The 144,179-nt window shown below is 39.4% G+C and overlaps 8 protein-coding genes and 3 pseudogenes across 21 annotated transcripts; 5 read left to right on the plus strand and 6 right to left on the minus strand.

The window, feature by feature from the left end:
- Positions 1-7,024: 7,024 nt before the first annotated feature.
- LOC136174459 (olfactory receptor 52H1-like) lies at positions 7,025-7,924 on the minus strand. Its single transcript, XM_065944648.1, has one exon. It carries the CDS (start codon positions 7,922-7,924, stop codon positions 7,025-7,027), a length of 900 nt encoding a protein of 299 aa, XP_065800720.1.
- An 8,894-nt stretch (positions 7,925-16,818) lies between these two features.
- LOC136174524 (olfactory receptor 52H1-like) lies at positions 16,819-17,763 on the minus strand. The gene has a single exon (XM_065944702.1). It carries the CDS (start codon positions 17,761-17,763, stop codon positions 16,819-16,821), a length of 945 nt encoding a protein of 314 aa, XP_065800774.1.
- Positions 17,764-29,079: 11,316 nt separating this feature from the next.
- LOC136174446 (olfactory receptor 52H1-like) lies at positions 29,080-30,027 on the minus strand. Its single transcript, XM_065944642.1, has one exon. The coding sequence runs from the start codon at positions 30,025-30,027 to the stop codon at positions 29,080-29,082; it is 948 nt and encodes a 315-aa protein (XP_065800714.1).
- Positions 30,028-36,743: 6,716 nt separating this feature from the next.
- Positions 36,744-39,423, minus strand: LOC136174506 (olfactory receptor 52H1-like). 2 transcript variants are annotated; one of them, XM_065944687.1, is made up of 2 exons: positions 38,501-39,423; positions 36,744-36,768 (listed from the first exon to the last, which is right to left on the minus strand). In XM_065944687.1, exons 1-2 carry the CDS (start codon positions 39,421-39,423, stop codon positions 36,744-36,746), a joined length of 948 nt encoding a protein of 315 aa, XP_065800759.1. The 2 variants fall into 2 exon arrangements, with proteins under 2 accessions (XP_065800759.1, XP_065800758.1); XM_065944686.1 differs by lacking the exon at positions 36,744-36,768 and having other exon boundaries at positions 38,476-39,423.
- Positions 39,424-60,065: 20,642 nt separating this feature from the next.
- LOC136175157 (olfactory receptor 52H1-like) lies at positions 60,066-61,097 on the minus strand (annotated as a pseudogene).
- A 10,800-nt stretch (positions 61,098-71,897) lies between these two features.
- Positions 71,898-72,908, plus strand: OR52B6 (olfactory receptor family 52 subfamily B member 6). The gene has a single exon (XM_065944695.1). The coding sequence runs from the start codon at positions 71,898-71,900 to the stop codon at positions 72,906-72,908; it is 1,011 nt and encodes a 336-aa protein (XP_065800767.1).
- A 10,322-nt stretch (positions 72,909-83,230) lies between these two features.
- On the plus strand, positions 83,231-101,064 carry LOC136174102 (tripartite motif-containing protein 6-like). Of its 4 annotated transcripts, none has more exons than XM_065943947.1 (8): positions 83,231-83,286; positions 90,873-91,362; positions 91,859-91,954; positions 92,628-92,858; positions 97,382-97,404; positions 99,517-99,617; positions 99,880-99,906; positions 100,102-101,064. In XM_065943947.1, exons 2-8 carry the CDS (start codon positions 90,940-90,942, stop codon positions 100,662-100,664), a joined length of 1,464 nt encoding a protein of 487 aa, XP_065800019.1. In that variant the 5' UTR covers positions 83,231-83,286; positions 90,873-90,939; the 3' UTR covers positions 100,665-101,064. The 4 variants fall into 4 exon arrangements, with proteins under 4 accessions (XP_065800019.1, XP_065800020.1, XP_065800017.1 ...); XM_065943948.1 differs by having other exon boundaries at positions 83,239-83,286; positions 99,822-99,906; positions 100,102-100,123; XM_065943945.1 differs by having other exon boundaries at positions 83,269-83,360.
- A 4,967-nt stretch (positions 101,065-106,031) lies between these two features.
- On the plus strand, positions 106,032-106,970 carry LOC136175866 (olfactory receptor 52B4-like; the record flags this gene model as incomplete). The annotated part of the gene is made up of 1 exon (XM_065946060.1): positions 106,032-106,970. A coding segment is annotated over one exon (939 nt), but the record flags the coding sequence as incomplete, so codon positions are not given.
- A 6,541-nt stretch (positions 106,971-113,511) lies between these two features.
- LOC136174101 (E3 ubiquitin-protein ligase TRIM34-like) lies at positions 113,512-128,186 on the plus strand. 10 transcript variants are annotated; one of them, XM_065943934.1, is made up of 10 exons: positions 113,546-113,651; positions 116,264-116,376; positions 121,402-121,870; positions 122,492-122,587; positions 122,749-122,817; positions 123,448-123,678; positions 124,768-124,790; positions 126,230-126,330; positions 126,618-126,644; positions 126,909-128,186. In XM_065943934.1, exons 2-10 carry the CDS (start codon positions 116,321-116,323, stop codon positions 127,478-127,480), a joined length of 1,644 nt encoding a protein of 547 aa, XP_065800006.1. In that variant the 5' UTR covers positions 113,546-113,651; positions 116,264-116,320; the 3' UTR covers positions 127,481-128,186. The 10 variants fall into 10 exon arrangements, with proteins under 10 accessions (XP_065800011.1, XP_065800013.1, XP_065800010.1 ...); XM_065943937.1 differs by having other exon boundaries at positions 113,547-113,651; positions 116,264-116,365; positions 121,392-121,870; XM_065943938.1 differs by lacking the exon at positions 116,264-116,376 and having other exon boundaries at positions 113,531-113,576; positions 121,392-121,870.
- Positions 128,187-130,191: 2,005 nt separating this feature from the next.
- LOC136174996 (small ubiquitin-related modifier 2-like) lies at positions 130,192-131,286 on the minus strand (annotated as a pseudogene).
- A 12,791-nt stretch (positions 131,287-144,077) lies between these two features.
- The window catches only part of LOC136175867 (tripartite motif-containing protein 5-like), an 8,980-nt pseudogene continuing 8,878 nt past the window's right edge, over positions 144,078-144,179 (plus strand).

Below are 144,179 nucleotides of genomic sequence, written 5' to 3' on the forward strand. Positions count from 1 at the left end.
CAGCTAGTCCTGTTACATGAAGGAGTACAGATCAGCTATTTCAAAATGTAAGTCTCTACAATTCAATTACTACCATGTATATCATAATTGTTTAACTTGAAATTGTGCTACTCTTTTTTAAAATGATTCATTAGCGATTAAATGATAACATGATAAAGGTGGAAATTTCCTTCTTCTGTTCTAGTATTTTGTATATGTTGATTCTGTCCCGTATCAGTTATTTGGACTCTCATTTAGTTATTTTGTACAACATGAAGTCAGAGTTATTTCACAAAGATTCCTTAAGTTCAGTTCAGTCATTCAGTCATGTCCAACTCTTTGTGACCCCATGACCTGCAGCTCGATAGGCTTCTCTGTCCTTCACCAACTCCTGGAGCCTACTGAAATTCATGTCTATCTAGTCGGTGATGCCATCCAATCAACTCCCAGCCTCAGGGGCTTTTCAAATGAGTCAGTTCTTTGCATCAGGTGGCCAAAGTATTGGAACTTCAGCTTCAGCATCAGTCTTTCCAATGAATATTCAGGACTGAGCTCCTTTAGGGTGGACTGGTTGGATCTCCTTGCACTCCAAGGGACTCTCAAGAGTCTTCTCCAACACCACAGTTCAAAAGCATCAATTCTTCAGTGATCAGCTTTCTTTATGGTCCAACATCCATACATGGCTACTGGAAAAACCACAGCTTTGGCTAGATGTACCTTTGTCGGCAAAGCTATGACACTGAAAGATGAATTCCCAGATCGGTAGGTACCCAATATGCTACTGGAGAAGAGTGGAGAAATAACTCCAGAAAGAAAGAAGAGGTGGAGCCAAAGGGAAAGATTCCTTAACCCCAGAGAAACTGTCCATTTCTAATTGAAGTTGGTTTTGCCTTTCTTCAGGGAATTGAAGGGTTAGGTATTTCCTTGTTTAAAAAACAATGTCCACCTAAGGAGAGTTATAGGCATGCAAATGGACAGGTATAGAGTCACTGTTGAATTCAATGACCTCCTCCCACCTCTCCCAAAGCTATCACAAACTCTATCATAAATGCAAAAGTTCTATCAATAATATTTAATAACACAATTTGGGGATTTGTTGCCATCTTACTTAAAATTCCTGTAACTTTCCATGTTTCTTAGAATTTTAAACAAACTCTTGAAATGGACTAGAAATTTTTATCTTCTTCAATCTTATTTTTTGTTGTTCCCTCTAACTAAACCTACCTCACTTGATCAGTGTCCAGTTCCTTTAATGTACTGAGAGTTATTTTTTCAGCTCTGTGTTTTTATATATTCTAATTCCTTTGCCTTTTTTCAAAGAAACAAGAATACCCCGGTTTACTCATTCATAAATGTTCTTTTCTTATTTTTCCAGATTTACTGATGCATAATTGACAAATAAATTTGCATATATTCAAAGTGCACAATATGATGATTTGATACAGAGATGCATTGTAAGACATTTATCACAATTAAGTTGATTAGCACATCCATCATATCACATATTTACCTGTGTGTTTTGTATGTGTGGTGAGAACATTTATGATCTAGTTCTTTAGCTGACTTCAAGTATACAATGCAGTATTATTAACTAGTCATAATGCTGTACATTAGATCTCCAGAACTTATTCTTTCTATAACTGAAACTTTGTACCCTTTGACCAATAGCTCCCCATGTCCCCCCACCCCATCTCCTGGAAATAAGTATCATATTCTCTGTTTTTATGTGTTCAACCTTTTTTTAAAAGAATTGTTTTAGATGTCACATATAAGTGATACAACACAGTATTTTTCATTCTCTGTTTGGCTTATTTCACTTAGTATGATGCCCTAATCTATGGTGATCACATATAGCAAGATTTCCTTCTTTTCTGTGACTGAATAATACTCCCTTGTGTATGTGTGTGTTTATAGTCTTGCTTGTTTATTTTTGCTGTTTTACTTGTGTTTTTGGTATCATGCAAAAAAAATATTGTCAAGACCAATGTGAAAGGGAAGCAAAAACAGACTCACAGATATAGAGAACAAACTTGGACTTGCCAAAGGGGAGCTGGAGGTGGGAGGAGAGGAGGGATTGTCTGGGAATTTGGGTTTAGCAGTTGCACACTATTTTATATTGAAGGACTAAACAAGGTCTTACTTTATAACATGGGAAACTATATTCAATATCCTGTGATAAACCATAATAGAAAAGAATATGAAAAATAATGTCTATATATCCATATATATATACACATACATATACATTTTAGAGTACACAGAAACTAACACAGTATTGTAAATCAACTATACTTCAATTAAAAAAATATTTTTAAAACACAGCCTTGAAGAATTTTATCCTACATTAGCTTCTAGAAATTTTATAATTTGTGGTCTTGTATTTACATCTTTAATTCATTTTGAGTTAAATTTTGTGAGTGCTGCATTAGTATCCAGTTTTACTATTTTGCATGTGTCTACCCTTTTCCCAACATCATTTTTTAGTGTCTTCTCTCTACTGGTACCCTTGTTGACCATATAAGGGAAGATTTATTTCTTGGCTCTCTAATCTGTTTCACTGATCCATGTGTCTGTTTTTATGCAATTCTATAAACACCATTGCTTTATAGTTCAAAGACAGGAATTGTGATGTCTCCAGTTTTGACCTTCTTGCTTGAGATGGCTTCAGCTCTTCAGGCCTCTGTAGTTCCATAAAATTTGGGGATGACTATGTTCCTGAAAAATATCTTTAGAATTTTGATAGGCATTCCTTGGAATCTGCAGCTGGCTTTGGGTCATATGAACATTTTATTTATTTATTTTTTAATTAGTTAGAGGCTAATTAGTTCACAACATTTCAGTGGGTTTTGTCATACATTGATATGAATCAGCCATAGAGTTACACATATTCCCCATCCCGATCCCCCCTCCCACCTCCCTCTCCACCCAACTCCTCTGGGTCTTCCCAGTGCACCAGGCCCGAGCACTTGTCTCATGCATCCCACCTGAGCTGGTGATCTGTTTCACCATAGATAATATACATGCTGTTCTTTCGAAACATCCCACCTCACCTTCTCGCACAGAGTTCAAAAGTCTGTTCTGTACTTCTGTGTCTCTTTTTCTGCTTTGCATATAGGGTTATCGTTACCATCTTTCTAAATTCCATATATATGTATTAGTATGCTGTAATGTTCTTTATCTTTCTGGCTTACTTCACTCTGTATAATGGGCATATGAACATTTTAACAATATTAATTCTCCCAGTTCAAGAACATGGAAAAACAGGTCCACGAACATGTATAACTGAGTCACTTCGCTGTACCCCGGAAGCCGCCACAACAGTGCTAATCCCCATGTGCTGTGTGGGGCTCAGTCATCAGTTGTGTCCAACTCTTTGCAACCCACGGACTGTAACCCACTAGGCTCCTCTGTTCAAGGGGATTATCCAGACAAGAATACTAGAGTGGGTTGCCATGCCCCGCTCCAGAGGACCTTCCCAACCCAGAGATCGAACCCAAGTCTTCCGCACTGCAGGTGGATTTGTTACCATCTGAGCCACCACGGAAGACCAAGAATTCTGGAGTGGGGAGCCTGTCCCTTATGCAGGGGAACTTCCAGACCCAGGAACTGAACCAGAGTCTCCTGCAATGAAGGTGGATTCTTTACTAGCTGAGCTACCAGGGAAGCCCAATCACCTATACTCTAATATAAAATAAAAAGTTAAAAAAAAAAAAAACAGGCAAAAATATAGGATGTTACTTCCTTTCTAATTTAATTGAAAGTAAATAAATAAACAAAGAAATATTTCAAAGAGAAATAATTTCACAAAAGTCACAATGCAGCTACAGAAATAGTTGATAAAATGTATTGTTGCTGTTTAAACATACTGTCAATGATTTGTATTTTTAATAGTAGAAAAAAAAACAACCAAGAGGTTTATTACAGGGAAATATTTCATAAGTAAGAAAATAATATTACAACAAATGTTAGCAGATGCACAATAGATTATTATTTAATTTGGGTAAAATTATAAAAATCCTATGAAAGTGTATATATATGATACAAATATATGCACATATATATATGAATGGTAACCTAACTTAATAAGAAAATGTACCTATTTTTATTACTTAATCTGAAAGTGTTTAAACTTATGTTGAAATATAATGTAATGATCAATGTTAAAAAAAAAAACAAAGTATATACCGTCTCATTTACAGATATCTTCCACTTTTGGAAAGTTTGATTTAGACCACTTCATTTTTACAAAAGACGTATAGCAGTAACTGTCTTCATTAACTGAAAGAAAGCTAAAGATGGATACTGCTGTAATGAAATATGTGAAAATGGAAAACAATGTTCAGCATTCCTTCTGCAACCGGTCTTTGCAACACAGCACATACGCAGAGTAGCAAGGGTGGCTCCACGAAGCTCCTTCCTCAGGAATTACACTCGGCATATCAGTATCAAGTCATCATAGCTTTGAACTGTGTCACTGAGAATCTATGCTTTATTTCAGTTTATTTTGTGAATCTGTTAGCCATATGCATCTCAAGGTAATTTTGGCCTTATGCCGTTTGGGCTTATGAAAAGTCCTAAGAATGTTCTACTTTAGAATAATGGGTAAATATGTATTTGTGTCTTCTGCATTTCTTTTATCAACATCTTATAGTTTTCAGTGTACAGACCTTTCAACTTTTCTTCTTGAATGATGCCATCCATCCTCCCCTGTGTGACTGACATCCCATGATTCCCATTGTTTTTAGAGAAAATGAAATTTCTTTTAGGTAGTGCTTTTCTAAAAACCTAACTTGAAGCTGCTTTCCTCTGATAGTCTCTCTCACAAAGGCACTGCTTTTAAAATTTTGGTTGGTTTCCATCTGTTTTAAAACAATGCAATCTAAAATTATATGTTCAGATGGGTGTTGATATGATTGAGGCTTGTTTCCCTACCGGACTGAAAGCTCCACTAAGATGAGGGCCATCTCTGTTTTGTTCAACATGGTGAAAAGAATGCCTAACACAGGGTTTCAGATGGAAAAATTTGTGTCACATAGTGGCTTAATACTCTGGAATGAAAGAATGAGTAATGATTGCCTGAAGTCCACTTAGTACTCTGAATGCCCCAGAATATCAGGACTAAACCATGCTTAAGGAGGCTAGCAGTATGCTGATTCCCCACTAAATTGTTAGCAGCTGTTGAATAGAAAGTTAGGGTGTTCTAGTGCTCTATACTAGGATAATGGACTGAAGAATCCCATGAAGCTGTATATTATGTAAGAATGGGATTCATTATATTACTTGGTGCCCTGTTTCTAAGAAGTCTCTGAATATATCTCTTCCTCTCTTCATTTCAGGAATAAGTAGTTTTACTTCTCTGAACACCTGACTTTTTATAGGCACTGTGAATTATGCAACTAAATCTTGCTTAACTAGAGCTGAATCCTTGAACCATGTGGAGTAAGAGAAAGAGAACTCATAGCACATGACAACTATATTAACTTTTTCTTGTCTTATTTTTTAAAATCTTCATCTCTGCTTTTCCCTTTTGCCTCTACTTTATCTCCTACTTATACTTCATAAAAATTTTTATTTCTGCAAATAATTTTGGAAACAAAATACATGGCTAGGTCACATAGTAAAGTAATATATATTGAAATTTGAGACTCTGAGTCCAAAGTGTATATCGTTCATACTAAAATTTTATGCTGAGAACTACTGTAGAAATATAAATCTGGTGACCTGTGAGTGGAGGCATAACAGAGGAGAGAAAGCAAAACAGAAGTAGAGAGACCATGCAGAACTCTGGTGTTCTGATCCAGATAAAAACGGATGAGTGTTTGACCCTCAGTGGTAAGGAAAGGGATGCTTACCCTGGACTGGTAATCTGCAAATTGTTCAGAAAATAGGAGTAGACTGCAAGGTCAGATAGATATAGGAGAAAATCAGACATCAGCTACCTTAGGCACCCATCAAACACCAAAAATAGCTATTTCTTAACTGATTTAGTGACTAAATGACTCACTATGACCAAGTCAGGCATACTGAATTTGAAGAGATAAAGAAAAACATAAATTCAAAAAGAATAATATAAATACATTTTTGACATGGCATGCCTTTTGGGATACAAAAATGAAGAAGAGATTCAGTACTAGCAGTGCTTCTAATCAGTCAAGTTTCAAGCCCACATCTTAGTCTGTACATATGTACATGCTTTTCTATCTTACAGGCGGTGGAATTTAGCTTCTTCTGTATATTTCTTCTTAGAATCCTTTACCCTCTCCATCTTGTTCATTCAATCTCAAGATTGAATGAAAAATGAGCTTTGCATTTCATCTTTGTCTTCTTCCTTCCTTTGTTCAAAATAAACATCTGCAGTCTCAGTTTAATAATTCCATGATTATTTCATGGAATAAAATTATTCCATGAAATAAGATTATTTCATCTTTTCTTTTTAATATGTTTATTTTTAACTGAAGGATATTACTTTACAATACTGTGTTGCTTTCTGCCATACATCAGCATGAATTAGCCATAGGTTTACATATGTCCCCTACCTCTTGAACCTCCCTTGTCATTTTTCTCTTGATAAACGTTGCTTATGCACTAAATACATGCCAGGACCTATACCTGATGCCATTCAGAAATGGGTTTTAGAAGCCAAACTAAAAGTGTAGAACCTCACAGAGTCATTAAGGTAGAAATGTCTTGCTCTATTATGACATAGAAATTACCTTGATGTATAAATCTGGAAAAATTTTCAGATTCCCTAGAAACATCTTTATAAAGAAAAAAAGATACTGCACATTTTATTTATTTCATTTAAAATTTTGTATCACATTAGAACAATCAAAAGAAATTGCCATTTTCTGGTTTCCAAAAACAATATTTAATATGTACTATATATTATTTCTTAGACTAAAATTTTAATTTTTTGCAATTGAAATGGCTGGGAAGACTTCTGCCGAAAATAATAAAGAAAACAAAACCACATTCCCCCTGACTCCTAGATTTCAGGCATGTATCAATAGGACCTCATAGGAAAGAGCAGGAAAATGACTTTGTCTCAGATCTTCTTGGTCTTTACTCCATAGACGACAGGGTTGAGGGCAGGTGGGATGATAACATAGAGGTTGGCAAACACAATGTGAAAGGTACGAGGGACATTGTGTCCAAAGCGATGTGCAAGGATGGAGAAGAATGCTGGTATATAGAACATGAGGATAACACAGACGTGGGAGCCACAGGTGCCCAGGGCCTTCTGGCGAGCATCCTGAGAAGGGAGGCGAAAGACAGCACACAGGATGAGGATGTAGGAAATAGCAATTAGAATCACATCTGAGATGACGGCCAGGAGGAGAACACAGAACCCATACCAGATATTGACGGAGATGTCAGCACAGGCTAGCCGGGCAACACCTATGTGCTCACAGTATGTGTGAGGGAGGTCATGTGTCCTGCAGAAGGGCAGACGATTTACAAGGAAAACACATGGGAAAATAACACAGAAGCTTCTGAAGGAGATGCCCACAGCAATTGTGACAATGGTCCTGGGGGTCAGAATAGTGGTGTATCTCAAGGGAGAACAGATGGCCACATAGCGGTCAAATGCCATGGCCAGCAGTACAGATGAGTCTAAAACAAAGCTGAAGTGCAGAAAGAATAATTGTGTGAGACAGCCGGGAAAGCTGATTTCCTGAGGACCAAACCAGAAGATGCTCAGAGCTTTTGGGACACAGGTGGTAGACAGTATGAGGTCAGTAATAACCAGCATAGAAAGGAAAAAGAACATGGGTGCATGAAGACTATGCTCCATTGCAATGAGAAGGATACTATTACCCACAATGGCCACAAGATAGATGAGGCAGAAGGGGATGCTGATCCAGACGTGGTACTGCTCAAGTCCTGGAATACCCAAAAGGGTGAAGGCACCTGTGTTGTAGCCAGTCAGATTGTACATGGTCATGGAGATCTGATGAATAGCTTCCGTGTCCTAAAACAAATTGTAGGTAATAAACTTTTAAGAAAAATCATATAGTAATTCTTCTTGCAGCATTTTCTTAGGGTCAGTTCTTCTCTTTCTTATTGCCAAGAAAGAACCTTCCTTTTCTATTAACACAATGCTCATCAACTCTAGAAAGATGCTAAAGAACCAGTAGTCCTAGTTATAATCACTGAGTCTCTCCAAGATAATCTTCAAACTGCATAAAATGTTATTTTCATTTTAATGACTCAATTTTCCCTGGGTCAGTGTAATGTGTTGCTGTATAGAGAAAAATGACCTAACCACACACATGCTGAGAGAGAGAAGGAAAATTAGAGAAGTAGGGGTACAATTGGGAAAAGAAGACTTGTCCCATGGGCCAGATTCTCATAAAGTATCATTTCATTTAGAACAATCTTCTGAGAAATTTGTTTTTATCTTCCTTATTTTTAAAATAAAAACGAAAGCTCTGAGAGCTGTCTTGCCAAAGATCTCATCTTTAGTAACTTGCAGAGCCAAGCACATTAGAGTCCACAGACAGCAGTGCTTTTTGCTGCTGTCCCACTCCAGGGACTTCCTCCATACCCTGTTGGACAAGAAGAATTGAGAGGAGGCAGGAGGGGTAGAGAAGTGTTTAGGGAAAGACAAAAACTGGAGCTGTAGCTTGTCACACCAACCCTATTGTAGTTGCAGTGATTTCCCTGACCCAAGAAAGTCTTGGGATTTGCAGACCATAATGTTCTCTGAGGCTGTGTTATTTGATGCTCCTCTTGGAGTTTAATGTAATAGAGGTTGCAGGTCACCCTCCAGCCCACTCTTAGGACTTAGTGAGGTGAGTGAAAGTCACTCAGATATGTCCGACTCTTTGTGGCCCCATGGACTACACAGTCCAGGAATTCTCTGGGCCAGAATACTGGAGTGGGTAGCCTTCCCCTTCTCCAGGATATCTTCCCAACTCAGGGATGAAACCCTGGTCTCCCGCATTGCGGTGGATTCTGACCAGCTGAGCCACAAGGGAAGTCCAGGATTCCACAGTCCTAACATTGCTGGAGTGAGTAGCCTGTCCCTTCTCCAGCCCATCTTCCTGACCCAGGAAATCAAACCAGGGTCTCCTGCATAGCAGACAGATTCTTTACTGAGCTACCAGGGAAGCTGAGGCAATTATTTCAAGCGTGCTTTTTGATAAAGACAGAGATGACCTCTAGTGGAAGAAATACACAATTTGTATATCCTAAATTCTGAGTCAAGTTAAAAGCAAATAAGCAACCTCCATAGCAACAGTTAATGTTTTTTGAGACCATTCAGTGTACTTTGTCTAAAGCTCTGTACATGCAATCTCTTCTTTGATGCTCCTAACAACCCTACAATATAACCTAAGAACATAACCTACACTTTCAATATATAGAAACTGAGACAGGGAGAAAGTAAGCAACTTGCCAAAGCCACACAATAAGGAAATCAGTGTAGGTGTCTACACTACTTATCTCCAATCTACTCATCCTTAAACCCAAGTGATTCCCATTTCTGTCCTCTTCTTTTCACTTCTGAAGCAGCTTTCATTAAGGTCACCAATGATGTCTACATCCACATTTTAGTCCTTGATGGACATCTCAGCAGCATTTGATACTGATTATGTCTTCAATCTTTGAATCATTTTCTTAAATGCTTTATCAACACTTTTGTAGTTTTTCTTCAACCGAGTTGACATTTCAGCTCATCCTTTGATTATTCCACTTTTTGGTGTCTCTTAAATCCTGACATTCCTCAAGTCTCTACCTGAAGCCCTTTTCTCTTCTATCCATACTTTTCCTGAATTATATCATCAACTTTATATTGTTACCTCCTAATTCTTTAGATCTCATTTAGATCTTTCAAGACACACATCTCCAACTGCAATCTGAATATCCTCTTTTGGATAGCTCATCGGCACCTCAAATTTAACTTTTAGAAAATTAAATTAAAATCTATTACATTTCTTCAGAAATCTGGTGTCCCCTACTTTTCTAATATATGAGAGAATATGAGTTTCATCCATTAAATGACCCGAAACAGAAACTTGAGATTCATCATTTATGCCTTCTCTCTTTAAATGCCCTGCATTCAATCAATTATATTGATCTAATTATTTTAAATCTAAATCAAAAATCCTTAACATAACAACCAGGATCTCCAGAATCTGGTCCCACAATTTCTTCAGCTTTCATGTTATAGTCCAGGAATGCCTGGGAAAAAATAATCCTCTATTTTCTAAATATATATATATGTTAAAAACTATTTTCATATGAAAGATGGTGAGTTACTGTACCGCTTAATTTCCAAGGTTCCAGCTACAGTATTTAACTATTTGCTTATAAATTTTAACCTGAGTATTCACTGAAACTTCTATCTTTTCTCTGAAGACAATCAGGAATCAAGCCAGAGATAAACCATGTGGTGAAGGAGAATGAGACCACTGGTCTCTCTACGGTTGTGCGATCACACAGTAAGGTGTTCAAAGCTATACCGATGCACTGACTTGTCATTCATTGATACTGCACCTCTCTGAACCATGGTCACTGTGGACAAATGAAAGTCTAAACCTGTAGTGCCCACTTTTCTAAAAAAAAGGAAACAGAACTTGTATTCTTCAGTGCTAAAGTCCCCTGACTACAAGAATTCCCCTTGACTGAGAATAGGTATTTTCATCCCTATTCTCATCTTCTAACAAGGCTAGGTTGTGCTGTTGCTCAGTTCTATTTATCATTTGAAGTTTTTTTTTTTTTTTTTTTTTTTTTTTATTTTTTTATTTTTTTTTTTTTTTTTAATATTATTTTATTAGTTGGAGGCCAATCACTTTACAACATTTCAGTGGGTTTTGTCATACATTGACATGAATCAGCCATATAGTTACATGTATTCCCCATCCCGATCCCCCCTCCCACCTCCCTCCCCACCCGACTCCTCAGGGTCCTCCCAGTGCACCAGGCCCGAGCACCTGACTCTTGTATCTCACCTGGGCTGGTGGTCCGTTTCACCATAGATAATATACATGCTGTTCTTTCAAAACATCCCACCCTCACGTTCTCCCCCAGAGTTCAAAAGTCTGTTCTGTATTTCTGTGTCTCTTTTTCTGTTTTGCATATAGGGTTATCGCCACCATCTATCTAAATTCCGTATATATGTGTTAGTATATTGTAATGTTCTTTATCTTTCTGACTTACTTCACTCTGTATAATGGGCTCCAGTTTCATCCATCTCATTAGAACTGATTCAAATGAATTCTTTTTAACGGCTGAGTAATATTCCATGGTGTATATGTACCACAGCTTCCTTATCCATTCGTCTGCTGATGGGCATCTAGGTTGCTTCCATGTCCTGGCTATTATAAACAGTGCTGCGATGAACATTGGGGTGCACGTGTCTCTTTCAGATCTGGATTCCTCAGTGTGTATGCCCAGAAGTGGTATTGCTGGGTCATATGGCAGTTCTATTTCCAGTTTTTTAAGAAATCTCAGCAATAAATGCTGGAGAGGGTGTGGAGAAAAGGGAACCCTCTTACACTGTTGGTGGGAATGCAAACTAGTACAGCCACTATGGAAAACAGTGTGGAGATTTCATTTGAAGTTTTTTAAACTTTTTATTTTATATTGCGGTATAGCGGATTAACAATGTTGTGATAGATTCAGGTAAACAGCAAAGAGACTCAGCCATACACATATATGTAACGATTCTCCCCCAAACACCCCCTCCAATCCAGATGTCATTCAAGTCTTAATCAAACCCCATATACTAATGACTTTAAAAGTACTTATTAAAATTTATTGCATTTATTTGCCTACCATCTATCTTTCTTGAGTGTAAAGACATTTTCATGTTCATAGTTTTATCTGCTTATTCTAGTTGAATTTCTATAAAACACTTAACTCTTGTAGAATAAATGAGCAATGTTTAAATCATTACACACACAAGCTCCTTGCTACATTTGGAGCCACATCCCTCCCCATCCCAACTCATCCCACCTGTCTTCTCCCTTCTATTTACTCTGTTTATTCAATGTGAATGTTAGAGTGTAGTTTAATGAATAAATAGCTAAAATAAATATGTAATTAATTAATTAAGCAAGCACACATATTTACACATATACCCAGAAGCACATGAAATCATAGGCAAAGTCTAAAAAAATCAAAATGCATTCAGTACTTTAGAACGCAGTTTTTAGAGCCAAATATCTTGAATTTTCACTTAATCTATGCCTTTTTTCATTACTAAACAAATAATTTGATTTCTCTAAAATTCCTGCTTCCTCATAGAGGAAGATTTTCTACAGGAGAAAAGTTCTCCTCAGCTCAATGACTGGAAAACATTAAGTTCTCAATAAATAGTGACTAGAATATAATACTATTATGAGGGCAAACAAGGGCATATATATGTATGGATATGTGTGCATGCTCTGCTACTAAGCCAAGTCCGACTCTTTGCGACTCCATGGACTGTAATCCACCAGGCTCCTCTGTCCATGGATCTTAACAACCCAGAGATGGAACCCACATCTCCATATTGGCAGACAGATTCTTTACCCCTGAACCACCAGGGAAGCTGCTATGGAGGACAGAAAGTGTCAAACCACACAAAAAGCACAAAGTTCAAGTTCACTTTTCTAGATCCAAGCTCTCAGACCATCGGTTTTGGCTGCTGAATTGTGTCTGCCTGACACCCCAGGCTTGCTTGTTTTCTTTGCTTTGTTTTCCATTCTCATTTCAACCCTTAGACTTTAAAATCTGGTTCCCAGGCCTGTGGACTAGCTCAGAGGGAAAGCAGGACTGAGCCCACCTTGTCTTCCCTTGCTCCTCCTCTGAGGTCCTCTGTGTGTCTTTCAGTCAGTCTGCCCCAGGATCTGGCCTGAGCTGTGCCTGTGGCTTTCCAATCATACCTGCCCTGCCCCCAAAACAACACTCACCAATCCCCAGCTCCTTCATGAGAATGGACAGAAATGACACTCTCAAGGGGCCAATCTTCTTCTTTCTTTCCTGGGCCTTCAGAGGGGGCACTCTGGCTCTGGACAGCTAGAGACAGCAGACACTAACCCAATCATTGACTTGTGGGAGGCCCCATGAGACTCTTCTCAGGGAGTCTAGCTCATAAGGCTTTGAGGTCCCAAAGGCTGTGGTGGACTGAGTCCCTGCAGGCTCAGGTCTTCCAGGAGAATCAGTGTCTCAAGGAGTCTAATCTCCTGGAGCTTTCAAAATGGCCACGAAAAACATCTACAGTGATATTCTCCATATTTCTTTTGTAAGTGTGTGTATGTATACATGTACACACACACACACACACATATAGACTACTTTTTGACCCATTCTTCTAGAAAAGGAAATCTAGGTTGTTTCCATATCATGGCTGTTGCAAATAATGCTATAATAAATATTGGAGTACAGATATCACTTCAAGATACTGATTTTTTACCCTCAATATTATAGTTTGTATACATACCTAGGGGCTTCCCAGGTGACTCAAGTGGTAAAGAATTCTTCTGCCAATGCAGGAGCCACAGGAGACATGGTTTCAATCCCTGGATCTGAAAGATCCCCTGGAGGAGGAAATGGCAACCCACCCCAGTATACTTGCCAGGATAATCCTATGGACAGAAGAGCTTCACTGGCTATAGTCATTGTGGTTGCAAAGAGTCAGGCACAACTGCAGTGACTGAGCATGCATGCATATATACCTACAAGTGGAATTGCTGGACCATATGGTAGTTCTATTTTTATTTTTTGAGAAGCCATCATGCTTTTCCCATAATGGCTGTAACAATTTACTTTCTTACCAAGAATGTACAAGGGTTCTGTTTTCTACATATCCTCACCAACATTTGTCATGTCTGGTCTTTTGAGTAAAAGCTATCCTAACAGGTGTGAAGTTAAATCCTACTGTGGTTTTGATTTGCACTTCCTTGATGACTAGAGATTTTGAGTGCCTTTTCATGTGACTGTTGATCATTTGTTTTATTTCTTTGAAAAAAAAAAAAAAAGTCTTTTCAAGTCTTTAGCCTGTTTTTAATCAGATTAAGTTTAGTCAGTTCATTATTATTATAATCATTTTTAAATTGTATGTGTTCCGTCTATATTTTGGTTGTCAACCCCTTTTCAAATATATGGCTTATATTTCTCCCATTCCATAAGTTCTCTTTTCATTTATATGACTCCTTTTTTTTTTTGCTGTACAGAGGCTCTCTAATTTTATGTAATCTCACTAGTTTATTTTCACTTATTTTACCTATGTTTTTGTGTGTGTGTCATCTAAAAAATTACTGTCAACACCAAGGTAACAGTTTTTACCATAAGTTTTCTACTAAGAGTTTTATAAATTCAGGTCATATGTAGAAACCATTAATCCATTTTGAGGGACCTTCCTGATGAGCCAGTGGTTAAGATTCTGCTCTTCCATTGCAGGAGGTGAGGGTTAGATCCCTAGTCATGGATCAAAGATCCTGCATACCATGCAGCACAGCCAAAAAAAAAAAAAAAAAAAAACAAGTAAGTCATTGATCCATTTTGATTTAAGCTTTGTGAGTGATGCAACATCAGGATCCAGTAATTTGATTTTGTCTGTCAGTATCATTTTCCCAACACCATTTATTAAATAGACTATCCTTTCCCTGTTGGTGCCCTTGTGGACTCTATATGTGAGGGTTCATTTCTTGGCTTTATAATCTGTTCCACTGATCGATGTGTCTACTTTTATGCTATTCTGTAATCACCATAGTGTTTTTTATTACTAATGATTTGTAATGTAATTTGAAATCAGGAAATGTTATTATTCCAGCTCTGAACTTTTATAATGAGATTGTTTTCATTCCTTAGTCTTAGGTGGTTCCTTGAAAATTTAAGATTACTTTCTCTATGCCTGTGAAAAATGGCATTGGAATTTTGACAGGAATTGCATTGAATCTGTAGATGACTTTGATTTGTATGAGCATTTTAACAACATTAGTTCTCCCAATTCAAGAACATTATACACCTTTCCATTTAAAAGACATTCCCACTTTTCAGAATTCGCTTTACACACTTTAACTTCTATGAAACACTTAAATTAATAACTGTTTCACTAAATGAAAAAAATTGGAGGAGGATTGTTGCTTTTATCAATAAAGGTGAAAAGGGAAAAGAATGCTCAGCATTAGTTTTGCACCTAACCATCATAGAGGAGCGCACACCAAGAGCGGCAGGACTGATACTGCATGAACCTTCCCTGGGAACTGTTCTCAGCATCGCAGCATCAGCCTTCAGAGCTTTCTACTGTGTCAGTGAGCATTTATGCCTTATCTCAATTATTTTTGCATCCATTAGCAAGTTGTGTCATAAAGTTATTTTTGCTTTACTCTATTTTGACTTACCAAAGATTTCATAAGAATGATCTACTTGGAAAATAATTGCAAACAAAGCAATGGACAAAAGATATATCTCCAGAATATATAAGCAGTCATATAGCTCAATATCAGAGAAACAAACAGCCCAATCAACAAATGAGCAGAAGACCTAAATGAACATTTCTCCAAAGAAGTAATACAGATGGTCAATAAATACATGAAAAGGTGCCCAACATCACTCATTATTAGAGAAATGCAAATAAAAAATACAGCAAGGTATCACCTCAGACCAAACAGAATTGCCATTATTAAAAAAACTACAATGATAAATGCTGGAGACGATGTGGAGAAAAGGAAACTCTTTTGTACTGTTGGTGAGAGTATAAATTGGTACAGCTACTATGAAGAGCAGTATGAAAATTCCTTAACAAACTAGGAATAAAACTACCGTATGACCCAGCAATTCCACTACCAGGCATATATCCTGAGAAAACCACAATTCAAAAAGACCTGTGTACCCCAATATTCATTGCATCACTATTTACAATAGCCAGGGCGTGGAAGCTGGCTAGATGTCCATCAACAGATGAATGGATAAAGAAGCTATGGTACATAGACACAGTGGAATATTACTCAGTCATAAAAGGAACGAATTTGAGTCAGTTGTTGTGAGGTGGATTAACCTAGAACCTATTATCAGAGTGAAATAAGTCAGAAAGAGAAAAAACGAATATTACATATTAGCACATATATATGGAATCTAGAAACATGCACTGATGAACATATTAATAGAGAAGAAATGGAGACACAGAGGTAGAGACTGGAATGCTGGACACAGTGGGGGAAGGAAAGGGTAGGACAAGTTGAGAAAGCAGCATTGAGAAGTGCACACTCTCATGCAAAATACACCACTAGCAGGAAGCTGCTGTAGAATACAAGGATCCCAGCGTGGTGCTCTGTGATGACCTAGAGGGGTGAGATGGGGTGGGGAAGGGAGGCTGAAGAGGGAAGGAATATATATAATTATAACGGATCCTCGTTGATGTATGGCAAAGACTACCACAGCATTGTAAAGCAATTATCCTCCAATTAAAAAAAAAAGAATGTCCTACTTTTGGATAATAGAAAAACCTTTATTTGTATCTTTTTCATTTCTTTTATCAATGTCTTAAAGTTTCAGTTACCTCCTCTCTCTGATTTATGGCAACCTTTATTCCAACTTGACTGACATTTCATGATTTTCACTGTATTTTAGGGAATATGCAATTTTGTTCTTGGAGGGCTTTCCTAAAAACCTTATTTTAATCTACTTTCCTCTAACAGTCTCTCTCCAAAGGCAATGCATTTTACATTTTGATTTCTCATCAATAAATATAGAAGCACCTCTTTCCTGTAGATCATGCCATTTTCTTAATATGCAAAATCACTTGTAGACTCTTCTTGCTTTAAATAGCATTTGCTTTTTTAAAATTCTTATGACATTAATATATACTATAAACTTCTCCTAGCTTTTCCATTGTTCATTGGAACATGATTATGTCCTCTTGGTAGAAAACAAAATGGTGACCTTCTCTCTGATCTGCTTGGTCTTTGCACCATAAATAATGGGGTTGAGTGCAGGTGGGATAACAATGTAGAGGTTGGCAAACATGATGTGGAAAGTGTGGGAGACATTGTGTCCAAAGCGGTGGGCAAGAACGGAGAAAACGGCAGGTGTATAAAACATGAGGATGACACAGACATGGGAACCACAGGTGCCCAGGGCCTTCTGGCGGGCTTCTTGGGAGGGGAGGCGGAAGACAGCACAGAGGATGAGTGTGTAAGAAACAGCAATGAGGATCACATCTGAGATGACTGTCATGATGGGAACACAAAAACCATACCAGATGTTGATGGAGATGTCCGCACAGGCGAGCCGGGCAACACCTATGTGCTCACAGTATGTGTGTGGTATGATGCGTGTCCTACAGAAAGGTAGGCGTGTGAGCAAGAATACAACTGGCAGGATGATGCAGAAACTACGAAAGGAGATTCCCACCACAATCCTGATGATGGTCTTGGGGGTCAAGATAGTGTTGTATCTCAAGGGAGAACTGATGGCCACATAGCGGTCAAATGCCATGGCCATCAGGATGGCTGAATCCAGCACAAAGCTATAGTGGAGGAAGAACATTTGTGTGAGGCACCCTGGGAATGTGATTTCTTGAGCCCCAAGCCAAAAGATACTGAGTATTTTAGGAACACCAGCTGTGGACAAGATGAGGTCAGTCATGGCCAGCATGGAGAGAAAGAAGAACATGGGTTCATGAAGGCTGCGTTCTACCAAGATTAGGTAGAGAAGGATGCAGTTTCCCACAATGGCTACCATATAGATGATACAGAAGGGAATCCCAATCCACACATGGGCGTGCTCCAGGCCTGGGATCCCCACCAGAATGAAGGGTCCTGGGTTGTCACTGCTCAGGTTGAAAAGGACCATAGCAGACCAGGATGGCACAAGTCTCAGTTCCTAAGGACAAAGGGTGATAAATGTTAGGCTCACTTGAGTCACTTTCAGTTCCAACAACACATTGCTGCTGCTGCTAAGTCGTTTCATTTGTGTCGGACCTTGTGTGACCCCACAGATGGCAGCCCATCAGGCTCTTCTGTCCCTGGGATTCTCCAGGCAAGAATACTGGAGTATGTTGCCATTTCCTTCTCAATTATAATTCAAAGTGTATAATTCAACTGTCTAATTATAATTCAAAGTGAGATAACTTTGTAGTGAAGAAAGATTGTTAGGTAGTTGGCAGGTAACATGCATAAATTCACACTGTGTGATATATATCGGAACATACAGTTACTTTACCTAAAGAAAATATCTTATTTACTTTGACCATCTTTCATGATTTATACAGCTTTTCCAGGGAGTTTTTCATATTGGCATCAATCATTCTTTTGATTATGCAGTGTAATTCTATTACAAACTACCAATTTACAGGGCATATTTTCCCATGGGTTGGTGGATTATAATTATCATGACTTTATGGATATCATTAAGGGATTCACAGGGGGCGCTAGTGGTAAAGAACCCATCTGCCAACGCAAGCAACTTAAGAGATGAGGGTTTGAACCCTGAGCCAGGAAGATCCTCTGGAAGAGGGCATGGCAATTCACTCCAGTATTCTGGCCTGGTAAATCCCGTGGACAGAGGAGTTTGGTGAGCTACAGTCCATAGGGTCACACAGAGTCAGACTCGACTGAAGAGACTTAGCAGGCATTCATGAACATCATTGGCTAATATCAACTTCTGTCACTGTCCCAGGCAATCATTCACTCTTTTCAAGCTTCATGGTGACTGTGCTTCTTCAATTTGTGAAGTCCACATCACTTTTTTCCATTCAAAAACCTAATTCAGTTTAGCCAACACTGCCCGAGTTCTTATACTATGCTGAAAAACAGGTGTAACTTAAATTTAAATTTTAAAATCCCGTACACTTGAGCTCATGAATTCTTGTTCCTTCAAAAATACTGTTTTCCAGAACTCAGTAAATTCTACAGCTTTATACTACCCTAAAGCTTTGGGCTTAATAACAATTTTGATCAAGATTTCTGTCCAAAAGAATTATTTCTTTGCAAATACACATTCTATTTGATAGACATGTCGACTCCAGGACATATAGTCTTTTAGATATACACATACTTATTAGTACTTAAATTCTCAAGCATGCCTTGATCTATACTCACATTCTCTCATACATTTTACCATCATGTATTTATCTACACATAATCTTATGCAAACCTGAAATCCCTCTTCCCCTCTCTCTCTCACGCAAACATACATATATCCACACATTATTATACATATACACTCATATGCACACACCATACACGCCTATAACAAACACCTATATAAAACACCTATAACAAATAAACATGTAATATAAAAAATACTGCATGATTGAATTGTACCATTGCCATTTTCTTTGTAAATTACCAGAATCTTTACTCTGGGAATAAATCTTTTAAAGACTAGGTCCTCGAAATTTTGCTATTTGCAGCAACACGGATGGACTTGGAAGGTGTGCTAAGTGAAATAAGTCAGACAGAGAAAGACAAATATTGTATGATATCACTGATATGTGGAGTCTAAAAAAATACAACAAAGCTGTAAATATAAGAAAAAAAGAAGTAGGCTCACATATATAGGGGATAAGCCAATAGTTACCATTGTGGAGAAGTAGAGGAAAGAGCAATATAATGGTCAGCGAGTGGGAGGTATAAGCTATTGGGTATAACAGGTTACAAGGATATATTATACAACCTGGGAAAAATAGCCAATAATTTTTCTTATGTGGACCATTTTTAAAGTCTTTAGTTTGTTACACTACTGCTTCTGTTTTATGTTTTGGTTTTTTGGCTGAGAGGTATATGGGCTCTTACATTGAACCCACACTCCCTGCATTGAAAGACAAAGTCTTAACCACTAGACTGACAGGGAAGTCCCCATATAACCAATATTTTGTAATAACTGTAAATGGACTGTAATCTTTAAAAACAGTATAAAAACTGATGCACTTCCCAGGTGTGAATAAAGATGAGCTGTTGCCTTGAGGCCAGGAGAGGAGAGCAGTGAAGGTGATGAGGCAGTTGTAGACTTTGACTGTTTACAGGACAAAGATGTTTGTGACTCAGCTGTTCAAATTATTATTAATGAACATTATGAACAAAAATAAGACTAGGTTCTTCAACCTTCCTGATCCAGTAATGCATCTACATAGCAAATGATTTCTATTCTAGAGATAACTAACCACACAGAAAGACCAGGGACTCCCAGGATCAGCACTGAGGGGAAGCTTGTGATGGCCACATGCCTCAGACTCCTAACCTGACAAGGTCAAAACTCATACTCAGCTTTATCCCTACAGGAACTTTTTACCGTGTTCTTAGGCCCAGTTCACGATACCTTCCATCTCCCAAGCCAGAACTTAGTGTCTTCACTCTTCTGCTTTTGCCAAAGAAAAATCAGGTGCTCTGTTCTTTCTGACCTTCCCTTATCTATAAGCAAAATCAAATTTCTTACAGAAACTCAAACTCTCCTCTAGTGTCTCTGGAATTCGTATGTTCTGGGTTCTGGGAACACAGTGCAGAGTTCAGACATTGGCCCACAGACCAACCCCTTAAATGCTAAGTGTTTGCATTCTCTGTCACCGCCTTCATTCAGTTCTCTTATCCACTGGAAGTCTAGATCTCACTTATTGCCAACAGTAGAGATTTAATTAGGTTATGCAGCCTTTGTGTTGAAAATCCCTCTTCTGTGCTGCTCACATACTCAAACAATACATGGCACCAACCAGCACCTGGAAACCATATACTCTGAATCACAGCTCTTCCAGCTGGTCTGAAATCATCTTTTCTTCAGACATGTGTGAGGAACGGTCTTCTCTAGTTTTTATATTTTCGTGCACTCAAACACAACAGATGTTTCTACAGTCATGCAGAAACATTTACAGACACACACATGGGCACACAAAGTTAGTTCTGAGGCTTGTCATTTCACAGCTCAGACAAATCTACAATGTGGGGCATTCTACCAAACAACCTGGTCTTCTCAAAATGTCAATGCCATTAAAAGAGTGGGGTACTTAGAGAAGGAAAATACTTTTCTAAAGTAAAATAAATTTAAGAGAATGCACAAACAAATGCAGTTCTTGATTGAATTCTATTTAAATAAACCAGAAACAGAAGATAACATATAATTGGTGAAATTTAAACACAAACTAGGTATTAGAAGATATAATCAGTATTGATTTTATTAAATGTGATTATGATAGATACACACACACATACATGTACCCATATTATTTCAATAGCAAATTGGCACAGAGTGGCAGTAGAACCAGAAGGTTTTAATCTCAATTTCATAATTTTCTAGCTGTGTGAACTTGGGCAAACTTAGTTGAAGTGCATGATCCTTGGATTCCTCATTTTTGAAAAGGGCCTAATATCTCTAATTCTTTGTTACTTTTAGGACAAAACAAGACATGCCCCTCAAACCACTCCTTAGTCCAGTGTCTGACACATAGTAAGCACACAATAAGATTTGCTTTTTTATTGGATTATATTTTATATCATCTGGATGATCCGCAACAATCAGATCACACAGTGAAGAAGAAAACAGAAATAGACAAGAGGCATAAAAGCTAACAAGAGTATCCAAACACTTAAAAGTTTTAAGTGTTTAAAACTTTAAGTACTTAAGGAATACTTAAAAGTACTCCTCAAGTTAGGGCTGTGGGTCCTGGCCACAAATCTAGCAGAAGTTGCCTGAACAGCACTTACCATGGCCATTCTTAACCCAGATATTTATCTGTTCTAATCATTTGGAGCATATATCCAAGTACAGGAGACCATAAACTCAGCTTAAAAATCTGAGTTGCTCGGGAAAGAAAGTTGTAGTGCTCGGTCTGTGACTCCTAGAAAATGGAATCCTGAAGTTTTCATTTACTCTCTCTTTCTCTCCTAATTCCAGCCAACCCCCTTTAAATAACCAGCACTCACCAAGTTTGGTTACTGGGTCAAATGGAGAGAAGAAATATTATGGTGATAGACACACAGAAAATCTGCAAAAGGACCAGACACATCAGCCAAAGAAATAAGTGAAGGAGGAAGGAAAGGACTGGTAGACAGGTTGATATCCTTATTTATTTATTTTTTCCTGGTCATTGTTCAATGAAGGGAAGAGGTAAAAAGTTAGGGCCTGAGGGACTCTAACACCTTCTCTTCTCACTCTCAAGGGAAGAGTATAAAGAAGACTATATTAACCCTGCCTGGGTCTGTGAGCTAACACTGCCTCAGGGTATGTTTTTTGTTTTTACATTTGCATGTGAGCTCTGTGCCTATAGGTATGTTGCCATGTGTGCCCACCTATCTATCAGACCACCTAAATTTCAAGGTCATGCCCTTACCTTATAAATGACTTTGAACAGGAAATTAGCATCTAGAATAGTCCCTACTTCTCAAGATTATGGCTTCCTTGGTGGCTCAGTGATAAAGAATATGCCTACCAATGCCAATGCAGGAGACCCAGATTCGATCCCTGGGTTGGAAAGAGCCCCTGGAGAAGGAAATGGCAACCCACTCCAGTACTGTTGCCTAGGAAATCCCATGAATAGAGGGGTTCAGCAGGCTACATACAGTACATGGGGATACAAAGAGTCCCCAGCTGAGCATGCATGGCCTCTAAAATCCTGAAGGGGAAATCCAAGATCCAAAGATCTCAAGATTATATAAGGATTCACAAATTAGGACAAAAAAGTGGGACAGTGCCTGTGAAAATGCTTAGCACAGTGGTGGACACACAGTGGAACTGTTGGAAGGATGAGATTGCTCACTTCAGGTAATCTATCACTGCTTTTCATAGTGAGGCCCCATGATCTGCATTCCTAAACTCTATAATGAATTTTTGAGCCTTTTATTTTCCCCCGGAGGACCCATATATATGTAGATGAGAGCATAAAAACTGGAAAACAGGAAAGTCGGTTGGAACTCCGACATGAGGACAACATAAGCATGGTTTTTGAGTATCAAAGAGGGCATCCTATTTGGAACATCTTTGGCTAAATATCCCACTTTAGATTCAAAGCTATTGTGTCCCAGACTGCATTCATAACACCCCCAACCTATTCCTTTCAATGTTCCTAAGCTCTACAAGTGTCACACCTCTCTATTTACATGAACTTTTTAACCTCACTCTGTCTTCCTTAGATCTGCCTGTTGATACTGTCAGGCATTCTGGGGGCTCAGATCTCAATTTAGAACTAAGAGGTGTTTCTCCTACAACGCTGAGGGCCAGGTCAATTTTCCTAAGTTTGGTAAATCTAGTCTTTCTGTCTTAAGTTTACAAAGATATTCAGCAATAACTCTGAAAGTGAGCTTTAAAATTGCTTATATTTTGTTTTTATCTCATCCCTAGGCAGGTTTCCATCTGGTTGGACACTGAGTATAAAAAATTCCATTTTCAATGGCTATTTTTTATATATAGAACATTGAGAGACTATTGAAAACATCGGTCAAATGCCTACCAGAGTTTTCTCTGAGGTACTGTAAGTCGAATTTTCTTGAACCAGAATTCGTATAAGAAAAGTACATACATTTAAGTCACAGAAAATTCCAAATCTTACTTTTGATGTTATCAGTCCCTTTATGAAGACATCTGTCATTTCTGGCTATTCATTAGGTGCAAAAGAACTGGTTATAGGTAGATTAAGTGAGTTTTATATGAACACTTGGTCCTTACAAAAGGTTCTGTAGAACTTACAACTTAATGTTTCCATAACCTGATGTAATAAAAAGAGTTTTCTAGTGAATCAGTTATTGATTTCTACTGAATTAAAATAGGAATATACTCTGGTGTCCCTGCCCTCCTTATTTATAATTCACACCCTAAAATTTTGAATTACATCCCATCCTTCATCCCAACTTAAATAACAGCAGCACACCAACTATTATTTTACATACAAATCTTATGGTTCTGTGAGCATGATCTAGGAGACCTGCCTTAATAGATAACTGGTCCTGCTACATGCAGGAGTACAAATCAACTATTTTAAAATGAAAGTCTCCAAAATTCAATTACTATCATCCATTAACAATTTCTTTAACTTGAAATTGTGTTACTCTTTTTCAAAATGATTAAGAGATAAAGCAATTAAATGAAAGTGGAAGATTCCTTATCCTGTTTTATCATTTTTTACTTGTTAATTTTGGCTCCTATCAATTACTTGGACTCCCACTTAGCTATTTTGTACAACAAAATAACTCTGTGAATCCAAATTATTTCAGAAGGACTCAGCCTCAGAGACAGGTAATTTTTTTAAATTTTATTTATTTTTATTAGTTGGAGGCTAATTGCTTTACCATATTGTAGTGGTTTTTGCCATACATTGACATGAATCAGTCATTGATTTACATATGTTTCCCATCCCGATCCCCCCTCCCGCCTTCCTCCCCATAGAGATAGGTATTCTATTGGGTTGTTTCTACTTGACATTGGTTGTGCTTTTTCATCAGGCTACTGAAGTGGGTAGGTTTTTCTTTGGTCACAAACGATGCCCATATACAGGGTTATAGTGCGTGAGAATGGGTGGTTGTTTTATCCAGTGACTTCCCCCTCCATTCCTCCCTCAAAACTATCACAAACCCCATCATTAAATCAAAAGATTTATATATAATGTTTTATAATACAATTTGGAGCTTTGTTACCACCTTACTTAAAATTTCTATAGCTTTACATTTTTACTAGAATATTAAACAAACTTCTGAAATGATCTGGATTTTTCTACCTTCTGCAGTCTCACTTTTTGTTATTCCCTCTACCTATACCCACCCCACCCCCATCAGTTTCCAGTTCCTTTAAAGCACTGAGCCTTTTTTCTACTGTGTCTTTATATATACTAATCCTTTTTTTTCCAAAAAACAAGCATATATTTTATGTATGACATAAAAATAATAAACAAGTTTATTCATCCATTAAATGTCTACTTTTCTTTTTTCCCAGTTTTATTTAGGTATAGTTGACAAATAAAATTGTACCTATTTAGGGAAGTACTTAGTGGTCCACTGGTTAGGACTCTGGGCTTTCACTTCCATGGCCCAGGTTCAGTCTGGTTTGGGAACTAAAATCCAGCAAACTGTGCCATGTGGCCAAAAACATACTGTATATATTTGAAGTGTACAGCATGGTAGTTTGATATAATATACATTATAAAATATTTACCAAAATTTAAGTTAATTAACACATCCATAATGTTTCATATTTGTGTGTGTGTGCGTGTGTGTGTGTGTATGTGGTGAAAATATTTACAGCCTACTCCCTTAGCAGAATTCAAGTACACAACACAGTATATTAACCACAGTCATAATACTGCATATTAGATCTCCAGAGCTTATTTATATACATGCTTATAGCTGAAACTTTGTACCCTTTGATCAACATCTCCCCATGCCCCCCAATCCCCATTGTACTCTCTGTTTCTATGTGTTCAACTTAAAGATAAAATTTATTTCACATATAAGTGAAACCACACAGTATTTTTCTTTTTTTCTATATGACTAATTTCACTAAGCATGATACCTTTCTCCTATGTAGATCACAAACAGTAAAATTTTCTTCTTTCTTGTGGCTGAGCAATTTTTCATTGTGTGTGTGTAATCTCACTTATTTATTTTTGCTGATTTTACCTGTGCTTTGGCTATCATTCAAAAAATCATTGTCAGGATCAATGTACAAGTGCTTTTTCTCTATGTTTGCTACTAGGAATTTTATAATTTATGCTCATACATTTAAAACAATCTATTTTGAGTTCAATTTTGTGAATGATGTAAGATCAGAATCCAGTTTTATCATTTTGCTTGTGGATATTGTTTTTCCAATACCATTTATTAAATAGACTATCCTTTCCCTGGTGGCACAGCTGTAAAGAATCTACCAGCTAATGCAGGAGACACAGGAGAGGCAGATTCAATCCCTGGGTCAGGAAGATGCTCTGGAGGAAGAAGTGGCAACCCTCTCCAGTATTCTTGCCTGGAAAATCCCATGGACAGAGGAGCTCAGCAGGCTATAGTACATGGGGTCTTAAGAGTTGGACATGACTTAGCCACTAAACAATAACAGCAATATCCTTTCTCTATTGGTGCCCTTGTGAACCATATATGCAAGGACTTATTTCTTGGCTTTCTTATCTGGTCAATTGATCCATGTGTCTGTTTTGTACCATTCTATAATCACTGTACAGTTTTGATTACTATTGCTTTATAGTTTGAAATCAGGAATTGTGTTGTCTCCAGCTTTATTTTTTCTTCTTTAGATTTCTTTGGCTCTTCAGGTCTTTTGTGGTTTTAAACAAATTTTATGATCATTTTTCGTATATTTCTGAAAAATGCCATTAGAATCTTGATAAAGATTGTATTGAATCTGCAGATGGCTTTGGGTTGTATGAAGACTTTAACAATATTCATTCTCCCCATGCAAGAACATGAGATATCTTTCCATTTACAGGTATTCCTCACTTTTTGAAAGTTTGCTTCACACCCCTTTACTTTTACAAAAGACTTACTTTAGTAACTGTTTTCATTAACTGAAAGAAATCTGAAGAGAATTATTGTATTGTGAAAAAAAAGTGAAAAGCAAAAGTCATGTTCAACATTTGTTTTGCAACCAGATATTGTAGAGCAGTGCACGCCCAGAGTTGCAAGAGTGGTACTACCAATCTCCTTTCCCAGGAATTACTCTCAGTATCTCAGCATCAAGTCATCATAACTTTGAACTGTGTCAGTGAGCATCTATGCTGTATCTCAACTTATTTTATGCAAATAAGTTGCATGAAATTTGTGTGTTTTGCATAAAATTTGCATAAACATTTGCCTATTGGCAAAATGTGTCTTAAGGTAATTTTTGCTTTAAGTCATTTTGGCTTATGCAAAGTTTTATAGAAATGCTCTACTTTTGGATGATAGGGAAACTGGTGTTTGTGTCTTCATTACTTTTACCAACATTTTATAGTTTTCCATGTACAGATATTTCACCTCCTCTGCTTAAATCATGCCATCCACCTTCCCCTGCTTGCCTGACCTCGTGATTCTCATTGTTCTTAGAGAAAATTTTATTTCTTTCAGGTAGGGCCTTCCGAAAAGCCTAGTTTGAAGCTGCTTTCCTTTGATAGTCTCTCTCCAAAGGCACTGCTTTTAACATTTGGGTTAGTTTCTGTCCGTTTTAAAACCTAATGCAATCTGAAATTACATGTTCACTTGGGTGTTTATGTGATCGAGGCTTGTTTCCATCACTGGATGACAATTTCCACTAAATGGGAGACATATTGATTTTGTTCAATATTATGAAAACAATACCTAGCCCAGTGTTTCAGATATAAAATTTTGTGTCAAGCATTTTGCTCAACATTGTTGAATGGATGGATAATGATTGCTAGAGTCCACTTAGTATTCTGAATGCCCCAGAATACATGGACTAAACCAGGCTTAAAGAGACTAGCATTATATTACCTCTCCACTAAATTGTTAGCTATTATTAAACGGGAAGTTAATGTATTCTAATGATCTGTACTGGAATAAGGGACTGAAGAATTCCATGAAATTACATATTGCAAAAAAATGTGATTAATAACATAACTTGGTGCCTTTTCTCTAAGAGGTCTCTGAAGATACCGCTTTCTGCTCTTCCTTTCAGAAATAAGTAGTTTTACTTCTCTGAACACTTGACTGGCTTCTAATTTATAGACACTGTGAATTATGCAACTGAATAGTGCTTAACTCTCACATAACCTAGAACTGAATTCTTGACCCATGTGCAATAAGAGAATGGGAATTCATGGTATGTGGAAACTGTATAGCTATTTTTTTTTTTTATTTTTTAAAAAATATCTAAAAAGAAATCTTTTTTTTTTTTCATTTTCCTTTTACTTTCTTTGCTACTTATACTACATAGTATTTTTACTCTGCAAATAATTTTGGAAACAATATATGTGCCTGTGTCCCACAGTAAAAAGAGCATGCAAACTTGAGTCTCTGAGTCCAAAGAATGCATCTTTCATACTAAAATTCTATGTTGAGAATTACACAGAAATGTAAATCTAGTGACATGTGAATGAAGGAGTAACATCAAGGTGAGAACACAATCTAGAATTTGAGAAACCATGTAGAATTCTGATATTTTGATTCAGATGAAGAGTGATGAGAGATTGACCTCTGTGGTAAGGGGAGGGAATGTTCACTCTGAACTGATGAATCTAGAGATTGTCTAGAAAAAGCAGTAGGATTTAAAGTCACAGTAAATATGGGAGGATATCAGACATCAGCTACCATTGGCACCCATCAAACACCAAAAATAGTTATTCCTTGACTGATTTAGTGACTGAATGACTCACTATAACCAACTTAAGCATGCTGGATTTGAAAAGACAATAAATAATGTAAGCAAAGATACATTTTTGGCATCAGACTACATTTCTTTTGGGATACAAGAATGAAAAAGAGACTCGGAGCCAGCAGTGTTTCTAATTGGTGAAGTTTTAAACCACATCTTAATCTATGCATACTTTTTCATCTTATTGGCTGTGGAAATTTAGCTTCCTCTGTATATTTCTACTTAGAGGGCTCTACACACCTGAACTCATGTGATTTTTTCATGAGATTGAGTGAAAAATGAGCTTTGGGTTTCATCATCACCTTCTCCCTTGATCTAAAATAAACATCTGCACTCTCAATTTAGTCATTCATGATTATTTGCCATTTTTCCTATATAAACATTGCTTATGCACCAAGAACATGCCAGAACCCATACTTGATGCCATCCTGAAATGAACTGAAGTATCCAAACTTAAAATCCAGAACCTCACAGAGTCATCATGGTAGAAGTCCTTTGCTCTGTCAGTTGTAGAAACTACTATGATGTATAAATCTGAAAAAAAAAAATCAGATTCTTTAGAAACATCTTTATAGAAGAAAAAAAGATGCTGATTATTTTATTGTTTTCATTTAAAGTTTATAATCAGATTGGAGAAATAAAAAGAAATTTAAAATTTTTGATTCCTAAAATAAAAAATTTCCTAGACTTAAAATTTGTTTTTGTAACTGGAATGGCAGAGAAAATTTCTCCCTAAAATAATAAAGACACAAAAAAAATCACATTTTTGATTAATAAGAAATTTTTTATCAGTCTCTTCTCTAGGGTCAAAGTGACAGATTTAGTCTTTAAGATGGACTAGGGACTTGCCCCTGCCCCCTGGACTTCAGGCATGTATCAATAGGACCTCTTAGGAAAGAGCAGAAGAATGACTTTCTCTCGTATCTGCTTAGTCTTTACTCCATAGACGACAGGGTTGAGGGCAGGTGGGATGATAACATAGAGGTTGGCAAACACAATGTGAAAGGTCTGAGGGACATTGTGTCCAAAGCGATGTGCAAGGATGGAGAAGAACGCTGGTATATAGAACATGAGGATGACACAGATATGGGAACCACAGGTGCCCAGGGCCTTCTGGCGAGCATCCTGAGAAGGGAGGCAAAATACAGCACGGAGGATAAGCATGTAGGAGACAGCGATTAGAATCACATCTATAATCACTGTCATGATGGGAACACAGAACCCATACCAGATATTGACGGAGATGTCAGCACAGGCTAGCCGGGCAACACCTATGTGCTCACAGTATGTGTGAGGGAGGTCATGTGTCCTGCAGAAGGGCAGACGATTCACAAGGAAAACACATGGGACAAAGACACAGAAGCTTCTGAAGGAGATGCCCACAGCAATTGTGACAATGGTCCTGGGGGTCAGAACAGTGGTGTATCTCAAGGGTGAACAGATGGCCACATAGCGGTCAAATGCCATGGCCAGCAGTATAGCTGAGTCCAGAACAGAGCTGTAGTGCAGAAAGAATAATTGTGTGAGACAGCCGGGAAAGCTGATTTCCTGAGGACCAAACCAGAAGATGCTCAGAGCTTTTGGGACACAGGTGGTAGACAGGATGAGGTCAGTAATAGCCAGCATGGAAAGGAAAAAGAACATGGGTGCATGAAGACTGTGCTCCTTTGCAATGAGGTAGAGAAGGATACTATTACCCACAATGGCCACAAGATAGATGAGGCAGAAGGGGATGCTGATCCAGATGTGGTACTGCTCAAGTCCAGGGATGCCCAAAAGGGTAAAGGCACCCATGTTGTAGCCAGTTACGTTGTATATGGCCATTGAAATCTGATTAGCAGGTTCTGAGTCCTAAAACAAATTGTATATAATTACCATATGCCAAGAAACAACCTCCCTTTGCTATTAAGAGCAATGCTTATCTTCTCTAAAAAGATTCTAAAATACTAGTACTCCAGATGTTAAGCAAGAGGTCTCTCCAAAGTCGTCTTCAAACTGCAAAAAATGCTGTTTCTGTTTTAATGATTGAGTTTTCCCTAGGTTAATGTAATGTGTTGCTGTGTAAATATGAGTATAGAGAAAAGTAATCTAACTATAATCTGAGAAAAAAGAAAAGTAGAAAAATAAAGAATTATTAAAAAATTATTTACTTATTTTTTGAGCCATGCTGAGTCTTTGTTGCTTCTCATGGTCTTTCTTTAGTTGTGGCAAATCGGGGCTACTCCTAACTGCAGTGCATGGACCTCTCATTGCGGTGGCTTCTCTTGTTGAGGAGCATGGGTTCTAAGGTGCATGGGCTTTGGTAGCTACAGCATTTGGGTTCAGTAGTTGTGGTTCCTGGGCTCTAGAGCCCAGCTCAGTAGTTGGGACTCATGGGCTTAGTTTCTCCAGGGCATGTGGAATCTTCCCAGACCAGGGATCGAACATGTGTCCTCTGCATTGGCAGGAGGATTCTTATGTATTGTGCCACCAGGAAAGTCCAAAAAGTAAGGCATTTCAATGGAAAAATAAGGAGGCAATTTATCATTACAGGTTCCTCTCATAGACCCGTCTCATAAAGTATTATCTCATTTAGAACAACCTTCTGAGATTATTTTTATTCTCCTGATTTTCTTTTAACAGAAACTAAGACTCTGAAAGCTATTGTACCCAAGATCTCATCTTTAGTAACTGGCAGAGCCAAGAACATTAAAGTCCGCAAACAACAACGTTCTACCTCATATGACTTCTTCCATACTCTGTTAGATGAGAAGAATTGAGAAGAGGTAGTGGGTGTAGAAGAGTTTAAGGAAAGACATAAACCTGGAACTGTAATTTGACACACCAACCCTATTATAGTTGCAATGATTTCCCTGACTTGAGAAAGTCTTGGGATTTGCAGACCATAATGTGCTCTGAGGCTGTGCTTGATTCACCATGGAGGATAATATGAGAAAGATATGTAGCCAGCCTCCAATCCACCCTTAGGATTTAATAAGGCAATTATTTCAAATATGCTTTTGAGAAAGATAGAGATGATTTCTAGTGGGAGAAATATAGAATTTATATATTCTAAATTCTGAACCAAGATAAAAGCAAATAAGCAACCTCTATAGTAAGAGTTCTTTTCCTTTGGAGAAGGAAATGGCAACCAACTCCAGTATTCTTACCTGGAGAATTCCATGGACAGAGGAGCCTGGGAGACTACAGTCCATGGGGTCGCAAGGAGTCAGACGCAACTGAGCAACTAACACTGCTACCACCATAGTAAGAGTTAACATTTTTTGAGAACTTTCATTATACTGCACAAAACTAAAGCTCTTTACATGAAATCATTTCTATACTCTTAACAATGAGAGAGATAAAACTGTTATCCACATTTTAGAGATATAGAAACTGAAGCAGAGAGAAGTTAAGTAACTTGCCACTGCCACACAATGAGGAAATGGCAGAGCTGCGACTCAAATGCTAGGAGTCCTCTCATAGACTCCTGTGTATATGACCAAAATTCTCTATACAGTCTCTGGAAAATGGTATATAAATGACATCTGTACAGCAAAAGACATAAATTTTGGCACCAAATAAAACAGAAAACTGGAAGCATACAGCAAATTAGTGTAATATTAAGCACATCACTTATGATTTAAAACGTAGATGTCTGGGGCTTCCTTTGTGGTTCAGTGGTAAAGAATCTGCCTACCAATGCAGAAGACACGGGTTTGATCCCTGGTCCGTGAAGATCTAACATGACCTGGAGTAAATAAGCCCCTGCAACACACCTATTAGGCCTGTGCTCTAGAGTCCACAAGCCACAACTACTAAGCCCATATGCTGCAACTACGGATGCCTGCATGCCCTAGAGCCCGGTACTCCACAACATAAGAGTAGACTCTGCTTCCCACAGCTAGAGAAAAGTTGACATAGCAACAAAGACCAGCACTGCCAAAAAAAATATAAATAAATTTAAAACTTTTGTAAATATAGATTTCTAAATTCCTATACTTAAAAGCATTGCTATCAATGAAGTCTTTTAAAATAAAATCTGATTACATGTTGCTCACATGAAAGAGATCTAAAGCAAAGTACCCAGAAAGGGTAAAACAAAAGGATAAGCCAGGGATCATCAGACAACTTTATAGACAAAGAAGATGAACCTTACAAAAGGAAAATAAGAAAAAGTAAAGTTTACCTTTCAATGTTATTAAATGAAAAAACAAATACTTTGCACTATTAAGAGGAACACTCCTAAGTGAAGGTGTAAATCATACTGCCTACAGATATCCATTCTTAGTACTCATCTAACATAAATAATGTTTATTAGAAACAATCTATTCATTTACCCAACTTTTTTAATTTTCTTATTTTTATCTGTCACAGACTTCCTTGCAATTCTTTTGGTTATTTGAAGACATATATCTGGCTATATCTGCAACAAGTTTAACATCCTTGCTCTTTACCTACTCAAAATTTTCCCCTCAAAGTAGCACAGCATCATGCTGGATGACTTTATTTTGTTACTGATGATGTGCCCACCCAAATCCAGGGCCATATCTTTGAAGTACTATAGCCCCAGATTGACTAACCTCATAAATCAAAAATATGGTTTTATATCTGTCCTATGATGTGAGTTACCTATTACCAATGTGCTCCTTAAGAACCTCAATGCCTCTACAACACTAACTTTATCACTGTCATTCCTTCAGTATCCATGTGTCTTTGCATCCCTCTTTATGTAGTTTAACTTCTACAAGTCATCATTTCAACTACTCTCTTAAAATATTTTGCTGCCCTCCCTCCACTAAGCTTCCATTATATGTAAATGGCAAAGGCAATTCCTAGATTAATAAACTTAGTAAGTACTCTAGGTCATGATGGAAAACTACTTCTTAGTTAAGTATATTTGTGTTCCACAAACTTCATAATCATCAGCCTTAAACTTAATCCTCAACACTGTCCAGTGGTCCAACAATATGATCTTGTACAACTCGATCTCCCTGTATGACTTTTTTTTTGGCTGCAACATATGGAATCTTAGCTTCTTGTTTAGAGATTGAACCCAGGCCTTTAGTAGTGAAAGCAGAGAGTCCTAACCACTGGAACACCAGGGAATTCTCTGGCTTTTTTCCTACTCTCTTTTAAGCACATTAACCATCCCCAAATTCCTCTTTCTCAACAGATAATGTTTTATTTTACTTCATAGAGAAATTAGAACCATTAGATGTACCCTTGTGGCTCAGATGGTAAAGAATCTACATGCAATGCGGGAGACACAGGTTCGATCCTTGGGCCTAAAAGATCCCCTGGAGAAGGGAATGGCAATCCACTCCAGTATTCTTGCCTAGAGAATTCCACGGACCGGGAAGCCTGGAAGTCCATAGACCATGGAGTCGCAAAGGGTCAGACACGACTGAGTGACTAACACTTTCACTTTCAGATATAAATCGTGTGTAGACAGCCTAGACAGCATATTAAAAAGCAGAGACATTACTCTGTCAACGAAGTTCGATCTAGTCAAGGCTATGGTTTTTCCAGTAGTCATGTGTGGATGTGAGAGTTGGACCATACAGAAAGCTGAGCACCCAAGAATCGACACTTTTGAACTGTGGTGTTGGAGAAGACTCTTGAGCGTCTCTTGGATGGCAAGGGACTATATCCTAAAGGAAATCAGTCCTGAATATTCATTGGAAGGACTGATGCTGAAGCTGAAATTCCAATACTTTGGCCACCTGATTTGAAGAACTGACTCACTGGAAAAGACCCTGATGCTGGGAAAGATTGAAGACAGGAGAAGGGGATGACAGAGGATGAGATGGTTGGATGGCATCACCAACTCTTTGGACATGAGTTTGAGTAAGCTCTGGGAGTTGGTGATGGACAGGGAGGACTGGTGTGCTGCAGTCCATGGGGTTGCCAAGGGTTGGATACGACTGAGCAACTGAACTGAACTGATAACTGAAAATCATGTATAATGGAAAGTCCATGCAGCAAGGAAGACCCAGAACAGCCCTAAATAAATAATTTTTTTTTTAATTAAGAGAAAAAGAAAAAAAGAGAGAGAGACTGAGTCCTTTTATTCACGCCCAGAGAACCATGTACATAAGCCTTTTGGAAGGATGTATCACAATTTATTCCATTTACTCTCCTATCATCAATATTTCTTGAGGGCAAAGATTTTCATATTCATAGCTTTATCTCCTTATTCTAGCTTAATTGTTGTTAAACACAAGATTTACTGATTAAATGAGTATCGTTTAAGTCACTGCACACACACAAGCTCTTGTTTGAAATGGGTCCTTTGTGCATGTGCACTCACATCACTCTCCATCCTACCTTTATTATATTCACACTGTATTCATTAAAGTGCAGGTTAATGAATAAATGGCTAAAATAATGGGTTAGTTAATTAATTAACAAACACCCAACATGTTTTTGCACATATACCTAGAAGCACATGAAATCATAGGGAAAGTCTACACAAAGTCACAGTACAGACACTGCTTAAGAACTCTGATTTTAGAGTCAAGTGTCCTGAATTTCCACTTAAGCTCTGACTCCTTTTTTATTGTACTTAACATGTTATTTGATTTCTTTTAAATGCCTGCTTCCTCATAGCATTTTTCTGAAGAGATTTTCTATAGGAGAAATGTCTTCACCTCAGTGCCCTGAAAATAGTAGGGTCTCAATAAATAGCAACTAGTATGTAATATCATTATGACAACAAATAGAGACAAATGCACAGATATGGCAGAAAGTGTCAAATCCCACGAAATCCAGAGTGCTAGTCCAGTGTTCTGGATCCAAGTTCTTAGACTGTTTTGTTTTGACTATTGAATTGTCCGCATGACAGCTCCAGTCCCGCTTGCTCCCTTTGTTTTATTTCTCCCTCCTCATTTCAATCCTTAGACTTTATAATCTGGCTCCCTAGCCTGTGGACTATCTCATAGGCAAATCTGGACAGAGCCCACCTTGTCTTTTCCCACTCCTCCTCTCAGGTCCTCTGTGTGTCCGTCAGTCAGCCTGCCGCAGGATCTGGCTGAGTCATGACTGTGGCTTTCCAATCACACCTGTCCTGCCCCCAAACCAACACTCATCAATCCCCACCTCCTTCATAAGAATGGACGGAAACAGCACCCTTAAGGGGCTAATCTTCTTCTTTCTCTTCCTGGGATTTCAGAGGGGACACAGAGGCTGGTGGGTCCCTGAGGTACAGCAGACACTAATCCAACTGTTGACTTGTGGGAGGCACAGTGAGGCTCTTCTCAGATGGTCTAGCTCATGAAGTTCTGAGGTCCCAAAGGCTGAGGTGGACTGAGGCCCTGCAGGCTCAGATTTTCCTGGACAAGCAATGTCTCAGGGAGCAGAATCTCCTGGAGCTTTCAAAATGGCTGGGAAAGCCATCTACAGAGACACTGTCTGTATTTCTTGTGTGTGAGTGTGTGTCTTTTGTTTGTGTTTCAGAGAACTTGCATATCTTTGAGTGGTTTTGTTTATGCTATGCATTTTCAATGGTTATTTTCATAAAATGTAAATAGATTTATAGAATATACATGTTCTTCTTTCTGATATCTAAAATGAGGATGGCCAAGTTATCATAAATCATTCATCTTGATCAAACACTTGAGCTTTCATGTAAAACTCCTTGCACATACACTAACCAGCCCTGCTGATTTTGAATCTACGTCAAAATACCTTTAGAATCACATTCATCCTTCAATAACCACTCTTCTGTCTCTTGTTGCTTCTATTATTCAGTCCTAATTGATGTAAAATTCAATTCCACCCCACAAATGCATCCTCTCCTCTAAGGCCATAACATGCTGCACTAAGTCAATTCAGTCACGTCTGAATCTGCAGCCCTATGGACTGTTGCCCATCAGGCTCCTCTGTCCATGGGAGTCTCCAGGCAAAAATACTGGAGTGGATTGCCATGCTCTCTTCCAGGGAATCTTCTTAACCCAAGGATAGAACCCACATTTCTTAATTCTCCTGCATCAGTGGGTATGTTCTTTACCACTAGCATCACCTAGGAAGACCAGGAAGCCATAATAATCTTTCTAAAATAGAAATGATTGTCATTTCTGCAGAAAATGTTTAGGACGAAGTAAATAGGATAGAAAATCTAGCAATTTCAGGCTCAAGAGGAAGTTTATTCCCTTTAGTTGCATCTTCTTCTCAGTTCAGTTCAGTTCAGTTCAGTCACTCAGTCATATCCTACTCTTTGCAACCCCATGAATCACAGCACGCCAGGCCTCCCTGTCCATCACCAACTCCCAGAGTTTACTCAGACTCATGCCCATTGAGTCAGTGATGCCATCCAGCCATCTCATCCTCTGCGTCTCCTTCTCCTCCTGCCCCCAATCCCTCCCAGCATGAGGGTCTTTCCAATGAGTCAACTCTTTGCATGAGGAGGCCAAAGTATTGGAGTTTCAGCTTCAGCATCAGTCCTTCCAATGAACACCCAGGACTGATCTCCTTTAGGATGGACTGGTTGGATCTCTTGCAGTCCAAGGGACTCTCAAGAGTCTTCTCCAACACCACAGTTCAAAAACATCAATTCTTTCTCACTCAGTTTTCTTCACAGTCCAACTATCACACCCATACATGACCACTGGAAAAACCATAGCCTTGACTAGATGGACCTTTGTTGGCAAAGTAATTTCTCTACTCTTTAATATGCTATCTAGGTTGGTCATAACTTTCCTTCCAAGGAGTAAGCATCTTTAAATTTATAGACACTGTGAATTATTTATAGAGTATTTTAGACTATAAATTATAGCCTAATTTATAGACACTCTGAATTATGCAACTAAATCATACTTAACTCTCACATAACCTAGAACTGAATTCTTGACCCATATGCAAGAAGAGAATGGGAATTCATGGTATGTGGAAACTGTATTAGCTATCTTTTTTATTTTTTAAAAAATACCTTTCTTTGTTTTTTTTGTTTTCCCTTTACTTTCTCTGCTACTTATATTCATAGAATTATTATTCTACAAATAATTTTGGAAACAACATATGTGCCTGTGTCCCACAGTAAAAAGAGCATGCAAACTTGAGTCTCTGAGTCCAAAGAATGTATCTTTCATACTAAAATTTTATGTTGAGAATTACATAGAAATGTAAATCTAGTGACGTGTGAGTGAAGGGGTAACATCGAGGTGAGAGCACAATCTAGAATTTGAGAAACCATGTAGAACTCTGATATTTTGATTCAGATGAAGAGGGATGAGTATTTGACCCTTTGTGGTAAGGGGAGGGAATGCTCACTCTGGACTGATGATCTAGAGGTTGTCTAGAAAAAGCAGTAGGATTTAAAGTCACAGTAAATATGGGAGGATATCAGACATCAGCTACCATTGGCACCCATCAAACACCAAAAATAGTTATTCCTTGACGGATTTAGTGATGGAATGACCTACTATAACCAACTTAAACATACTGGATTTGAAAAGACAATGAATAATGTAAGCAAAGATACATTTTTGGCGTCAGACTACATTTCTTTTGGGATACAAGAATGAAGAAGAGACTCGGAGCTAGCAATGCTTTTGATAGGTCAAGTTTCAAACCACATCTTAATCTTTACATACTTTTTCATCTTATTGGCTGTGGAAATTTAGCTTCCTCTATATATTCCTACTTAGAGGGCTGTACCCCACCCCAACTCGCTTGGTTTTTTCATGAGATTGAGTGAAAAATGAGCTTTGGGTTTCATCATCACCTTCTCCCTTGATCTAAAATAAACATCTGCACTCTCAATTTAGTCATTCATGATTATTTGCCATTTTTCCTATATAAACATTGCTTATGCACCAAGAACATGCCAGAACCCATACTTGATGCCATCCAGAAATGGACTGAAGTATCCAAACTTAAAATCCAGAACCTCACAGAGTCATCATGGTAGAAGTCCTTTGCTCTGCAAGTTGTAGAACTTACTATGATGTATAAATCTGAAAAGAAAAATCAGATTTTTTAGAAACATCTTTATAGAGAAAAAAGATGCTGATTATTTTATTGTTTTCATTTAAGTTTTATAATCAGATTGGAGAAATAAAAAGAAATTTAAATTTTTGATTCCTAAAGTAAAAAATTTTCCTAGACTAAAAATTTGTTTTTGTAACTGGAATGGCAGAGAAGATTTCTGCCTAAAATAATAAAGAAACAAAAAAATCACACTTTCAATTAATAAGAAATTTTTTTATCAGTCCTTCTCTGGGTCAAAGTGACAGAATTAGTCTTTAAGATGGACTAGGGACTTGCCCCTGCCCCCTGGACTTCAGGCATGTATCAATAGGACCTCTTAGGAAAGAGCAGAAGAATGACTTTCTCTCGTATCTGCTTAGTCTTTACTCCATAGACGACAGGGTTGAGGGCAGGTGGGATGATAACATAGAGGTTGGCAAACACAATGTGAAAGGTCTGAGGGACATTGTGTCCAAAGCGATGTGCAAGGATGGAGAAGAACGCTGGTATATAGAACATGAGGATGACACAGATATGGGAACCACAGGTGCCTAGGGCCTTCTGGCGAGCATCCTGAGAAGGGAGGCAAAATACAGCACGGAGGATAAGGATGTAGGAGACAGCAATTAGAGTCACATCTATAATCACTGTCATGATGGGAACACAGAACCCATACCAGATATTGACAGAGATGTCAGCACAGGCTAGCCGGGCAACACCTATGTGCTCACAGTATGTGTGAGGGAGGTCATGTGTCCTGCAGAAGGGCAGACGATTCACAAGGAAAACACATGGGACAAAGACACAGAAGCTTCTGAAGGAGATGCCCACAGCAATTGTGACAATGGTCCTGGGGGTCAGAACAGTGGTGTATCTCAAGGGTGAACAGATGGCCACATAGCGGTCAAATGCCATGGCCAGCAGTATAGCTGAGTCCAGAACAGAGCTGTAGTGCAGAAAGAATAATTGTGTGAGACAGCCGGGAAAGCTGATTTCCTGAGGACCAAACCAGAAGATGCTCAGAGCTTTTGGGACACAGGTAGTAGACAGTATGAGGTCAGTAATAGCCAGCATGGAAAGGAAAAAGAACATGGGGGCATGAAGACTGTGCTCCTTTGCAATGAGGTAGAGAAGGATACTATTACCCACAATGGCCACAAGATAGATGAGGCAGAAGGGGATGCTGATCCAGATGTGGTACTGCTCAAGTCCAGGGATGCCCAAAAGGGTAAAGGCACCCATGTTGTAGCCAGTTACGTTGTATATGGCCATTGAAATCTGATTAGCAGGTTCTGTGTCCTAAAACAAATTGTATATAATTACCATATGCCAAGAAACAACCTCCCTTTGCTATTAAGAGCAATGCTTATCTTCTCTAAAAAGATTCTAAAATGCTAGTACTCCTGATGCTAAGCAAGAGGTCTCTCCAAAGTCGTCTTCAAACTGCATAAAATGCTGTTTCTGTTTTAATGATTGAGTTTTCCCTAGGTTAATGTAATGTGTTGCTGTGTAGATATAAATATAGAGAAAAGTAATCTAACTATAATCTGAGAAAAAAGAAAAGTAGAAAAATAAGGCATTATTAAAAAATTATTTACTTATTTTTTATATTGGGCAGTGCTGGGTCTTTTTGCTGCTCCCAGTCTTTCTTTAGATGTGGCAAATGGGGGCTTCTCCTAGCTGTGGTGCATGGGCTTCTTTCTCATTGCGGTGGCTTCTCTTGTTGAGGAGCATGTGTTCTAAGGTGCATGGGCTTTGGTAGCTGCAGCATTTGGGCTCATTAGTTGCGTCCCATGAGCTTAGTTGCTCCAGGGCATGTGGAACCTTCCCAGACCAGGGATCGAACATGTGTCCTCTGCATTGGCAGGAGGATTCTTATCTATTGTGCCACCAGGAAAGTCCAAAAAGTAAGGCATTTCAATTGGAAAAATAAGGAGGTAATTTATCATTACAGGTTCCTCTCATAGACCAGTCTCATAAAGTATTATCTCATTTAGAACAACCTTCTGAGATTATTTTTATTCTCCTGATTTTCTTTTAACAGAAACTAAGACTCTGAAAGCTATTGTACCCAAGATCTCACCTTTAGTAACTGGCAGAGCCAAGAACATTAAAGTCCACAGACAACAACATTCTACCTCATATGGCTTCTTCCATACTCTGTTAGATGAGAAGAATTGAGAAGAGGTAGTGGGTGTAGAAAAGTTTAAGGAAAAACATAAACCTGGAACTGTAATTTGACACACCAACCCTATTATAGTTGCAATGATTTCCCAGACTCGAGAAAGTCTTGGGATTTGCAGACCATAATGTGCTCTGAGGCTGTGTTTGATCTCACCATGGAGGATAATATGAGAAAGATATGCAGCCAGCCTCCAATCCACCCTTAGGATTTAATAAGGCAATTATTTCAAATATGCTTTTGAGAAAGATAGAGATGATTTCTAGTGGGAGAAATATAGAATTTATATATTCTAAATTCTGAACCAAGATAAAAGCAAATGAGCAACCTCTATAGTAAGAGTTCTTTTCCTTTGGAGAAGGAAATGGCAACCCACTCCATTATTCTTATCTGGAGAATTCCATGGGCAGAGGAGCCTGGGAGACTACAGTCCATGGGGTCGCAAGGAGTCAGACGCAACTGAGCAACTAACACTACTATCACCATAGTAAGAGTTAACATTTTTTGAGAACTTTCATTATACTGCACAAAACTAAAACTCTTTACATGAAATCATTTCTATACTCTTAGCAATGAGAGAGATAAAACTGTTATCCACATTTTAAAGATATAGAAACTGAAGCAGAGAGAAGTTAAGTAACTTGCCACTGCCACACAATGAGGAAATGGCAGAGCTGGGACTCAAATGCTAGGAGTCTTCTCATAGACTCCTGTGTATATTACCAATATTCTCTATACAGTCTATGGAAAATGGTATATAAATGACATCTGTACAGCAAAAGACTTAAATTTTGGCACATAAAGAAAGCTGAAAGCATAGAGCAAATTAGTGTAATATTAAGCATATCACTTATGATTTAAAATGTAGAAGTCTGGGGCTTCCTTTGCAGTTCAGTGGTAAAGAATCTGCCTACCGATGCAGAAGACATCGGTTAGATCCCTGGTCCATGAAGATCTCACTTGCCCTGGAGTAACTAAGCCCCTGCAGCACACCTGTTAGGCCTGTGCTCTAGAGTCCACAAGCCACAACTACTGAGCCCATGTGCTACTACTACGGATGCCTACATGCCCTAGACCCGGTACTCCACAACACAAGAGTAGACTCTGCTTCCCACAACTAGAGAAAAGTTGACATAGCAACGAAGACCAGCACAGCCAAAAATAATATAAATAAATTTAAAACTTTTGTAAATACAGATTTCTAAATTCCTATACTTAAAAGCATAGGTATCAATGAAGTCTTTTAAAATAAAATCTGATTTTATGCTGCTCACATGAAAAAGATCTATCGCAAAGTACCCAGAAAGGGTAAAACAAAAGGATAAACCAGGGAACATCAGACAACTTGATAGACAAAGAACGAAAACCTTACAAAAGTAAAATAAGACAAAGTAAAGTTTGCCTTTCAATGTTATTAAGTGAAACAACAAATACTTTGCACTATTAAGAGGAACACTCCTAAGTGAAGGTGTAAATCATACTGCCTGTAGATATCCATTCTTAGTACTCATCTAACATAAATAATGTTTATTAGAAGCAATCTATTCATTTACCCAACTTTTTAAATTTTCTTATTTTTATCTGTCACAGACTTTCTTGCAATTCTTTTGATTATTTGAAGATATATATCTGGTTATATCTGCAACAAGTTTAACACCCTTGCCCTTTACCTACCCAACATTTTCCCCTCAAAGTAGCACAGATTCATGCTGGATGACTTTATTTTGTTACTGATGATGTGCCCACCCAAATCCAGGGCCATATCTTTGAAGTACTATAACCCCAGATTGACTGACCTCATAAATCACAAATATGGTTTTATATCTGTCCTATGATATGAGTCACCTGTTACCAATCTGCTCCTTAAGAATCTCAATGCCTCTCCAGCACTGACTTTGTCACTATCATTCCTTCAGTATCCTTGTGTCTTTGCATCCCTCTTTACATAGTGTAACATCTACAAGTCATCATTTCAACTACTCTCTTAAACTATTTTGCTGCCCTCCCTCCACTGAGCTTCCATGATATGTAAATGGCAAAGGCAATTCCTAGATTAATAAACTTAGTAAGTACTCTAGGTCATGATGGAAAAGTACTTCTTAGTTAAGTATATTTGTGTTCCCCAAATTTCATAATCATCAGCTTAATCATAAACTTAATCCTCAACACTGTCCAATGGTATAACAATATGATCTTGTACAACTTGATCTCCCTGTATAACCTTTTTTTGGCTGCACAATATAGAATCTTAGCTCCCTGACTAGGGATTGACCCAGGCCTTTAGTAGTGAAAGCAGAGAGTCCTAACCACTGGAACACCAGGGGATTCTCTGGCTTTTTTCCTACTCTCTTTTAAGCACATTCACCATCCCCAAATTCCTCTTTCTCAACAGATAATGTTTTATTTTACTTCATAGAGAAATTAGAACCATTAGATGTACCCTTGTGGCTCAGATGGTAAAGAATCCACATGCAATGCGGGAGACACAGGTTCGATCCTTGGGCCTAAAAGATCCCCTGGAGAAGGGAATGGCAATCCACTCCAGTATTCTTGCCTAGAGAATTCCACAGACAGAGAAGCGTGGAAGTCCATAGACCATGGAGTCGCAAAGGGTCGGACACGACTGAGCAACGAACACTTTCACTTTCAGATATAAATCATGTGTAGACAGCCTAGACAGCATATTAAAAAGCAAAGGCATTACTTTGTCAACGAAGGTCGATCTAGTCAAGGCTATGGTTTTTCCAGTAGTCATGTATGGATGTGAGAGTTGGACCATACAGAAAGCTGAGCACCCAAAAATTGACACTTTTGAACTGTGGTGTTGGAGAAGACTCTTGAGCGTCTCTTGGATGGCAAGGGACTATATCCTAAAGGAAATCAGTCCTGAATATTCATTGGAAGGACTGATGCTGAAGCTGAAACTCCAATACTTTGGCCACCTGATTTGAAGAACTGACTCCCTGGAAAAGACCCTGATGCTGGGAAAGATTGAAGACAGAAGAAGGGGATGACAGAGGATGAAATGGTTGAATGGCATCACCAACTCTATGGACATGAGTTTGAGTAAGCTCCGGGAGTTGGTGATGGACAGGGAGGCCTGGTGTGCTGCAGTCCATGGGGTTGCAAAGAGTCGGATATGACTGAGCAACTGAACTGAACTGATGACTGAAAATCATGTATAATGGAAAGTCCATGCAGCAAGGAAGACCCAGAACAGCCCTAAATAAATAATTTTTTTTAATTAAGAGAAAAATAAAAAGAGAGAGACTGAGTCCTTTTATTCACACCCAGAGAACCATGTACGTAAGCCTTTTGCAAGGATATATCACAATTTATTCCATTTGCTCGCCTATCATCTATCTTTCTTGAGGGCAAAGATTTTCATATTCATAGCTTTATCTCCTTATTCTAGCTTAATTGTTGTTAAACACAAGATTTACTGAATAAATGAGTATTGTTTAAGTCACTGCACACACACAAGCTCTTGTTTGACATGGGTCCTTTGTGCATGTGCACTCACATCACTCTCCATCCTACCTTTATTATATTCACACTGTATTCATTAAAGTGCAAGTTAATGAATAAATGGCTAAAATAATGGGTTAGTTAATTAATTAACAAACACCCAACATGTTTTTGCACATATACCTAGAAGCACATTAAATCATAGGGAAAATCTACACAAAGTCACAGTACAGGCACTGCTTAAGATCTCTGATTTTAGAGTCAAGTTTCCTGAACTTCCACTTAAACTCTGACTCCTTTTTTATTATACTTTACATGTTATTTGATTTCTTTAAAATGCCTGCTTCCTTATAGCATTTTTCTGAAGAGATTTTCTATAGGATAAATGTCTTCACCTCAGTGCCCTGAAAATAGTAGAGTCTCAATAAATAGCAACTAGTATGGAATATCATTATGACAACAAATAGAGACAAATGCATAGATATGGCAGAAAGTGTCAAATCCCACGAAATCCAGAGTGCTAGTCCAGTGTTCTGGATCCAGGTTCTTAGACTGTTTTGTTTTGACTATTGAATTGTCCGCATGAGAGCTCCAGTCCTGCTTGCTCCCTTTGTTTTATTTCTCCCTCCTCATTTCAATCCTTAGACTTTATAATCTGGCTCCCTAGCCTGTGGACTATCTCACAGGGAAATCTGGACTGAGCCCACCTTGTCTTTTCCCATTCCTCCTCTCAGGTCCTCTGTGTGTCCGTCAGTCAGCCTGCCCCAGGATCTGGCTGAGTCATGACTGTGGCTTTCCAATCACACCTGCCCTGCCCCCAAGGAACACTCACCAAACCCCAGCTCCTTCATAAGAATGGACGGAAACAGCACCCTTAAGGAGCTAATCTTCTTCTTTCTCTTCCTGGGATTTCAGAGGGGACACAGAGGCTGGTGGGCCCCTGAGGTACAGCAGACACTAATCCAACTGTTGACTTGTGGGAGTCACAGTGCGGCTCTTCCCAGATGGTCTAGCTCATGAAGTTCTGAGGTCCCATAGGCTGAGGTGGACGGAGGCCCTGCAGGCTCAGATTTTCCTGGACAAGCAATGTCTCAGGGAGCAGAATCTCCTGGGCCTTTCAAAATGGCTGGGAAAGCCATCTACAGAGACAGTCTCTGTATTTTCTTGTGTGTGAGTGTGTGTCTTTTGTGTGTGTTTCAGAGAACTTGCATATCTTTGAGTGGTTTTGTTTATGAGATATATTTTCAATGTTTATTTTGTTAAAATGTAAATCGATTTGTAGAATCTGATACCTAAATGAGGATGGCCAAGTTATCATAAATCATTCATCTTGATCAAACACTTGAGCTTTCATGTAAAACTCCTTACACATACACTAGCCAACCCTGCTGATTTTGAAGTTACTTCAAAATATCTTTAGAATCACGTTCCTCCTTCAATAACCACTCTTCTGTTTCTCGTTGCTTCTCTTATTCAGTCCTAATTTATGTAAAATTCAATTCCACCCCACAAATCTATCCTCTTCTCTGATGCCATAACAACGTGTGCTAAGTCAATTCAGTCATTTCTGACTTTGTGTGACCCTATGGTTTTTAGCCCGTCAGGCTCATCTGTCCATGGGATTCTCCAGGCAAAAATGCTGGAATGGGTTGCCATGCTCTCCTCTGGGCAATCTTCCTGACCCAGGGATAGAACCCACATTTCTTATTTCTCCTGCATCAGTGGGTGGGTTCTTTACCACTGTCATCACCTAGGAAGACCAAGAAGCCATAATAATCTTTCTAAAATATAAATGTGATTGTCATTTCTGCAGAAAATGTTTAGGATAAAGTAAATAGCCTAGAAAATCTAGCAATTTCGGGCCCAAGAGGAAGTTAATTCCCTTTAGTTGCATCTTCTTCTACTCATCTGCAAAACATCCTAAATTCCAACTGCTCTCTTTGTATTTTCACATACACAAAATTTTGCAAGAATCTTCCTTCTGCAAATGTTGTTTGTCTTTTGAGACTATCTTTTCTATTCCTTTCTGTCTGACTCAGCTCAAACTCTAGCATCACTTCATTTGGAAAGTCATCCCTCACTTACCCCTGTGTTTACTCCCACCATAGCACTAATCACACCATGTTGCAATTAATCATCTGCGTAGTTCTCTGTCTCTGCTTTTGAAATACAAATTCCCTAATGGAGGGCTTCACTCTCTTTATGCTCATCACTGGCTTTCCATTGTTGTTCACAAACTATGAATTCAATTTGTGTTCTCAACTATTACTAGTAGTAGAAAGAGCATCATCTGTTTTTATCATATTTGTTTATGCAATATTTTATATGTTGAAATTACAAGTAAAATTCCAGTTAGAAAATAATTTTATATTACTTGATATAAAAATACCTAAAACTTTCTGAAGTTAGAGCATAATGCGCTGTGCTGTGCTTAGCTGCTCAGTTGTATACAATTCTTTGTGACCCCATAGACTGTAGCCTGCCAGGCTCCTCTGTCCATGGGGATTCTTAAGCCTAAATCTCAAGAAATACTTTATCAGCTTATGATATCAAAAACTCACATTCAACTAGGATAATTTGACAAAAGTGTATCTTAGATTAAAACCTCATTTATCATAACATTTTTGTAGTCTTCCCAGTTCAAACTCTACCTCTACCCTAAATTTTAGAAAAAAATTCATATTCCATGACAAGCATGATTAGTAAAGAAGAAAACAGAGAATTGAGGACCCTCACACCTGTCTTCCATTTACCTTTTTCTTTAGGGAGGGGTTTATCCATGTTTTCTGTAAATTCTTTATTTATTCAAACAGAATGTTCAGGGAAACAATTGTTATTCTGTTTAGAATCAATAGTGACAAAGATAATATGAGCTCTGTGGTTCATAAAGAGATTTCAGGGCATTTTGATGCTGATAGCCTAGTATGTATGCATACGCGTTATGTGCACACATGTCCCACTCTTTGCAACCCATGGACTGCAGGCTCCTTTGTCCATGAAATTTTCCAGAGAATACTAGAGCAGTATGCATATTGATAAGGTCTGATGACAAAATATCAGAAAGATGAGAATTGATATAACATATATATATATATATGCACATATATATAAACAACTAGGTAAGGTGGCTTTAAAAAGTGTTCACATGATTTGTGATAGTCCTATCTCAACAGGTGGAGTTAATTCCCTTCCCTTGAATATGATCTGGATTTAGTGACTCACTTCTAACAAAGTACACGTACATGTAAACAGTGTGTATCTTCTAAAACTAGGCCACAAAAGACACTGAAGCTTCTTTCTTGCTGTCACTCTTGAATTGCCCAATCTGGGAGGAGCCAACCTGCAGACCATGAGGACAAGCATCTTGTGTAGGGAGAAACTGAAGCCTCTTACTAATAAATGGGAGATTCCCTGGTGGCTCAGATGTTAAAGCATCTGCCTGCAATGCAGGAGACCTGGGTTCAACCCCTGGGTCGGGAAGATCCCCTGGATAAAGAAATGGCAACCCATTCCAGTACTCATGCCTGGAAAATTACATGGATAGAGAAGCCTGGTGGGCTACAGTCCATGGGGTCGCAAAGAGTCGGACACGACTGAGCAACTTCACTCTCTTTCACTTTCACTAACAGACAGCACTACAGAAATGGCCACCTTGAAAGCAGATCCTCCAGCTCCAGCCAACCCTTTTGATGCTCACAACCCCAGTAACATCTTAACTGCAACCTAATAAGAGACCCAAGACAGAATTGCCTAGGTAAACCACTCCTGAATTCTTGTCAGGCAGACAGTTTGTGATCATGAATGCTATTGTTTGAAATTGTTAACTTCTTTTTTTAATTGGAGTATAGCTGCTTTACATTGCTGTGTCAGATTCTGCTGTGCAGCAAAAATGAATTAGTCATACATACACAAATATCTCTTTTTTGGATTTCTTTCCCACACAGGTCACCAGAGAGGACCAAGTAGAGTCCCCTGTGCTGTTCAATAGGTTCTCATTAGTTATCTGTTTTATACGTAGAAGTGTTTATACGTCAGTCCAAATCTCCCAGTTCTTCCCACCCCTCCCTTTCCCCCTTGTATCCATTTGTTTGTTCTCTACATATGTGTGTGTGTTTCTGCTTTGCAAATAAGATCATCTACACCATTTTTCCAGATTCCACATATATGTGTTAATATATGATACTTGTTTTTCTCTTTCTGACTTACTTCATTCTGTACATTTTATAGGTCCAGAAATTGCTAATTTTTGAGGTAATTTGTTACACAGCATAGATGACTAGTATGCAAAGGGATGCAGGTTATCATTATATAGCTCCACCTAAGGATGAGGAAGTGAAGGACAAGGCAGAATATATACTTCTTGGCCTCTTGGGCTGCTTAAAGATATTCCATTATAATTCTATAAAACTGACTGCAACAGAGGAGGTCACCTATTCTATACGTGTGAAATGCAGTGAGCATCATGAATATCTGTAAAGGAATTTTGAAATCACTTTTTTCCCTCCAAAACCATTGACTAAAACTAGGAATAATCTGTCAGGTCCGGGAAACTCAGGCATCACATCAGTTTCATCACATCACCACACATCACATTACTCCTGACTATTCAGAGATAAATATCAGTCTATTTACTTGCAGACACAAACTACTAAGGTCAATATTATAAAACAAAATTTTAATATACAGAGAGTATTATAGGAAATCCAAAGAAGTCCTTGGAAACTGAGTTGCGGGGGTAATACCACAGGCTAGGGATCAGAGAAGATCTTGAAAAATAAGTTAACTTAATATAAATCCTGAGAATGAATAAGGATTAGAATAAGACACAGAAAAGATATTTGGTGCCAAGATATTAGCATGTGCAAATGTTCAGCAATGTCAGAGGTTATGATGTGTTCTGGAAATGTTTGTCATTTAGGAGACCCAGGTATATTTAGTGAAGTGTTGAGAAATGAAACTGCTGAGGTAGGCAGGCAACCAATCATTCATTCATGCATTTTGTTGTTGTTCAGTCACTAAGCTGTGTCTGAATTTTTGTGGGTCCATGAACTACAGCATGCCAGGCTCCTCTGTCCTCCACTATCTCTCAGAGTGTGCTCAAATTCATGTTCCTTAAGTCAGTGATGCTATCTAACTATCTCATTCTCTGCCTTCTCCTTCTTTTGCCTTCAATCTTTCCTAGCATCAGTGACTCTTCAAGTCATGTGGCCAAAGTACTGGAGTTTCAGTTTCAGCATCAGTCCTTCCAATGAATATTCAGGGTTGATTTCCTTTAGGATTGACTGGTTTGATTTCCTGGCAGTCCAAGGACTCTAGAAGTCTTCTCCATTCACGCATGCAGATCATCAATCATATCATACAGATACATTGAACATTGAGTACTAGCAAGACACCAAGTTAGACATCAAGAACACAGTGAAAAGGGAAACAGACTCAATGCCTCTCCTCACGAACTGTTCACTCTAGTGAAGAAGGCATACATTATTCAAATCACCAACAAATTATATGTGTAAAAATAATCACTACATTTAATAATTGTTATGAATATAGAGTATAATGAAGATATCTGATCAGGCCTGGGAAAGATAAAAAAAGATTTTCTGAGAAAGATATTTGAAAGAATTCTAACTAAAAGCTAATAAAATAGTGTTTATTGGGGTCTCACAATGTGTCACAGAGTCAAACACTTAAGAAACATTATCAGATTTAGTTCTTACTCTCTTCCAATGAGGTAGGTATCCTTGTTGCTTCCACATTACAGATGAGACAAATGATATGTAGAAAGTCGATCCAGACTATTCAGCTGTTTAATGGAGAATTTTCTAACTTAGGTAGTCTGACTCCTGAACCCTGCTTCTACTTCACATTATACTATGTTCTCTCCAGCAGGCTAAAGAAAAGTTGAATATTCTAGACACAAAGAAAAGTATGTGGAAAGTCCTTTAGGCGAGAAGGAGGAAGATGTTGTTATAAACTCTTTATATACTTAAAAAATTATGAGCCTCAGAAGACTTTTTTTGTAAGGAACTGGCCTTCCCAAGAAACTATCTTGAAAGACAACATTCAACTTAATAGCATATTCCCTACCCCAGTTTACGGTTCACCCACTCATACATTCATCCAACCACTATTTATTGAGGCATCTACAGGATGAATAGAAGCGGGACTAAGGTGAAAAGATGTGTGGGTGAACACTGACTGCTGACTGCAATTTATCAATTCCACCAGTTCCTTTTGAATGAAATTGGAAAGTTCTTTTAATAATCCAAGCTTCAGTTTCCTTGTGAGTACATGGAGCTCTTACCTATCTCACAAGTTTTGAGAACTGATGGTGAAATTATCCGAAAGGCACTTTGCACATTGTTTGACAATCATTTTTAAACTTGATTTTACTTTACTGTGTGACAGGTGCTGTGGATGCAGATATGACTAAGACATGTTTTACTATCCTCAAGGATGTCATAGATTAGTGGGGAAAACACACATGGAAGCAGGCAATTCCAACACAAAGTGACAAGAGATATGACCTTAAAAAACACAGGGAGCTGTGAGAACACAGAGGAGGGTGTTGATACAATTTGGGGAGAGGGCAGGATAGTCAAGAATTTTTTTTATCACAGCCGTGATTTAAAGGAAAAATAGGAGTTTTCAAGGGAAGTCATGGGAATAGAAACATGGTAGGCAGAGAAAACATTATTTCAAATGCAAAGAAGCAAATGAGAACATGATGTGATCTGGGGAACTGTCTGAACCTTGCTTGATATGGGCACATCCTGAATGTGTCTGAGGCTGAGAAGCAGGAAGGAGGAGGTCAGAGTGAGAGTTTAGAGAGGTGAGCAAAAACCTATTCTTGTGCTTTGGAACTTAGATCTTATTTTAAAGGCTAAGGTATAAAGGAGCTGATGGGAGTTTTAACTTGGGAGTATGACAAAATGAAACTAACAAATTAGAAAGTTCATTATTGCTGTTGTGTGAACTTTCTACTAGAATAAAGTAAGATGCACTTAGATTGAAGCTATAGAGGCAGCAAAATTAGTTTGAGAACTTTCAGTGCAGTCTAGGCAGAGATGATGAGGAGTTATATTTGCTGAAAGGATGCAGGAATGAATTAAATAATGCTTCTTCCAGGGCTAGGAGGTCTCCAGAATGCAAAATTTAAGGAGCTGCTCATTCTCAAGGTCTTAAGTGTTGGTTTGAGTTTTTTTGCCAACTTGCACCTCTCCAGGGCTTGCCTGCTCAGAACAAGGACAATCAAAGCATTATTGCCAGTTCAGCAGAAAAGAGGTAAGTATTTTCTTTATTCATTTATCTGTCTGCTGTTTAGCTGAAAGCCAGAGCAGACACCATGGCCCAGAGGTCATTCCCTTGGGACTTCCCAGAAGCAATGAATAATCCCAGTCTCACTCAGCCTTCTGTGGAGTGGGAGTCTCCCTTCTGAGGCCAAGGGAATGGATGGGGTTGAGTGAGCTAGGTGGGACATTTCCAGAAGACACAGAGCAGTGATTATAACCCCCTAGACTGCAAGAAGTCACTTCTGGGTCTGGACTGCCCACATGGGGAGCAGGTAAAGTAAATTTTTAGAGTGAACTTTTTTGACAGCTTTTCCCTGTATTTTCATTGTCTGACTCTGCATTTCCCCCCACTGTTCTCCCCACAGAAATATCTCCCTGTCTCTAGGGAGGAATTTGTGCCCTTTCCCTAAAACAGTGACCAAAACAGTGCCTTGTTCTCTGTGCTTCCCCCAGTGATATTTTACAGTTGTGATGATCACATTCCAGTTTTCTACGCAGAGGAGAATGCAAGATGAGAATGCCAGAAACCAGGGCCCCTGAATGAAATAAGCTCTTAACAGGGTGTATTTCAAGAGAATGCTCTAATCTTTCAACTCAAGGTAGAACTCCAGATCCGAAATGTGCCTGGGTATGTGGCTGAGGAAAGGAGACTCTTGCTAGGTAGGGAAGTTAGGTTTTCTATGAGTGCTTCTCAAATGTTCTCCTTGGTGGATGGCTGGATACTGATTTTGGCTTCCTGGTTGCTTTTCTGTCAAAGCTGGGCTCTCACACACACACAGCTTCTCCACTTTAGAAGTTTGAGACATCATGTCAAAGATGTCATTTGCCCAACAAGTTGATCTTTGTAAATAAGGAAAATGCCTTGGCTTTTCATTTTAAGCAATATTATGGAGATATTTAATATGAAGTAAAGAATAATAATATGTTTTTCCATACACTCTGCCTATTTTTGGTAAATGTAACTCCTGTTTGGTAAATCCCATGTCAACTTATGGCACCAATGAATATTTCAAGTGATAATAATCAATACTAGGCTTCCCAGTTTATTTTAAAAAGGCAAAGGACAACTCTAGATTCTTAATGAGCTTGGAGCTAGTCTAAGAGAAAGTTGGATTACTCTGGATTAGAGGAGATATTGGGTAAACTTTTCTAAGATCTCATTATATGAATTAAATAACTTCTATTATAACCCCAAATCAGCTTCCACAAATTTTGGTCATATACTTAACAACAGTAAATAATATCATAATAGAAACGTAGAAGCTATCAGATAAAAACAGATAAAATCAAAAATAAAATAAAATCATTTATTAGTTCACTGCCTAGATATGATAACATTTCCATGTTTTATCTATCAAATATACTAACTATATGTTTATGTGGTATGCTACTGTTCAACAATGATACCATAAGCATTTTTATAACCTCTTTTTTTAAAATTTAACAGGTGGTAAATATTAAATGATATTTTTAAGATAAAAATAATTAAACTACCTTTGTGTATAAGTCAATTTTTCTTGATACAGAATAACAAGGATTCTCTGTGTTAAGAAAATTAATGTCGTTTTTAATAAAGATTATTCATTAATTTTTAGCATATTTTAAATGATTGCAGAGTTGGAATTTCTATTTTGATTTTTAAAGAGTATAGTATATTTCATTATATATTCCCTTTTCATTGTTGAAACTCATTAAGCATGTTGAGGGGTTCACAAAAATCCCTGAGAGGGTAGATTTGAGGAATGTGCCTAAAGTTTTATTCAAATTCAGTCCTTGTAAACAAAGAATCACATGGATTATAACCCGATGTACAGAATTTCATTTTATAGATTTTGTACTCCTTTTTCCATTTGATATGTCTATATACACTGGGGGTGATGGTTGTGGTGGTGGTTTAGTCATTAAGTCCTGTTTGACTATTGGAACACCGTGGACTGTAGCCTGCCAGGCTCCTCTGTCCGTAAGATTTCCCAGGCAACAATACTGGAATCTGTTGCTGTTTCCATCTCCACATTGATGGTGATAAATAGATGCTTATTTTTCTATAGAGCAAAGTTTACTAGGTAAATATGTGTGCTGGAAAACAATTTAATTTAGTTCAATTAAAAAATCGTTTCTATTCATTTATTATAGTCTTTTTTATTTTAAACTTTTTATTTTGTGTTGGGGTATAAGGGCTCCCCTGGTGACTCAGCTGTAAAGAATTCTCCTGCAATGCAGGAGTCACAGGAGACACAGGTTCAATCCCTGAGTCAGGAAGATCCCTTGAAGGAGGGCATGGCAACCCCCTCCAGTATTCTTGCCTGGAGAATTCCATGGACAGAGGAGCCTGGTGAGCCACAGTCCACAGGGTCACAGTTGGGATTAACTACGTCTATTTATTTATTTTACCATTGATTATTATTTAGACATTTTGTATGACCATTATTTTAAATTTATGTCAATTATATAAGAAAATGGGGCTTCCCAGGTGGAAATAATGATAAAAAAAAAAAAAAAAAAAAAAGCAAAACCCGCCTGTCAATGCAAGAGATATCAGAAACCTGGGTTCGATTCCTGGGTCAGGAAGATCCCCTGGAGGAGGGTATGACAACTCACTCCAGTATTCTTGCCTAGAGAATCCCATTGACAGAGGAGCCTGGTGGAACCTGGCTTCAGTCCATGGGGTTCCTAAGAGTTGGACAGGAATGAAGCAATTTAGCTAGCACAAGCATACATGTATATAAGAAAATAGCATGAGCCTCAGTATTTCCTTTGAAAGTATCTTTTAAAAATTATGTGATCCTACTTTGAATCTTCAGCATCTTTCTCTTCAAAGCAGAATACTGCACACTTGTAAATCCATAATTAATACTCTGAGTATGTGAGAACTCATTAACTGACATTTTACACAGCAGATGTTTAAGCCTGTTGAGGGTTACTAAATATATTTTAGTTGGTTGCTACAAGTTAGCTCTTTTTCTTCTTCTAGATAAGTGATGAAAGTTCCATACATTAATTCAGGCATGGCAGCTCTCAACTATTCCACTGTCAATTATGATATGTTTATCCTCACTGGTGTCCCTGGCCTGAAGGAGCTATACACATGGATCTCCATTCCCTTCTGCCTGATGACCTGGTAGCTGTGTCAGGAAATGGCATCCTGATCTGTGTGGTGGCAGTGGCATTAAGTGTGGGGTACTCTCTAGTTGTGGTGCATGGACTTCTCACTGTGGAGCATGGGCTCCAGGTGCATGGGCTCTAGGGTTTCATCAGTTGTGTGAGGCACATAGACTCAGTAGTTGTGACTCGCAGGCTCTAGAAAGCTGGCCCAGTAGTTGTGGTGCAAGGGCTTGGTTGCCCTGTGGCATGTGGAATCTTCCCAGACCAGGAATTGAACCCACGTCCCCTGCACTGGCAGGTAGATTCTTAACCTCTGGACCACCAGGGAAGTCTTCCTTCATCTACTTTCTTTTTTTTTTATTTTAAATTTTATTTTTTAATTGAAGGACAATAGCTTTACAGAACTGTGTTAGTTTCTGCCAAATATCAACTTGAATCAGCCATAGGTATGGTTTAGGGCTCTACATGTCTTCCCCAAGAGCTACTCCACTACCACCACTATTGTGTGTGTTCAGTCGTGTTCAACTCTGTGGGATCCCAAGGACTGTAGCCTGCCAGGATCCTCTGTTCATGGAATTTTTACAGGCAAGGATACTGGAGTAGGTTGCCATTTCCTCCTCCAGGGGATTTTCCTGACCCAGAGATCAAACGCTTTCTCTTGCATCTCCTACATTGGCAGGTGGATTCTTTACCATGAGTGCCATCAGGGATACCCCCAAGAGCTATGATGAATACAAATTAGAAAGAGTGAACACCAAAATTATACACAAATGGGGGAAAGGTGGAGACTCACTCTTCTACCTCACTTTATTCACACACACACAAATCTTAACTCTTTTTAAAAAAATTTAATTCTCTATTTTTGGCTATGCTCGGTCTTCATTGCTTCATGGGCTTTTCTGTAGTTGCAACGAGTGGGGGCTACTCTCCAACTGGGGTGGGCAGGCTTCTCATTGTGATGACTTCTCTTGTGGAGCACGGGATCTACAGCCAGCGGGCTTCAATAGTTGCAGCACGTGGGCTCAGTAGTTGAGACTCTGGAGCTCTAGAGCACAGGCTCAGCAGTTGTGGGACGTGGGCTTAGTTGTTCCGCAGCATACGGGATCTTCCCAGATCAGGGATTGAACCCACATCTCCAGAATTGCAAGGCAGACTTTTTAACCACTGAGCCACGAGGGAAGCCCCAAGATCTTAACAATCTTGTAGCACAAATGAAAATAGCTGCTGACACTAAATACTAGTAGTATGATCCACACAAATGAAATGACCTTTATGTACATGATTTTGGGGAGAAAAGAAAAAGGACAAGATTATTAAGTAAAATGTTTGGTGGTATAAATTGACTTGGATGCTAGATGTCCCCCCAATTTGCAGTCAAGCAACCCTCTTTTCAAGCTTCTTACCATCTTACAGCATTGTTGTATGAGGATGCAACAAGAAAGCAGATAATAAAGCACTTTAGAAATGGTAATGTGAAAGTGAAGTCGCTCAGTCGTGTCCCACTCTTTGTGACCCCATGGACTGTAGCCTACGAGGCTCCTCGGTCCACGGGATTTTCCAGGCAGGAATACTGGGGTGGGTTGCCATTTCCTTCTCCAGGAGATCTTCCCGCCCCAAGGATTGAACCCAGGTCTACCACATTGTAGGCAGATGCTTTCGTCTGAGCCACTTCTATGCAAATATGTTACATCACTGTCATTAACGTCATTATGTTCCCTGGTATGAGGTTTCTCCTTCCTTGGTCAAAGGCTAAAAACAAAACAGAGCAAAAACCCAGTACTTTGTCTATAGCTAAATCTTCTCTTCCTCCTCCTTTCTTTTCCCATCTGGGTTCACCTAGCTGCAGTGAAGTACCCTCCCTATAGCTTTTCCCCAACAGATGCACATGTACCGTCCCCTTTGGATGGAGGACATGACTACGGACATTATTCCAGTGCTCTATCCTCACTGCCCATATTCCAGGCAGTATGGGCCAGTTTTGTGCAGCTCATCCTTCAGAAATCCTTATGGAAACTTCAAGGAAATTATTCCTTCCTTCTTTTCAGCTGTCTGCTCAGATCCCTGGCATATTGTGAGGTATAGAGAAAATATTTTTGTATTTTTCCTAAGTTGGGCTTTCTGAATAAATTTTGCCAAAGTCTTGAAATACTAGGCTAAGAGGAGCTCTTGGGAAATGAATGTACAATTGAAGTTAGTGAAATAACTACAGATAGTGAGAGAACCCTGGAGAGATTTACTTAAAATTTAGAGATTTACCTAACTCCAGAAGTATGAAGACAGGGCTGGGTTTTACAGTTGAGGTCAATTATCTTATTTTCCCCCTGGAGAAATTTATATTTCACACCCATCTCTAAGGTAATGTTCTCAGATGGAGGAGATACAAGGGGAAGAGGAATAGTCTCTTTGGCTTTTATAACGAGAGAAAATATATATTTCTTCATTCCTTGGCTTCATATGCATAGGTCACTTGGCCTGACCTTCATTGTATGGCCCTAGGGGTAAGAATAAAGTGTGGGGAAACACTGGGTTATAATTTGTATTTTAAGTGAATAATGATAGTCTGTTTCTGATCCAGAAGACTTTGTGTGTGCATTAATAACATTAATATGTAAAACCCAACACATGCTGGTTACAAACTTCCAGTGCAAATCGGCTTCTACTTCCGTGATACTCACATATAAGTCTTCAGGAGCTACTGTCCCTGAGTCTCCTTCCCCCTCTATTCCCTGTAGCTACACAAGTCCATTTACCTAAAAGAGCCCAGTAGAGAGGATGAAAGTCAAGTGCAGCCATGGAAGGTCTGAAGTCATGGCCTGAGCCACACTCAGGAGGATGGTAGCCACTGGTGTGCTGGTGAATATGCAACACCTGATTTTTGGGATTTTGATCTGTAAATTTGATGATTCAGGAGTTACAGATACTTCTACTAGGACTGATTTCAAGCTGCCAATATGATATTGACCTGCTGGCAGAATTCCTGAAAAAGTAACAATTGACTCCCATAAACCAGTATAAACAGTATCCAGCACACAACTAATTGTAGTTCTTTTTAGGTCTAACACACTAGGATTAGAATGACACATGTAGTTTTCGTTTAATTCAGAAAAGATGTGAGGATTTCTTTGTGCTAGAGAAATCCTGTCTCACTGAGAAGTAGGATAGTGAATGAGTAAGAATAAACACTGGGAATCAGATAGACGTATCAGGCTATATGTGTGTGTGTGTGTGCCTGCATGCTAAGCTGCTTCAGTTGTGTCCAACTCTTTGCGACCCTACGGACCATAGCCCGCCAGGTTCCCCTGTCCGTGGGATTCTCCAGGCAGGAATACTGCAGTGGGTTTCCATGCCCTTCTCCAGGGGATCTTTCCTACCCAGGGGTCAAACTCACGTCTCCTGCATTGGCAACCAGGTTTACCACTAGCACCACCTGGAAAGCCCCATTAAGCTATACACTAATCATGTATTAGTTATATGATATTGAGCATGTTATTTAATTTTTTTATGAAGTTGAGATTTACAAAACATAAGATTCACCACTATACAGTGTGCAACTTAGTGGTTTTTAGTACATTTACAGTGCTATGCAACATCACCACTATCTAATTCCAGGACATTTTCATCCCCTCAAAAGACCCCCTATGCACTAAACAGTCACTCTCTATTTCCCCTTTCCAGAATCACCTGGCACCTACTAATTGACTTTCTGTCTTTTTTGACTTGCCCATTCTGGACTTTTGACATAAATGAACTTATATAATTTGTCAGTCTTTGTATCTGACTTCTTTCACTTAGTAGAGTGTTTTCAAAGTTCATCCATGTTGCATTACATGTCAGAACTTAACACATTTTTATGGCGGAAAAGTATTTCATTGTTTAGATTTAACACATTTGTTTTGTCCATTTACCAGTTGATACACATTTGAGTAACCTGATACACATTTCATTTTTTCAGCTGTTATAAATAATGCTATGATAAATATTCATTTACCAGTTTTGGTTTGAGTGCCTGTTTTCAATTCTTTTTCATATATACCTAGGAGTAAGATTTCTGGGTCATTTGATAATTCTATATTTAACTCTTTGAGGAACTACCAAAGTTTTTGCCATAGAGGCTGCATCATTTTATATTTCAGCTAGTAATATATGAAGGTTCCAGTTTCTTCACATCCTCACCAACACTTGTTACCTCCCAATTTAAAAAAAATATGTATACTGTATGTTATATAATATATATATATATATAATGTGTGTATATATATATATATATATATATATATATATATATATATATATATATATATAGCTATCCTAGTAGGCATGAAACAGAACAACAAAAAGGAATTGAAAAATCATTTCCCTTCATTCTCATTCCCAAGTTCAAGCTAAGATTTGGATTCCAGAGGAAATAGCATGTGTGAAGTTCCAGAAGGACAAGAGAACATAGTCTGAAAGACCAAAAGAAGTACAGGGTGGTTGTAGCAAAAAGGGCATGCGAGAGAAGGAGTGACATGAAAGGGGAGAACTGGACACCAAGCAATAACTGGTTAGTACCAATGATGTCATAAAATGCTTTGAAGTTATGTTAGGGTATTGAGTTTTCTTCCAATCAAATGAGTAACTATTAAATGATTATTAACTACAGGGTTGACATGATCTAGTTGAAGTTTAGTAAGACCAATATTGTATCTGAATAAAACATAAATGGGAGAGAAAAATAAATAAATAAAGGTAGCAAATTTCTAAAAGAGGCCGCTGAAAAATCCAGGGCAAAGAGAAGGTTATGATTATTTTTAATGGGAAACATGAATAAATTTAGGATACTCAGAAGATATAATATATAGTAAATATTTTTAAAATAATTTTTCCCTTGGTGGCTCAGCTAGTAAAGAATCCTCCTGTAGTGTAAGAGACTCTGGTTTGATTACTGGGTCGGGAAGATCTGCTGGAAAAGGGATAGGCTACCCCTATCCAGTATTCTTGGACTTCCAAGAATTCCCCTACCCCACTCCAGTATTCTTGGACTTCCCTGGTGGCTCAGCTGGTAAAGAATCCACCCGCACAGGAGACCTGGGTTCAGTCTCTCGATTGGGAAGATCCCCTGAATAAGGGAACAGTTACCCACTCCAGTATTCTGGCCTAGAGAATTCCATGGACTGTATAGTCCATGAGGTCACAAAAAGCTGGACACAACTGAGCAACTTTCACTTCACTTCAAACAATTTTTTAAGTGAATGATGAAAAGAGAAAAGACTTTGACATGGGAAACTGGTTGAATTCTATACCACTTAATAAGACAGAATTCAGGAGATTGTGTTGATCATAAGGAAAGAAAGAGAAGATGGAAATTATTCTGGTTCATTTTGATTTCGAAGGTTCAGTGGAATAGCCAAGAGGAGTTATCAGAGAGTTGGCTACATGGGACAGAAAGAATTTGAAGTAGAGTTTTGAACTCAAGAATTATCAGCATATAGATGGTTATTTAATTCATAAGCTTATTTCATGCTAAACAAATTTAACCTTACAAAAAGCCTATAACTTAAGTACTATTTTTCTGTTATTTTAGAAAGAAGAAATTGAAACAGGATCAAAGGACCTAAGCAAGAGCAAAATTTTGTGTTTTGATGATTTTCATTGTAAAAAATTAGGATAGTTTCTTCTGATGCCTCTCATTTTCTTGGAGTTTAAAAAATCCCCTCTCCCCCTCTAACTCTACCAATAATTTTTTCCAGCAGAATCGAGGCCCTGAAATTCATAGGAATTGGATCCATTATTGAAGGCTTCCAGTTATTTATTTACAAAAGAAAGTTCTCTTAAATCAGTATGATTACTTGATTTCTCACAATTTTTCTCTCCATGTTCTTATCCCCAGGTCACTGCATCCCTTTAGGGTAGAATAGAAGGATGACCTTGTCCCTGATCTGCTTTGTTTTGAATATGGGTTTGAGTGCATGTGGAATTGCTACATAGAGACTGGCAAACATGATGTGAAATGTGTGAGAGATGCTGTGGCCAAAGCAATGAGTGAGGCCAGAGAACATGGCTGGTGTGTAGAACTTGAGGATGATGCCAACATGAGAACCACAAGTACAGAGGACTTTCTGGTGGGCATCTCTTGATGGAACGTGGAAAACAGCATGAAGAATGAGAGTGTAGGAGATGCCAATGAGGGTCATGTCTGAGATAATAGTCATCACAGGAACAGCAAAGCCATACCAGATATTGATGGAGATGTCAACACAGGCAAGTCGGGCCACCCCTATATGCTCACAGTGTGTGTGAGGGTTGATACGTGTCCTGCAGAATGGCAAATGCATCACCAGAAAAACAACAGGCAAAATAACAGTAAAGCTTCAACTCACAATTCCCACCATGATCTTAACAATCATCTCGGGTGTCAAGACACTGCTACTGCTGCTGCTGCTGCTAAGTCGCTTCAGTCATGTGCGACTCTGTGTGACCCCATAGTCGGCAGCCCACCAGGCTCCGCCATCAAGACACTAGTGTATCTCAAAGGGTATCAAGTGGCCATGTAACAGTCAAAAGCCATCCCCAACAAGATGGCTGAGTTCAGAGAAAAGCTAAAGTGAAGAAAGGATAACTGAGTGAGGAAGCCAGAATATGTGATTTCCTGAGCTTTTAACCAGAATATGCCAAGTGTTTTGGGGACACTTTAGTAAATAATATGAGGTCTCCAGAGGCCAGCATTGAGAGGAAGAAGAACATGGGTTCATGGAGACTCTGTTCATAGTGATGAGGTGGAGAAGAATGCCACTGCCTACCAGGGCCACGAGGTAGATGGAGAAGAAAGGAATCCCAGTCAAGGCGTGGAACTGCTCCAGCCCTGGGATCCCCACCAAAATGAAGGAGTCTGGCTTAAAACTGGTCAAATTCAAAGTGTCCATCATGGGGATTGTCATTCACTGAGAACAAAATATCACATTTGATCCCTGGGATCAACCGTCAATGAAACGAATTCCTTTCAAGTCTTTTCTACAACTAGGATCCCTACTTTCCTATCATCTAACAAGCACTAGGGAAAATGTAACCTACTTCTTGTCACAACCACTACATCATTTACCAAAATGCCATGAGATCCCAATTAAACCAATGATCCCCCATCTATGGACATTACCAATTGCATTGCTGCATAGTGGAACAATGCTCCAACAGACCTATGACATTGGCCCTTGGATGTTAACTAAAATTTCAAGATTATCTTGCTCTTACAAAGTAAACCGGTCTGAGATATCTCAAGGATGTAAATATCAAATGTCTTACCTCCATGAATCTAAGTAATATCTTCTCTGAAGTTTGTATCCAAAGAAATAATAGGAACTAGGTATGACTTAGCAAATCTACATTTGTAGTGCCAATGTATTATTAGGTTTTTGATGAGCCAATCTTTTACTTTCTAGTTACTCCAACCACTTCAATAGCTAGAAGAAAATATTCATCTAAATATCCTGTCAACTCATCAGTTCTCCAAGACTTATTATTTTCTGCCAATTCCTGACCAGCTACTGCATTTTAAAATTATATCATTCCCCAACTGCTGGAACACAGTAATCTGAGGATTGGCTCTAACTCTTCATTCTCCTCCAGTCTCTATATCTCATTTGCTGGCTCACATGATCCTTTTTTGAAATTCCTGTTTGGTCTGACTATTCCATTTCTTTTCCTCCTTCTCAAGTCATCTTCATCACTAATTAGAACCAGAGAATAAGAATTCCAATTCTTCCAATGTCTTACAAGTCCCTTCATCCCCTTATGCTGTCAGATTTCTCTTTTGAAAATATGAAATTTTCAAGACACTATTCCTTAAAAGGTATTCATATAGGCCCTCTCATATTTTCCTACATTTAATCACATATATTTCTATGTTTTCCAGAAATGCAATCTTGTCTGCTTATTGCTCCTGATCCTTATAAGTGCCAATGATTCCAAGAAACCTTCTCTAGTATAGTTGAACCATACAATCTACTTCCCTGCTTGTATAATCACAGCTATTGATTATTTTACCAAATAATCAAGTAGTTAAATCTATGCATTATTTTCTTATTTATTTTCCTAGATCATCTTTCCTAGACATGTAGTCATCCTTCATTAATGATTGAAACCTCTTCTTAAGGACACAGTTTCTGTCTGCATGTGTCTATTCAGACGGGAAGGAGGTAAGGTTTCACATAGAGTAAATATTCATACAGTCTCAGTAGTAAAATTGATATTTTAAGTCTGCCATTGTTTATTCATTTTTTTCTGACTTTTTACGTGAAAGCTTTCAGTTGGACCGAAAGGGGTGTATGTGTCTACACACAGAGAGGATTTAGTCTTTTACACAGAAGTCACTATTCTGACTTCTGACCTTTGTAGTCACATATTTCTCTCTGATTATAAACTTTTCTATCTCCCTCTCCATTTATAAAAACCATTGCAATCACATTGCATTAGATAATCCAGTATAATCCCCCCATTTTTAAGTCAGCTGATCATCAAGCATAAACCTTTGAATTGTAAATAATACATGCACAGTTTCCAGAGCTGGAATGTGCATATCTTTGAGGGGCCACCCACTACTCTGTCTACCACAGGACCTTTTATACCATCTGGATCTTTCCCAGCCTGCCTCCCCAAGACTTGTACCACCATTACCACACTCAGATAACACTCATAGGCACCTGATTTTGAGGTTAGTCCTGGGTTAGAAAGTCAGGAGAGAGGTTGTCACGGAGAGCTCCAAGGATAAGAACAGCAAGATGCAGGAAAGAACATAGAACAATTGAGGAGGACATATAAAAAGAAAGATAGGAAGGGTACCCAGGTCAGAAGATGAAGCATGGGGAGAAACAAATTTAATTTCAGCCAGGAAAGACAAACATATGCTTGGCATAACTTTTACCTCATGTCGGTTTTCTCAGGGGATGGGGGGACTCTGAAAAATGAGGGCTGTAAAACTAGGGGGATTCCGGGGACTTCAGTTCCAAGTCAGTACTATTAGTATTTAATTGTCTATCATTTTCGTAGTCTATAAATGATAGCATACACTCATAGGATATGGTTCTAGGTTTTCTTTTAAGTTTATTTTTAATTGGAAGATATTTGTTTTACAATGTTATGTTGGTTTCTGCCGTACAACGATGTGAATCAGCCATAAGTGTTAAGTGTTAGTCACTCAGTCGTGCCCGACTCTTTGCAACCCCATGAACTGCAGCCCACCAGGCTTCTGTGTCCACGAGATTTTCCAGGCAAGGATACTGGAGTGAGTTGCCATTTCCTTCTCCAGGGGATCTTCCCGACCCAGAGATCGAACCCAGATCTCCTTCACTGCAGGCAGATTCTTTACCGACTGAGCTACAAGGGAAGCCCAATCAGCTATAAGTATACATATATCCCCTCCCTCCTGAATCCCTCTCCAACCTACCCCTCATCCTACCTGATAGGTTGTCACAGAGCACTGGAGTGAGCTCCCTATGTTATAAAGCAACTTCCCACTAGCTGTCTATACTACATATAGTAATACACGTATTTCAGTACTATCTCAATTTGTCCCACCCTCTGAGTTTTAGATAGAGGCGAGAAACCAAAAAGTGCTAGGATTCTTCAAGGTATGGCTTGTGTAGACTAGCCATTTATAGACAATCAAAAAAAAAAAAAAACACTTTTTGAAAGAATAATGAATTAAAGTAGGTAGGCACCTGGATCTGAATCAGAACAGTGTGATGATGACATTGCAAATTTTAGGTCCCAGAAGATGCTTTTAGGAATTATTGGAGAAAAGACAGTTGATTGGTTAGGGAGGCTAGTTAGCTCCAGAAGATATGGTTGCAGGACAGATGTCACTATCAGTCTTTCAAAGTCCTCCAAATTCTGATTCATTTGGTTTCTCAGCCCCAACTCCTCCATCCAGTGAGGGTCTTTCTGGATCATTGCCTGTACTTCTGTTTCACTGAATGAGCCTTTCTGGTCTCTACACGTTACTGTAATGAGATATTTTTTGGACTGAAAACACTCAGTGACTTCTGAGCAAGATGAGGTAAACTTTTATTACACAAACCACTCCCTTAGCTCACTGTCTGTTTATTATATGCCTACCACATGGCTGGAGATGTATTATTAACATCCAGCTACTTATGGTAGAAACCTAAACACTCTTGACATCCTTTTTTCTCACTTACCATACTTTCATCTTATTATGTCAATGTTTTGCAAGCAAACAAACAAACAAGAACTATCATAGATCCCAGTGTCATACAGAGATCTTTCATACTTGAATTGTATTTTATAACAGTGTAATGGATATATAATGCTGACCACACTTTACATATTGCAGAAAAGGCTGAAATACATTGTAGTTTTGTATTGCTAACTATTCTTTGCATTTTACTATAAATGCAAAGGTATAAATATCAAGTCCAGAATATTAAAAGGAGAAACAGAACAGAGTGGCTACATGCTTGTTAGCTTGGTGTATCAATTAAGATAGATTTTTTTTAAAGGCTAAGATAAAATTCTGCTTCCCTAAAAAATACCTATTCTTTTGATTCTGGATGTGTGAGTGAGTGAGTTCATGAAGATCTCTCAGTTTCTTACATGAAACTGTCTTTCTCTTATTTCAACATGTCACAGTTGATATTTCATGGCGAAAAATCAAACTGAGCACACAGTAACAAAAAGTTCATCCATTTTAACAATGTAAAGAATATAACATTTTAAAATAAAAGCATATAACATATACACAAAAGAGCTATTTTTTAAAATAAAATTAAAATAGTAAAAGACAAAACATTTATGAACTAAACTGTTGCATCTAAAAAGAGTCTCAGGAGACATGTAACGTGGTTTCCTGGGTGAAATTCTGGGACAACAACAAAAAAGAACATTGGGTAAAAACTACAGAAATCTGTCATTTCTGTATGGGCTAAAGTGTCCTGTCTCTGACCCAGAAATTTTGTGTTTTATACCAGCCTAAAAACTGTGACAGACTAACTTGCTGTCTTGCAAGTAGAGTACAATTTCAGACACTTACAGTTCTTGACAGAGACAATTTGACAAGATGTCCCTAAGAAACAGTGAGTCACAGAAAAAGAAACTATCTTTACTATTGACTGTCCTCTTTATTAAACCAAGAAGATTATAATTCTTTGGAACAAATACTCTTAATTATAAAGTGATTGTTGTAAGTGCAGCAGATATATGCCATTCTAGAATGCTATATCAAAATAAGCAATATTAAGATGCAGCTCATCCCAAAAAACATGAGTTATTTCCTGAACTTACAAAACATATATTAAATGCTCAAAAGATGTTAATTACTATAAGCTGTTGTATATAAAAAAGGATATATATGAATGTATAAATTATATAGTCTATTATTGAAATTCTATAAATGTATCTATATAAATAATCTTAAAGAATACATACCAATATTTCTACTGCAAATACACTATAAACAGAATATATATTTCTGATACAAACTATATCAGAAATTGACTTTGGTTAACATATTTTTAAGGGCTTCCCTGGTGGCCTAACTGGTAAAGAATCCATCTGTAATGCAGAAGACCTGGGTTTGATATCTTAATTGAGAAGATCCCCTGGAGAAGGGAAAGGCTACCGACTCCAGTATCCTGTCTGGAGAATTCCATGGACTGTATAGTCCATGGGGCTGCAAAGAGTTGGACACGGCTGAGCAACTTTCACTCTCACCACATATTTACCTTAATTAATACTAATGCATCAATATTGGCTCATTGATTATAACAAATGTGTCATACTAACGTAAGATGTTAATAATATATTTATCGTAAATTACAGGATTTTTTGTTCTATAAAATGTCCAGAATAGGTAAACCTATCAAAAACAAATTAGCGTTTCCAGGAACTGACAGGAATAAGGTCTGAGCTGTGACTACTCTCAGGCATGTCAATTATTTGCAGGGTATAGAAAATGTTCTGGGAATAGGGGCCATGATTCAACAAACCTAGTGAGTATACTAAAAGCCACTGAATTGTATATTTTAACAAGGTGAATTTTATCTCAATTGACAAATAAAATTAAGTAAATCTTGTCTCCAAAAGAGGAGTCATTCTACATTTGGAAGATCCTAAAACAGATTAATACTATTTCCTATCTCCTGAATGCTAGTCTCTGCAATCTCTGTTTTATTTCTAGTATTCTAATTCCACTCTTACCATTCTGTCCAAATTCACCAAAGTACTATTTCATTTGGAAAGTCTTTTCACCTTCATTGTCTCAAGCAGCACCCACAGTAACCTCAAACACATGCCCCCCACACACAAGTGTACTCACACATGCATCCTTTACAGTTCGAACTGCAATTTGACACTCTGTGAAGCCTCTCTTAGAAATACCAGGCAGAATTATTCTTTTAGCCTCTGACTCCCATAGCATGGTGCATTCACTGTTTTCTTGTAATTACTGATAGCTTCTCATGGTAAGAGGGCATGATTCCTTCCTCTCTTGATTTAAAATGCTAATTCAAAGAGTCAAGCCTTGTTTCAGATTTTTAAAAAATCACACAATATACATTTAAAAATTTTTTAAATTTTGACCACATTCTAGTTCCCTGACCAGGGATCAAACACACCTGGTCCCCTGAAGTGGAAGCACAGCGTCTCAATCACTGGATTGCCAGGTAATTCCCGTTTGTCAGATTTTTGAATGAGCAATCACTACATACCCTTTCTTTTAGGATGACACATGAATATACTAAATTTTTAGAGACGGTGAAGGAGTGATGAGAAAGCACCAGGGTGAAGTACAAACATGGATTTGAAAACAGAAAGGTGATGAATAAAAGAAGCCTAAGAGGAAATGCTTTAGGAAGGACAATGGAAAGAGAGAGAGAAGGGGTAGGATTAAAAGTGTGAAAGAGATCTATTATTGGAATGGTAATACAAAAACAAGTTCAATGAAACATTTAGGCTAAGAGCCTCAGATCTGGTGCTGACCACCTCCTCTTAGATGCCCAGATTATCTGTCAATGGCTGTCTTCCATCTGGCTCTATGCCATATTCCTATGTGCCTTAGATCCTCATGTTGAACAGAGGCATATTGGTCCAAATGGTATACAGGATGAAGTTGGAGCTGAGGAAAGGAATGACACAAAGGGAGGAGAATCTGTGCTCCCAAAGGAGACGAGGGAATAAACACCACATGAGGCAAAGTGTGAGCTTCAATTCTATATATTAAGGAAGCCTAAGCTGTATATGAAATACTGAAGCAACTGTGAGTCTGAGAAGGTGGCATTGGGAAGGTAAGTTTGGATTAGATATTTCAGGATGGAGAGAAGACTATTAATATGAAGGAATGGATGCAGGATAGGAACCAGGTAAGAAAAGTTCTGTGGCAGTGTTCAAGGAGTGGAGGGCTGATGGGGGAAAAAAAATGTCTAGAGTAGCTGGAGTGAATTGTATTTTCCTGGGAAGTCAGAAGAGAGAAGGGCAGTTTGGAAGGTCACTTTCTAGGTAAGGATAGAGAGATAGATGACTAAGTGATCCCTGGTGCTGAGGATGATGCAAGAATCATAAATGATATAGAGGTTCTATCCTCAGACATTAAGGAAAAACAAACATTTATTTTGCTACATTTGCAGGATCACTTAAAAAGGACAAATTTCCTGGACAGAGCAGTCAGATAAAGGATTCAAAAAATAGGTGGGGAAAAATTCATTGATATATAAGGGATACTTTTTCTTGTAATTTTGCCAAAGATGACAGAAGCAGGAATCAGTGGGCAAGGAAATGCAAATCAGCTATTTTAAAAGTAAAAGTTCTGAAAACAGAGGTTGCTAGAGATACAACTTTAAGCAGAGTGCTTGGAGTTGCTCTGGTTTGCTTGGTTTGGGGATGTGGCAACAGCAATAGGTACCTGGATTGGAAGGAAACAGAAATCACATAAATGAATGATAGAGAGATAATGTGAACAGAGTCTGCTTGTTAGAAGGGGTACTGAAATGAGAGATGAAAATTTTGTACAAGCGCTATGTGACTGACAAAGGTGGGTGCATGTAGTAGAGAATGAGCATGTGGAATGATGCTGTAGAAAGCACAATGAGTAATGCACACTACAGACAAGGAAAGAATGTGAGCACAGAAGATCTATGATTATAAATCCATGATTTTTACAATATTTGCTTGTGTCCTTCACAGTGTGAACTTCCATGGCTGAGTGGGTGGAAACTTACATATTCTCTTGTTTTCCTTTAACATTCACTACATGTCAACTCTGTCCCAGACATCGGTGAATAAGATACAGCCCTGACCCTTAGGGAGCTGATAATATATTGAGGCTGAAAATGTTTCAGTGTGATAAATCCTATAGAGAGAAATCCATAACTACGGGGAATACAGAAGTACAGAGGAAGTACATAACACAGTCTTGGAAAATGAGAAAAGTCTTCTGGAATGAGATATTTAAACTGGCTAGATTAAAGGAGAGGATGTAGATAGAGGGACTGGAATGTATAAAAGACCACCAAGAAAGAAGAGGCACTTTAGAGACATGCATCTTGACCAGTATCAGTGGAGAAAGCAAAGACCATGATTCTGTTAGGCAATGGGAAATTTTTATCAGTGATCAAGTAAGCAGAGTACTCAAAACTATCTTTAGGAAATATAATTTATTTATGGAGACTGGTTTAGAGACTAGAAGGACTAAACACCAGGATACCAGTTGGGAGGTCTTCGAATAATTAGATCTGGAGCCTGGAAAGCAATATAAATGGCAGCTATAGATCTGGGATTTCTTATCACAAGCAGAGTAAATGAAGCTAAGGCAGGTGACAAAATTGGCCAGGTAGATTGAAGAGTAAGGGGAGCATAGAGACAACCATCGAAAGTACCAACACCAAATCCTCCTTCAGGGACAGAGGAGCCCTTCATGAGGACTAGAAAGAAAGGTCAGGGGCAAGAGAAGAACCAGTGGAGGGTAAAGGCATCAAAGTCAAAAGAAGCATCTAATGAAAAGTGTGACTTTGAAGAAAAGGAGAGAGACAGAATAGAAAGTAGTGAGACAGGCTAGGTGAATAAGAAATTTTGCTGTAGCTATTAAGTTTCGTGTTTGCTTTTAAGACTAAAAATATATGAATGTTCATAAATAATAATGATTCAGGAAATCAAGAATAACTACTGATAAATAAGAGAAGGGATAACTGATGGAACAAAGTCCCTGAGAAGGTAGGAAAGAAGGTTGATTCAGAGATTCTGAATCAACCTTCTTTCCTACCTTCTTCTGCCAGGTTCCTCTGTCCATAGAATACTCCAAGCAAGAATGCTGGACTGGGCAGCCATTTCCTCCTCCAGGGGATTTTCCCTACCCAGAAATCAAACCTGGGTCTCTTGCCTTGAAGGAAGATTCTTTACCATCTGAGCCACCAGGGAAGCCCCACATATGCATATATTTATGGGGGTTTTTTGGATTTTTTGGTGTGTGTGTATGTGTATCCAGCTTGTTTCAAAAATTACTTGAGATAAGGCACAAAATTAAAATGGCAACTGTGTGAGGTAATGGATATGTCAACTAACTTAATTGTAGCAATCATTTTATATTGTATACATATGTTATCATGTTGTATACCTTAAATATACACCATTTTTATTTGTTGATTATACCTCAATAAAGCTGGAAAATTAAATTTTAAAGCTACATACTTCTTTTGAGAAAATTGATGTTTTAACAATCAATTGGGTTTTCCGTTCTGTGTACATGGGACACTTCTCAGTCGTGTCCGACTCTTTGCCACCTCATGGGCTGCAGCCTGCTGGCTCTTCTGTCCACGGGGATTCTCCAGGCAAGAATACTGGAGTGGGTTGCCATGCCCTCCTCCAGGAGATCTTCCCAACCCAGGGATTGAATGCAGGTCTCCCGCATTGCAGGCAGATTCTTTACTGTCTGAACCACCAAGAAAGCCCAAGAATATTGGAGTGGATAGCCTATCCCTTTGCCAGGGGATCTTCCTGACCCAGGAATCAAACCAGGGTCTCCTGCATTACAGGCAGATTCTTTACCATCTGAGCTACAAGGGAAACCCTATATGTCTCCATTTATTTACATTAAAAAAATTCTAGCAATATTTTGCAATTCTTAGTGTAGAGGCTTTGAAAATTTGAGTTAAATATAAAAAGAAAATTTTCAATTCAGTCTTATAGTTGTTTGCTGCTAGTATAAAAATATAATTGATTTATATAATAATAAATAAATAAACAAATACGTAGGTAAGGGAGCTTTCTCATGCCTAGGTAAAGTAAAATATAGCTCTAAGACAGGAGACATTGAAATGCAAAAGAGACATTATCACTGCTTCCTCTGAGAGTGGAGGAAAGGAGACACTGACACTTAGAGAGATAAGACAAATTTACAGGAGTGGAATAATAAGATGAGGAGTTGGCTCCTGACAGTCTTTAAGTTTCAGTTCATTAGGAGGGACATTCAGCTGAGAGGAATTTGGGCAGCAGTTAAAAGTTTTATAGTTGTGAGAATAATTTAATAGGACTGAGAGGGGCAAGTGGTCTAACATGTTAGAGACATGTTAACATCTAACATGTTAAATGACATAATGTGATTCTTCACATCCTGTCTAGTCAAGGCTATGGTTTTCCCAATAGTCATGTATGGATGTGAGAGTTAGACTGTAAAGAAAGCTGAGCACCGGAGAATTGATGCTTTTGAACTGTGTTGCTGGAGAAGACTCTTGAGAGTCCCTTGGACAGCGAGGAGATTCAAACAGTCCGTCCTAAAGGAAATCAGTCCTGAATGTTCATTGGAAGGACTGATGCTGAAGTTGAAACTCCAATACTTTGGCTACCTGATATGAAGTACTGACTTATTTGAAAAGACTCTGATGCTGGGAATGACTGAAGGTGGGAGGAGAAGGGGATGACAGAGGATGAGATGGTTGGATGGCATCACTGACTCAATGGACATGAGTTTGAGTAAGCTCCAGAAGCTGATGTTGGACAGGGAGGCCTGGCGTACTGCAATATATGGGGATGCAAAGAGTCAGACACCAATAAACGACTGAACTAACCATGTGAGTTGAGGAAAGCACCAGTTAGATTTAGTTGAAGTTTGAGTATTTTCACAGCGAATGCAGCAAAAACTAATTGGGACAGAGGAGTTATCAGTCCTGTGACATAGACATCTAGACTATAGAGGGAAGAAAGTAAAGATGTTCTTACAGCATTGGTTCATAAATGTTAGGTGTAATCAGAATCACCTTATGATCTTGATAAAATAGAGACTGCTGCTCCAGTTTCTGATTCATTAGGTGTGTGGTAGGGTCCAAGAACCTGCAAGTTCCCTGGTGATGCCGACGATGCTGGCCTGGGGATGGCACTTTGAGAAGCATTGCTACACAGCTCCACAGCTCCACACCTTCCTTCATATTCTAGGTGATAACACCACACTTCAGAGCTATAGTGTTTTCAAACTCTGAAGATGCCTGAAAGTCTTATAGCCGAATGGGGTAGAAGGTCTGAATAACGATACTGAGATTGTCTGTGGACAGGGTCTAGAGCTGTGTACTTTGCACAGACATTGGGTGTGATTTTCTATAGGGAATATGCATGTGTGCAAAAGCCATCGTGGTTGTAGGATCTGTGAGTGTATGCAGACCTTGTGACTGATTGCAAACCTTTATGTGCACTTTGCTAATAAATACAAAGTCTGAAGCTATTTTTCCCCCATGGCACAGGTGAGATCTCTGCAGAAAATTATGGCCTTTTTGTCTGCTAACAACACAGTTGCTGTGAACAACTCTGACACTCGTCTGGCAGGCTGCTTCCTTCTTGGCATCCCTGGGCTGGAGCACCTACACATCTGGCTCTCCATCCCCTTCTGCACCATGTATGTAGCTGCCCTGGCAGGCAACGGCATTTTAATTTGTGTCATCCTCTCCCAGCCAAGCCTGCATGAGCCCATGTACATATTCCTGTCCATGCTGGCCAGTACTGATGTCTTACTCTCCACATCCACCATGCCCAAAGCCCTGGCCAACTTCTGGCTAAGTTCTACCCACATTTCCTTTGATGGCTGCCTAACCCAGATGTTCTTCATCCACTTCCTTTTTGTGGCTGAGTCTGCAGTCCTCCTGGCCATGGCCTTTGACCGTTATGTGGCCATCTGCTCCCCTTTGAGATATGCCACAATCCTCACCAGCACAGCCATTGGGAAGATCGTGGCTGCCACACTGGCCCGCAGCTTCATCATCATGTTTCCATCTATCTTTCTCCTCAAGCGCCTGCACTACTGCCGGGTCAATATCATTGCGCACACATTTTGTGAGCACATGGGCATTGCCCGTCTGTCCTGTTCTGATATCTCCATCAATGTCTGGTATGGGTTGGCAGCTGCTCTACTCTCCACTGGTCTGGACATCATCCTTATTGCTGTCTCCTACATTCACATCCTCCAAGCTGTCTTCCACCTCTCTTCTCAAGATGCCCGGTCCAAAGCCCTGAGCACTTGTGGCTCCCACATCTGTGTCATCCTACTCTTCTACATCCCTGCCCTCTTTTCTGTCTTTGCGTATAGGTTTGGTGGGAGACGCATTCCACGCTATGTCCATATCCTCCTGGCCAACCTCTATGTGGTCATCCCACCTATGCTCAATCCCGTTATTTATGGAGTGAGGACAAAGCAGATTTTGGAAGGGGCTAAACAGATGTTTTCAAAACTTGTCAAAGAATCTAAATAAATGCTCCCGACTTGACCTCAAATTAATTTCTTTCTATACATATTAATTATTCTGTATTCAACCTCTCCTCATCTCTACATCTTCCATTTATCCCTATGTTACTATAATCCCTATTCCAATTATGTAAATACATGTTCTACTCAAATCTGCATTTGACTTCAAAATCTATAGTAATACCCAACTCCCTTTTTTCCATCTATTATTCAAATAACTCGATTCCCCTCTAATTCAAGGAAAATCTAATTAGGGGAAATGCTATAACTTACCTGGAATGTACCATATAAATAGGATTATTCTCTGTATCTACTTTCATTTTCTCCTTGATGTGATAATTAATCACACATATAGTTTTTTCATTTAGATTTTCCAGTTCAACATCTTTCTCACAATGGGAACCCCTGAGAACTGTCATGCTTATAAATTCACAGTCCCTTCAGATATTTATTTTTATTATCAGCTATACATGTCCATAATTACATGTTTAAATATCCAAGTTCAGAGATGCTAACACAGCATCATAGTAGGTGAAGTAAACACATCCATTTATCATCAACTAAATGTGGGCTTCCCTGGTGGCTCAGATGGTAAAGCATCTGCCTGCAATGCAGGAGACCTGAGTTTGATCCCTGGGTTGGGAAGATCCCCTGGAGAAGAAAACGGCACCCCACTCCAGTATTCTTGCCTGGAAAATCCCATGGTCAGAGAAGCCTGATAGGTTATAGTCCGTGGGGTCGCAAAGAGCTGGACACGACTAAGTGACTTCACTTTCTTCCTTTCTTTCTCAATGTGGCTCAGCTGGTAAAGAAGACCGCAATGCAGGAGACCTGTGTTCGATTTCTGGGTTGGAAAGATGCCCTGGAGAAGGGAAAGGTTCCCACACCAGTATTCTGGCCTAGAGAATTTCAAGGACTGTATAGTCCATGGGGTCGCAAAGAGTCAGACATGACTGAGTGACTTTCACTTCACTTCACTTCAAATACGAAAATATCATTTCAAAAACTTTTATCAAATAAGCCTGGGCCACTTTTACCTGTTCCAGACAAAGCTTTCCTCAAAATGTAGATAACTGTATAGGAAAAGAGTAGTCTTTCCCATCCGAATATGTTTTGTATTTGAAAATTATACTCACAATTAAAATAAGTCAAATACCTACTCTTATATAATAGACAGAGACTTACATACTCTTTAATAACTCGTTATATGTCTTGTGCTCAGTGGTGTCCAACTATTTGTAACCCCATGCTCTGTAGCCTGCCAGGCTCCTCTGATTTTCCTGGCCAGAACACTGGAGTGGGTTGCCATTTCCTCCTCCAGGGGATCTTCCTGACCCAAGCATCAAATTTGCATCTTTTGCATCTCCTGCTTTAGCAGGCAGATTCTTTACTCTTTTCATCTATTGTGTTGGGTCTTAAGAATTTTTCTTCTTGTTTATTAGAGTTTTTCTTTTTAATGTTGGTGACTTTATACCCTGTCTATAATGCATTCCTTGAGGAAAGAGGTTATTTTGAAAGGTTCTATCACTATTCTTCCAAACATAAGCACCTATACACAACAATTATGTATTTTGTGTTTATGTGCAGAAAATTTGTATTTTAAAGATTTTTTAACATCACATTTATGCTCAACATTTATTCTTCTTTGAGTGAGCTCTTCTCAGCCCTGGGATTCAGTGTCAAGTAGAAGAAAGAACTGTGCTAGGTGCCAGGATAGTGAGTTAAAGCCAGGATCTACTACTTATTCAATGAATTCTAGATGTTGCATAGTCCCAGTGAATTTCATTTCCTATTCATCTGTAAGGAAGATGAAGATGATATAAACAGTTCAGTTCAATAGCTCAGTCATGTCTGACTCTTTGCGACCCTGTGGACTGCAGCATGCCAGGCTTCCCTGTCCATCACCAAATCCTAGAGCTTGCTTAAATTCATGTCCATCGAGCTGGTGATGCCATCCAACCACTTCATCTTCTGTCATCCCCTTCTCCTCCTTCCTTCAATCTTTCCCAGCATCAGGGTCTTTTCTAAGGGGCCAGTTCTTTGCATCAGGTGGTCAAAGTATTGAAGTTTCAGCTTCAGCATCAGTCCTTCCAATGAATGTTCAGGACTGATTTCCTTTAGGATTAACTGATTGGATCTCCTTGCAGTCCAAGGGACTCTCAAGAGTCATCTCCAGCACCACAGCCCAAAATCATCAATTCTTTGGCGCTCAGCTTTCTTCATGGTCCAATTCTCACATCCATACATGACTACTAGAAAATATATTTATTATAGTAAGCATTCAATGAATGTTTAGTTCATTTTTCTTTCCACAATGCTTTCTGCATCCTAAAGACAATATAATGAGAGTTAAGGAAAGAAATTATTAGCATTTATCATGTGGAGGAGAAAACAGGAGAAGTTTTGGGTTCTGGATCTTTGTTAGAATTCTGAATCTTCTCTATATTATTTTGACTTTGGGCAAGTTACTTCATCTCTCTATGTCTCAACTTTCTCATATTTAAAAGAAAATACTAATAGTACTTTTCTTCTAATGATTTAATGAGAAATATATATTATATAGTATGTATGAGATATACATATATGTATATATTCACATATATATAATTTAATAGTACTTGGCATATAATAAATGCTTTACAAAATAGCTTTACTTGTATTGTTGCTTTAATTAATAGCTCATCCAACTCAATAACTCATCACCTCATAATTAATATAAGGTTGTCTTGATTTGAATTGATGCTTTTGAACTGTGGTGTTGGAGAAGACTTTTGAGAGTCCCTTGGACTGCAAGGAGATCCAACCAGTCCATCCTAAAGGAAATCAGTCCTGACTGAAAAGACTGATGTTGAAGCTGAAACTCCAATACTTGGGCCACTTGACGCAAAGAACTGACTCATTTGAAAAGACCCTGATGCTGGGAAAGTTGAAGGCAGGAGAAGGGGATGACAGAGGATGAGATGGTTGGATGTCATCACCGACTTGATGGACACGAGTTTGAGTAATCTCCGGGAACTTGTTGATGGACAGGGAAGCCTGGTGTGCTGCAGTCCACGGGGTCGCAAAGAGTCGGACACGACTGAGTGACTGAACTGAACTGATTATATATATATATGTATGTATTATATGTTTCATGCAATAAACTCCAATTTCATTTTTCTAATGAGAAAAAAGAAGAAAATAAGAAACAAAAATTTTAGTTTAATGTTTTAACCTAATGTTTACAATAATTGATTTCAAACAAATACAATTTTGAAATATCAAAATTAAGTACATTTAAAAATCTCTGAGGGCCTCCCTGGTGCCCCAGTGGTTAACAATCTGCTTTGCTATGCTGCAGGCTCTGGTTCAATCCCTGGTCCGGGAAGATCCGAACATTCTGTAGGCAACCAAGCCCATGTGCCACAACTACTGAAGCCCAGCTGCTCTAGAGCTTGTGTTCCACAGCGAAAGCCTGTGTGTTCAGTTGCGTCTGACTTTCTGTGACTCCATGAGCAAGGCTCCTCTGTCCATGGGATTATCACAGCAAGAATACTGAAGTGGGTTGCCATTTCCTCCTCCAGGGGATCTTTCCCACCCTGGGACTGAACCCATGTCTTCTGTGGCTCCTGCATTGGTAGATGGATTCTTTACCACCGAACCACCAGGGAAGCTTATTATTAAATACAACTCAATTATGCTTCAGTTCAATTCTCCTAATTATTTTTAATTGGTGAGTAAGCATGTTTTGCTTTAAATTGTGATGGAAAAGTAAAGATCACTGAGGCTGAGACCTCACTATCAATTGGCCTCTTGTATTATTGAAGCCTACTAATCTTTAAAGGTTTCCCATGTATACTAAAAACCAGTAAATTGCACACTATAAAGTGGTGAATCTTATGTTTTGTGAATCTCAACTTAATAAAAAAGTTAAATAACATGATCAATATCATACAAATAATAAATGATAAGTGTTTAACTTAATGGGGCTTACCAGGTAGTGTTAGTGGTAAAGAACTTGCTTGTCAATACAGGAGACATAAGAAATGTGGGTTTGATCCCTGAGTGGGGAAGATCCTCACTGGAGGATGGCATAGCCACCCATTCCAATATTCTTTCCTAGAGACTCCCAAGAACAGAGGAGCCTGACAGGACACGGTCCACAAGATGGTCCACAGGATGACTGAAGCATCTTAGCACACAGGCATGCACTATTCTTTAAAATCCTGTTACAGTTCTTTCTTGCTTAGGACACACATTTCTTCCTCTTCCCACTTTCTGATTGGTGGTGCAGCGTTCTAGACTTGGAATGACTGAATGTATTTGAATTGACATTAAAGGGGTTTTTTCTGGCTCCTCTTGCCACTTCCTCAGCCCCAGAAGCTTTTCTTACTTTCTGTTCTCTTCTGCACATGCAGGTATAGGTAAGTGAAGCCAGGCGGCCTTCACCCTCCCTTCAAAAGGATTTGCCTCCCCCACCAGACTTCAGTAGTTGGCTGATGTTGGGTAGAGATGTGTAGAGAATTTCGCAGGTTTAAAGTGTAACCCAAGCTTGTGGAGAAAGCACAGAAAAGCTGATCCCTGGCCATGAAGTGGTTGTGTAAAGGTCATTGTCCACCAGACTCTGACCCAGGAAGATAAACGGGATGGGAGAGGCAGCTTCTTGGATTAAGGCATTAATTCCTTGAATAAAGGAATTCAGTCATGAGATAAGAAGAGATTGAGAGGCCAGCAGCTCACATTTCTTTCTCTTTTTGCTGCAGGAACCCAGTTTCTTTTCTTTTTTTTAAATTTAAATTAGCACTTTATTGAAATATAACTTATATACCATATACTACCTAAAAAGAGAGGCCTTTTGTTCCTACTGTCTCCTAGGTATAACTGATATACCACACTAGCACACCATTGTATCAGATATCAGTCTGTCCTGGTTTTACTTCTTTAAGTCTCTGGATATAAGTGCAGTACAATTCTCAGTATTCTAGAGTTCAAATTGTCTCAAGTCTTTCCTATAGTTCAAAGGAACATACAGTCTTTGCCTCCTCAGCTAAAGCCAAAGCTTCATAGAGGATAAATCACCCTGCCATTCTGGTGAGTAGAGGAAGAGTTAAAAGAAATCAGAGGACAAACTCACTAGCCTGGCAATAATTCCACAGGAGAGGCTTTTATAGTGAGTGACTAAGTATGAAAAAACTCTAGAAATTCCATGATCTAAGGATCTCATATGGCCCGAGGGCAAGACTTGAATTCTTTCGACAGTGATGGAAAGCTTAGGTCATAATACTACAACTCCCAGAATGGTTCCCTCAGAATAGGGCTTCCCTCATAGCTCAGTCGGTAAAGAAATAGCCTGCAATGCAGAAAACACCCGGGTTTGATTCCTGGGTTGTGAAGATCCCCGGAAAAGGAAATGGCAACCCATTTCAGTATTCTTGCCTGGAGAATCACATGGACAGAGCAGCCTAGCAGGCTACAGGCCATGGGATCACAAGAGTCCGACACGACTTAGCAACTAAACCACCACCACAGACCGGTTCCGGATTTGAAAAGGCATGTGAGTCAAAGCACCCCAGTGATGAAATCAACAGGCAGAATTTAACGGCTCAGACTGCAATTCCTGTAGCCCCAAAACCAAGTTTTCAGTAATGAAAGTAATGTGAGGACACAGAAAAAGAATCACCAATCCCGAGACTCTTTTTTACTCCATATTCCCCACTGACTTTGAGAACATGCCAAACTTGCTTACTATAGATACTTGCTCACTCCTGCTGATCATGAATCCTTAATACTCAGCTCAGTGACCTGTATCTGCTAACTGCTCAGTAATGCATCTTCTTGACCCTATGATTCCCACAAGGGCTTACTGTGAACTGTGATATAGTTCACAAGACAAAGTGGCTGACACTTCCCACCCCAACCCATCCATATATTCCTTTCTGGGACACTTTTCCCTCCTATGGGAGAAAAGAAAAACAGGTCCAGTCCAGAAATCACAGAACACTGCCCCCTTTCAGAAAGGTTTAGTATTGCAGTCATAAAAGCAAGATCAGGGTCCAGGGAGATTATTTCAGTGATCCAACAGGGGGTCATGAGAAGTTAAAAAATTAATAACTCCAGGTTGCAGAGCCTGACAGACTTGTAGGAGACAAAGAGAAGTCTATATTATTTTATTTCCATGATCTGATCCCTGAAAGGGAAGTCATGTACTTCCTTCCACAAGCTAATTCTGAATAATTAGTACATTATTCTACACTGTAGATATACACATATGAATACAGAAATGATCCCTGGCCTTGAAGAGTTCAATGTGTTATTCTTCAGCCTCTTGTTTCCTATCATTCCATACATAACTCCTTAGGGATATAACTGCATTTTGTGGCTTGAACACTTGTGCAATGTATTGATTCACAAATCTATAGTAAAATCTAGTGGTAACACTTTACTTGGAACTCAGTTTTTTAATCTTCTCTGAACAATATTCAAGATATGCTAGTTTGGTTTAAAAAACAGCAACAACAAATGTGCATTTCCCCCCCCCCAGAAAATTGCTTTGTCTCTGTAATTCCTCACCTTGTGAACAGCTTCACTGTCTATCCAATAGCTTAATGCAAAAACCAATCTTAGAAATTTGGGATTAAAATATACACACTACTGTATATATAATAGGTAACCAACAAGGACCTACAGGGAACCACACTAAATATCTCATAATAACCTATAATGGAGGGGAATGTAAAAAAGAATATATATATAAAACATACATATATGTGCATGTGTGTATTTATATATATGGGCTTCCCTGGTGGCTCAGATGGTAAAGAATCCGCTTGCAGTGCAGGAGAGCTGGGTTGGATCGCTGGGTTGAGAAGATCCCCTGGAGAAGGGCATGGCAACCCTCTCCAGTATTCTTTCCTGGAGAATCTTCATGGACACAGGAGCCTAGTGGGCTACAGTCTATGGGGTTGCAAAGAGTTGGACATGATTGAGAGCTTAAGTACAGCACAGCATAAATATATATATATATATATATATATATATATATATATATGGCTGAATCACTTTGCTGTACATCTGAAACACAACATTGTAAATCAACTATATTTCAACAACAATTTTAAATACAAAAAATCAATTTCAGATTCCTACTTCTTCCTTCCTCCAATATGCTGCCATCAGTGGGCCTAATCATTCCATCAGCAACTTGTTTTACCAGTTCCTTTATATTTTCACTCTACTGCCTTAGTTTAGTTTCATGTGAACTGTTTCAATAGTCATTGATCTCCTTGATATCAGCATTGGGCATTTCCAAGTCCCCAACTATCCAGCCACCCTCGGATCTATCCAAAATACAAATAACTGCATTTTCCATTGCCTTTGAGAGAATAAAATCAACCCCCATGGAATAGATTAATGGGGCTTCCCAGGTGGTGCTAGTGGTAAGGAATCTGCCTGCCAAAGCAGGAGACATAAGAGACATCCCTGGGTTGGGAGCATCCCCTGGAGGACAGCATGGCAACCCACTCCAGTATTCTTGCTTGGAAAATCCCATGGACAGAGAAGCCTCATGGGCTACAGTCCTACACAGGGTTGCAAAAAGTCGGACACAAATAAGGGACTTAGCACACACACACAAAAATAGGAAATAGATGAGCAGGTACATTACAGGACAACAGCTATTCACCTGATCTGCCAGTTAATTTTAGGCAAACAAATGTAAATTGGGGGTCTCAGAGTTTCTTTGTAAAGCAGATATTTCACCTTTCACTAACTTCTCTGTGATAAATTGAATTTCAAGTCCAAAAATCAAATCTATAAAGTCAAATGAAGATACCTTTTTAAGGGGTGGCGGTGAGTGGATTGGGCTTGAATAAAGTAGGGGTTCAAAAATGTGGAATAAGGTGAAGGAAATAAGGAAGATCAAAGAAAACTTGTTAGGAGAACTGAAAGATAAAAAGACATTCTAAAAGCAGCAGTGTAACTTCTACCTTGAAATTCTGGAGTAGCTATTCTCAAAAGAAAAACAATTCAGAGGAAGAAAAGACGCAAGTTGTATTCAATGGAATGTTATAAACTCTTTGGTTTACTAATCCTCATGTTTAAAGAGCTTTTGATGAAATGAATTTTGAGCTAATTCCTGAGCTAGATATCATCCTTTTGAATCTATTCCTTGCTAGATATTGGTCTTCTTTAATATCAAGGCTCTCTTGAACTATTTTTTTTGGTTTTTTGCTCTGTTCCTTCAAGGTGCTTTCCCTGGAAATATCTTTCTTCAGTGGGCTCCTTTGAATATCAGCTCACATTTCTCTTCTTACTAATATTTTTCATCTCTTAATTTTACCTTTTCTTCTGAATAGACTTCATTAAGATGTGAGAGTAAAAGATCTGGCTATACATCATGATTTACTTATCCTTAATTTCCACCTACTCTTTGTCATCAATTTCAGGAAGAGAAAACCAATTATGAACAAATACATTGTCTTCTAGCTATACTTAATAGAATCTAGTTAATCAATTTTCCTCCAAATTAAAGCAATAATTAGACATTTATTTTCCCTGGATTTAGGCACTGTCTGTCACCTCCTGACCTCTTCAACCTGATCAGGGCTGCCAGGTGATCTTTTCTTACATAGCATTTAGACATTCAGATTATTTCATTCCCAACTACACCCTACAATCTCTCTCTCTTTCACACACACAAACTCCTTAATGATTTCCTAACAATGTCAAGACAATCCAGTGAGGATAAGAATATGTTCCTGAGACAACAGGCTATCCACACTCAAAATAATAAAACAGAACCTCTATCTCACACAGTAAAAATGAACTTAAAACAGATCATAGCTCTAAGAGTAAGAGTTAAATTATAAAATCTTTAGAAAAAAATATAGGAGAAAGTCTTCAGGACTTTGGGTTAGGCAAAACCTTCATAGACATGACATCAAAAGTACAAGTGACCAAAAAAAAAAAAACAAAACGGATTTCATCAAAATTAAAAATCTAATCTTCAAAAGGTGCAATCAAGAAAATGAAAAGATTACCCTTAGAATGGTAGAAGATATTTACAAATCACAGAACTCATAAAGGACTCGTATTTAGAATATATGAAAATCTCAGAAAAAGACAAATAACCCAATTAAAAAAAGGACCAAGGACATGAATAGACATTTCTCAAAAAAGGTACACAGACAGTAAAGTGTATGAAAGGATGATAAATACTTATTAGTCCTTAGGGAAATGCAAATTAAAATAATGATGAGATAGCACTTCACACAAAGTAAGTTATTATAATAGAAAACAAAACATATAATAACAAGTAGAGGCAAAGATGTGGAGAAACTGGAACCCTTCTTACAAAGCTGGTGGGAATGCAAAAATAACAGTCACTTTGGGAAACAGCCCGGAATTTCTTCACAAAAGTAAATACATGATCCAGCAATTCTATTCTTAGGTATATATCCAAGAGAAATAAAAAACCTACGCTTATAAAAAAAAATTGTGCAAGAAAATTCATAGACACATTATTCACAACAGCCAAAAAGTAAAAACAATTCAAATGTCTAAAAACTGATGAATGAACAAAATGTGAAAAACCCATCCAATAGAGTATTACTTAGGTGTCAAAGGAACAAAATACTCATACAGGATACAACATGGATGAACCTAGAAAATACTATGTTGAATCACAGAGCCCTCTGCTTTGATTTTTATCTGGACACCCTCATACGTCCAAGTCCCCCTTCCCTATCTGCCTTCTCAGACCAAGTCAGTTTCCTTGGGGCAGAAAGTTTAGCCTTTCTTTTCTTCTCAGAATTGCTGTGCTATTAAACCCCTACAGTTGAAGTTCCTGAAGCTTCATAAATCTTGCTTGTATTCCTAAAGACCTAAGTAGAAACACTGACAGTCTCTCAGGTATATCGATTAAAATTAATACAAAGTTATATCCGTAATACAAGCTCCAATTATATTCGTAATTTTAAATTGGTAAACTTTAATGATCTTTTTGCAAAGCATGCCGTTATAACGCCAAGTTGTTATCTTTCCTTATCCATATAACTTTATACTTTTATTCGGACATTTAAATTGATATTTTAATATGGAGTACAGGTATACTCAATGTTACTAACACTGACATGAAGTCGGAAAGTCAAACTGAAAACAATCTACAAGTACCACCCCAGGCCTTCAGGTGTTGGCCGAGACCTCCCAGTTTGCGGATCCACCGGTCAGCAGAACCGCCTTCTGGAAGCCGCATGCGGCCCCGGGGTGCAGGAGCCAGCGCGGCGCTGGACAAATCAGCAGCATCTCCTCCCCCGGCCCCGCCCCCGCCCCTTCCCCGAGCCTCTCTGCCTCGGCGGCGGCGGCAGCGGCTGTAAAGCCTCGGCTCTGATCCAAGTCACAGGTTCCAGGTTGGTGAGCGAATCCATCTTCTGGCCAGCCGCCGCTGTCCCCACTAGTGTTCAGAGTCTGACCCGTCCTCCAGGTTGGTTGGGGGTGTTCGCGGGTGGAGGCCGAGTGAGGGAGACCTCTGCAGTTTGGAGCCGACTCAAGTTCAGGAAAGGAGAGAGAGAGACACCTTTGGAGCTGGGAGTGGCCTGTGTCAAGGTGGTGATAATGAAACCCTGCTTCTGAAGCTAAAGGATGTCGGGGAGTCACCTCTGAAAGTCCTGTTAGGGCATGACGTTAGGGAATAACGGCCGACCTGGGGACTGGCTTGGAGCCAGAGGTCAGCAGCCCTTCCCCCATCGCCAACTTTCCTGCTCCAGGAAGTGAGCTCGTTTATCCGGCCCCACCCCCACGCCCACCCCGGAGGCCCTGACTCCTCCCGAGGGAGTTGGGGGATGAGCCTTCCGGACGCGCTCAGTCGGACCTGCGGGCTGCGTGCAATTTCCCGGAGCGGGCAGGGCGGCGCCCGGCTGAGCTCAGGAAAAAAAGACCTGTTGGTGAGCGCTGTCTGTTCTTCAGAGACTATTTGAAAAGCCGTTCGTTTGCCTTGACTATCTGAAGCCTCTACGTGCCCTTCACCCGGAGATGTCTGCCCTCTGTGGCTGGACCACTTACTGTCACTTGAAGTGACAGGGCGGTAGAAGAAATGGGGTCCCTTCCCTTGTGGGGCTCAGGATACAGATCATTTATCTTTATTTCTTTCTCATCCTCACTGCGAATGAGCTCAGCGAGATTAGAGCCAACGTTTAATCTGTCCATGAAGACAGAAATGTGTGGTTAGGAGCATAGGAGCTGCGGCCAGAAGGCCTGGGCTCAGCGTCAGCCTCGGACACTTAGACCCAGAGTCTATGTGCCCCCTATCTGTTGCTGGAGCTTCAGCTTCTTCCACCTGTATAATGGACAGCGTCATCATTACATTCTAGAGTTTTGGTGAGGTTTAAGTGAGGCAGAAGTTTAAAGACAGGAGAGCGCCTGAAAAAAATTGTAAATACTCAAAATATTAATCAAACTCAATACCTACCTTAGAAAAGTACGAAATCAAAATTTTGGAAAGAATACCGATATACTGACTTTTACTCTGAAAGCCGTTTTAATATCGAGTTGTGAGCTTTCATTATAAAAGATGTTTCAGATCTAAGTATCAGTTCATTCTCTGCCCTTCCCCACCGACCTTCCCCCCTTCCTATTTTGCACCCTAAATTGTATTTACCTGAGAAGAAGGCAGGGCTTCTGAGGGCCTACTGTGCATACAAATTGCCTGAGATCTTATAAAAATGCAGATACTGAATTGGTCTCTCTGAGGCCCAGAAATTCGAGACGTAAGAGAATGCAGGTTCGATCCCTGGGGTGGGAAGATCCCCTGGTGGAGGGCAAGGCAACCCACTCCATTGTTCTTTCCTGGAGAATTCTCACGGACAGAGGAGCCTGGCAAGCTACAGTTCATGGGGTCCTAAAGAGTTGGACCGGACTGTAGAACTTTCAGTTTCATTTGCTAATTTGATCTTCAGAGTTCTTCCGCTTAGGCTCTGGTATCTGCTCTCACACAGCGGGACTCGTTTCTCTACCACTCACACTGCTCTCCAGACAAGGGGCTCGGCTTTTCTTGTGTCATTTGGGCTGCATTGAGCAGTAGCCGTTGGTGACGGGCCTAATGGGATGTGGGCAGGGCTCACTCAAACCCTTTATAACTGAATGTCAGCTGAGTCTGTTTTCTTCCTTTCCCCAGGTTCAACTTCATGATGAGAGACGTCAACTCTTACATAATCTTTTCTGTTCAAGAATCTTACTCTGCCTTGAATATCTCAAGTAGAGCATTAGATGGAAAAGTTATATAGAATTATAGGGCCGCATATATAATTTAAATTTTTCTATTGGCCTCATTAAAACATTAGAAGAAATTGATTTTAATATATTTAACTTCATGCTCCCCAAATATATTTAGGCAATGTAATCAGTATTTAAAAATCCATTAATAAAATGTTTTAGATTATTTTTTCTTACCAAATTTTTCTTACCAGATTATTTTTTCTTACCAAATCTTCAGTATGTATTTTATACTTAAAACATCTCGTTTCCAATTAGCCACATCTCAAGTGCTCAGTAGCCACATGTGGCTACCGTGCTTGACAACATATTTCTAACTTGTGTTCAGGAGATCAGAAAATTAAGCCTCAGTTTTTCTTATTGCATTTCTTCAATTTTTTTTAGCTCTACTGAGTTGTCATTTACATTTAATAAGTTAGCAATTTTAAGCCTACATTTCCATCAGGTTTGACCATATATAGTTGTCCAAACAACACAGTCATGATATATACAAGGGGTTTCCATCATCTTCCAAATTTTTTGGTGTCTCTTTGTAATTCATCCCCTCTGACAGCCCCGGGCCCTGGTATCCACTAGTCTGTTCTCAAATAGTAGACTTTTTTGTTGTTTTTGGGATTTCATATAAATGAAATCATACAGCACCTTATCCTTGCTATCTAGTTTCTTTCATTTTGCATAATTCTTTGGAGGTTTGTTTTGTTGTATATATCAGTGCATCCATTTTATTGTTTGGTAATACGCACTGAGGTCATGGTTTCAGCTCACTAGATCCCTAGCAATGCCTTATACTCACTTATCTCACAGATTGTTTTCTTGGTCTGGGGCACTTTCTTAGGCTCTTCTGTAAAGGCTTGTTACTGGCAGGCAACTTGATATTTTTTTAATCCTATCACACCCTCAAGAGGGGAAAATTGATCTCAATTACAGGACCTGTCACCAGTTTTAATGGGTCAGTTTATCACTTGGGGTGCATAGCCAATGGACCACCAACTACTGATTCAAGTAGAAGTGTTTCTTGTGACAAGTAAGGAGACAGGGAGAAACTCTCAAAAACTGTTTTTCTGAACAGCAGGATCAGGGAAATTTTGTGTCTCGGGTGCATGGCTATTCATGAAATGGAAGGCTTGGTCTTTCGTGTAGAATGGGTTTCTCTAGCTTGCCAAAAATGGTGAGCAAACAGGTGCTTGGTTGTTTGCTGACACTGTGGTTATCGTGTTGATTGGAATGCACTGTATCCTTTGTGAAACATCTGGTATTTGGAAATTTTTGCAACTTTTTGCAATGGTTAGTTTCTTCAAAACAATGCATACCTTGGTTTAACTCCATCAGTTCCCTGCTGCTGCCTAGCTAACAGATTTTGCCCACACTGAGCATGTTGTACACAGTGTACATCCATCTTTGCTGGGGGCCAGTCAAGAAACATGGAATTATAGCTGCTCTCAGTCACTCTGTGGCCTACCTTGTACATGAGGGTCACAGCTGGAATCAGAGGTAGTGTACCTTCAAGTAGGCAGTGCCTTTGTCAGCTGGCTCTTTGGTGACCCAAACTAGATTCCTAGGCTCATTCCTATATAGGCAAGTGGAACACGTGGTTTCCAATGAGTGATTTAATGCTGGAATACTATAAACAAATAATTTTAAATGTCTTTAAAATTATGTGATTTAAACCAACAGTAATATAATTTAATGACTGAAAACTTTCAAGAATGAGAAGATATTTTTCAGTGAGGACATCTATATTAAGCACAGACAAAAAATAAAGTTAGGGTCAGTTCCAATATCTTGAGTTGTCTCATCAGAGAAGCTACTAGCTTCCCTAACTAACCCTTATGTGAGGCACAGAAAAAAGACTAGGCCAGGTCCAGCTTTCTCACCTTGTTCTTAAATGCCATCTTATTAAATCTTGTAATGATTTGAGATAGTGGATTTTCCCCCACTAGGTCCAAAAGTAGGAGGAAGATCTGAAAGGGATGAGAAAATGATGCATTCATCATTATAACAAATATTTATATAGAGCTATCCATTCATCAGATTTTGCTGTATCCCTGTTCCTGGTAAAAATATCAAAGAAGCTCTTTTCATCATGGTACTAGGGCAGAGCACTAAAGGATTGGCAAGCAATGGTGGTATAAATGTAGTGACAGTCAGTTTTTACTGAGACTGTTCCACACAGGCTCAGGTAATTTATGACAAGTGTGCTATAAGGGAGGACTTGTCATCAGCAATTCACAAAACCACATCTCAGATCAGGAATCACCCCAGTGTTCCAGAACCAGAGACGAAAATTCAGGATTCAGAGCTGCATCTGTGTCTCCCCAGTTGGCAGTGCCTTCTCTTCTCATCTCACACTGTCAGGGAAAGGGAAGCATGGAGTCCCAGGGATGTGCCATGAGGAATGAAGCACAGCAGGGCTGGAGGAGCTGCAGGTAGCTTAGGAAGTGCTGTAGGATGCTTTCAAACCTCATAAGAAGGGAGCTATCGTGCTGACTCAGTACAGCTGAAAAATGAGACAAGCACCAGTCAGGAGTGGGTAGAAACAAGCTGAGCCACTTTGTGGTTTGAGTGCCTTTGTAGCTGGTGTGGGGGGTGGGGGGTGCATAAAGGAAACATTCTCTTCTTTTAAGGACCAGCCAACAACTGAGGTTTGGATTTGCATAAAACTAGATTATAACCTTTGCTTCATCAGTTATTCATTCCGAGACCTTTGGTAATTGAATTTTAAGAAGTTCACTTTTCACATTTGTTTAAAAAAAAAAAGGTGTTATTACATTTATCTGATTGAGTTATTATGGGATTAGATTATATAATGCCTGTAAAAAGTTCAGCCATTGCCTCTCATATAAAAAGCAATCAGAAAATGGTCTCTATGATTATTTTTTGTTTTCCACTGTCCCTTGCAACAAATAACTTCTTGTGTACATACTTGCTTGCATTAATAATGATTATCTTTGCTGTGTGTTCAAAAGAGGATGTGTTTCCTACTGAAAGTCTGAATGGTACACTTCCTTGTACAGGATTTATTTCAACCATCCCTATCTCCCCATATCAACTACAGCACTGTGCTTGATTCAGGTCTTTTCCCACAGCTGCCTTGTGTAAAAGCTGTGGAGTTGGGAGAGCCCTGAACCAGAAGTCACAAGATAGCCTCTCCCTCTTTTTCTTCCTGTCATATAATTTTTTAAAATTGAGATACAGTTCATATACCCTTTCAAGGTATACAAATAAGGTGTTTTTTTTTTTAAATCACAAAGATGTTCACTAGCACCATTGTCTAATTCCAGAATATTTTCATCCCCCCCCCCAAAGTGACTCTACATGCATTAGTAGTCTTCTCTATTCCCCATCCCACCAACTTGTGGCAACCACTAATCTAATTTGTGTGTCTGTAGATTTGCCTACTCCAGATTATTTTTAAATTTTATTTATTTACGCTGCACTGGGTCTTCATTGCTTTTACGTGGGCTTTCTCTAGTTGCAGCAAGTGAGGGTTACTCTTCGTTTTAGTGTGCGGGCTTCTCATTGTGGTGACTTCTCGTTGTGGAGCACAGGCTCTTAAGTGCATGGGCTTTGGTAGTTGCAGCACACGAGCTCAGTTGTGGCATGTGATCTCTAGGGCACGGGCTCAGTAGTTGTGGTGCATGGACTTTGCTCCGCTGCATGTATAATCTTCCTGGACCTGGGATCGAACCTGTGTCTCCTGCATTGTCAAGTGGGTTCTCATCTATGCCACCAAGGAAGTCCTAGACATTTATTATAAAAGGAGTTATATAATACATGATCTTTTGTATCTGGTTTTACTCACTTAGCGTGTTTTCACAGCTCATCCATGCATGTTATTAAAGGCATCAATTCTTCATTCCTCTTTTTCCTCCATTTTTATCTTCTCCTATTAGCGATTCTGAAATATTTTCCCCAAATGCTATAAGAACTCTTTGTTCCAAACACCCCACCTGCATACTTCTGCCTAGGTCTGCTCTCGGTGAATTATCCTATCCCTAGACCATATGTGACCTCAACTGCCCACCTGTCTCTTTCTCTCCCATTCACATGGGCCCCTTAAGTCTCCTGATAGAGTTTTGTACAGGCCTGGTAAAGTCTTGTCCCCAAAGCACCAGGTCTGTACCAGACTTTGAGCACCCATAAGACCATCTTTGCAGTCCATGGGGTCTCAAAGAGTTGGACATGACTGAGCAACTGAACTGAACTGAACACCATCTTTCCTGGAGAAGGAAATGGCAATCCACTCCAGTATTCTTGCCTGGAGAATTCCGTGGACAAAAGAGCCTAGCAGGCTACAGTCCATGGGGTCACAAAGAGTTGGACATAACTAAGCGCTAACACAAACACACCACCATCTTTGGGGTTAAAGTTACAAGATTGAGGATGGAGCTTTGAACTAGGACTCTGGACGTGAGAAGTGTTGCTGGCTCTGATTTATAAGCTGTGTGATTTTTATAAAGTCGCTTAGCTTCTCTGTGTATCAAAAGGCCAAAAATAATTTATTCATAGTTTTCCTATGAGGGAATAAAGCAGGGGAATGTGGTTTTGAAATCACAACTGGTTATAAAAGTGTTGGTTATAAAGATATGACATCACCTTATTGTGGTCATTGTCATTTCTTTGGGTTTTTCTGGGAAAGTGACTGTGAAAGTTGAAAGGGCTCTTTGTAAAGCTCTGCTAGAAGGTGGTTTTGTCTTCCCAATAAATGATAACCTTTGAATTTGGAGATTAGATCCTGGAGAGCTATACCAGCAGGATGGCAAAGAAAGGTGAAGAAGCTGATGAGAAAGATCTAATCATCTATGGAGAAATGAGGAAGTTCTAGTTTTCTTCATCAAAAGTTGAGGACCTATGTGTCAGGCACTAAACTCATTCAGTAATAAGCAAAGCAGTCTCTGATCTCATGGAGCTTATATTCCAGTGGGAGGATTCAGACAATTAAAGATGCATATTGTTGTCTAATTGTTTAGTCATTTCTGATTCTTTGTGACCCCATGAGTTGTAACCCACCAGACTCCTCTGCCCATGGGATTTCCAGGCAAGAACACTGGAGGGGGTTGCCATTTCTTTCTCCAGGGGATCTTCCCTTCCCAGGTATCAAACTTGCATCTCCTGCATTGGCAGGCAGGTTCTTTACCACTCTGCCACCAGGGAAGCCCCCCAAAAGAAATGTATTAGGTGGTGATAAAAAGAAAAATCAAGCCATTGAGTCTATAGAGAACGATGGTGTGGGTGGCTGTGCCTTAGCTAGGCTTGACAGAGAAAACCCTTCTGGTAAGTAAACGTGTAGGAAAAGAGTTGAAGGAAGTCAGAGAGTCATGTGGATACCAGGGTGAAGGGGCTTCCTTGCAGTAGGAACAGCAAGTGCAAGCATCCTGAGGCAGCAGCATATTCTGGTGCTTTGAACATTGAGGATGTGTGTTGGTGGGCTGAGAAAAGGTTAAACAGATGGTGACTCACCCAAAGCCACTTCTCTCCAGGATCTCATTGTCCCTTTATCCAGTGAGTAAAAAGAAATTGTTTTATTGCTATAATGAGGACCTCATTGCTATAATGAGGATGCAAATTGATGTCTAATGTGAGGCAGGGGCAAAGAACATGTTTGAAGTTAGAATGAGAAGTTCCCATTACCCCAGTGCCTGACCTCTTTATCCAGAACAGTCAGCTTCCCTTTGTCTCCCTCATTTCTTACCCTGAACCCTTTTTTGTGTGCCCATCTACCCAGGATTCTAAACGCTGGAAGCACCTTAGAAGTCAGGGCTGGCCAGGCAGAGGCCAGGAAAGTGGCTACAATGACTTCAGCAGTCCTGGTGGACATCCAAGATGAAGTGACCTGCCCCATCTGCCTGGAACTCCTGACCGAACCCCTGAGCATAGACTGTGGACACAGCTTCTGCCAAGCCTGCATCACTGCAAACAACAAGGAGTCCATGCCTGGCCAAGAGGGGCAGAGCAGGTGTCCCGTGTGCCAGACCAGCTACTGGCTTGGGAACCTGCGGCCCAATCGGCACCTGGCCAACATAGCCGAGAGGCTCAGGGAGGTGGTGTTGGGCTCAGGGAAGCAGCTGAAGGTGATTCTTTGTGCACACCATGGAGAGAAACTCCAACTTTTCTGTGAAGAGGATGGGAAGCTGATTTGCTGGCTTTGCGAGCGGTCTCAGGAGCACCGTGGTCACCATACATTCCTCATGGAGGAGATAGCCCAGGAGTACCAGGTGGGGGCCCAGGTGGAGGGAAGACAGGCAGGAACAGACTGCTTGGTAGATTTTAACTTTTCTTTATGCTCTAATCTAATTTCTTTGTAGTCCTCTCATATACCTAGAGGGTGAACCTAGAAAAAGCCCTTCTGACCAAGAGCAGAGACCGTCTCTTTCTTGCTTGCCACGATTGGCTCTGCATGTGTAGAGACTGCTGCTGAAGGCCAGTAGGGGGCTGGACAGGTTGAGGACAGGGGATATATTGGCAGTGAGAGTAAAGAACTTAAAGTGATTCATGGTCAGGTGGTTCCCCCGCAGAAAAGAGAATGTGCCTATTCTCACTGGTTTCCATCCCTTGTTTGTAAAAGGTAACTTTGACTTTCTCAGTTTTTCATTCCAGGGCTGGCATCTGGTATCTCCTGAGGTCAGCATAATCTCTCCCCCATTCATTCCATGTCTTGGCACTGAGACAGTTTGACACTTGACCCTACTTGACTTGATGTCTTTCTTCCAGGAGAAGTTCCAGGAGTCTCTGAAGAAGCTGAGGCAAGAGCAGCAGGAAGCTGAGAAATTAACAGCTGTTATCAGAGAGAAGAGGACATCCTGGAAGGTAAGAGATTCTTCTGAAGGTGTCCTAGAGCAGAAATCAAGCCAGGACATGGGAGCTGAGGGCAAAGGAGACCCAGTTTTGTCTGTTTCCCAGTTTGGCTAGATAAACTTCCCTTTGCCCAGTTCTTCACTGCAAGCCTTCCAAACAAGGGTATTGTTCTTGGTGCACAGTAAAGGGAAGAGAAGGGGGAACAGAAATGAACATATCAAAGGGAATCTAGGCTTCTAAAGATAATTATATGGGAAAATAACCATAGTCATTGGCAGCCCTTAATTTAGGATTCTGGACCTTGTTCTATAGTTTTAAAAGTTGGAAAAATAGGTCAGGCACAGGCCAGTCATTATATCAATATTGATAACTGGAAGAAGAGGCTGATGCCAAGTCCTGACAGGCCAGAGACGGTGTTTAGAAACTGAACCACCCCCAGGAATCAAAGTCTCTGTCTTAGAAGCCTAGATAAGGCAGCCTGGGACCAGTGGTCCGAGACTAGCTGAAGGGAGAACAGGAGGAAAGAGCAGGTTCTGCAGGGCCTACTCCCCCATTTGCTCCTCCATCCTAGTGAGACCTTCCAGGAAAACAATGCTGAGCCTGCCTCCCCCACCCCTCCGCCCCTTATACAGGAGACCCTCAGCTCAACAGACTAGCAGCCTCTTTTTTTCCCTTGTTCCTTAAGAATCAGATGGAACCTGAGAGACACAGGATCCAGAAACAGTTTGATCAGTTGAGGAGCATCCTGGACAAAGAGGAGCAGCGACAGCTGAAGAAGCTGGAGGAGGAGGAGAGGAGGGGGCTGAACATCATAGCAGAAGCTGAGGTCGAGCTGGTCCAGCAGAGCCAGTCCCTGAGAGAGCTCATCTCAGACCTGGAGCGCCGTTGTGAGGGGTCAGCAACAGAGCTCTTGCAGGTAAGAATGGGAAAGGGGCCCGTGATCTGAGAGTCAAGACCAAGAGAAGATAACTCTCCTTCCCTTCTGATGTGGGACTCCTATCCTGGTGGAGGAAAGGAAAAAAAAAAAAAAAAAAAATCTCCTCTGAGAGAATAGTACTGAAACATGTATACTGTCAAGTGTGAAACAGAGCGCCAGCCCAGGTTGGATGCATGAGACAAGTGCTCAGGGCTGGTGCACTGGGAAGACCCAGAGGGATGGGATGGGGAGGGAGGTGGGAGGGGGTTCAGGATGGGGAACACATGGAAATCCATGGCTGATTCATGTTAATGTATGGCAGAAACCACTACAATATTGTAAAATAATTAGCCTCCAACTAATAAAAATAAATGAAAATAAATAGATATTTTAATGCAGTAATAGACAACTAAAAAAAAAAAAGAAAAAAATCTCCTTTGATCATATAGTACCTCTTCGCTATTAGACAGTTCAAGGTTTAACCATGGATAAAGCACAGGATAATTAAAAGTACAAATGCTAAGGGATTGTCTCATTTTTATTTCCTATATATAAAGGATACAAAAGTTCATTTAATACTATATCAAAGATCTCATATAGTGAGTGATATTTTATAGCATCATTTCTCAGTCTTGGTACTATTGACCTCTGATGCTGTGTTGGGATTGGTCAGGTTCCTTTCACCCAGGTTAGTCACAGGCATACACAACCAAACTCAAGTACTGTAGAGATTTTTTTATGTAATCACCAGCCCTTCTTTGCTGTGACTCTCTTCTTTAGAACAGAATCATTGAACATGTTGTAATAGAAGTTCAAACAGAACCTTTGAGGCACAAAGAAAGAACTCTGGTCTCTGTGTGTATATAGACTGGGAGGGTGCAAGCTCCCTCAAATCCAGAAATCTGATAGATTTGAACTGAGGTGGAAATCTGAGTGGCTATTTCTTCATAGAGTGAATAGTGTGACTGTTAAGTTGAAGCAGGATGTACCTTGAGACATTCTGAAACCTTCAGGCTGTTCCTCATTTTCTGTTTGGTTTCTTGCTTTCCTCTTGCTGTCTTTCCTAGTGGAATAATCATTTATTTACTTAATTTTGGGCCCTAGTATTGGGGTCAGTTCAGTTCAGTTCAGTCACTCAGTCGTGTCTGACTCTTTGTGACCCAAGCACGCCGGGCCTCCCTGTCCATTGCCAACTTCCAGAGTTTACTCAAACCTCATGTCCATTGAGTCGGTGATGCCATCCAACCATGTCATCCTCTGGCATCCTCTTCTCTTCCTGCCTTCAATCTTTCCCAGCATCAGGGATCAGGGTTTTTTCAAATGAATCAGTTCTTCGCATCAGGTGGCCAAAGTATTGGAGTTTCAGCTTCAGCGTCAGTCCTTCCAATGAATATTCAAGACTGGTTTCCTTTAAGATGGAAAGGTTGGATCTCCTTGCAATCAAGTAATGTCTCTGATTTTAAATATTATGCTGTCTAGGTTGGTCATAACTTTTCTTCCAAGGAGCAAGTGTCTTTTAATTTCATGGATGCAGTCACCATCTGCAGTGATTTTGGAGCCCCCCAAAATAAAGTCTGCCATTGTTTCCACTGTTTTCCCATCTGTTTCCCATGGAGTGATGGGACCAGATGTCATGATCTTAGTTTTCTGAATGTTGAGTTTTAAGCCAACTTTTTCACTCTCTTCTTTCACTTTCATCAAGAGGCTCTTTAGTTCTTCACTTTCTGCCATAAGGGTGGTGTCATCTGCACATCTGAGGTTATTGATATTTCTCCCGGCAATCTTGATTCCATCTTGTACTTCATCCAGCCCAGCATTTCTCATGATGTGCTCTGCATATAAGTTAAGTAAGCAGGGTAACAATATACAGCCTTGACATACTCCTTTCCCTATTTGGAACCAGTCTGTCATTCCATGTCCGAATCTAACTGTTGCTTCCTGACCTGCCTACAGATTTCTCAGGAAGCTGGTCAGGTGGTCTGGTATTCCCATCTCTTTCAGATTTTTCCTGTTTGTTGTGGTCCACACAGTCAAAGGCTTTGGCATCATCAATAAAACAGAGGTAGATGTTCTTCTGGAACTCTGTTGCTTTTTCGATGATCCAACGGATGCCGGCAATTTGATCTCTGGTTCCTCTACCTTTGCTAAATCCAACTTGAACATCTGGAAGTTCACGGTTCTCGTACTATTGAAGCCTGGGTTGGAAAATTTTGAGTATTACTTTACTAGCATGTGAGATGAGTACAATTATGTGGTAGTTTGAGCATTCTTTGGCATTGCCTTTCTTTGGGATTAGAATGAAAATTGACCTTTTCTAGTCCTGTGGCCACTGCTGAGTTTTCCAAATTTGCAGGCATAATGAGTGTAGCACTTTCACAGCATCATCTTTTAGGATTTGAAATAACTCAACTGGAATTCCATCACCTCCGTTAGCTCTGTTCGTATTGGGATCATCGGTTAGTTCGTATTGGGGTCATGGGGTCATGGGGTAGTTGTTTTCCACCTCTTGGAGCTTTTCCTCATTCACTGCTTCTGGTTTCATGTCTTTAGCTTATTCTTCTTGCTTTTTTCTTCATCTTTGATGTTGGGCTGCCCTAATGCTTCCTTCTAACCCCACTTATTCAAACCCCTTTACAAGTGTCCTCAAACTGGAAACATTGCTTCATAAGTACAAATGGATAATCAGTTTGTTTAATAGTTATTTGAGGAACCCACTCGACTCTTCTACCCAGAACACCCAATGGCCGTTTTATCTAGAGTGTTATCTTAGTCAATTTTCATACAACTTGCCCATCACAGACACTTCCTCCTTCTCTTTTTCATTATCTGTTTAACATTGTTGCACATGAAGATTTGACAGCTGGATACATGCCTGCAGCTTTCAAGTTTCAAAATGTGAACCCTGAGAATAAAACTAAGCTAAGAGGAAGAGGCATGAAGTGGCACCCTGACTTGATCATCTGAGTGTCTTCAAGACTTCCCTGTAGCTCAAACGGTTAACCTGCCTGTGATGCAGGAAACCAGCATTTGATCCTTGGGTTGGGAAGTTCCTCTGGAGAAGGGAATGGCAATCCACTCCAAGTATTCCTGCCTGGAGAATCCCATAGACAGAGAAGCCTGGCAGGCCACAGTCTGTGGGGTCGCAAAGAGTCAGACACAACTGAGCAACTAACACACACACACACATTATAAGTATGCCTTAAGATTAATACAGTGTTGGGACTCCCCTGGTAGTCCAGTGGTTAAGACTCCTTGCTTCCACTGCAGGGGGTGCAGGTTCAATCCCTGGTCAAGGAACTTAAGATCCCACATGCAATGGGATATGGCCAAAATAAAAATTGTTACAAACCTGAGTCTACATCTGCCACTTTACATATTCAAGCCAATTTGAGTTGTGTTTTTACAAGATACAACCAAAAATAGCTCCACTACTATGAAAATAGTTATTCTTATATTGCACAGATCAAACCATTGGCCTTTTCTTCTACTGAATTGAAGTGTATAGAGCAGAAGTTAGGAAGATCAATTAAGAAGCCATGAGATAATTCTACTCAAATGAATCAGGCAGTGGTAGTGATGATAGTAAAGAGCAGTGGCTAAAAGAAGTTAAGGGTGTGAAATGGACTACTTTGGCTCAAGGTGGGATATTGGGGTGAATATCAGTTTTTCGGGCAATACTTTGTCTACATTTGGTGACTGAATGTTGATGTCATTGAAAAACATGGAAAGTAACAGAGAAGACTTTGAGGTTGCAGAAAAAGTAAGTTTTCTTTCAGATATCTTGAAACTGTGGTTCCTGTGACTTATGTTGTTTTAGTTGCTACGTCGTGTCCAGCTCTTTGTGACCCCATGGACTGTAGTCTGCCAGGCTTCTCTGTCCATGGAATTTCCCAGGCAAGAATACTGGAATGGGTTGCCATTTCCTTCCCTAGGGGATCTTCCTGACCCAGGGGATTGATCCCACATCTCCTGCATTGGCTGGCAGATTCTTTGCCACTGAGTCACTAGGGAACCCTGTGGCTCATGTACTGAGGTATATAAAAGAAATGTGAGCATCATCAACAGGTGTGTGTGTTGAAATCAAGAAAAATACAAAGCAAAGCAACATAGAGGGTTAGGGGAGGTGGGATTTGAGAAACAGCCGCATTTAAGATCTTGTATCCTCAGCAACCAGAATGTAAGCCTCTAGATCACAGATATTAGGACTTAGTCATGTAAGAGCATCTAGGACCAGGCACAGTGCCTGGCAAATAATAGATGATGTACATATATAACATCACACACATACACACACAGTTATAAAAATAAATGCACTATGGCATGAGTTGAATCATTTCCTGATATGCCTGGATAGGGCCTCAGGGAGAGTCTGCTTTGAATTCTTACCTCTACTTTGTGGCCTCCATATTGGATATCTCTATCCCCAACATATCATAGGGTGGTGAGGGTGGGATGATAGACATGGATGTGGTTTAGTAGAGGACAAGGTCTATTACTCCTTAACCTCTCTCTTTCTTTTCTAGGATGTGAGTGATGTTGCGAAAAGGTATGTGTAGAATATGAGGTGGTTCCCTTGGGTTGGCGAGATTCCTATACCCTGTGAGGAGGGGTAGGATGCTCCTATAGTAGAGTTATCTTACAGTCAATGAGAAAGGAAAAAAAGTCACCAGGCAGGGAAGCTTAAGGACTGTGGTGTCTTGAATTGCTTAGCATGAAATTTTGGGGTCCTTCAGAATAAAGGGAATGGCTTGGTTTGTATGTTAGGAGAAATTGGATTGCGGTAGGTCACAAATTGAGGACAGTGGTGTCCTTAATCAAGGATTACAGTATCACTGACTCACCTTGTACCTTGTGATAAAACAAACCTGTGTATACCTGCTTCCAGCCCTGATTCCAATACCTTATAGCTACCTAAAAATACACAGTGATTTTCTTTGCCCATATACTTTATTACAGGGAAATTTCCCATTTGCTTTTTTTCTTTTTTCAGGGTTCAGGAATCAGCTCTAGGGACCTCTGCTTAGGTTTCCCTTTCTCTTTTGGCTTTGGAACAATCTGTACCTTGCTACCAAGTTTTCCTCAGACTACCATTTTTCTCAGTTACAATAAAAACATAGACTGAGGTCTTGAAAAAAGTGACTTTGGCCCTGGAACAAGAACATATTCTGTATCACATACTCTAGAATTTCATTCTTCAAGGTAACCCCTAAAGTTGCCCACTTACCTGGTACCTTGAGGCTCCTATGGACATGTGACCTGTGGAGCCTGTTGTCCCTTTGGAAGTTTTCATTCTCAGTCTGGAGGTGAGGACATTTCCTTTCTCCAACTGAGGTAACATTCCCAGAGACTAAGGGACTGTTCTGAAGGTCTTTCTCCATAGGCATCTGTAAGATATTAAGACCTAAACCACAGACTCTTCAGAGGGAACCATTCGTCTGATAACTCTGAAAGCCCCATAGCAGGTCCCGATGTCCTGCCTGTCCACACAGATACCTGTAGACTCTCTAAAAGTCACTGATGTTTTAAATATTTTGTGTCTTTTTTAGAGGTAGCAAAAAATTTCCCAGCCATTATTTTATTTAATATTATACAGTCTCTGGGCTTCCCAGGTGGCTCAAGAGGTAAAGAATCTGTCTGCCAGTGCAGAAGATGTGGGTTCAATCCCTGGGTCAGGAAGGTCCCCTGAGGAGGAAATAGCAACCCAGTCCAGTATTCTTGCTTGCAGAATCCCATGAACAGAGTAGCCTGGCAGGCTACAATCCATGGGATTGCAAAGAGTCAGACACGACTTAGTGACTTAGCATGCATACAGTCTCTAGGATGCAGACAAAGAAGGGAAAATTGTTTCACAAAACAACAAACCAAATAAAGAAACCAAAATGAGGCTTTGAAGGGTAAATCCTCTCAACTTAAAAAAAAATTGTTGTATATTTGATTCAAAAGAGTATGTTAGTTTAAGGTATACCACATAGTAAATCAATATTTTTATACGTTACACTCCACTTTGTTATTATAAAATACTGGCCATATTCCCCATTCTGTACAAAAGATACATGCACCCCAGTATTCGTTGCAGCACTGTTTACAATAGCCAAGATGTGGAAGCATCCTAAGTGTTCATCAACAGTTGACTGAATAAAGAAGATGAGGTGTAGATATTAATAGATAAATATAGGTACAGAGACAGATAGAGATACTGTTTTTGTGACTCTGTGCTCAGTCATGTCCAACTCTGTGCAACCCCATGGACTGTAGCCCACCAGACTCTTTTGTCCATGGGATTCTCCAGGCAAGAATACTGGAGCGGGTTGCCATTCCCTCCTCCAGGGGATCTTCCCAACCCAGGGATCACACCTGTGTTTGTTGCATCTCCTGCATTGGCAGGTGGATTCTTTACTACTAGTGCCACCTGGGAAACCCAGATGTAGGTACTACACAGTCATAAAAAAAAGCATGAATATCTTATCAACATGTACACATATGGTAAGAAGCTAGTTTTTAGTCCAGGTCTTCTGGCTCCTATGCCAGAGCTCTTTGCAGAATGATGCTAATTTTCTTCAGGAGAGAATGTTGAAGTTCACCAATGGGCCTGGGACACAGGAATTAGAGGCACCCAAGTTTAGCAGTGTTGGAGTTTCGTAATGTCTTTTCTCTCTAGGAGTGAGTTCTGGACCCTGAAGAAGCCAGAGGCTCTCCCCACCAAGCTGAAGAGTATGTTTCGAGCTCCAGATCTGAAAAAGATGCTGCGAGTGTTTAGAGGTGAGGAGTTTCAGGGAACAGAGTTTGAATGGGGGATCATGGTAGTAGTAGGAAATGAAAAGAATGGAGGGCGTAGTTGGTATTTGGGGACAGTGGCAGAGGGAGAGACACAATATGCTGAGGAAGATGGGGTTCATACTCAAAAGGGGAATGAAGTGGCCAGTTCACAACCGTAGCGAATTCCCAGACATTCCCCTCACCCAGGTAAGGGAGAGACAGCAGACCTGAGACTGCTGGTGTGATTGCCTCTTTGTCATTACAGAGCTGACAGATGTCCAGAGCTACTGGGGTAAGTAGACACTGGCCTCTTTAAGCTGACCTGTGCTTATCCTCCTCCCTCATAGCCACACACTCTCAGATATGAGGTGTCGCTGTTCCCCCCCACCCAGCTCCATTTCCTCCCACTCAGACCCTACGCTTGCTCTTCTCAGAGTCATAAGACCATGTACCCATCCTCTACTGATGCTGTACTTTTCTCCCACAGTGGACGTGACCCTGAATCCACACACGGCTAATTTAAATCTTGTCCTGTCTAAGAACCGGAGGCAGGTGCGATTTGTGGGCGCCCAGCTGTCCGGGTCTCATCTGGAAGAGCATTACGGCTGTGGTGTCCTGGGCTCTCGGCACTTTTCCTCCGGGAAGCATTACTGGGAGGTAGATGTGGCCAAGAAGACAGACTGGATCCTGGGGGTGTGCAGTGATTCAGTGGGACCTGCTTTCTCTTTCAACCAGTTTGCAAGCAATCGGAATGTTTACTCCCGATACCAGCCTCAAAGTGGGTACTGGGTGATTGGGTTACATCACAAGCATGAATATAGAGCCTACGAGGAATCGTCCACGTCCCTGCTCTTATCCATGACAGTGCCCCCTCGCCGCATTGGGGTGTTCTTAGACTATGATGCCGGCACAGTCTCCTTTTACAATGTCACCAACCATGGCTTCCCCATCTACACCTTCTCTAAGTATTACTTTCCTACAACCCTTTGTCCGTATTTTAACCCTTGCAACTGTGTGTTCCCGATGACTCTGCGTCGCCCAAGCTCTTAAACTTTCTGAGTTTATACCCTGTACAAGCCTCTCCTCATCTCAGTTTATCCTTTCTTTCCTGTTGACCATTTAGTGAAGATTTTTCTTTGTTGATGCAGTATTAGAAAATACTGCTCTATCTGATGTCAGTTTATGTACTGAATGGAAAATTGAGTTTCAACATATGTTGTGTCTATAATTACTGAGATAATTACATGTCATTTTTATTCTGTTACTGACTATATTGATCTGTTTTCATTTTAAAACCAACACAAATTTCTGGAATAAACCACTATTATTCATAGGCAATACTGGATTTGTTTTTGCTCATACGTTGTTTAGGTTCTGTTTTCATCTCTGTTTGTGAAATAAAATTGACCTGTAACTTTGTATTCCTGTAACATTGTTGTCAGCTTTTATAAAATGCAATATATGAACAAAGAAATTGCTGGGTTTCTTGTGTAAGTATACATAGAATTGAGTGCTAAAATCCATTGAGTGTTTTTTTATGTAAATATATAAGATTGAGTGCTAAAACATTAATTTTGGTGGTTTTAAATTCAACTTAAAGAAAGGTTCTAACTTCATTTTTCACTGCAAACTTCATGGATTTTGAAAATCTAAGGTACTAATTGAAAAAAAATTATTATAAATGCATTGAAATAAAAACAGGGGAGAAGAGGAAAATGACTAATCCAATACAGATTTTTCTGCCAGAATGTGGGGAAAATGTAAAGAGAAAATAATCAATATAAAGCACTTTTAGGAAGAGAATGATTTCTTCTAGTTTCTCCATACCTCCTTTTCTTTATGTTCATGAAAAGTTTATGAATAAGTGCCTTTGGTAAACAGGTGCTGTATGCTTTTTGAGCCAACTGTAAAATTATGATGAGGTGGCTGTGAGGATGGAAACAAATATCAAGGAGTTGAATATCAAGAGCTTGGCTGTCCATTATGGTAGCCAAGAAGTTCTGGTGGTTCTTGAACACTTGTCTGAATTGAGGTGTATCATACGTATAAGTTGCACACTGAGATTTTGAAGACAGTGCAAAAAAATAATGTTAAATATCTTAATATCTTTCATATTATAGATAGCAATGATAATGGACTTCCCAAGTGGCTCAAGAGGTGAAGAATCTGCCTGCCATGCAGATGACCTGGGTTTGATCCCTCAGTCAGGAAGATCCCCTGGAGAAGGGAATGGCTACCCACTCTTAATATTCTTACCTGGAGAATCCTGTGGACAGAGGATCCTGGCTGGCTATATAGTCCATGGGGTAACAGCATCAGACATGTCTGAAGCGACTTAACACCCATGCACTCATTCACAGTAGTAAAATAGTTCAGTTATATGGTAGTATATGGTTAATTTTTTAACTGCCAAACTATTTTCCAAAGTAATTATACCATTTAATATCTTTTTTATCATTGTAGAAGTTATTCTGCATCCTTGCTATAACTTGATTTTGTTTCCCTTTATGTGTTTTAATAGATGTATGTAGTGAGGTATCTCATTATGACTTTAATTGTTGCTTATTTTCTCATTACTGAGTTTTGAGAGTTGTTTTTTATACATTCTTGATATGTTTCTCATTATATATATGCTTTGCATATATCTTCTCCTAATATTTGTCTTTCCTATTTATTTACTCTATTTATTAAGAGTCTTTCAAAGAGGATGAGTTCTTAATTTTAATAATGTCCAAATTAGCAAGTTTTTCTTTTATGGATCTTGATTTTGATGTTTTATCTAAGAACTTTCCTAACAAAAGCTCGCAAAGAATTTTTCTTTAGTTTTCTAGAAGTTTAGATTTTATACTGTCTATGAACCGCTTTGAGATTTAAAAAAGAAAATAGTGCAAGGTATGTGTCAAAATCCATGTCTCTGTATATGGATCCAATCATTCCAAGCACTGTTTGTGGAAAAGACATCCTTTTCCAATGAATTGGCTTTGTAGCTTCATCATGTCTCAATTGATCATATATATGTGAATCTTTTTCTGGATTCTGTCCTTTCCCATTTATCTACTTATCTATCTTGAAATCAGTATTATATGTATCAGTTATTGTGGTTTCATAATATATCTTGAAATAAGTTAGTATTAAGATTTCTATCTTTTGTTCCTTTCCAGATTTGCTTTCACTGTTCTATATCTTTTGCAGTCACATGAGCTGTTGTTCCTTGATTGATCTCATTGTGATTTCTGTCCACATGGTCTTTTATTCATCTATTCTAAGCTTTCTGAATGGCTACTGGGTTCCAAGAAGGCAAATGAAATCTGCAAAGTCTACATGCCCTGGAATTCACACATCATTTCAAACTTATTCTGTTGATTAAAGCATTTCACAAGGCCATCTCTAATTCAGGGGGTTGGAGAGTAGGCTGCTGCTCATGTATAGGGGAGGGGTATGTGTGTACAGCAGATGGAACAATGATTGACAGCCATTTTTGAACATGGTCAACCACATTTGGTAAATTAGCAGGTTGATAAATGTTCAAAAATTTGACAATACACTCTGCTGGAAAGATTATGAGAAAAAAGACGCTCTTACTGGAGTAGGTTGCCATTTTCTTCTGCAGGGGCTCTTCCTGACTCAGATTGAACCCACATCTTCCTCATTGGAAGCAGATTCTTTTATCACTAAGCCATTAAGGAAGCCCCTATACATTGCTAGTAACAATCAAAAATGGTGCAATCATTATGAAGGAATTTTCAATATCTAGTAAAACTAGTATACAAATGCAGTTATTGTTTGACCAAGGTAATTGTGTTTCTAGTAATTAACCTTAAGATTTATTAATAGAATTACCCAGCTAAAGAAGAAAGAAAAAGTGAAAAGATTCTTTAATAATGCAACCATATCACAAGATTGCATGTAGCTGGAATCTCAAAGTGAAATGAGAGAATGAGACAAAATTCTGGAAGTAATTACTACTGAAATCTGGCAGATTAGGTAAAAATCATAAATTTACATGTTCAAAACTCGAAAAACTTCAGAGTATAAAAACAAGGAATGCTACATCTAGATACATCATAATCAAATTAAAAATTAACATAAGTTGAAAACATGCAATGCAGTTAAAGAAGGCAGGGAAACAATACAAATGTCCAAGTTAATAAAGACTCACGACTCTTCTATGAATTGTTAAGCATGCACTTTTATATTGCCTCAGGTAATAGTTAAAAATAATTCATGACTCAAATTTGAAACTTATAAAAACTCAGGGGGTGAATATTTTATAACTTCAATGGAATCCTTTTCATGACTAGCAAAACTTGAAAAATCATTGGTGCCATCAAATTGCAACTATTTATATTCCTGTTGAAAATAGATTTCATATTAATTAAAATGAGCCTGTAGCAAGGCTAGATTAGGTGGAAAAGGCTTTCATATCAGAAAAATCTGAGAAAAGCAAAAAATGAGAAGTTGAAGAAAGAGTGGCAGATAGGCAATGGTTATAGAGATTTAGCCCACTTGGGAAGAGGGTGAAGCTGGTAGAGACAGCTCTGTCCCTGGAGTCCTGATGTGCTCCCCTCAAGGGCTCCACAAAGGAAGATAAACAGCCCTACTCCTGACCCATCACATAATAGATCTCCTGTCTGTCTGATTCTGTAGTCTCAGCCGAAGGCTGGTGAGTGAATTCAACATCTGTTGAGTGGGTTGTTTTCCAGAATCAAGGAAGGACTGTGTGTGTGTTACTTGCTCTATCATGTCCAATTCTGAGACCCCATGGACTAGCTCGCCAGGCTCCTCTGTCCATGGAATTCTTCAGGCAAGAATACTGGAGTGGGTTGCCATTCCCTTCAGGAGATCTTCCCGACTCAGGGATTAAACACAGATCTCCTGCATTGCAGCAGATTCTTTACCATTTGAGCCACAAGGGAAGACGCAGATAAGGACTAGGCCAGTGTCATGTCCCAGATAGGCCAGCAGGGACAGGACTCTTGGAGACTATTGGTATATGTGGACAAGGAATGGTAAAGACCAGAGGTGCAGATCTGATTGGGGATAACAGTGTGAGGAATGGAATCTGGAAAGGGATGTTGAGAGCATGTAGGGGCTAGATGAAGGATACTGAAGTGTGATAAATAATGAGAAGCAATTCAATAAATGACAAATATCCTAATTAGATGAGAGATGAGAAAACAGAAAACATATTTACTTAGACTATAGTCTCCTCTTGGAAAACTATGAAAGGAGCCCTGAAAATGGCAGGAGACTGTGGTCACCTACCCTGTACCAGACATTTTAAGGAGCTTTGAGGAAACAGTCAGGGAATCTTGAAAGATGAGAACTAGGAGACAATTTTCCTCCCCAGAATGATAAATCAGAGGTACCAAGAGGAGGAGTTGGAGTGGAAGAAATAATGAGCATAAAATATACCTTAGCCACTGAGCTAGATATTTTAAGATATTCCTTAAATATTCTCAGAAACCCCAAGAAGAGGGTATTCATTGTTTGGCTCTATTTCTCTTCATTCTGTGAAAGGTGAATAGCCATGGCTGTCTTCTCAGAAGTATCATCTGGGTCCATTACACCTGGAACATTTTACAAAATTCATCTACTTACACCATGCTCTCAAATCATCAGTCCAAATAGGACTCAGGCACCTGGTATGATGCCTGAAATACAGTCATTGCTCAAAATGTACTTGTTGAATGATTAAGCTCATGAATGAAGTAAAGTGTTTAGTAGGAAGTAATTGATGAAATTATATGTTCATTTCTATCAACTGAAGAATCTTCCACATACCAACTACTGCAACCCCCTGCCCTCCAGCAATAAATTGTTTCTTTTTTCAATGTCATTTATTTCTAAGTGTAGCCTTTTAAAGTGGGAACATCAGGGGTGCCTCATCTCTGCCATGGAAACCCTGTCTATGTAACCCCTTAAAACTTTCATGACTCCCTTCACAAGTAAGCAAACTGTAGGTAGTGAAGTCAAAAGATTTTATATTCATTTCTATAAAATTGTTGATTGTGAAATTTGACAGGTGATTCATGTCTCTGAGTCTCACTTTTCTTATGTGTGGAAGAGATAGCATCCACTTCCTAGAGTGGATATCTACTTCCTACATAAAGAATACATAACATGTAACCTGCATACTACAATCCCTGGTATAAAACAATGCTTAATAAATATCAGTGATTTTTTGTGACTTTATTATATTTAGATCCATTCTACTTCTGGAATATGAATAATCTTTTAGCACCAGACTCTTCAGTCAAGTACTAATAAACTTTCACAGGCAATCATTCTAAACTAGAATAATACTGGAGGGTGTTTGTATGATTCCTCTTAATAAGTATATTAAAGAATATATATTTTCCTTGCTCTCTGTGAATAGGAAGTGCAGTCCCATGTCATCTGCTCCAGGTGTGACTGCTTCTAACCACGAGCAGTGTCAGTCACACAGTCTTCCACTTGCTGGGCATCCCTGGCCTTGAGGACCAGCACGTGTGGATCTCCATCCCCTTCTTCATTTCCTATGTCATCGCCCTGCTTGGGAACAGCCTGCTCATCTTCATTATCTTCATGGAACGGAGCCTCCATGAACCCATGTACCTCTTCCTCTGCATGCTGGCTGGAGCAGACCTTGTCCTCTCCACATGCACAGTCCCTCAGGCCTTGGCCATTTTCTGGTTCAATGTGAGGGAGATCTCCCTGGATCGCTGCATCACTCAACTTTTCTTCATCCATTCCACCTTCATCGCTGAGTCGGGGATTTTGCTGCTGATGGCATTTGATCGCTACATTGCCATATGCTACCCTCTGAGATACACCAGTATCCTTACGCACACACTAATTGGCAAAATCGATGTGATTGCCTTTCTGAGAAGTTATTGTTCAATTTTGCCCATAATATTTCTTTTGAAAAGGTTGACTTTTTGCCAAAATAATGTCATTCCACACACCTATTGTGAACGTATTGGCTTGGCCAAACATGCTTGTAATGACATTCGAGTGAACATCTGGTATGGGTTTGCTATCCTCATGTTAACAGTGGTCTTAGATGTCCTATTAATTTTTGTTTCTTACATTCTGATTCTCCATGCTGTCTTCCACATCCCTTCCCAAGATGCTCGTCACAAGGCTCTCAACACGTGTGGTTCCCATGTCTGTGTCATCATTCTCTTTTATGGGCCTGGAATCTTCACAATCCTGACTCAGAGGTTTGGCTGCCACATTCCACCTCATATCCACATCTTGTTGGCTAATGTCTGCATGCTTGCTCCACCGATGCTGAATCCCATCATTTATGGGATCAAGACCAAGCAAATCTGGGAGCAGGTAGCTCATGTGTTGTTGATAAAGCAGAAATAACTTTAGCATAAGATGTGAGTTTTCAGAATCTCTAGCTATCTGTGAAGAAGTTTATGGAAGTGGTGGGAGGGATCAGCTGAACCACTAGGAAATAGCTCAGTGAGTCCTGGGAACAAGTTCACCAATGAGATGGCAGAATTTAGTCTTCTGTTGTCAAAACAACCTGGCAGAGTGAAGCCATGTTTGACTAAGTAAGCAACCTCCTTCAAAGACCCTGGAACAGGATGGATTGATTTTCAGAAGTCATCTATCCTTAATGGCACTATAGTATAATCTTCAGAATTAGATGAAAAGAGAACAGTGCTCTAGCTTGAGATTTTGCTCAGCTACACCTGACTGAGTTTCTCCCGCTCTGAGACAAAACTCTTTTACATACAAACCTCTGTGCCTCAGTGTCTCTCATTCTAGCTACATGACATTCTTAGAATCAGTGATTCCTGGATTTTACAGTTATTCCTGTTATATCATAATTTATATCCTATCGACATGCATGTCTATAATAAGAGGATGTAAATATAAATATGTGTGTTTCATATTTTGTAGAACAACTCTTGGGGAGACTGAGGAGATTGAGAATGATCTGAGAAAAATAGCATATTGTCCATAACTCTATTTTAATACTTATTTGACTAAAATCTATAGTTTTTGTAGAAAACATTAGAAAAAACAAAAACATGAAATGAAACTCATGGACTCATAAGCTTAACAGCAATCAAGCAATTTTATCATTAAAATTTTTTTCTTTAGTTGTACATCTGTATTTATATACTTATATATCTATGTCTGTCTCCATCTATATCTAAATCTATATCTTAATCTGTGTCTGTACTTTATTTCCTTCTGAATCTATTTTTAGCTTTATCTATCCTTTTGCTATAAGGAAGTATTATGATATATGTATAGATGTGTAGATTATGGATGATACTATATACATGGTCTATAACTTATCTTTTTTTCTGGCAGAATATTGCTGATACTGGGAACAAAAGTCAACATAAAGCCTGACTTTTTGCCAAAATAATTTCATTCCACACTCCTATTGTGAACATATTGTCTTGGCCAAGTTTGGTTGTAATGATATTTGAGTGAACATCTTGTATGGGTTTTCAATCCTCATGTTAACAGTGTCCTTTGATGTTCTATTAATTTCCAATGTTTATGAATTTATAAACTCATTACTATCTTTATATAGTATTTCATTGCAAGGCTTTACAATAACTTATTTAACCAAGCATTCCCTTTTTAAATCCTCTTACCTGGTATTATGACTATATATTCACAAATTTAAGTCTCATTCAATCTGTTATTTAAATTACACAGTCCAGGTGTGTTCTAAATAAATTATTTTAAGTATCATCTTTTAAAATAAAATGCAAATGCTCGATGTAAGACAGTTGGGAAATAGCAAAAATATTTTTAAAAATTCCTAGCAGGAGAAAACTAATGATAGCTTTTCTTTATGTTATCCCACCTTATATTCTTTGTTCCATGAATATGTAATTTCATACATTTTCAATATTTTTGTCTATTTAGAGCTTTCCATTTTTAACTGTATATACAAGACTTCTCTGAACATAACTAAGCTTGCTCTGATTTTTCAATTTTTATTTTAAGAATAAAGTCTCAGAAATGCTGTTATGGATTGATTGGATTTTTAATGAATCCTATAAAATTACTTTCAGAAAAGATTCATAATGTATCTTTCTGCACTAATAATGAGGCTGAGTATTTTCATTTTTAAGAACAAAAGAACAAAAATGATATTGTACTATAATTTTAATTTATTTTTAATTGCTATTGAGATTAAACCTCTATTGGGGAGTCATATTTCATCTTATGAAGTAATGATAGCTACCATTTGTTAATGACTTGTGTTACAGCTCCATACTAAGCATTTTATGAACATTACCTCACATCGTCGTCATTTGGACCCCTTAAAACAGTATTACAGTTGAGGAAATGGAAATCTACTAGGGAAAAGGTAAAAGCAGGAACAAATATTTTTCTTTTGTCAAGTTTGTTTTCTTGGCTATTAAATCTCTGAAATGGTTCTGATTGTTTCTGCTTTTTCCCACTGAAGTCTCAAAAACTCTATGTTGTCCTTATTGCTCTTTATTATTTTTTACAAATAACATAATATTCTGTGTTTTCACTGTCACATTTTGAGTATTTGCTTATTTTTAGTTGTTAATATTTTTATAAACTGTTTTAAATATTAATAGCTGTGTGTAAATCTTTTCTCTTGTGTCTTTTTTTATTGGTTACTCACAGAAAATTCTCCTTAAGCTTGAAAGCTTTGAGGCTTTGAGGATTATTCATATCTGTCTACTTTCACTTCCTCATCCTTAAATTAGGATTATTTAATCAACATTATGGAGTTCATATGAAGATTAAATAGGCTAATATATGTAAAGTGCTTAGAATGGTGTCAGGCATAGTGTTATATGTATTTGATGTATAATAAGAATTATTATATTTTTGTTTGTCTTAAGATATCTTTACTTCACATTCAGCAAATTTTTTTAAAAAGTTTTTTATTCTGAAGTAATTATAGATTAATTATCACTGATAAATAATTAAATGTAAGTTTTTATTTCTCTAGAGTAAATGTTCAAGCACACAATTCTGTGTTGTAGGATGTTTGTATTTATTTTTATAAGAAGACACCAGACTGTTTTCCTGAGTGGCACCATTTTAATATTTCCACCAGCAATGCATGAGTGATTCAGATCTTCCTTGTCCTCACCAACATTTGGTGTCATCACTATTTTTTATTTCAGTTTGCTTTTCATTGTAGTTTTAGCTTGCATATTTCTAAATGCTAATGATGTACATTTTTCATGCTCTTGCTTGTCATCTGAATACTCCTCTTTAGTGAAATGTCAGTTCATGTGTTGTTGTTGTTGTTTTTTTTTTTTTAATTTAGGGCTCTACCAGGTCTTAGCCATGGCACATGGGATATTTGATATCCATTGCAGCATGTGGTATCTTTGCAGCATGAGAATTCTTAGTTGCAGCATGTGGGATCTAGTTCCCTGGTCAAGGATTAAACCTGGGCCCCCTGCCTTGGGAGCATGGAGTCTTAGCCCCTGGACCACCAGGGAAGTCTCATTGCCTGTTTATTAACTGGATTCTTTTGTCCTTTTAATTGTTAAGTTTAGGGAGCTTTTTTAAAAATATAATCTAAATAAAAGGCATTTGTCACATGTGTGGTTTGCAGATAGATTTTCCCAGACTGTAGCTTGTCTTTTCATCTTAACAGAGACTTTTTCAGAGTAAATGTTTTTAATTTTTAAAACTTTTTAAAGTTTTTTAAGTTGATAAGTCTAATTTATTAATTTTTGCTTTTATGAGTTCAGCTTTTGGTGTCCCCTGGAAACTCTTAACCTACTTCTAGTTTCCATGGATTTTCTTTCTTATAAAATTTTTCTAAATGTTGTATGAATATTTATTTTATATTTAAGTCAGTGATCAACTTTGAATTAATTTTTGTATAAAGGGTTAAATTTAGGTCAAGACTCATATTTATTTATTTTTTTCCTTTGGATGTTCATTGCTTCAGCACAATTTGTTGACAAAAGCAATTATTTCTCCACTGAATTCCATTTGTGCATTTGTCCAAAATCAGCTGGGCATATTTCTGTAAGTCTGTTTTTGGTTTTTGTCACTTGTTCCGTTGATATATGTGTCTATTGCCCTGCCAGTGATGACTATCTTGTTAATGACTACTGGTTAATGTAGCCAAATATTAACCTTTAACATGAAGTACAGTGACTCCTCACATGTTAGTTTTTCTTTAATTGTTTTAAATATTTTAAGTCTTTTTTTCTTTCCTTATAAATTTTGGAATAAGTGTATCTATATCTACAAAAATTCTTACTGAGATTTTGATAGAATTCTATTAATATGTATATATCTATTCTGTAAAAATTGATATCCCATCTCCCTCATGTTGAGTCTTCAAATTCATAAGTCTGTTATGCCTCTCCATTTATATGCTTCCTTTTATTTTTTATCAGCACTTCCTAATTTTCAGCATACATATTCTATCCATAGTTTTCTAGCTTTATATCTAAGTACTTTTTTCTTTTGCTCTAAGTGTTATTTGGATGTAAAAACAGCATGTGTGAGCATGAAACATAAGTCATAACTACTGATCTATTTATATAACTCTATAACTTGTCTATTGATTTTATTCTAGTTTTCATTATCTAAATGGAAAAGGAATAATCACTTTCTTAAAAGTGGTCAAAGGATAGGTCCACCTATAATGGATACAGAAATTTTTACAAGAAAGTTGTTAAAGTTTCAACAATTTGGGGGACTCTCTTCTTGCGTTGGATTTGTCCTTCGTCTCTAAGTATGAGTCAGAAGATGGGAAAGGGCAGAAGGGATAATTACATGTTGGAAAGCAGTTTCCAAAGGTGGCATTTTTTCTTATGTAATGTGTTCTCCAAGAGCATAGGAGAACCCAGGATTTCCTCAATGGATACAGCACAAAAAATTAGCCTAGCAACTTCTCTTGTGGTGCAGTGGATAAGAATCCGCCTGCTGATGCAGGGGACACAGTTCTGATCCCCGGTCCAGTAAGGTTCCACATGCTGCAGAGCAACTAAGCCCATGTGCCACAGCTATTGAGTCCATGCTCTAGAGCCCACAGGTCACAACTACTGAGTCCGCATACTGTAACTACTGAAGTCCATGCGCCTAGAGCCCGTTCTCTGCAACAAGAGCTACCACAAATGCCTGTGCACTAAAATGAAGAGTAGCCCCCACTCACTGCAACTAGAGGAAGCCCCCACACAGCAACAAAGATCCAGTGTAACCAAAAATAAATAAATACATTTTTTAAAGGGATTTTTTTTTTTAAAGTAAAAAAAAAAATAGTCCTTTAATTGTATTTCCTCAACAAAGTTAAATAAATAAATAAATAAATAAATAAAACTTTTCATGGAGACATAATGTGCTAGGATTATCCTGTGCCCAAGAAGGTGGGAGACTTTTGATAGGGGCTTCTCTGCTCAAGATTATTCCCATCAGGTGTGGTTTCAACTCCCATCTCCTAGGATGCCGGGAGCCAGCACACGAGATTCCACCCATTACAAGGTCATGAGGAGAAGGCCTGACAGGCAAGGCAGTTCGGGACTTCAGGAATTTCAAAAAGCTGCCCCGGGGCTCACCTTAAAGATGATCTCTGTCTTTCTGATGCTTGCTATATTAGAGTACTCCCTAATTTCTGTGACACAGGTAGAAGGCCTTCCCCGATCTCTCTCCAAACAGAATCAACTTAGAATTTTAATCAACATGTCCCCCGGACGGCAGTATCCTATAAGATTATCCAGGATGAAAGGAGTGTTTCAATTTAGACCCATTTGCTGGCCTGCTTGGCAAATGCGTATTAATGTAACACAAAAATATTATTTTAAAAGTGGTTAGAATTGTTCATTTTAACCAGGAATGCTAAACAGGGGCTGCCTCACTGGAGCTGCAGAGTCTTTGTGCTGTAAACCTTTTAGATAAATTCAACTCATAACTTCTGCAAAAGGACTAACCTTTGTGTTCATTAAAGAATAGATTACAGGAAAACAGCTTTGTATTCACCTAGGTCATAAAATGTCAATAGGCCCCGAGGCCAGAAGATAATGTATAAGCTACTCACAAAGAAGTTACTGGAAACACCCTGGTTTCCTGAGGGGCAAGATGATGTAATGTTAAACTTTCTTCCCCTAAAAATGTACTAACTTAGAATATAAAAGCTACAGTAAAAAATAAAGATTTGACAGACCCTGCAAGCACCCCCGTCTGGTCATTTCTCTCTCTCTCTCTCCCTCTCTCTCTCTCTCTCTCTCTCTCTCTCTCCTCTCTCTCCCTCGCAGACTTGGCCCTATCAAGACTGGTCTTATGTGTCTTCTCTCTCTCTCTCGCCGACGCTGTTCATCTGAGGGTACCCCTGGATCCTGCTGAGGCTGGACCCCGGCACTAGGAGATGGTGTAACGCTTTGGGGGAGCAAATAGAACACTGGACAGGAAGGGTTGATTCAAATTGGTTGACTGGTGGACTTTCCTGGTAGTCCAGTGGTTAAGATTCTGCCCTCCCAAAGCAGGTGGCCCAGGTTCGATCCCTGGTCAGGGAACTAGAAGATTGAAGATCCCACATGCCACAACTAAGATATATTACAGCCAAATAAATATCTTTTTTTTAAGATGGTAGACTGATTGAGGGCCTGTGCACAATTATGAAAGTGGTGGAGACCCTCCACTTCTAGCTGGTCTAGGAAACAGAGCTTCTCGACCTCAGCATTTTGGACAGGACACTGTTGTGGGGGTCGCCATGCTCACTATAGAATGGTTGGCTGCATCCCTGGTCTCTTTCCACTAGATGGCAGTAGCATCCCCCCACAACCACATTTGTCACAGAGGCCAAAGGCCCCGCCCCTCTGGAACCCCTGGCTTAAAGCATTGCTCTCACCAGTGACCTTAAGGGACCGCTGCCAACTTGGCCCAGAGTTCCTTCCGTCTTCCTCTTCCTGCCAGGCCAAGATTTCACTTTCGTTTCTCTGCCAGCTCCTCATAAGAAACTGCTTCATGCAGACTGAGCCTTGTTTGGTGAGTGAATTCTGATCGTGATGGCCCCTGCTTTTCTTCACCACTGAAACCAAGCGTCTTCTCTGGAAGCTGAAGGTGTGTGGGGAGGTTTGTGGAGGCACAGAGGGTAGGAGACTGGAAGGAAAGTACGAGGCTTAATTGGATGAGTTTAGATTGTGGCCCAGGCTTGCTCCGAAGGTCAAAAAAGCCAACTTGCAGGCTTCCTGCTGAGTGCAGACAGATGGCAGCTCTGAGTCTAGAGAAAGAACAGCCTGGAAAGAAGTGAGGGTGGAAGAGGCAGAGGGCTTTGCTTGCTTCCTGGAGGAGCACTTATTTCTCCAGGCTGAGTCCATCCACATCTCTTTCCTATACCATAGCTTTGATTGTCTACCTTCCTGAGAGGAAATAGAATCCTCTCTCTGTCTCTGTGTGTGTTTATCTTTTTCTCTGTGTGTGTGTATGTGTCTCATAAAGAGATGAACAGAAAATCTGCTCACCTCCACCTTCCTTATAGTGAAGGAGGTCCCTGTTTTCCAACTGTGTGAAGCCCCAGCTTCTTGTATGGAGCATCAGACAGAATGGAGCCTTGGGAGCATGGCCAGGGGCAATGTTGAAGTTGATCCTTTCACCCTCTTCCTGGCACCACTGAGGGGCTGTCTGTGGCCCTCCTGACATCCCCTCAGCTTCTGTCCTGCCTGAGGATGAAAGGTTGGATGTTATGACAACTGCCCACCTCTGTGGCTTCCACTTATCTTATGTCCCGCTGAGGTCCAATCTCAGGAATCTGCTTGCCCTTTCCTGAATAGACCTGCTACTCTCTCTTCAGTAGTCTCTCCTGCCTTGGAGCTTTTCTTTCTTCTTCCACTTAGGCACACCTTTGCAGTAATTGCTCCCTCAATTACTTATTATTTACAATAGACCACTAATTAATAAGGAGTTGATTATTGCTCAGAAGGAGCCCAAAGACTCAGTGGTCTTACCAGGAAGTTTGCTCTTATTGATTGACACTAAGGATGTCTCATCTTAAGCTCGCATTTCACAGTGACTGATATCTTCTTTTATTGTTATTATCCTATCTTATTTTTTTTATTTTAAAATTTATTTTATTGAAGTGTAGTTGATTTACAATGTTGTGTTAGTTTATGCTAGGCAGAAAAGTGATCCAGTTATACATATATATTATTTTTTATATGCCTTTCCATTAGGTTTATCATAGGATATTGAGTATAGTTCCCTGTGCCATAGAGTGGGACCTTAATGTCCACTGATAGAAGAATGGATAAAGAAGCTGTGCTACATACACACAAGGGCTGATGTCTTACTTACATTTCTTACTTACATTCTGATACATGGCCGCTCTGTTCTATGTGCCCACTTTTTAGAAGTCTTTGTTACTGCCTTTCTGTGAATCTATGCCTTACTCTTAAATAGGATCCACTTCTGCCCAGATAACAATTGTCTTCTCAGAGTCAAAAATAAGATGCCATAAATGGGAGGAAAATGGATTTATTCATTTGCTGTTAAGATGTAATTCATGGAACTAAAGCAGGCTGCTGGCTTTTAAAAGTACAGTGAATATCCATTCAACATACAATAAATGTTAAATACATATAGTTGCTTACATTATAGCTGGGAAGAGATAAACAAAACTAATGTAGTATATAAGAAGATGATTAATATTATGGAGGAACATTTTTTAAATGTTGACTCGGGTTGAGGGATCTGCAAAGACCCAGTAAAGATCTTTGCAATTTTAAGTAGTGATCTTGAAGCCTCATTGATTTATTTTTTACAAATTTTGTTCACACCCTGTGGCATGTAGGACCTAGGTTCCCCACCCAGGGATCGAACTTGCATCCTTTGCATTGGAAGGTGGAGTCAACCACTGGACCGATAGGGAAGTCCCAAAGGCCTCATTGTGAAAAGATAGTTGAGCACAATCTTACAGATGTGAGAGACTTAAAGGCCTGCTTTTCTCATTGGTAGTTCCTGACTCAGGAAACCCAGAGAAGTGTCTGGGATGTTGTCTAGAAGTTCTTAGGGCCATCCTTCCCTGCACTCCACTTTCTAGAGAACTTTAATTTTACTATCTAATCTGCAGAGAAGCATAGAGTTTACAATATCACAAATTCACATATTAGGAGAAGACTCAAGTGTAGGATGCATTCATTTGACACCATGGCAACTATCTGACTTGGGAGTTCTATCAGGTAGATACTTCTTGTATCCCCTTCTCCATGGCCCTGAAAGATGGCTTCTGAGCTCTTGGGTCATTCTTGAGTCTTGGTTGGGTCACTGCCCATGTTTGGGGGCTCTGGCTCCTCTGCACCTTTCTCCTTTTGCAGCCATTATGGTGGCATCCGCTTTGACATCAGTTCCTTGCAGCCAAACTCTAAATAGGAGGTCCAAAGCCCCACAGTAGAATGCATGTTCTACTCTTCCCTCCTCTGTAGACTCTTAGTTTTTCTCAGTATTGAGTGGATTCTGAATAGAATGAAAACATATCTTGCCAATGTTGGCTCATAGCTTCAGTTGTAAGCTAGGATGGACAATGTCATATTATGTAAACCCCTGGCCTTGCCAGTTATCAGAGCCTGGTCTGATACATAGTCAGTGCAGCCAGGAATTAACAACATATGGCCTTTAGACAATTTTCAGTTATCTTTACCATTGGCTAGATTATACCCACCAGCTTTCCTTCTCATCAGGTTCACTTCATGGATGATTGGTGAAGTGGACAAATTTCTAGACCTAAACTTATCTCCATGCAGCTTTCATCACGCCCCTCTCCCCGACTCTTTAGAGCAAGGGTAAGTTTATAGTTTATGAATCCCTCAGATCTTTGTTTCAATATCAAACCTTTGCAACTGTGTTAGTTTCCTAGGACTGTCACAAAGAAAAATGTATCACAAATTGGGTTCTTCAAGGAACTGAAATTTATTTTCTCACAGTTCAGGAGGCAAGAAGTCCAAAATCAAAGTGGTGGTAGAGTTGTTTCTTTTCTGTAGGCTCCAAGGGGGACTCTATTCCATGTTCCTCTCCTAGTTTCTGGTGGTTTTCAGCAATCCTAGGCGTTTCTTGCCTTGTGGCTGCACTACTCCAATCTCTGCCACCACTGTCACGTGGCCTTCTTTCCAGTCTGTCTGTGTGCCCTCTCCTCTTCTTAAGGGATATTGGTCATTGTGTTTAAAGCCCACTTTGTATCAGTATAATCTCATCTCAACTTGATTACATCTGCAAAGACCTTATTTTCAAATAAGCTCACATTTAAGCAAGTGAATGTATTTGCATAGGGGACAAAGAATCCATCATAGCAAGTTCCAAGATATTAATACCTACTGAGATATTCCTTTATTTTTATTTTTATAATTTTTTGCTTTGCAGTTCCTTGTACATAAGGAGTCCAGGTTCTGAGAGTCGGCATCACCATGATACCACTCTGTGACGGGACCTCTGACTGACCACTAGCACTAGTTTCAGGTCTGGTTTGCCATTCCCACTCGTATCTTAGCAGGGCAGAAACCAACAGGTTCACTTAGCCTAGCAGGGGCATAGAGGAGAGGAGACCCAGAAGTCAGTATGGCTGCCTCTGGCGGGCTCTCAGTGAGGGGCCATATTGTGGTACGTCATCTCTCCCTTCAGGTCATTTGCAAGAGAACAAGATCAGGTGTATATGTATGAAACTAACGTAGTTTAAGTAAGTTTTGTGCCAACAGTCTGATGACTTTGTAAGAACCAGAAGCATAGCTTCCAGGACCCTACAGGTGACCCTATAAGAGTCACAACTTCTTTGAGGAAGCTGAGGTCTCTGTTTACCAAAAATAACAAAAGTAAAGAACTAGAAGAAGGTAATGCCAGTGTCTTCCTTTTTACAGGAAGAAAAGACTTAAGCCTGATGATAATCCTTCATCCCCATATACACAGTCTCTAACTCCCAAGCCTGTCATTTTGTCTCATCTCTCACTCTCTTCTGCTTCTCTCCACTGTTTCCATCAACTTGTCCCACAAACTTCCATCACTGAAGCTCTACTCTTTGGAAGGAGACTTCACATCGTGTGTGTGTGTGTGTGTGTGTGTGTGTGTGTGTGTGTGTGTGTGTTAGTGTTAGTCGCTGAGTCATGTCCGACTCTTTGCAACCCCATGGACTGTAGCCCACTAGGCTCCTTTCTCCATGGGATTTTTCAGGCAAGAATACTATAGGAAGTATAAAATTTCTGGTCCCTTCTGGGCTCTTTTAATGCCGAAAGCCTAGCAGCTCTCTGCATACCAGTCAGGCTGACATTTTAAAGCAGGTCGAAGATGCCGTGCCTTTCACTAAAAGGACATTGACATATGTGACTCCTTCTCTCTAAAATATTTTTTTGCTCTCAATTCATATTCCCTTCTCATCATTCAGCTTTCCATTCAAATCTTACCTATTCAGCAGCAATATTTTTGATATTTTCCTATTTGGAAAATTATTTGATATCTCAGAAATATGTACCTCTAGGTGATAGTGTTTATCACACCCACCAGGCCTCTGAAAGAGGACCCTGAAGACACTATGAGTGAAATGAGTGAAGTCGCTCAGTCATGTCCAACTCTTTGCGACACCACCAGGCTTCTCCGTCCATGGGATTTTCCAGGCAACAGTACTGGAGTGGGTTGCCATTTCCTTCTCCAGGAGATCCTTCCTGACCCAGGGATTGAACCTGGGTCTCCCGTATTGTAGGCAGATGCTTTACCATCTAAGCTACCAGGGAAGTCACCCCAATTCAACTTACTGATTTGAATGATCTTTGTAAGTCACTTGATTCTATTTATGCATCTGAATAAAGGGAGTACTCATTTCACAAGGATTTTTGTATGCAGAATAAATAGTTTAGAGTGACTTATAAATTCTAACTGGCTAGACAATTGTTACAGCTATGAAAAGAAGAGAAGCAAAAGGCGAAGGAGAAAAGGAAAGATATACCCATTTGAATGCAGAGTTCCAAAGAATAGCAAGGAGAGCTAAGAAAGCCTTCCTCAGAGATCATTGCAAAGAAATACAGGAAAACAATAGAATGGGAAAGACTAGAAATCTCTTCAAGAAAATTAGAGATACCAAGGGAACACTTCATGCAAAGATGGGCTCGATAAAGGACAGAAATGGTATGGACCTAACAGAAACAGATGATATTAAGAAGAGGTGGCAAGAATACCTGGAAGAACTATACAAAAAAGATCTTCATGACCCAGATAATCACAACTGTATGATCACTCACCTAAAGCCTGACATCCTAGTATGTGAAGTCAAATGGGCCTAGGAAGCATCACTACGAACAAGGCTAATGGAGGTGATGGAATTCCAATTGCACTGTTTCAAATCCTAAAAGATGATGCTGTGCAAGTGCTGCACTCAAAATGTCAGCAAATTTGGAAAACTCAGCAATGGCCACAGGACTGGAAAAGGTCAATTTTCGTTCCAATCCCAAAGAAAGGCAATGCCAAAGAATGCTCAAACTACCCCACAATTGCACTCATTTCACATACTAGTAAAGTAATCCTCAGAATTCTCCAAGCTAGGTTTCAACAGTATATAAACCATGAACTTCTAGATGTTCAAGTTGGATTTTGAAAAGTCAGAGGAACCAGAGATCAAATTGCCAACATCCGTTGGATCATCGAAAAATCAAGAGTTCCAGAAAAACATCTATTTCTGCTTTATTGACTATGCCAAAGCCTTTAACTGTGTGGATCACAACAAACCCTGGAAAATTCTTAAAGGTATGGGAATACAAGACCACCTGACCTGCGTCTTAAGAAATCTGTATGCAGGTCAGGAAGCAACAGTTAGAACTGGACATGGAACAGACTGACTTCAAATAGGGAAAGGAGTACATCAAGGCTGTATATTGCCACCCTGCTTATTTAACTTATATGCAAGTACATCATGAGAAACACTGGGTTGGATGAAGCACAAGTTGGAATCAAGATTGCAGGGAGAAATATCAATAACCTCAGATATGCAGATGACACAACACTTATGGCAGAAAGTGAAAAAGAACTAAAGAGCCTCTTGATGAAAGTAAAAGAGGAGAGTGAAAAAGTTGGCTTAAAGCTCAACATTCAGAAAACTGAATTAAGATCATGGCATCCAGTTCTATCACTTCATGACAAATAGATGGGGAAACAGTGGAAATGGTGAGAGGCTTTATTTTCTTGGGCTCCAAAATCACTGCAGATGGTGACTGCAGCCATGAAATTAAAAGACACTTACTCCTTGGAAGATAAATTATGACCAACCTAGATAGCATATTAAAAAGCAGAGACATTACTTTGTCAACAAAGGTCCATCTAGTTAAAGCTATGGTTTTTCCGGTAGTCATGTATGGATGTGAGAGTTGGACTATAAAGAAAGCTGAGTGCCAAAGAATTGATGCTTTCGAACTGTGATGTTGGAGAAGACTCTTGAGAGTCCTTTGGACTGCAAGGAGATCCAACCTGACCATCCTAAAGGAAATCAGTCCTGAACATTCATTGGAAGGACTGATGTTGAAGTTGAAACTCCAATACTTTGGCCACCTGTTGCAAAGAACTCACTCCTTGGAAAAAACCCTGATGCTGGGACAGATTGAAGGTGGAAGGAGAAGGGGACGACAGAGGATTAGATGGTTCGATGGCATCATCGACTCAATGGACATGAGTTTGAGTAAACTTCGGCAGTTGGTAATGGACAGGGAGGCCTGGTGTGCTGCAGTCCCTGGGGTCACAAACAGTCAGATCCAACTGAGTGACTGAACTGAACTGAGACAATTGTTAGTCATAAAATTACTTTTCTCTTATAATGTTTACTCTGTCTGTTGGTGTCTCTGGGGAGTGAGTATAAGTATGTGGAAGGACTCCTTATGGAAAGGTATATTGGGAGAGACAGATGGAAAAATTGATTGATCAATCCATAGATAAATCTTCACTGGAAACCTATCTGTGGTCCTAAAGCTCACCTGTAGGAGAACAGCTAATTAATGGAAAGAAAAGAGGAAATGCTGATTTTTTTTTTAAAACAATTTATTTATTTATTTTTGGCTGTGCCTTGGTCTCCATTGCTGCACTTGGGCTTTCTTTAGTTGCGGCAAGAGGGGGATGTTCTTTGTTGCAGTGCTCGAAATTCTTATTGTGGTGGTTTCTCTTGTGTCATACGGGCTATAGGCACACAGGCTTCAGTAGTTGCAGCACACAGGCTTCATTGCTCCACTGCATGTGGGATCTTCCCTGACCAGGGATCGAGCCCTTGTCCCCTGAATTGGCAGGCGGATTCTTAACCACTAGACCACCCGGGAAGCCCCCTGATTTTTTTTTTAAAGGTCTAATTTCCTCTGGAGAAGTGAGAAGATCCTTTATGTATTCATCAAAGGTTATGTTCCCTGTGCTAGGCATTAGGGATGCAGCAGTGAATAAAAACAAGTGCCTAATCTACGTTTTCGGAGTAGGATACTTCAAGAAAGGTATCATATAGTATGCAGTGATAATAAGAAAAAGATGGTGAGTGCACACAAAGTGATGTATTGATGCTTGTGCTGCAGATGAGTTAATCACTTAAGGCCCTTCAAAGGAGAGGCCATCTAAGGAGTGAGTCAGATGAAGCATAACAGGAAGTCATGCAAATATCAAGGGAAAGATCATTGTAGGGTGAAAGAAAAGCGAACTGCAAAAGCCCTGAGGCCTTAGTGGCTTTCCCAGGCCATTAAATTTCATTTGTTCTTTCTTATTCTTCAGTATTTCAGTCTTAATCAGTCTTTAATGTCTGCCTGATTGAAATCTTTTTTATCTATGCCAGTCTTACATATCTCTCTTCAATCTGCCTAACCATCCCAGAATCTTTAAGCAAGAAGGCTCCAGAAGTTTGGACAGGAGGAAACCAGGGAGCAGCTGCTATGGCTTTAAATACTGTGGTGAACCTACAGGAAGACTTATCCTGTCCCATCTGCCGGGAGCTTTTAACAGAACCCCTAAGTCTAGGCTGTGGTCACAGCTTCTGCCAGACTTGCATCACTGACAACAAGGAGACAGATACCAGCCTAGGAGGGGACAGCAGCTGTCCTGTGTGTGGTACCTGGTACTCGCTTGGAAACCTATGGCCTAATCAGCATCTGGCCAACATAGTGAAGAGATTCAGAATGGTCAAGTTGAGCCCAGAGGAGGGGCAGAAGACAGGTCTCTGTGTGCACCATGAAGAGAAACTCCTACTCTTCTGTAAGGAAGATAGAAAAGTCATTTGTCGACTTTGTGAACGATCTCAGGAGCACCACGGTCACCGTACATTCCTCATGGAAGATGCAGTCAAGGAAATTCAGGTAGGGCCCAGGATGGAAATTAGTACTTGGTGGAAAACCTCACGTTTTCATTTGCTCTGTTTGGCACCATAGTAGTGAGCTCTGTAATCTCCGATGTATGTCTCTTACTGTATGTTCAGCTTCCAATGTCTCAAGGACATTTCTGTGTTTTTCTTTGGTTACATAAAGGAGGAGCCAAAAGTATAGACTCTTGGCTGAAAGTGAGAGGATTTCTTCTTTTGTCTCTTTTGTTTTATTGATTGGCAATTCCTTCACCAGATTAGCTCTAGTTGCTGAGACTAGCTCTCAGCAGAATGGGTGCTGTTAAAGATTGTGGATTGGACATAGAAAGAGTGTCAATGAGAAAAAAGGACATTCCTTGCCAGAGGAGAATCGATAATTATGCTAAAAAAAGAGAGAGAGAATTGGCAAGGATAGTGACTTTCACCACTTAGGAATAAGCAATGCACTTACCTTCTCAGATATTCTTCCATCCCATGCCATCAATTTTAATGATCAGATTCAAACTGGTTTCCATAAACTGGTCTCTTCTGAGATCAGCATGATTTCTTCCCTGTTTATTCTCTGTCCAGGTCCTGAAAAAGCCCAAAGTTTGATGCTGATGTGGTTCCTCCCTTATAGGAGATGCTCCAGGCAGCTCTGACGAGGCTGAGGAAGGAGCAACAGAAGGCTGAGAAGTTGGAAGCTGACATCAGAGAAGAGAGAACTTCCTGGAAGGTGGGAGGAGACTCTTCCTAATGGATTTCTGAGTTTGGAGTTGGCACAACTGTTTGTCCTTCTGTCCTAATCATGAGGAAGCCCCTTCCTCTTGTTGCCTGGCATTGAATGAGTCCAGGTGCCAAATAGTTCTCTCCTTTGTCCTTTCCCTGTGGAAGTAGGGGCTAGAGAGTGGGTATGTTTCAAACAGACACAGAGCTTTCGAATTCAGCATGAAGACTGATTTTATGGTGAGTCTGTGTTGTTGTGCTCAGTTGCTTCAACGTGTCAAACTCTTTGCAGCCCTCTGGACTGTAGCCTGCCAGGCTCCTCTGTCCATGAGATTCTCCAGGCAAGAATACTGGAATGGGTTGCCATGCCCTTCACAGAGGATTTTCCTGTCCCAGGGACTGAACCCAAGTCTCCTGAGTCTCCTGCATTGCACACGTGTTCTTTGTCACTGAGCCACCAGGGAAGCCCTCTATGGTGAAGAAGTCTGGAGACTTCTGTCCTTCATTCCTCCTGCAAGACACCTTCAATAGAAGACAATGGCAAAAGACTGAGCTTTTTCTCAAGGTTCAAACTTAGAGACTGTAGTAGTGCAGGGAGGCATGAGTGTATAGGACAGCTACCCACAACTCAAACCTCACTTGGGTTTTACATTTTGGCCCAGGGTTGGCAGATAAGATTGTCTGAGACCTTATTGATTTGTACTGAAGGGAAGATAATAGCAAAAATTAAAAAAGCTGAGCTTTCCCCAAAATTGCTTGCCTACTTTAACTCCCTTCCTGGTAAGAAGCCCCTGAAAAATATTTTTCTGTCTCTTAATCCCTTATCCAACTGACAGATTCATTCCCTCTTACCCTTGTCCAACCTTACAGTATCAGACTCAGACTGAGAGACAAAGGATACAAGCAAAGTTTAATCAACTTAGAAGCATCCTGGACAGTGAGGAGCAAGGAGAACTGCAGAAATTGGAGGAAGAGGAGAAGAAGACCCTGGATAGCTTGGCTGTGGCTGAGGCTGAGCTGGTTCAGCAGGGCCAGGTGCTGAAGGAGCTCATCTCAGATCTGGAGCGCCGCAGTGAATGGTCAACTGTGGAGCTGCTGCAGGTGAGGAGGGCCATCCAACCTGTGGTTCTGAACCCATGTCAGTTACCTTCTCATCTGTGTCCTTGGGTTCTAATCCTGTTGCTGTCACTAAGAGGCTCCTTTGAAATATTTATCAAGCTTATTTTCACTCATATTGATGGCTTTTCTAATGTTGAAGCAACCTGGCATTTCTGGGATAAATTCAAGTTGACTATGATGTATAATGGGGCTTCCCAGGTGGCACTAGTGGTAAAGAGCCTGCCTGCCAATGCAGGAGACATAATAGATCTGGGTTTGATCTCAGGAATGGCAACCTACTCCAGTATTCTTGTCTGGAGAATCCCATGGACAGAGGAGCCTGGGAGGCTACCGTCCATAGAGTCGGAAAGAGTCAGACATGACTAAATTGACTTAGCATGCATGGATGCATGATGTATAATCTTTTATATTTTGCTGGCTTAAATTTTCTAGTGTTTTGTTGAAAAAGTTTCATGTCTATATTCATAAGGGATATTAGCCTGTAGTTTACTTTTCTTGTAATATCTTTGTCTCACTTTAGTATCAGACTCATGGCCTCATGGAATGAGTTGGGAAGTATTTCCTCCTCTTCTGTTTTTTGGAAGAATTTGTGAAGTATTTGGATTATTTTGTCTTTAAAACTATCAGAATTCACCAGTGAAGCCATCTAGAACTGGACTTTCCTTTGGAGGAAGTTTTTGATTTTTAGTCCAATCTCTTCATGTTTTAGGTCTATTCAGTTTTTTCATTTCTCTGTGAATCAGTGTGGATAGTTTCTGTGTTTGAAGGAATTTGTCCATTTAATTTACATTATCTAATTTGTTGGTATACAATTTTTCATAGCCTTTATAATCTTTTAATTTCTGTTAATTCAGTAGTACTGTCTCTTCTTTAGTTCTTGTTTTAGTAATTTGCCTCCTATGTATTTTTTTCTTGAGATATCTAACTAAAGGCTTATCTATTTTATTGATTTTTTTCAAATAATTTCAAATAATTTTGACTGCTCTGTTTTTCTCTATAATTTTCCTACTCTTCCTTAATCCTACTGTTTTATTTATTCTCCTTGACTTGTGTTTTCTCTCTTCCTCCTAGGACATGAGTGGAGTCATGAAATGGTGCGTATGGGTGATTAAGAGTCATGCTCATGTGGTATAAAGAAAGATTTGTAGCCATGAGAGTTATCTGGTCAATCAAAATGAAAAATCTCCCCAATCAATGAAATTTTGATGTAGTATTATTTTAAATTGTGGTCATAGATGAGGATTTTAGTGTTCTATGTCTTTTGAGAATGAGCTGAATTCTATGTTAATGAATTCGGTAGTTGGAATTCACACTGTTAGGGCCTGTAAGGGTAAAGAGGATAAAGGATTTTACTATCAGATTCTTGTGACTTCACTCATTTAATTCACCCTCTGTCCTTCTTTGGTTTCTTTATTTCACTGGTGCTTGTGTTAGCACATGGGCCTTGCCAAGCCCTAAAATAGTTAGGCGGGTCAGCTTTAAAGAGGAAAAAAACAAAAAGTTTTGTTTTAAGTAGAGTGGGACTACGTCATTCCACAAGGTTCTCTTTAGATTTCTAAAAGCAAACCTGAGCCTTGAGGTTATTGGTTTTGACCCTGGTGGCAATAATTAATCTTTTCCTAGTCACATATTTTAGAAACTTATATAGGAAAGTATAGTCTTTGTGTCTAAAGTTTGCTGATCCATCTAGTAGCACCAAATTTTTACAAACACAGGAAGTTCTAACCACTTTCAGTTCAGTAGTCGTAACTTCTTCTTTGCCAGAAGTTTTTAACTTTTTCCCAGAACTCCTAAAAATCTCCAATGTTGTTTGTGGGCCACACCCCTGGAAGTATAGCTTTGAACCAGGGCACAGGCTTATAGGCTCTCCAAAAATAGACCCATAAAAACACAGTCAGGATCTGTAGCCTCCCTACTGATCTGCCTGGGAACGTCTATCTGGGAGACCCATTGTGTATGATGACTTTTCCGTATCAGTACCATATTAGAGGTAGCAAAGAGTTTCCCTGGTGATTCAGACAGTAGAAGAATCCACCTGTAATGCAGGAGACCTGGGTTGGGAAGACTCTGGAGGAAAGCATGGAGGAATACTCACTCCAGTATTCTTGCTTGGAGAATCCCCATGGACAGAAGAGCCTGATGGGCTACTGTCCACGGGGTCGCAAAGATTCGGACATGACTGAGCAACTAAGCAGAGTGGAGCACAACACAGAGGTAGCAAAAGCCCTTCCTATATAGTATTTCACCTAGTTTCTTATTCATTCCATGAAGTATCGAAAGAAGGGTTAATATATTCTATTTCTAGAAGGAGACAGGTTTTTAATTTATTTTTTTAAGTGAAGGTCTTCTTCCTAAGTGAGCAGGTAGACATGAGCACATTTCTTTTGTCTGCAGTGTCAGAGCCATCACGTCTCCCCTCGGGTTTCTCAGGGAGGAAGGTTTAAGTGCATCAGTGCATAGAAGGAGAGGAAGGCAGTGGTATTAAAAGGATGGAATGTAAGAGATGTAGGGTCAACATTTTTGTCATCTCTAGGAGTAAGATCTGGACACTGAAGAAGCCAAAAACGGTTTCCAAGACACTGAAGAATGTATTCCGGGTTCCAGATCTGCGTGGAATGCTGCACATGTTTAAAGGTGTGGAAGCCAGGGCAGGAGTGTGGATATGGGATTCTTGTGGTGCCGGGGACTAAATTTGGGCACAAGTCGGGGTAGAAAGAAGGAGGGTATTCAGAGAAGGGGTATTGCTGAAGAGGATGTGGTCATATAAAGGGGAGAATGGCCAGGTTTCTGGTTCATCCTCTCATTCACCACTTCATAGTTTCACAGTGGTCCTACCCCCTGCCCTCACCCTAGAAAAGAAGTAGGTATCAGTGCTTAGCCACTTGCACCAATCAACATCATTAAATCTCTTATCATTTCAGAGCTAACACGTGTCCAGTGCCACTGGGGTAAGAAGATTTATTGGGTCTTCAAATTACTGTGTCCTGACCCCATTTCAGAAGTTTGCAGTTTCGATTAGATTTGGTCATTGCCCCACGTGTTCACTTCCTGATACATACATATAATATGTCACTCTAATGTTTGAACCCCTTTCCCCAGTCCATCAACACAAGTTCTTCACAGTCAATTCCCAAATTCCCTCTTCACAATGTCACTGGATAAGCTTAACCTGTATTTATTGCATGTTTTGATTGTTTTTTTTTCCTCTGCAGTGGACATCACATTGAATCCCCTCAACCTAAATTTGAATCTTGTCCTTTCAGAAGATCAGAGACAAGTACTATCTGTGCCAATATGGCCTTTTAAGAATTATAATTATGGTATCTTGGGCTCCCAATATTTCTCATCAGGGAAACACTACTGGGAAATAGATGTATCCAAGAAGACTGCCTGGATCCTAGGGGTATACTGTAGAATACGTTCCTGTAATATAAAGTTTGCTTTTCAACAAAGCACGAATTATGAAAATGCTTACTCCATATACAGACCTCAATTTGGCTACTGGGTTATAGGGTTAAAGGACAAATTTAGGTATGAAGCCTTTGAAGACTCTTCCACTGCTCATCCTGACTCAAGAGTCTTGACTCTTTCCATGACTGTTCCTCCCTGTCATGTTGGTGTTTTTCTAGACTATGAAGCAGGCACTGTCTCATTTTTCAATGTCACAAACCATGGGTCACTCATCTATAAGTTCTCTAAGTGCAACTTTTCTCGGAATGCCTATCCATATTTCAATCCTTGGGACTGTCCGGCTCCCATGACACTGTGCCCTCCAAGTTCCTGAAACTTCTGTTCCCTCTCCCACTTCTGATAATGACCCTTGCCTTGCATTTCATCTTCTATACCTGAGCCCATCTGCGCCATTCACACCATCTCTTCCTTCCAGTCTCCCATCTCTACTTTAGAACTTGTGCTCATCTTTGGGATGCAGAGTGAATCTGCTTTGATTTAGCAGACATGCTTATTTACCCATTGACTCTCTTTTGTATTCTCAAAGAGAGACCTCTAATCCCTTCTAAAGACAAAACAGTAATGGTATAACATCTTTGCCCTCATAATCCTCGATATATTTCTTTTTTGATCACCAACATAAAGAAACATGGCAAAGCCTGTCTGCCACCATCTATGATATCCAGGACAATCTACAATCACTCCCCACCCACTACCATCAACTATTTAAGTGAATGTCTGTTGCCCAGGACACACTCAGTTTATCAAAAGGTCATGGAAAGGAAAGCACAAGCAATATCTGTACATAGAATAACAATTTTATGTTCAGAGTGTTGGAGTTCTAATCCTCTCTTGACTTTTACAAGGTGTGTAATGATGAAAAAATTCTGAGTTTCTTTTACTTAAATACAAACTAGGGTTTAAAACTGTGCCTTAACTTTTAAGATCATTGTGTAAAACTAAATGTCAGTGTAAAACAACTATTTAAGTGTCCTGCATAATTTAATAAAGATTTGCTCTGTGATTACTGAAAAGTATAAGCTGTGTCAATGTCCTGTGTACATATTTGTGACCTTCAGATGAACAATAATGGACCTATCCAGTCTCATTTTTCAACAGTTCTCATCTTGTTTTACAGAACTCTTTTATACTGAGGCTGTTCTATATGGGACCATTTTTAAGACCCTTTACTGGAAATGGGTCAGAAAAGTATAAAAGTATGAGTTTCTGAATGAAACCTGTCTAGCAGAGGAAGCCATGTCTAGGGACAGCTGTTCTTATTAAGGATAGCCTTTCTATTTTCAGGTCTTTCTCTTATGGTAAAACACAGTATAGGGCTTCCCAGTTGACACAGTGGTAAAGAATCCACCCTTTGGATTGACCTAAAGATGGAATGCTCACTCGATTCCTGGGTCAGGAAGATCCCCTGGAGGAGGAAATGGCAACTCAATCCAGTATTCTTGCTTAAAAATTTACATGGACAGAGGAGCATGGTGGGCTACAGTCCATGGGGTCAAAAAGAGCCAGACAGGACTGAGGACACACACACACACACACAATCTACAGTATATGCCATACCATGTACTTTTCTTTTCTGTTCTTTTTCTTTGTAACTAGTTTCAAATTCATGATGAGAAATTGACCTAGGCTAGCAAAGGAGCAAGCTTTTCTTGGAGAAGTATATGTTATAAATTAGAGCAGACTACTATACAGAGTCTACATCAAATTATAGAAGGGTAGTACCTTGTCCCAGTGAAATGACAAAGCATATAATCTGGGAATGGTATATATATACATACCCATACGCACATGCATGCATGTACACATACATAGAATTATGTGTATAAATATACATATGTACATAGAGTATCTTTATCCCAGTAAATCTTCAAAAATATCATATAAAGAACAAATTCCTATCAGGTCATTAAAGGAATACATAAACTTACGAGGTACATCCAACATTTCATGTCTAACAGTGCAGAAGACAGGATGATTAGGCCTAGGACAATGTTTCTCCAGCACAGGTGCTCTTTCAATAGAATACTCTCCAAGGAAAGGTAGAAGCCAGCTTCCTTAAGATGTGGAGTAGGAGGGAAAGACTTTAATGAAGCAAGAGCCAGTCATCATAATGGCTAAAACAACAGCTAGGGTGCTCTCATAGGTCACAGGCCTTAGTGGGGGACCACTGTGGACAATTAAGAGCTTGGGCTTTGAAATAACATAAAATTTTATCATACTTACTAGCCCTTATTAAAATTAAATTGATTCAGTTTTTCATAAGAAATAAAAGTACTAAGACTTAGCTTATAGGCCTATTGTAGTAATTAAATAATAGAATATTTGTAATAATCTCCCAGCATATAAGCACTGATCCAAATTGTTATCAATTAATTTTCTTTGTGACTAGAAATGCATGTTAAGAATGAATAGGAATCTACTTTTATTTTTTTTTTCATTTTAAACAAGTATATTTAAACAACAAGATGCTTGACTCATAGGGAAAACTATGCAGGATTCATTTCTTTTAGAGTAATTTATCCCTACTTAAAGACAGATTGCTCTACATGTAACAGTTATGTACAAAAAGTTATAAAATTGTTTTTGGTTTTAGAGTGATAAACAAAAAACATTAAAATTCTCCAATCAAACAAGGTATGCAAGAATTTTTTATGTTGTTCTTTTTTTTGTTAAACAATGAGAGCAAAATAACTTACTGGAGTACATAGATAAGAGCTGATGAGCATGCCACTAAAGGAGAAAAGGGGGTATTTTCACAGAATCAGTATTTTTCCCTATCCCATATCCATTTGATGTTGAGCAAAACATATCATTGACCATTTAGTTTAAAAAAATGCAATATTCTTGTGCACGTACACCAGTTACTTCAAGTACAATAAAGGAATGGGTATGAGGGAAGCAAAAGAATACAGAAACTATACTGCAGTGGTCAGGATGTGATGGAAAAAAATTGTGGTTTTTTAACTGACAATGTCTTTTGGTCTGTAGGAATAGAATTTTGTAGTAAAGTAGCAGGTTCCCTTTTTAGTATACACTTTCTTCTTGCTGCTGGAATATGTCAATTGTATCTTCATCTTCCATCTCCGACTGTGCAGGTGTGTCTGTTTCATTGATTAGCTACCCATCAAACTGGAATCTGATTTGCCCCATTGATAAATCTTGTCATTCACAATAGGCTTTTATTAGTTTACTACGGGATGTAGGTAGGGTAAGGGAGTTAGAGAAGGCTAAGTGAGCTGAGCGCCAAAAAATTGATACTTTTGAACTGTGGTGTTGGAGAAGACTCTTGAGAGTCCCTTGGACTGCAAGGAGATCCAACCAGTCCATCCTAAAGGAGATCAGTCCTGGGTGTTCATTGGAAGGACTGATGCTGAAGCTGAAACTCCAGTACTTTGGCCATCTCAAGCGAAGAGTTGACTCATTGGAAAAGACCCTGATGCTGGGAGGGACTAGGGGCAGGAGGAGAAGGGGACGACAGAGGATGAGATGGCTGGATGGCATCACTGACTCGATAGGCATGAGTTTGAGTAAACTCCGGGAGTTAGTGAGGGACAGGGAGGCCTGGCGTGCTGCGATTCGTGGGGTCGCAAAGAGTCCGACACGACTGAGCGACTGAACTGAACTGAAGTTCAGGAAAAGAAAGAGACCGGCACTTTACAGGAACAGATAACCTTTAATGAAACGAGAAGGGGCAGCAGTCAGATTAGTGAGCTGTTGCATTAACTCAGGAAAAGAGTAAGTATATATAGGCATATATGTGGAAATCAACTGTCTTAAGGGGACCGTTCTCCAAGATTGTTCTGATTAGTTATCTCTTAAATGGCTGGAGCAAGGAATTCTGGAGATCCGCCAGAGGCTGGGACTGGCTGGGAGCAGGGTGTAATCTACCTTAAGGTCCATTTTTTCTTCAGGAGAGAGAGTTCTTTGTTTTGCATAGAATGGTGGGGAGGACCCGGAGGGGAGTTTTAACTCAAGGCTGTTTTGAGCCGTATAACTCTCCTTCATTGTATGCCTCTGAATCTTAAACTGCACCACAGGACCATTCTGCCCCACCACCTTCAAATTAATATGATTGAGGTTCTCAGTCTTGACATCTTCCTTGGGCCTTTTGTCTACCATGTTGAGAACTGGAGTCTCCTCAGCTTCCGCTTCACAAAAGAGGTACGGGGTCCAAAACCAAAGAGGGCACAGCAGCACCAGAAGTGGGAGAAGAAACGGTAATCCACTTAAAACATTAGTAACTTTGCTTTGCTTTGATAAGGAATAACTTGATTAGGAACTTTCCTGGTAGTCCAGTGGTTAAGAATCCGCCTTCCAATGCAGAGTATAAGGGTTCTATGCCTGGCCAGGGAACTGAGATCCCACATGCCATGGGGCAACTAAGCCCAGTACGGCCACTACTGAGCGTGTGTGCCCTGGAGTCCATGCACCACACTAGAGAGAAGCCGTGTTTGCAACAAAGAGCTCTCATGCCGCGGGGAGGATCCCACATGCCATAGCTAAGACCTGGTGCAGTCAGGTAAATGAATTCATATAAAAAAGAATAAGTCAATTAAGGAATCACAAATCATTTTACATAATATTTATTTTTTCTTAAATCTTTAAATACTTTAACATTACAGATAGTGTTCTGAATTTACAATTCTAGATTGCTATTTATTTTCTCTAAACATTCTATTTGATTCTACTATTTAATCCTCTGCTATCAATCACATGGGCTCTTTTATGGTGGTAAGAATATTTAACACGAGATCTAAGCTCTTAGAAAATTGTTAAGGAGTTGCTGTTCAATGACTGTAAAGTGTCAGTCACACAAGATGGATAATTTCTAGGATCTACTGTACAGCATTCTGCCTGTAGGTAACAATACCGTATTGTGCATATAATAAAAATATCTTCATTGTTAAAAAAAAAAAGGTTTATCTCTTCATAGCTACCCAAGCTTTTATTTTATTATGGGAACTGCTTCTTTAATGTAAGAATATACTAGCTAAAAGTTGATTCAACGTTTTTTTTTTTCTATTTTTGCAGTAATTCTCTTTCATTGGAAAACCTTTTCTCTGCCCAGATATGTCTCCATTATGATCTACCACAAAAGAAGAAGGGTCAGGAGTTCTGTCCTGGGCTCCCTCAGCCAAGGGATAGGTCAGTGTTTCCTGTTCTTGGCCAGCCTCACTCTTTCTAATGAGGTGAAAAGCTGCAGTCATCCTCAGAATGAAGTCAAGGGTCTCATCCTCCAGTGAGACAGAAGGGCAAATGTTGCTACAGTGAACGCATGCACAGCACATGGTGGCAGCCATGTGTCTTTTGGCTTTTCCATTTCCAGTTCTTGCCCAACCTACTTGAGAGCTGAGAGAAAAAAAAAAAAAAGGACTACTTGTCCAAACAGTATCTGTTCTGATGCTTATTTTCAGGGATAAAAAGAAGTGCTTCAATGGGAAAATAGGGGAAAGTGAGAGCTTAATAATTTAACACCTGTTTGTGTAATAATGTAGTATTAAGTTGGCCAAAAAGTTCATTTGGATCGATCTGTACTATCTTATGGAAACACCCCAATGAACTTTTTGGCCAACTTCATATTTCTGCATGACTCGCCACATAAATTTCCAGTGCCCACTTGATTCTTGGTTTGGAAACCCTAAAGGTATGACAGGTGCCCTGCTCTGCAGTTTCTTCTGTGTTCACAAGTCCTGCAAGATGTCCAAGTTTAAAATCAGGGATCTACTGCAGTTCCCCCCAAGTCACTAACCCTGCTCATCCTTCTTGAGCCCCATCTGCAACCCAGATACACAGCTCAGCTGAGAGATTAGAAGCAAGAAGAACATGTGGGAAGAATTTCCATCAGGAACATCTTTACACTTTTAATAAAACAGATGCTTGATTGGTTTTAATCATGTGAAAAAATATCAAGTAAGGAGCATGATAACAAGATCCTGAGACCTATGAGAAAACAAGGTTAAAATAGAAGTGACTATCTTATCACCTGTCTTCTTGGGAGAGGCTTTGATGCAGCCCAGACTGACTCCCTCAATGGTAAATCCAGTCAAAGCTCTTTTCCTTCATTTCATTTTCTTAGTTTACACTGACTTCCTCATATCTAAACAGATCTTACTAGATTAAGATTGATACATTGGACATTATTGTCCCTGAAACATTTTCCTTGTACCCTTAACTGTACCAATTGACTGTTTGGCACACATCTTTGAGCAATTCAATCATGTCATTATCCTTAACAGAGTTCCTGTGCCACCTAATACAAAATTGGAGAATTGTTTCATGGCCTTCCCTTGTGGCTCAGCTGGTAAAGAATCTGCCTGTAATGTGGGAGACCTGGGTCCAATCCCTGGGTTGGGAAGAGCCCCTGGAGAAGGGAAAAGCTACCCACTCCAGTATTCTGGCCTGAAGAATTTCATGGACTAAGTCCACAGGGTTGTAAAGAATCAGATACAACTGAGCAACTTTCACTTTCACTTTTCATTACTGTATTAGTCAGTGTTCTCCAAAGAACAGAGTAGTGGAATTAATATGCTGTATATATTAGTTAATGTGCATGCATGCATTCTACATTGCTTCAGTTGTATCTGATTTTGCAACCCTATGGATTGTCGCCAGTCTCCTCTGTCTGTGGGATTCTTCATAACTATGTATATATAAATGTATATATATATATATATATATATATATATATATATATATGTATAGTATTTATCAGGATGAATTAGCTCACTTAATCAAGGAGGCTTAGATGTTCCATTATCTGCCAAAGGCAAACTGAAGACACAGAAAAGTTGGTGGCTGGTGCAACTTAGTTCAAGTCTAAAGGCTTGAGTCCAGGGTAGCCATGGTGTAAGTCCTTTTCCAGGGAGATAAGAAAATCTATCTCCTAGTTCAAAGTAGACAGGAAGGCACAAAAATAGCAAATTCTTCCTTCTTCCATATTTTTCTTCTTTATAGGCCCTCAACAAATTGTTTGATGCCTACTCACTTCAGGGAAAGTTAACTTCTGAATCCATTCATCAAATTTTAATCGTATCTAGAAACAACACCCACACAGACATACCCAGAAAGAATATCTAGTCTGGGCAACCAGTGACCAGTCAATTTGACACACAAAATTCACCATCAACTAATTTTCCTGCTTCATTTTGATTATGCTAAGGTCATAGGGATTATATTTTAAATAGTATTAAATAACATTGCCCAACAAATGATACTTTCTATAATCTTTTTGAGGCTATTTAGAAAAAAATGTAATTTTGGCCATATAGCATCTAGCTTCTGAATGTCAGCATCATTGAACTACCACTCTGTGATTACCCCTCTGACTGACCACCTCGTGATTTCAGATTTGTTGAACCATTTCCTCTAACATGACCTAATAGGACAGACTGGCCAGATTCACTTACTTCAGCTGGTGGACACAGGCCAGGGGAGAGCACGCCAGTGTTCTGCCTCAGGGAAGCCTTCAGTGTGGGCCTTCACTGGGGTAAAGGGGGTACTTTTCTCCTTCCTCCTGACAGTTCATTAGTAAGGAAACAACAAAAGGTGTGTGTGTGTAATTGCATTGCTCAGGAAGTCTGGTTTTCCAAAGGATTGATTACTTTGAAGAGACTTGAGAACAGCTTCTAAGAGAAGAGCTGATATGGGAATAAAATGCACTCGCTGACCCAGGAGGCTAAGGCATAAAAGCCTTGTCTTTTCCCAGGGGCCCTATGTGGTCTATAGTTTCTCTTCTCCTTTCCTGTCCAAACTTCACCCCCTAGAATTTTACTTTCATTTCCCCTCATCTTCTACTTCAGATCATCATAGTGGAGGTCAGGCCCCTGGTGAGGTGAGTGAATCCTGAGCACATCTGCCTAGGGCCTGTCTTCACCCTTCTCCAAGGAATCACAACTTATCCACTCTTATCTGAGGATAGCTCAGCGGTTTGTGGAGGGCAGAGTTTGAGACAAACCAAAAAATAAAAAAATTTAAAAAATGGAATCTGCTTGGGTGAGTTTAATTAGATGTATAGAAGCTGTTCTAAAGGGGGAAATGGCCCAGCCTGCAGGCTTCCTGCTGAGAGTGCTGACTGAAGATCAGTCTGGGGAAGGGGAAGTCTTAGGAGAAGAGGGTTTGGAAGAAGAGAAAGGCTTGGTTTGTTTCTTGGAGGGACTGTTTATTTCTCAAGGCTGAATCTACCCACAATGCCTTCCCATTCTGTAAGTTACAATTGCACCTTGCTGAGGACAGTCAGGATCCCTGTTTTTTCAAGAGGTAGAAAATTCCTTCTAACAGCAATAGGAACAAAGGCCAAGGGGTCTTTGAGTCCTGCTATTTTAATTTTTATCAGTGTATCACTTAGTAGTATTTCTGCATGACTGTACCAATAAATTCTCACAGCCTCTGCCAGTCTGTGCTCAGAGGCCTGATGATGTGACAACTGGCAGACCCTCCTCTGTGGTATTCAATGGTTCAGACACAGGGAACTGCTGTACTTCCTTACATTCCTAGCCTGCTTATGCTTCTCTTTGAGCCAGATCTGCCACCCAGAACCAGCTCAGCTAAGAGATCAGGGCAAGAGGAACACCTGGGAAGAATTTCTAGAAGTGACATGTGGAAGCACCTAACATTAACAACAGTGACATTTAATTTAACTTTTAAAATTTTCTTACTTAATTGGTGTTCATGATATTAAAAGATGTCAGAGAAGCATGATTTTTTAAAAAATTTTAATTGGAGGCTAATTACTTTACAATATTGTTGTGGTTTGAGAAGCATGATTATAACCACACCATGACACCCAAAATGGAAGTAAGTTAGAGGAGCCTCTGTGTTTATTCCCCTTCTTCCTTATAGAAAGTCCAGCTGTACCCACTGTACTCAGGGATAGAGACACAAGTCAAATCTCTTTCCTCACCAGGACTTCCCCTTTTCTGACCAAATCTTACTTCAACAAGTTTGACTTTAGAGATTACCATCTCTGCTACATATTTCCTATTCTCTCTCAGCCTTGGTCAGTGTTAGACCCTTGTTTTCTAAGCTCGTACATATCACCCCTGTCAGACCAGTTACTACAAGGTGTCAGAACTGATTTGTTAATTTACTGTTTCAGGTTTTATTTTACTAGTATTGCAAGGAGTTTATATTAAATAATAGTAGATGAATGCCTGGGAAATAAAACAAAGTACAATTTCACTTTCCAATTCTATTTAGGAAAAATTACTCTTTTCATGCAATATCCATAATTTGTGGTTTTATTGTACTTAGAGAAACAGTTTCACTGCAATCACAAAAGAAGAAAGTTCTGTCTATAAATTTCCTGTTTGAACTTTTACATAATTATTGTCAGAGTTAACAAATATAGATTGTAATCCCTAAGATACTGTGACTTTGTATTCTCATGAGCTCAGATGTCAAATGTCTAACTTGTAAGGTGCAAACATCTGAAATATTATCTGAAATAGGCAGAGGCCACTCATGTTCCCACATCTGTCTCTCTGATTGCTGGTGTGTCCTTGGTCACCGCTTAGTGAGTGGTGGGGTCATTCTTCACGTGTAAAGACTAGTTCCTTCCACGTCTGTTGTGCTTCAGCAGCTTTGACATTAGGGCCTTAGAGTGCTGCAGGTAAAATAAATTCTGTGACTATGTGGAAGAGTGCATGCTCTGATGCACCCTTCTGTATCAGTTCTTGGTACATTCATCTCAAAATTGGTCTGATCTTGAAGGGGATGAGAACTAATTGGAGGTCCCACAACCATGTTTGGATCACAGCTTCAGTAATAAAGTGATATAATGGTTACCTCTGATTTTGTCATTCATCCGAGTCCCATCTGGGCCATAGAATTTTCAGCCAGAGATAAGCTGCTTATGACTTCTAGGCTGTTTTTTGTATCTCTATCTTTGTTGTTGTTGTTTAGTCACTAAGTTGTGTCCGACTCTTCATGACCTAATGGACTGCAGCACTCCAAGCTCACCTGTTCTTTACTAACTTCCGGAGTTTGTTCAAATTCATGTCCATTGAGTCAGTGATGCTATCCAGTCATCTCATCCTCTGCCGTCCTCTTCTCCTTTTGTCTTCAATCTTTCCCAGCATCCAGGTCTTTTCCAATGAGTTGGCTCTTCCTATCAGGTGGCCAAAATATTGGAGATTCAGCTTCAGCTTAAGCATCGGCCCTTCCAATGAATGTTCAGGGTTGATTTCCTTTAGGATTGACTGGTTTGATTTCCTTGCAGTCCGAGGACAGTCCAAGGGACTTGCAGTTCAAGGGACTCTCAAGAGTCTTCTCCAGTCCCACAGTTCAAAAGCATAAGTTCTTCGGTGCTGAGCCTTCTTTATGATCCAACTCTCACATCCATACATGACTACTGGAAAAATCATAGCTTTGACTATATAGACCTTTGTTGGCAAAATGATATATCTGCTTTTTAATACACTGTCTAGGTTTGTCATAGTTAATCTTTCAAGGAAAAATCATATTTTAATTTCGTGGCTGCAGTCACCATCTGCAGTGATTTTGGAGCCTGAGTAAATGAAATCTGTCACTGTTTCCATTTTTTTCCACATCTATCTGCCATGAAGTGATTGGACAAGATGCCATGATCTTAGTTTTCTCAATGCTGAATTTTAAGCCACTTTTCCCACCTCTCCTTTTTAACCCTCATCAAAAGTCTCTTTAGTTCCTCTTCATTTTCTGCCATTAGAGTGGTATCATCTGCACATCTGGGATTATTGATATCTGTCCCAGAAATCTTGATTCCAGTTTGTGATTCATCCAATCTGGCATCTCACATGATTTACTCTGCATGTAAGTTAAATAAGCAGGTGACAATATATGGCCTTGACATACTCCTTTCCCAATTTTGAACCAGTCCATTTTTCCATGTAAGGTTCTAACTGTTGCTTCTTGACCCACAACAGGTTTCTTAGGAGGCAGATAAGGTGGTCTGGTATTCCCATCTCTTTCAGAATTTTCTACAGTTTGTTGTGATCCACACAGTCAATGGCTTTAGTGTAGTCAGTAAAGCAGTAGTAGATGATTTTCTGAAATTCTCTTGCTTTTTCTATGATCCAATAAATACTGGCAATTTGATCTCTGGTTCCTCTGCCTTTTCTAAACCAGTTGGTACATCTGGAAGTTCTCGGATGATGTACTGCTAAAGCCTAGCTTGAAGGATTTTGAGCATAACCTTGCTAGCATGTGAAATGAGTGCAATTGTAAGGTAGTTTGAACATTCTTTGGCATTGTCCTTCTTTGGGATTAGAAGGAAAAGTGACCTTTCCAGTCTTGTGGCCAGTGTTGAGTTTTCCAAATTTGTTAACATACTGACTGTAGACTTTAACAGCATCATCTTTTAGCATTTTAAATAGCTCAGCCGGAATTCCATTACCTCCACTAGCCTTGTTTGTGGTAATGCTTTCTAAGGCCCACTTGACTTCGCATTCAAGGATTTCTGGCACTAGGTGAGTGACCACACCATCAAGGTTGTCCTGACCTTTTTTTGTACAGTTCTTCTGTGTATTTTTGTCACATCTTCTTAATATCTTTTGCCTCGTTAGGTCCTTACCATTTCTGTCCTTTATCATGCTCATCTTTGCATGAAATTTTCCCTTGATATCTCCAATTTTCTTGAAGAGATCTCTCATCTTTCCCATTCTATTGTTTTCCTTTACTTTTTTGCCTTGTTTATTAAGGAAGGCCTTCTTATCTCTCCATGTTATTCTCTGGAACTCTGCATTCAGTTGGGTATATCTTTTCCTTTTCTCCTTGCTTTTCACTTCTATTCTTTCCTCAGCTATTTGTAAAGCCTTCTCAGACAACTTCTTTGCCTTCTTGCATTTCTTTTTCTTTGGGGTGATTTTGGTCACTGCCTCCTCTACAATGTTGTGAACTTCTATTCATAGTTCTTCAGGCACTCTGTCTACTAGATCTAATTCCTTGAATCTATTTGTCACTTCCATTGTATAATCTTAAGAGATTTTATTTAGGTTGTACCAAAATGGCCTAGTGATTTTCCCTACTTTCTTCAATTTAAGTGTGAATTTCACAATAAAAAGATGTTGATCTGAGTCACAGTCAGCTCCATGTCTTGTTTTGGCTGATTGTATAGAGCTTCTCCATCTTCAACTGAAAGAATGTTCATTTCAGCTCAGTTGCTCAGTTGTGTCTGGCTCTTTGTGGCTCCATGGACTGCAACATACTAGGCTTTCCTGTCCATCACCAACTCCTGCAGCTTACTCAAACTCATGTCCATCGAGTCGATGATTCCATCCAAACATCTCATCTTCTGTTGTCCTCTTCTTCTCCTGGAGCTTACTCAAACTCATGTCCATTGAATATAATCAATCTGATTTTGGTACTGATGATTTCATGACATGAATTTGTAGACTGTCTATTGTGTTGCTGGAAAAGGATTTGTGCTATGACCAGTGTGTTCTGTTGACAAAACTTAGTCATTGTTCTGTTTCATTTTGTACTCCAAGGTCAAATTTGCTTGTTATTCCAGGTATCTCTAGAGTTCCCACTTTTGAATTCCAGTCCCCTATGATGAACAGGACATCTTTTTGCTGTTAGTTCTAGAAAGTCTTGAAAGTCTTCCTAAAACCGGTAAAACTTCAGTTTCTTATACATCAGTGGTTGGGGGGCATAGACTTGGATTACTGTGATGTTGAATGGTTTGCCTTGAAAATGAACTGAGATCTTTCTGCCATTTTAGAGATTGCACCCAACTACTGCATTTTAGACTCTTTTGTTGACTGTGAGGGATACTACGTTTCTTCTAAGTGATTCTTGCCCACAGTAGTAGGCATAATGGTCATCTGAATTAAATTTTGAGTTAAAGTTTCAGTTCACTGATTCCTAAGATGGCGATATTCACTCTTGCCTTCTCCTGCTTCACCATGTCCTGTTTCCCTTGATTCATAGACCTAACATTCCAGGTGGCTAGGCCATATTGTTCTTTATAGCATCAGACTTTACTTTCACCACTAGACCCATCCACAGTTAAGTGTTTCTTCTTTGGCCCAGCCACTTCATTCTTTCTAGAGCTATTAGTAATTGCCCTCCACTCTTCCCCAGTAGTGTACTGGAGACCTTCTGACCTGGGGGGCTCATCTTCCAGTGTCATATTTTTTGCTTTTTCATCCTGTTCATGGTCATGGAGCTCTTGTGGCAAGAGTACTGGAATGGTTTGCCTTTCCCTCTTCCAGTGGACCACGTTTTGTCAGAACTCTCCACTATGAGCAGTTGGTCCTACACAGCAATTTACTATTTGTCTTATACTGGAGAGCTTACTTTTGCCATAAAACTTTGGCAACCATCGAGACATGCACTATCTTTTGAGATCTTCTTTATTTTCCTTTATTGCTTCACAGCCCCATTTTCTCAAGCCCCTGACAGAACTTTTGAGTCTAGACTATAATTACAGGGCCATAGAGAATCCAGGTTGAGGAATGAGATTCACTGTGCTACCACTCTGTGATATTCCATCTGACTGACCTCCAGCAGTGGTTTCCAATCTGGATCACAAATGCCACCCATTTGACCTCATAAGGCATGAGATATCAGGTTTACTAAGCTTAGCTGGAGGTATTAAGACAGAAAGATACATCACTGAGCATGAGCGTTTCAGGTGAGCTCTCAGAAAAGGTCCTTATGGGAGGTATGACATCTCCATCATCTCAGCTTTGTAAGGAACCAAACTAGATTGGATATATGTGACATTCCCATAGGTGGGATAAACCTAGTGCTACAAAGGACTGATTACCTTGCAAAAGACTGTGAACACTAGCTTCCAGGGGCACAAAAGAGACATATTTGTTGATAAGAGTCACAATCCTCTTGTGAAAAATAAGGTGTGTGCTTACCAACTGGCATTCAAGGTCTATATAAAGTCTTCCTAGCCCCAAATGCACTTTGCATGCAAAGTTGCTCCAAACATGTCCGACTCTATGTGACCCTATGAACTGTAGCCCACCAGGCTCCTCTATCCATGGGATTCTCCAGGCAAGAATACTGGAGTGGGTTGCTGCGCCCACCTCTAGGAAATGCATGTTACCTCAGACTAATTTTACTATCAGTAATGTGGCCTTGACTACTGACCTTCCACTTTGTTGTAGGTTTCCCAGAAAATAAAAGACACATGCACACACACTTAGAAGAGTAGTAATTCAATATTATCTTTATAGGATGGAGTCCAAGACTGATGTTAACCCTGTTCCCACATATCTCATCCAACTCCCAATCTTGTCCTCTTACCTGCTCTTCTCTCTCACTTTTATTTGCTGCCCTGCTTTTCCTTCATTATCCTGTCCCTCCAGCTATCATCATCTCTCTCCTGAGGAGTTGTGCCTGCATCCTACCTGATCTTCCCAATTTCATTCTGTGTCTATCCGACATCTCACAGCCCAAGAACATAACTGGTCATGCCCCTACTCTTCCCTGTTGGCAAAACATTAATAACTTCTCCTGACTCATGGAGATGGGCCCCTAAATGTTACATATTTTAGGAAGTATTATATTTAATGCCACTTCTGCCTCTTGTGATACCAAGTGAAAGTGTTAATCGCTGTCATTTCCAACTCTTTGCAACCCCGTGGATTGTAGCCCACTAGGCTCCTCTGCCCATGGAATTCTCCAGGCAAGAATACTGGAGTGGGTTAAGGGATCTTCCTGACCCATGATGGAACTTGGGTCTCTTGCATTACAGCAGATTCTTTACCAACTGAGCCACCACCAAAATCCTAGCAGTTTTCTGCCCACCAATCGCACAGGCATTTAGTAGCCTATGTAAGATGTTATGTCTTCTAGGAACAGATCGTTTCCTCTACCTAAACATTTTCCCACTTTCTCATTGCATATTTCTTTTTTCTTCCTCAACTTTAAGTTCAACCCTTATGTCTCCTAGTGGCAATATTTGGATAATCCCTATTTACCCCATTATTTAAAATCTAACATGTACATCTCTAGACTAGCATTTTTAACACTTGCTCGTGTATGGATATATAGATGTATGTGAAATATATATACAAACATATGACTAAAGTTTGATTTATTGTTACTTTCCAGGTGAATGCCAAGTGCGCAGTTATTTAAGTCCTCTTTTTAGATTCATCTTACTTTGTATAGATATTAGCTCTGTTGCCAGCACGTAATTCTTCATCAGTGATAATTAGTTGAATGATCTGACCTAATATTTTGAGGGTTTTTTCCTCAAGATTGATATTCATTTCATCAGTGTTTATATGTTTTTAGATATCTGACTTGTGTGGTCTTATGGATCTATTTATACTAACTCCTTCTCCACCATCCTCATACAAATACATAGTTAGATTCCTATCAATATCCTTGACATATTTTCAGGCCAAAGTGAAATCACTGTTTACATAGTCAAGACTTTGCAGAAGTTCCCAGTTGGTTTCTATTTCTTCATTTCCATATTACCCATTGCTCTGAGTATTAACTAGGTTCATGAAATCTCTTTTCTTTTCTTCCACTCATTGGGGTAGGAGATAGATCTCTGAAGGAGGTCCCCTAATATATTAGGTTCAACCTTATTTTGTGTATTGAAGATACATGATCATTGTAAGTCATCATCTCCATTTACACATCATATAAAGGATTTTCTTTTATGTGTATACGAACACATTGTCATATATTATGTCATGATGAAATGGAAAATCATTGTATGTGAAAGTTGCTCAGTCTTGTCTGACTCTTTGCAACCCCATGGACTATACAGTTCATGGAATTCTCCCAGCCAGAATACTGGAGTGGGTAGCCATTCCCTTCTCCAGGGGAGTTTCCCAGCCTAGGGATGGAACCCAGGTGTACCACATTGCAGGTGGATTCTTTATCAGCTGAGCCACCAGAAAAGCCCAAGAATACTGGAGTGGGTAGCCTACCCCTTCTCCAGGGGATCTTCCCTACCTAGGAATTGAACAGGGTCTCCTGCATTGCAGGTGGATTCTTTACCACCTGAGTTGCCAGGGAAGCCTGGAAATCATTGTAAATCTACTGTCCAATGATGGCAATGGTTACAATGTAAATAATTTAGTTAGATCAGGTCTTTTTGATGAGAGAATATGTGAGGAGAGAGTTTCACTTCAGTTCAGTTCAGTTCAAGTCAGTCGCTCAGTCCTGTCTGACTTTTTGCGACCCCATGGACTGCAGCCCTCCAGGCCTCCCTGTCCATTGCCAACTCCTGGAGCTTGTTCAAACTCATGCCCATCGAGTCTATGATGCCATCCAACCACCTCATCCTCTGCCATTCCCTTCTCCTCCTGCCTTCAATCTTTCCCAGCATCAGAGTCTTTCCCAGTGAGTCAGTTCTTCGCCTCAGGTGGCTAAAGTACTAGAGCTTCAGCTTCAGCATTAGTCCTTCCAGTGAATATTCAGGACTGATTTCCTTTAGGATTGACTGGTTAGGAGAGAGTTTACTGAAGTATAAGAGTGATACTGATATCAGTGGCAGCATCCAATGCTGAGAGAAGAGTGGATATAAAAACCCAAAGGCTTTAAGTGTTTCAGCTTTTTGATATCGAGGATGCTTCCTGGGCATGGGAAAGAAAAAGTAGGATGGATGGTGGGTCATAAAGTATCTTAGTAGAAAAGGTATCAGGACAACTTTTGTTTAGTAAATTAAATAGCAAGAATCACTGCACAGATATGGATGGAATCTGTCACATGATACAAACTACGAACTGATAGTAAAGTATTTAACATTATTATGAAATGTTCTTTTGGCCAGGTCACTGGGATCCTTGTTTTTGCATGTTTCTTTTTTATATCCTTCAATAATTTAACCTTGGCCTGTATTTGATTTATAAGCAGCAACTGGTATCATGTATTTCTACCTTTCTTAACTCTACTCCAATTATCTTTCCCAATTATGCAAGGATCTGTGAACAAGAGAACCCTCAGAAGTCAGTATGGGTAGGAGCAGGGGGACAGTTACCGTGGCTTCAGGAAAACTGGTGAACCTACAGGAGGAGATGACTTGCCCCATTTGCCTGAAGTTTCTGACAGAACCC

This window comes from Muntiacus reevesi, chromosome 9, assembly GCF_963930625.1.
Source record: "Muntiacus reevesi chromosome 9, mMunRee1.1, whole genome shotgun sequence".
Classification (NCBI taxonomy): Eukaryota; Metazoa; Chordata; class Mammalia; order Artiodactyla; family Cervidae; genus Muntiacus; species Muntiacus reevesi.

Bases quoted from the DNA above. Each gene is read 5' to 3' on its own strand.
- LOC136174459 (XM_065944648.1), bottom strand. From the start codon at position 7,924: ATGACCATGTACAATCTGACTGGCTACAACACAGGTGCCTTCACCCTT.
- LOC136174524 (XM_065944702.1), bottom strand. From the start codon at position 17,763: ATGGTCCTTTTCAACCTGAGCAGTGACAACCCAGGACCCTTCATTCTG.
- LOC136174446 (XM_065944642.1), bottom strand. From the start codon at position 30,027: ATGGCCATATACAACGTAACTGGCTACAACATGGGTGCCTTTACCCTT.
- LOC136174506 (XM_065944687.1), bottom strand. From the start codon at position 39,423: ATGGCCATATACAACGTAACTGGCTACAACATGGGTGCCTTTACCCTT. The intron at 36,769-38,500 runs GCTCTTTCCTAA...TGGGTGTGATAG, and splicing joins CGAGAGAAAGTCATTCTTCT to TTGGACTGTGAAGAAAACTG.
- OR52B6 (XM_065944695.1), top strand. From the start codon at position 71,898: ATGGCACAGGTGAGATCTCTGCAGAAAATTATGGCCTTTTTGTCTGCT.
- LOC136174102 (XM_065943947.1), top strand. From the start codon at position 90,940: ATGACTTCAGCAGTCCTGGTGGACATCCAAGATGAAGTGACCTGCCCC. The intron at 91,363-91,858 runs GTGGGGGCCCAG...TCTTTCTTCCAG, and splicing joins AGATAGCCCAGGAGTACCAG to GAGAAGTTCCAGGAGTCTCT. The intron at 91,955-92,627 runs GTAAGAGATTCT...TTGTTCCTTAAG, and splicing joins AGAAGAGGACATCCTGGAAG to AATCAGATGGAACCTGAGAG.
- LOC136174101 (XM_065943934.1), top strand. From the start codon at position 116,321: ATGCAGCTTTCATCACGCCCCTCTCCCCGACTCTTTAGAGCAAGGGTA. The intron at 124,791-126,229 runs GTGCGTATGGGT...TGTCATCTCTAG, and splicing joins ATGAGTGGAGTCATGAAATG to GAGTAAGATCTGGACACTGA. The intron at 126,331-126,617 runs GTGTGGAAGCCA...TTATCATTTCAG, and splicing joins AATGCTGCACATGTTTAAAG to AGCTAACACGTGTCCAGTGC.